At 48.6% G+C, this 142,961-nt stretch overlaps 2 protein-coding genes across 4 annotated transcripts in view; one reads left to right on the top strand and one right to left on the bottom strand.

Moving 5' to 3' along the window:
• Positions 1–56,324: 56,324 nt before the first annotated feature.
• On the top strand, positions 56,325–115,665 carry LZTS1 (leucine zipper tumor suppressor 1). 3 transcript variants are annotated; one of them, XM_079142364.1, is made up of 4 exons: positions 56,325–56,543; positions 108,785–109,241; positions 110,736–111,539; positions 114,818–115,665. In XM_079142364.1, the coding sequence occupies exons 2-4, from the start codon at positions 108,897–108,899 to the stop codon at positions 115,475–115,477; spliced, it is 1,809 nt and encodes a 602-aa protein (XP_078998490.1). In that variant the 5' UTR covers positions 56,325–56,543; positions 108,785–108,896; the 3' UTR covers positions 115,478–115,665. The 3 variants fall into 3 exon arrangements, with proteins under 3 accessions (XP_078998490.1, XP_078998489.1, XP_078998488.1); XM_079142363.1 differs by lacking the exon at positions 56,325–56,543 and adding an exon at positions 97,021–97,445 and having other exon boundaries at positions 108,802–109,241; XM_079142362.1 differs by lacking the exon at positions 56,325–56,543 and adding an exon at positions 97,021–97,434.
• A 25,053-nt stretch (positions 115,666–140,718) lies between these two features.
• The window catches only part of ATP6V1B2 (ATPase H+ transporting V1 subunit B2), a 22,178-nt gene continuing 19,935 nt past the window's right edge, over positions 140,719–142,961 (bottom strand). The window contains exon 14 of the mRNA XM_079140501.1: positions 140,719–142,069. Coding sequence (XP_078996627.1) covers positions 141,930–142,069 — 140 coding nt within the window. The 3' untranslated portion in view covers positions 140,719–141,929. The remainder of the gene's footprint in view (positions 142,070–142,961) is intronic.

A 142,961-nucleotide genomic window follows, 5' to 3' on the forward strand; every position in this document is an offset into this window, starting at 1 on the left:
GCTGTGTACACATTAGCATCAGGATTATCAGGGGATAAGTGAACCAGAGAACTGATGCCCTAATGACACTGCGCTCACCTTTGTGCCGCTGATCGCTTGGCCTGGAGGATGTGGTGCAGCTGACTTTACTCCTCTTTTTTCTCTCAGCAAGAGAGTAAAGCAACGAGGATCTGAAAGAAATTCACTGAGTTCCTTGAAGTGTCAGGAAGTAGAAGGCCCCGCCCCTTAGTTTTTCTTTGATGTACAAAGGTTCCCAGCCCCTTGATGGGGAGGGACTAGAAGCCAGGTAATAACTGAGTGAGTTGTGGGTTTTCCGCTCACAGGTGTGTCCTTGAGCCTTCTCGGATTCCACTCTGGGCCTCAGGTTCCCAATCTGTGAGTGGAAGCTTCCATAACAGCCTGGAGTCCCCTCTTATATGTAGCATTCCCTGGGTCCCTGAGGTGATTTGTGGCCCATGATCCTTCTGGGCTCTCTTTTAAAATAAACAATCATTGCTGGACACCGTGGCCGATAACCCCAGCTACTCAGGAGGCTGAGGCAGGAGGATCACACGTTCAAGGCCAGCCTCGGCAACTTAGCACAACCCTGCCTCAAAGCAAAAAAAGTTAAAAGGGCCGGGGTAGGGCTCAGTGGTAAAGTACTCCTGGGTTCAATCCCCGGGACCAAAAGGAGAACAGCGAGTAAATAATCAGAGCCATTGATGAGACATCTTAGCGCCTTCCAAGACCCGGGGCAGTTCCTCTGCTGATGGTTTGACAACCATCGGTGTGATGTGGACGGTCAGTGTCTCTGGGGGAGGACACCGAAAGGGCTGGGGACGAGGCCACCAGGTCACTGCGAAGCTGGGGGCCAGAGGCAGGAAGTCAGCAGGAGGCTGTGCTTTGAAGGCTGACGAGGACACCTGGGTCACAGTGGCTCTCCAGGGTCCGTGTGTCCCTGCCCCATGTGACCGGGCAGCAAGCTCAGGCTGGAACTGGCAGATGATGTTGTCCAAGATGCTCCCGAGTAGGCCTCAGAAGGAGATTGGAGAAGACAGCCCGCGGGCTTGATGGGTGACCGCCTGGCATGAGCAGGAGACAAGTGCTGCCCAGCCGGGTGCCCTCACACCACCACACGCCATGATGGGGTGGCCAGCCTGCGTGGAGCGTGCGCCTTCCCCACCGCCTTACACTGCAGCCACGATTCACTCCGTTTAAATGTGAAGAAATCAAGGCCCAGAGAGAGGAGTAAATCGCCCAGCGCCACACAGTTTGGAAGTTCAAAGCCAGCCAAATGTGTCTGATTTCAACACCTCCGACCTTTTTCAGCATGTTGCCCCGAGCCGGCACTACCTCCTAGCCCCTGCTGAGATGGTCCTCCAGATCCAGAGCCGAGCAGGAGAAGCCTGGCTCAGAAGGCCACAGGAGGCACCCGGTCATGGGCCGCGAGGCGAACGGGCAGCTGGGAACAGCCGTCCTCTGGAAGACTGGGGTGTTGTCTGACTCCACCAAGAAAGGCGCCGGGAGCCCCTGCCTGAGGCCTCGGCTTGCCCATTTCCTGGCTCCTCTTGCCAACCCGAAGCTGTCAGCTGGCTACACTGCGGGCATTTTACAGGGAAGCATAAGACAGTCCCCAGTCGGAAGGAGTCTGATATCTAGTCAGCACAGATGTTCCCAACGCACACAAGCACCACGTTGTGTGGTACAAGGACAAGAAAAGGAAGATTCTTAAGAACTCCAGGGTAAAGAAGGTTTCACAGCACACAGGGAGCTTGAGCTGGACCACGGAGAAGGAAGTGCTTGGGCCAGAGAAGGAAGGGCCCTTCCCAGTGCCATCAGCATGAGTCAAGGCTGGGAGGGGGCATGATGCAGGTGACAGGGGAAGACAGACCCCACGGGCTGGGGCCCCGGAGGAGGCTGGGAAGCCAGAGGCCAGCAAAAGGGAGAGAGCTGGTACCCAGACTCCACCTGTCCCACATTCTACAAGACTGAAGCCACACCCCTACCCTCGCAAGACTGCCAGACAGGCAGACAGACAGACAGACAGACAGCCGCGGGCGTGCGCACGCGCACGGACACACACGCCCGACATTGCGTCTGTTCCTGTCAGAACCCAGCCTGTGAGATTGCTGTGGATTCCAGAGGAGGGTGGGGAGGGCCAGGATAGCAGATTGCTGAGGCTCTAATTACATATCTTAGAGGTGGAAATTTAGTAAAACCACAGACTTGGAACAACATAAAAGTGCATAAAACAGCCTCATCCGTTCATTATGCAAAGGAATTGCTCATTTGTGGAGTTTGGATTACAGTAGAGAGCATGCGAAGCAGAGGGTGCTTTATAGAGTCCCAGAAGCACCAGCAGCTTCTCCTCACTGAGCGCACCTGTTGGAAGTCACCTAAGCCATGCACCTGGCCGCGCCCCCACACAGGGGGCATCCTGCCAGGCCGCTGCCACCCACCTCTAGGAATGGGGAGGAAGGGGACACACCAAAAGAAGCTTACTGAGAAGGACAGCCTGCGGCAACTCTGAGACCAGAGGAAAGGTAGCGTTTCAAAGAACCATTATTAGGAGAACAGAATAATGTGACGTCGGGGTCACCATGGGGACAAAGGACTTAGGAATAAAAGATGGCATTTGTGCGCTGCATCTATTGACAGTTCAAGGAATTCCCTGGGACCAGGATCCCTACTAAAAACAAACACACACCTGCCTCTAATTTCTACCTTTCATTATCTGCTTTACTTTTTCTTGACATTAAAATTGCGTTGGGGGTGATTAAGTCACTAAAGGAGCATGTCTCAAAGTGTGTTGTAGAATGCTAGTTTATAAGGAAAAAAAGATTTGCTAGTCAAATGTGTTGGGAAATTTAAATTAAATTCATCTCCCTTGGAATTTATGATGAACATTAACACGAACCTGTTAAAGGCTCTGAGAAGTCCTGCAATCAGACATTTAAATTCATTTAACTTTGTTTAACTTGGTGTTCTAGAACTGAAGTAATCAAAAATCCAGAGCTTTTGTTTTTATTTGTATTTGCAAAATTTCTAATATTATCCTGAGGGACAAGTATTCTATAAAACAAACTTCGGGAAATAATAACCTTTGGATTGATTTTTCAGTTTCTGGTTTGGGAGTAAAGTGGAAGCCATTCTGTGAATGAAGACCTAGCCTCGACTGGCTCCTCTGGTTTGAGTCCATCCTGGTGAAGTTCTGTCTGGTGTTGTCCTTCCTAATCTTCCCACTCAGGGCTGCAGCATTCACTCACAGAGACCAGTTACCAGGTTTCTAGGTGGAACCTGGGGACTATTCAGCCACAGGCTCTCTGGAGCCTGGGAAGTCTTGTCCTGGTACCTAGAGAGGAAAATCAATCAGTACTCCTGGTCAGGGGCACTCAGCCATGCTTGTGTTTGAGGAGGAAGGCACAGAGTATCAGGGCTGTGCATGTTAAAAAAACAGTGAAACTAAAGTCAACACAAAAACCCATCAACAGACAAATGGGTTAACCAACTATGGTATATCCATACAGGAAAAGCTACTTGGCAATGAAAAAGGAACACGCTATGGGAATAGATAACACCATGAATAAATCTCAAAATCACTATCTAGAGTGAAATAAGCCAGATTAAAAAGTTCATGTACTGTCTGATTCATTTATTTAAACCCCTAAGAATGCTAACTAGTCTGGAGTGACAGAAGGCAGATCAGTAGTTACCTAGGGATAGAAGGGGGAGGGAAGAATTACCAAGGAGAACAGGAATCTTTGGGGGCAGATGATGGGAAAGCTTCAGCTCTTAACTGTGACGATGGTTTCATGGGTATATACATATGCCAAAACTCATTTAATGGCACACTTAGACATGCATTTCTTATTACATACAAGCAATATCTTAAAAAAGTTACAAAAGTCATTTTACATTTTTCTAAAGAGGAAGGAGGAGGAGGAGGAGAAATCTGTGCCTGGCTTGCCTCTGATTAATGCTCCTGGCCATTAACAACTTTATTTTATCTTACTTTTTGCAGTGCCGGGGGTTGAACCCAGGTCCTTACACATGTGAGTCAAGCTCGCTATATCTCTGCCAATCAGTGGTTCTTAGATCATGAGTGTGCAAGCAAGTGAATGATGGCATTGAGGACACTGACGGCTCGATTCCTGGATCTTGTCCTCTCCATCCTGTCCTAGACCATGTGGGCAAAGCAACTCTGTTTACCTCTCTTCATCTCCTCACCAAAGAAGGAACTTGAAAGATCTTCACTGGTTCTTACACATCTCCGGGATGCAGAGGAAGGGGCCTCTCCACTGGCTTCCCTTTGATGACAAAGCTGTGCCCAACTGGGGTGGTCACAGGAGTGCTTGAGCCAACTCACCCTGGCTGGCCACGTGCCCATGGTGTGGCCATCTCCTCTCTCTGTGACCTTGGAGAATCAGAGACTTTGGAAACACATTAGATTTTAAGGATTGAAAAGACAGCTGTCCGTGGGGGTCTGCGAAATGAAAAGGTGGGAAATTTCTCATTCTGACCTTTGATGTTTCTTTCGACTTTTTTCCTAAACGTGAGACTGGCACTGTGAGCCCTCTGCAGGGAGGAGACAAGTTTGAGGGAAGAAGAGAGAGAGATGGACAGATACCAAAACGGAAAACTGGTCACAGTGAATGCCGAGGGCCTGGTCTCTGTAGCCAGACTGACTTTAACGTCACCCTGGAAGAGTCTGAGAAATTATTTGACCTTGAGTGAATTCACAGCTGAGTCTCATCTGCAAACGAAAGTTATTCACAACTACCACACCATATTCTCAAGAACAAATGGAAAAAAATGGTAAAAACAGCCAGCACAATGCTCAGCGTATATATTAGGGACAAAGTGTTCCTTCCTTCCCCACCTCCCAGAGACAAGTTTCCTGTTAAACATTCTGCTAAGACACACCCTGCAAGTTCATGGAAAATGCAATGAATTGATTCAATGGCAAAACCCAAGCCCCCTCCATACCGTGAAGGCCCTGCTCTGCTTACTGTGATCTCCAGCTCTGCTTAAGTGATCCACTTACAGCGTTTCCCTGGGGGCCCCTTTGTCCTGAGAGTGATCCTGAAGAGGAAGCGGGCCCTTCTTCCCCAGCTTGGGGCTCCTTCATCCTCCTTTTCCTTTTCCTCCATGAAGTGCTGATTCTGGTGTTCCGACCTCTGCTTCCACCCGACCCACCATGCATCCCCAACCTTACCTCCTTGTTCCTCTATCCCCCTGCATAGTGGGGGACAGGACAGGTCTGAGGAGCCTGTAGAGATCAAGATGTCGAGACTGGGTGGACGACATCAAACGAGGAAACAGTGCCTTCTAGGCCCTAGCAAGTTTAAAACATTAGAGCCAGAAGCCCCCTTAAGGTCTTTATTAGTCTTCTGTGGGAACCGAAGCAACGTATCTAAAACTGGGAAACTAAAAGAACGAGAATTATTCTCTCACTCTTCTAAGGGCAGAAGTCCCAAATCAGTGTGTTGGGAGGAACTTGATCTCTCCGAAGTCTCTCCAAAGGAATCTCCCTGGCCTTTCTCAGTTTCTGGTGTTTGCTGGCAATCCCTGTGCCCCTGGCTGAAGATACACCCCTCCAACTCGGCCTCCATCACCACCTGGCAATAGTCCTATGTGTCCTTCTGTCTGTGAGTTTCCATGTGTCCTTTCCTATTTTTAGAAAGACACCAGACATTGGATTAGGGCTTATGCTAATCCAGCAGACCTTGTCTTAACTTGGTTATATCAGCATGGACCCAATATCCTAAAAAGGTCATATTCAGAGGTTCTAAACAGAATAAATTTGGGAGAAAAGTTCTAACCTAGGAGCGTGTCCTCAAGTTCAATCCACCTAAAGAAAGCATGTTCTAATAGGTGTGGTGGCACATGGCTGTAACCCCAGCTACGGGGGAGGCTGAGGCCGGAGGATCGCAAGTTCAAAGCCAGCTTCAGCAACTCAGAAAGATCCTGTTTCAAGATAAAAAATAAAAGGGCTGAAGATGCTACTCAGTGGTAAAGGGACCCCGGGTCCAATTTCCAGTAACAAAAACTAAAAAAATAAAAAAATAAATAAGATTAAAGTGACTGGACCGAGGTTACATGGTCAATTAATGGCAAAGCTAAGACCAGAGTTCAGACTTTTTGCCTCTATATACCTGGTCATTTTTAAGGTACCAATATATTTCCAAAGAGCACAAGTTTGACAAGTACGGGGGGAAGGATTTGTTTGGGAAGCTTCCCACACTGAACTGGTCTTATAATAGTGCACCAGGCTCTAGAAGCACAAGCCTAAGCCCCACATAGTTATACCTAGAGTGCCTACGTGGGAGAGTCATGATTCCTGCACTTAACTGTGTATGAATTCGCCGGACGCGATAACGCACGCCTGTAATTCCAGCAGCTTGGGAGGCTGAGATAGGAGGATTACGAGTTCAAAGTCAGCCTCAGCAATGGCAAGGCACTAAGCAATCAGTGAGACCCTGTTTCTAAATGAAATACAAAATAGGGCTGGGGATGTGGCTCGGTGGTTGAATGTGCCTGGGTTCAATCCCGAGTACCTAAAAAAATAGTATACAAATTTATTTAATTCCCAACAAGCCCAGGTTCTTCCTTAACTGAGAAACGATGTCCCTCCTTCAGCACCAATCCACCTTAAATGAGAACTTATGATAAAGACTGCACCATAGACAATTTCTCCCTGACCCCCACTAAATGCCTGTGAGTAATTTAAAGCTCAATAGGACTTTAAAAAGGTCCACCTAAGGCCAGGAATGGGCCACCACAAAAAGACAGTTGTCTGTGCAAAAGCCCGCTGCTAGCCAATTAGCTGGGAGCCTCCCAAAGCCAAATCTTGAGATGTGCCTACCAATTGCAAGAAGGAATGGGCAATTAAGCCCATCCCAGGCAATTGCTGTGGTTTCTGGCCAGGGAGAGGCGACAGATGTGCATCGACAGCCTCTACAGGTCAGTGTGCAGGCAGAGGACAAATCTCTCTGGCATGAGGCAGCGCTGAGACCAGAAGGGGCAGAGACGAAGAGAGCAGCTCAGGGCATCCCAGTGAGCCGCTCAGACCTTTCAGGCCTGCTGGTCGGACCCCATCGGCACTGGCTCACCACTCATTTCATGCTGGGGGACTGCAAGCGGTAATTAAGGGTTACCCAATGGCACCAATTAAAGCCAAGAGAACGGCTCAGTTGGAGGCACTGACTTTCCGAGGGAGGGTGGCTGGAGGGGAAGGTCCTCTCTCTCTCTGGGCATGCAGAGATAGAAAATGCTTGGGGAGGCCACAGGGGATTGGAAAAGAAACTGGAATTTCCTTAGCCTCGGCCACTCCCTTCGTAATGATGGTTGGTAGTCGTGACAAGGCACTGTGAGGGACTTGGAACCTGGACAGGATTTATTTTGAGGTCGCACCCTGGTTACTTGATTTTTGGAGAAGTCGGAACACACTGGCTGCTTTGCTCATTAAGAGAACAGATGAGTCCCTTTCATTTGTAAGGACGCTGAAGCAGCAGCAAGGAGCACCGATCCTGAGCCGTGAGACCACACGATGACTCAAACAGGACCTATCCGTGAATTTGGATAGACCCCTGAGCCATGCTGCCTGAGGTCCCTCACTTCTTTAGTAAGGATAATGATACATCTCTGTCCTTCTCCTCGGGTATGGGGAGACTCAAATGGGGCAACACACACAGATACATTCTGTAGGGGCTGGGGCTGTAGCTCAGTGGCAGAGCGCTTGCCTACCCTGTGTGAGGCACTGGGTTCGATCCTTAGCACCGCATAAAAATAAACAAATAAAATAAAGGCATGCTGTCCATCTACAACTACAAAAATCAAAAAAAAAAAAAATGCAAAAGAAAGAAACATTCTGTAGAGGACAATTTTAGTAGTTGGGATGGGAAACACTGATGAGAAAGAACTGAAAAGAAACGCCACTCAGTCACCAATTGCCCAGCTGCAGGACACTGGACAAGTCATCGCTTGATGAAAGCAATGTACCCAAAGCCCCGGGAAATTTTCACAGAAGCCATGATATTTGCACATGACTTCAAATCTTCCTGACCTCTCTGGGTTCATCTGTGGGCTTCTGGCAAGCCCATCAATCCCCAGATTGAAAGCATGACAAGCAGCTGCCTAACATACCTTGAGAAAGAATGTTTCAAGGTCACCAAGGCAGTTTCAAGCTGATTGAAAGTCAGAAAATGTATTATTACTTAGGTCCATCACCATCATCATCATAGATGGAATACTGCATGGTATAAATATTTTTCAAGCAGTATTTAAGGGCTATCCACTCCCACGTCCTCTGCAGCATTTTCCTGAATATATTCCGAGCTGTAGCTTGTTCTTCCCCAAGTTTATCCTCCATATGTTCCCAACTACTTCCTGTCTTTCAGAAATTCACCAGCGTCTCTGGGCACCGAGCCGCCCCTGCTGTTCTCAGGACGGTCATGGATTGCTCTCCTTTTCCATCTCTGCTGTCATTCCAGTGGGATTTGGGAAACAGAAGAGGCAAATGCGAGCTCAGCATTCAACCAGAAACCCCTTATTTCTTTACCGCCTGGGGGGTTGCAGCGAGGCTTACTGTTGCGGTAACATGTCCAGCCATCTGCCCATGGCCCAGCATCCCAAGGGCCAGCATCCAGGAAAGGCAACATCCCAGCCATGACCCAGGGCAGGGCAGGAGCAGCCCAGGTGTCAGTCCACATCTGGAGCAGGAATGTCACAATACCACGTGGACAATTCTCAGCAGACTGCATGTCCCTGCGGTGACCAAGGCGGCTGCTGTCCTTGTCTGGGAAGCTGCACTGTCTCTGCTCTTTTGCACAGGGGTGATACTTCATGCTCCAGTGTGTCCCCCCGTGTGTGCATTTGCAGCTGAGAGGCAGCAGGGCACAGAGGTCAAGAAGCAGACTGGCTTTGTGACTTCGAACAAATTCCCTAACCTTTCTGTGCCTCATGTCATCAACTGTAAAAGAGGAATGACAATCGTTCATAGGTCAGCATGAAAATCCAATGGGTTAGTACAGACACAGTGAATTACAACTATGTCTAGTGAGCACCATAAGCACTCGACCGATGAGCAAAACAGGATCGGGCTGGGGGTGTTACAGACCGGATGTTTATGTCCCCCTAAAATTCACATGTTGGAGCCCTCGCCCCCTCCCCATGATGATGTGATTGATAGTACTTAGAGGTGGGCTTAAGGGGCCATTAGAGTCACACAAAATCATGACATTAGAGCTGCCAAGAGGGGATTAGTGTCCTTATAAGAAAAAGAGAGACCAAAGCACACCTTCTCTCGCCAGCACACAAGGACACAGCAAGAAGGACGCAGTCTGCAAGTCAGGAAGAGAGTCTTCACCAGGAGCCAAATCTGCAGGCCCTTGGATTTTGGGTTCTCAAGTCTCTGGAACTATGAGCAAAATGTTTTTATTTTAAGCTAACAAATCTGTGGTACATTGTTATAGCAGCTTGAGCTAACTAATACAAGGGATATAGATGAGTATATTATAAATTTAAAGACAGAGATACAAAGAGACAGAGATAGAGAGAGACATATTTATCATAAGAAACGGGCTCGTAGTGGCGAGGGCTGGAAAGTCCAAATTTTGCAGGGCAGTTTGACAGGCTGGAGACTCAGGGAAGAATGGGTGTTGCAGCTGAAATCTGAAAGCAGTGTGCCGCAGGATTCCCTCTTCCTCGAGGAAACTCAGTCTGCTCTCAAAGGTTTCAACAGATTAAGACAAGGCCCACCAGAGGACAGCCATCTGCTTTACTCAAAGTGTACTGATTTAAACGTTCACCTCATCTAAAAACTACTTTTACCAAAACACGTAGCCTGGTATTCTACCAAATATCTAGGTACCGTGGCCTAGCTAAATTGACACACAAAATCAGCCATCAAAGAGGTGACGACAGGTGAGTGGCAGAAGTTTCACACAGCACATCAGGTGGACTTCAGTGACAGACTTGGCACAAACCATAGACTCAAACTGCCCGAAGAGCAATCGTCTCTGGCAGGGCCTCCAGTGTCTAGAGCTGGCAAGGGTGATGGCGGAGGGTCACATGTCATTAGCATGCACAGCACAGTGACTGCTCCAAAGCAGAAGATAATGCACGCTTTGAGGGTGAGTATGGACTTGGAGTCCTGTGTGTCGAGCAGTGTCCACGAGGCTGCCACCCAGGCCTCTGCCATCCTGGGAATTAGCTTTCCGGTTAGCGCTTTGACAGCCTGCTCTCCTTTAGTTTACAAACCATAAGTAGAGAAGACTAGCCTGGGATTATCATGCCCATTTCACAGAAACCTGGTTAAAACTAGAGGCCACTTAACTAATAAGGACAGAGTCTGGATCAGTGTGCAGAGTTTCAAGGCTCTTGCTTTTGGGCACTCCATGAAACTGTCCTTATAGCCTGCAAACTGGTCAGCCTTGTTTCTGGGGGATGGAGACCACAGGAATGAAGAGGAAGCAGAAGCAGATGGCCCCCGACTTCCTTAAGATTCTTTGACTTTATGAGGGTGTGAAACAATGCACATTCAGTAGAAGCCATACTTTGAATATTGAATCTTGATCTGCTCCTGGGCTAGCAATGTGCATTGGGATACTCTTGCTATGTCCAACTGTCAACTTATGTAAGTGTTCTGAGCACATTTAAGTGAGGTTACGCTAAAGTATTCAGCTCAGTAAGAGTACTAAATGCATTTTTTAAAAATATTTTTTAGTTATCAATGGACCTTTATTTTGCTTATTTATATGTGGTGCTGAGAATTGAACCCAGTGAGTGTGTCGCACATGCCAGACAAGGGCTCTCCCACTGAGTTATATATTTTTAGTTTATGATATTCTCAATTTACAACAGGCTTATTGGGACACAACTCCATTATAAGCCAAGGAGTACCTGTATGTTAGTCCATGTACTGTCACCAATAACACTCTGCCAAAGACTGGCTATGTTGTAAAGAAAAGAGGTTTATTTGGTCCAAAGTCCAGGGCCCAGATCTGGTGATGGCACAGTCCCAAGGTGGCACAGGGCATCACATGGCAAGAGACAAGGATCACGCGTGGGTGTGTGTGGGTGAGTAGGTATTCTGACGCCTCCCTCTCATAAAGCCACCAGCATCCTGGAACCTCCATCTCATCCAATCCCAGTGCCTTCCCTGAGGCACCACCTCTAAACACTACAGTTGGATTAAGTCTCTACCTTCTGAATACCTCACAATGAAGGTAAATTTCAATACACGAAAATTTCGACAGGTACACTCAAACCATTTTTAGACCATAGTAATGTGTACTGATGTTACTGTGTCAAGCAAGTCATTTCACCACCTGGACCTCCATGTGTTCATATGCAAAATGACACTACTAAGCCATGGACTGCTACGGATGGAAACCTTATCTCTTCTCTCTTAATATATGTCCCCGCCCCCCAGTCTGTAATGTAGTAAGCATTCACAAATGCCTGGGCTGAACTGGGCGTTAGGAGCCTATATTAGTCTGCTCTGGCTGCTGTAACAAACATCCACTAGGTGCCTTAAACCACAGAAATTTATTTACTCAGAATTCTGTAGGCCAGAAATCCAAGGTCAAGTCATTGGCAGGATAGGTTTCTCCTGAGGCCTCTCTCTTTGGCTTGTAGATGAAAGTTTTCTCTTATCTTCACACAATCTTCCCTTCTTACAGGGACACCAGTCATATTGGGCTGACTCAAACCAATGACCTCACTGTAACTTAATCGCCCTTTAAAGACTTTATGCCCACGAAAGTCACATTCTGAGACACCAGGGATTAGGGGTTCAACATGTAAGTTCAGAGGAAACACAATTCAGTCCAAACCAAGGACTCGTTGGTGTCTAGGTGCCTTCAGCTCTGACAGTAGATTTGTCTGCTGGTGAATCATGAACTTTGGCTGGCCTTTCTCCCCCTAATGAACGGCTCTGGGAGTCTGAGCATGTTTGGGCACTGCAGAGATATCCTGGAATCTGTCTCCAGCCTTGCTGGGCTGGGCCTGGGAAGCATGACTAGGTGGTCCATTGGTCCATCCATATGACAGAAAACTCAGCACAAAAGAGCCAACTATGGACACTTAACAAGGAGGATTCTCAAAGTAGTATGGTATTCTGGGCTGTGGCAATAATAGTAAGGACAATACTCTCTCTTTGATATAAACACAACTATAAGACTTCTTAGTGGTCAAATGGACACATCATTTGCTTACTATTTTAAATAGGAAATTGTTTTTTAAACCTGAAACAAACGAGCTGGGGAGCTGGGTGCTGTGAGCACATCTGTAGTTCCAGCAACTTGGGAGGCTGAGGCAGGAGGATCTCAAGTTCAAGGCCAGACTCAGCAACTTAGCAAGACCTGGTCTTGAAATTAAAAACTAAATAAATAGAAGGGGATGTAACTCAGTAGTAAAAGTGCCCCTGGGTTTAATTCCCCTGGTACCAGAAAAAACAGAACACTTGAATTATCAAAGCAATATGCTGAGTGCAAGAGGTCCACCCAAAAAAGTACATACTGTGTGAATCTAGTCACGTAGATCCCAGAGTGACAGAAAGCGGGTCTGGGGGGCCTGGAGAGGTAGTGTGGGAGGAACAGGAGGGGCTCACAAAGCCGCCTGAGTGGTGGGCACAGTCACTGTCTCGATTATGGTGACATTTCACAGATGTAGACATGTGTCAAAACAGAATAGCTCTAAACGTGTGATTATCGTGCGCCAATTACACCTTAATAACTGCTAAAAGCAGCTGGAGGAATGGCAACTGACTTACCGGAAAGACAAGTCTTCAACCCACCCAGAGCTATGTCATAAAGAGGAGAGACAATGTGCCCCCAGGTCCCTGAGAGGTTCTGGAACCCAGAGAGCAGGGGCGAGAGGGGAGAGACTGCATGCAGGCCGGGTGGAGGGTGAAGGGTGGAGGAAGTCTGTGCTCAGAGCACTTGCCTCCCAGTCCCTCCCACCGTCCCCAGTGGTGAAATGGAACTCAGGACAAAATGAGCCAGCCTGAAGTCCCTGGGGCCATACTTTGGTTATTCTGAGGAAACTCTCCGAAAGCCACTGGCCTTTCCTCTGCACCACTGCTTAAGACCCAAGAGAAGGGCTGGGGATGTAGCTCAGTTGGTAGAGTGTTTGCCTCGCATGCACAAGGCCCTGGGTTCAATCCCCAGCACTAAAAAAAGAAGACGACGACACAAGAAAGCAGGGACCACTACTCCAGTCCACCTACTGCAAAAATAGGTTCCAGGTGTGTCCAAGAGCAGGCGCCTCAGCCTGTGCTTTCTGGGCCTTCCCTCAGGCAGACAGTAATAGCCTGGCTGCAGGACTTGGTGGCATTAGCACCTGCAGAACTGGTGCCCTGGAAGGATCTGTGACTGTTGACACTTTGGTCTAAAGAGGAGGTACCTTCTAGACTCCTCTCCCCTTCAGTCTTGCTGGCCTGCATGTATCTTCTCTGCGCCTGTCCTCAGGATGCCTCTGGCTTCAGAGGTCAAATCTATGCTCCTGAACTCTAACCCAACAGCTTCCAAAATGCCAGTCACAGATCTCCTAAGAACTTGACTTTCCCTCTTTTGATTCCCTTTCTCCCACCTCTGCTCGGTTCTGTATGTGTCCATCACTCCCACCAAGCACCAAAACCCACAGAGGACACACCTCCCACACCTGTCTTCAGGCCCCCAGGGGAGGGCGGCCACCTCTGTTGGGAGGTACCCGGTTTCCTTGTTAGCAGATCTAATTGCATTTTGATGACATCTGTCTCACACATTTCATATTTATTTTTTATCTAGAGGATTTGAAGGACAATCTTTGTTGACATGAAAACAATCTGTAAATTAGAACAGTTGGTGTCAAATACATAGATCTGAAGGTAGGTAGGGGCAGATGTTCCCTGATATTCCAAAGAGGGTGTGAGAGGGTTGGAGACTGCCTGTCAGGAGACTGTCAACACCTCCCCCTGTGCCTGGCAAGCCAACTCACTGGCCTGTGCAGTGGGAGAGAGGAAGAGGAGGAGGTGAGGCTCCAGGCTCCAGGCTGCTAAGTCCTAAGCACTTTTGGATCCTGCTTCCTCTGCTTAGTGATTGACCTTAGGTAAGGCACTTGACTTCCTTGCAACTCACTGTTCCCATCTGTCAAATAGTGGTATTAATAGTCCCTTTCACATAAAACTGTTATAAAGAATAGGACAGTCCATACTCTGATCTACTGGTTGCTTTATCAAGTCCAACTTTTTTAAATTTTTCAAGTCGGAGAAACTAAACAGATTGAAGGGTGGCTCCCCGCAAGGGCAAAGAACTACTTGTAGAATGGAGACTAAATTTGATTCTACAGATCACTAATTTAGAAACGTTCCCCCATGTGAAGTTTCAATGGCTGTAAGCACACTCTATTAAAATGCAAATGTTCCCCAGGAGGTCTAAACCCAAGTTATTAGCACCTCAGTGTTAGTGATGTGAATGGAGTTAACAAACGTCTTTTTTTTTTTTTTCTTTTTCAAATTGAACTCAGGTTAGAAAGGGGAGGGAGGGCGGACCTTACGCCAGGGCCTTTGGCAGCTCCTCTCAGGACAGATTGCCTCAAGAACAAAAGTGTCCCCTCTCCTGAGAGTGTGGAGCAGGTTAGAGATTCATGCCCAAGCACGTGGAAATTGCAGTTCTGCAGTTCCCAATATCCTACTTTCAAGGTCTATTTCTGAGAAAGGCTAGAACTCTGCCCAAGATCCAAAACTGGAGTCTGCGGTGGGCCTGGGTTACCACGAAGGCAGAAGTTCCTAGCAGCTGTCCAGGAAGTGAGAGGAGGTGGGTTAGACAAGACTCTCCTCTCATTGATTAAGTCTTCAAGTCACATAGCCACTTATTATAAGTACTGACTCCAGGCCAGAGATAGATGGCAGTCCCAGACCTCGGAAGGGATGTTCCTGCAGCCTAGTGGGCTTCTGAGGGGGAGAGAGATTAGTCCAGGCCAAGATGTAGACAGAAAACCCACTGAAGATCCTTCAGGATCCTCCTCCACAGGAGGAGATGTTACAGCTAAGAAATAGAAGTTCCTCCCTTTGCCTACTTCTTAGAAAATAAAAATAACAGGTTGTTTTCTTCTTAATAAAACCTTCTAAGTTTAGACTCACTCCTCTGAGCTCCTTATGGAGGGAACAGTGGCCTGCAGAAAATACAGGAGGACAATATTCTGTCAAGGAGAGCATGGCATCTTTCCATTCTCCAAGTCGCATTTCCAAGGTGTAACTATGACTTTAGAATCGTATTTCTTTTGATCCTCATGAATTCTGTGAAGGCCAAAGAGTACCAAATGCATGTTCATTAGCCAAAGCCAACACAAGGGCAGAATCAGGATCTGAAGCTAGCTCTGGCTGAGCCCAGAGGCCAGGCTCTCTGGTGGTGGCTTCCCAGTCTCTCCATGACCCACAAGCTGGCCTCCACCCCACCACATACCACCCCACCCCTTACCCCCAGCAGCCTCTTTACTCAAATGCATTAAGTCTCCTCTGCACAAAGAACCACTTCCCTGCAATAGTGGTCTCCACTCACCTTTTAAAGTTAACCAATCGTCCAGCATCCCCACCCAATAGTCTCTGTTTAAGGAAAATCCTCATCCTCAACAGCCACGATGAACTCCCTGACTCTTTTAAAGTAATCCAGACCTTAATAATCACACAGTATTATTGAAAAACAGTCGCAGGGAAAACATAACCTACTCACTCTATCGAACCCGCTCCGTATGCCTAAGAATTAGAAAACTCCCTTCGGGTAGTTCTCTTTAAAGTCTCGGGGCGCGGGGGTGCTGGGGCGGGGGCTGACGGAGGACACCGCTTTCCACGGCTTGATCTCTCCGCCTCCCTTCAGCCGCTCACCCGCGACCTTCAGCGCTGCCCAGCCCGCCTGGCCTCTGAGCCAGGGAGCCCGGGAGGCCAGACGTCATTCTTTTCGTAGCAACAAACAACTCGATAGCAAAAGCAACGTTTTACAGCTTTGGCCACTGCACAGAACCCGCTCCCGTCTTTAAAGGGACCCCCGAGGAAGTGGACATCCGTCCTGCCACTTTCTTCAAGAAACTGAGGCTCAGTGAGATTCAAGCAACTAGCCTCAGGTCGCCGAGCCGAGGGGACAAGGAGCCTCCGATCCGCCGGCAGGAGCGTGCGGGTTCTGCTCCCGCCCCTGTCCTCTCTGCTCCGGGGGCACCGGCAGGGTCGGGGCAGTGTGCGCGCACAGCCTCCCTCGGCAGCTCACCGGCAGCCCATCGTGGGTGAGGCTCCACACCAGCATGAAAGGTCAACCCCTTTGGTGACGGGGACTGTTCCGCTCTCCATTTCCTGTCCCAGGGCACTCGCGGTGGGAACAGCTGCTGAGAGCGCTAAGGCTGCCCAGAGCCGCCTGCGGAGGGAAGCAGTTGCCAAGCGCATCCCGACCAGCGCAGCCTGAGCGCTGCCCCTGGACCCCTGGCCACAGAATGCGCTCGGTAGCCTTGGACCAGAACACCCTGCACCAGGGCAAGTGCTGACTTCTTTCGCTCTGGGGCCCCCGTCTTCCCCTCCAGGACGTCCCTTACAAGTGGTCCCCTGATCTACAGCAGAAGCCCACCTGCTGGCCCAGCTGCCCAACATCCCAGCCCAACCTACCCACGAGGGCCCTTCCCCACCCCCACGAAGCGGCGGAGGCGGCTGCCCTGCTCTGGCATTAATCTTGAGTGCTCTCCAAACCCCGGAGGTTAATTGCCAATCAAACACTGCCTAATAAAGAGGTGTCTCTCTTTCCCTACCGATACGACTGAGATCGGGACAGAATTTGCACCTTGAGGCCCAAAGACTGGAGCCCATCTGGTGTTCCTCCCTCCCCCTGCTTCACTAAACAGTTTCAGGCAGGAGATGGCCAGCTGGACTGAGGCCTCAGGAGATCCCTCCCCCCATTTAAGGACTGATGGGGGCCATCTGTGCCTGAACTCTGGGAATTGGGCAGGCAGTGCCCCGGGCCTCCAGGGGCCTCCAGGGGCCTCCAAGCTGTGAGGAAATTCTGCCAAGCTCCCAGCACCTCCCCTAAAGCCCCTGACACTAAAAATAACCAGCAATTTCCCTACCTTCCCCCACCTGCCTGAATCAGAGAGTGAGTGCCAGACAGTCTGATTTTCTACAATGCACCCTGGGGAGATGGAGCTGCTGGTGCAGGAAAGAAGCTTTTACTACCAATTCTGCAGCTCCTGGTAGTATCCAGACACTTCAGGCTGGGACACAGGAGAGATGGAAAGGGAAGGCGAGGAGCAGAAACCAGGAAAATGCTGCCAGTTCCCTCCTTGGATGGAAGGGATGTCAACAAATAGGCCATGGAGCAAAGGGCTCTGCAGTTCCTCAGATACCAGCTTCACCATCCCACAGAATTCTGAAGCCCTGACAGGGTCCTGTGGCTGTCCGCACTAGGCTTCCACTTTAAAGATGGCAGAAACAGCTCAGAGATGGAGGTCCATGGTCACAGCCAGCTCATGGCAGATGCCATACAAGAAGCCATCTCTCTCCCCCTCATCTTCTGTGGTTATCCATGGTACAGCCCTGTCCTAATGGTTTCCGGGTCCCTTCAGTTGCATGCCTCAGTTTCCCTATATATAAAATTTTCTGTTACACAGAGGAGAAGGGAAAATGGGAGGACAGGAGACCTCCATGAAAGGGGGTCCTCAGGTACTCTTTCGAGGATTCCGATATGACAGCTTCCCCACCTCTGTGGAATAGGAGTATCCCAAAGACCCTCTCTTCCTCCTGAAACAAGGGAAATTGTAGTCTCCATGTGGGGTGGGGTGGGATATTGGAGAAAAGCGGCGAGTCTGTGCCTTCGGTGGAGGCAGTCAGTTTGCATAAGGCCTTTTCCTGTGTTCTCCCTCCTAAACTCTCCTCTCTGGGTTCTTCCCTAAACAAGTACAATGAAGCTATGGCCCCAAGGAGACGGGTACAAAGAAGGACTGAGCCACTTTCTTGAAGACCTGAGCCTCCTACGCTTATTCCTCCACTCACTTTTTGTTCATTTCAAGGACAGGGGAAAACCCATAGCTGCCAAACATCATTCATACTGGAAGGACGCTGGCCAGAGCGATGGTGAATGTGTGGGACACTCCATCATACCTCAAAATAGAGCCAGTCATTCAGGAGGAGTCACTTGTGTCCATAATTAGGTCTGCATGCTTTCCTATGTCAATACTTCTAAGAGCTTTATATATGTACATAGGTAACCTTATGACTGGTTTTTGAAGTAGCTACTATTATTACTTCCCCTTTGCAGGTAATGAACCTGAGGCATACAGATATTAGGTCTCTTGTCCAAGATCTCATGCTCAGAAGTCAGAGTGAGGGTGAAACCGGGAAGTCTGGTTTAGAACCACAGGCTAAAGCCTCACACTGAAGGTATCTCAGGTAGAAGGCACAGAGTGTCCATGGGTGGAGGTTCAGATAGGGAGGAGTGTATCATTGAGATGCTTCAGCACCCCGGTGGGGCTGGATGATTGAAGGGTGCTAGCCCAGCAGGGCCAGAGCCACTGGAGGTGTCCAAATGCTGCCTCTGATCCCTCTTCTTACAGAGACTTCTGGAGGCTCTCCTGAGAGCTGCCCTTGGAGCTCTTCTGACACAGGGCCTCTGGCCCCTCCCCTCCATCCTGTCTTCATGAGATTAGCCATGCCCCAGATGCCCGGATGCAGGACTGCTGATTTCCTCCAAGATCCACCTGTGCTGGTTAATTTTAGGTGTTGATTTGACCTGGTTAAGGAACACCTAGTGAACTGGTAGGGCATGATCACTGGATGTGTGCAGGAGGGTGTTTCCAGAGGAGATAGGCATGTGAGTCTGAGTGGACTCAGTGGGGAAAATCCACCCTCAATGCGGTGGGCACCATCCCATCAGCTGGGGGTCCAGATAGAAGAATACAGAGGGAAGGTGATTGCTTCATTCCCCTGGAGCTGGGATACCTCTTCTTTTCCTGTCCTTAGACACTAGAGGCGCAAGCTCTCTTTGCCTTCGGACTCATCGACTTCCCCAGGTTCTCGGGCCTTCAGACTAGAACTGAGCACGTTACCAGTATCCCAGGGTCTCCAGCTCACACACAGCCTGGTGGGAAACTTCTTAGCCTCCATAATTGTGTGAGTCAATTCCCCTAATAATTTCCCTATCATCTATCGATTGATCAGTTGATGACCAATCAATTGAGAGATAGATCCTATTGGTTCTGTCTCTCTAGAGAACCCTAATACTGTATTTTCAATGCTGTTTTGTGGGGTGTTTGTGGCTTTTTGTTTTGGTACTGGGGTTTGAACTCAGAAGTGCTTTACCACTGAGCTATATCCCCAGCCCTTTTTTATTTTTTGTTTTGAGAGAGAGTCTCACTAAGTTGTTTCGGGCCTCTGTAAATTGCTAAGACTGATCTAGAACTTGTGATCCTCTGGCCCCAGCCTCCCAAGTCACCGGGATTGCAGGTGTGTGCCACTGTACCAACTATAATGCAGTTTTGCTCTGGAGCTGATCTTCTAAAATCCCCCCAAATCATGTCCCCACCTTTGATCACCTAGTGACACCCGCAGAGTCCGTTTCCTCTCTTTCTGTGGGCATCTAGAGGCCAGGCAGAGGAGATGAGAAGAGAGGACATGAGATACAATCAGAAATGCTGGAAAAGAGAAGATGCTCATAGCATTAGCTGCTGAGAAAACCGGGGTTGCAAGCGAGGGGTCTACCACCCCTTGGGCAAGGAGGGAACCAAGGTCCCTGGGCATGTTCTCAAACAGGGGAAATGGGGAGCTTAGAGCTGTGTTCAAAGTAATGCTTGATGCAGTTACAGCTGTCACTAATGCAGTGAATGCTAGACCACAGCCATTAGTCATGGTCAAGTGAACAGCGAGGCGCGGAGTGAGCTGGATACAAGAATCACAGAAACTGGAACAAAACTATGTGAGAGCGGAAATTGCTGATGTTGCCCAAGTAGATTTTCAAAAGCCGTGATTCCTTGAGAAAGCTTCACCAGTTAATCACTTCTGGAAAATCAGCACATACTGCACATAATCAAAGGCAAGTCTAAGGCCAGAGATAGCAGCAGCCCCAGCCAGCTTCATGGCCTGATGGCCTGGGATGCGCCCACAGGAGAAAGAGCCGGCTGGGTAGGGCTTTCCTGCGGAAGGTTCCAGGCGGGAATGAAGGGGCTGGGGACGCCAGCTCTCTGCACCAGCCTCCCCGGAGGTTTGACTGCTCCGAAGGCTGCTCACCCCCGGGAGCCAACCAAAAGCATGGAGGAAGGACTGTGGCCAGTGTTTACTCTGGTAACCAAGTCAGTCATTTTCCTCAAGTGTTTTCTGTGGCCTCTGAGGAACTGCTCTCCCTCCATGACTACTCAGATGTTCTCCCCTACCACTTTCCCGGGGCACATTCTGCTTCCCTCACACTGGTCTCCTTGCTTTTCCTTGAATACATCAAGCATTCTCCAGCCTCAGGACCTTTGCACTTGCTCTTTCCTCTGCCTAGATGACTCTTCCCCCAGATAGAGAAAGAACTTGCTCTCTTCTTGTTGGTTTCTGCCAAAATGTCACCTTATTAGAGAGGGGACCTGATCTCCCTGAGCATCCCTAGACAACGCATGCTCCCTTGGGTGATCTTAGCCCCATTCCATTTCTCTAGATGCTCATCACTACTTAATTTTGCTATTTCTACCTATACGTGTGTGTGTCTGTGTGTGAGTGTTTCATCGATTAGATTCTTATAGGACACAAGTCCTAGAAGAACAGACTGGGTTTCATTTATTGCTGTATCTCTGCCTCTAAAACAGTGCTGGACACATAGAAGGCACTCAAAAATGCCTATCAAGTTGAATTATTTTCCCTTAGTCTCAACGATTCCCTCTCCTAAGGTTTGAATGTCTGTGCTCCATGTTGAAACGTAAATCCCAGCGTGGTAGGATTAAGAGGTGAGGCCTTTAGGTGGTGATTAAGTCATGAGGAAGCGCCTTCATGAGTAGTTTACTATCTTTATAAAAGTCTCAAAGGGACAGTTCACCTCTTCCATCCCTTCCAACCTGTGAGGGCGCACAACAAGGCGCCATCTTGGGAGCAGAGAGGAGGGCACACCAGGTACCCACTGCCCAGACACCTTGGTCTTGGACTTCCCAGCCTCCAGGATTGTGAGAAGTAATTGCCCAGTCTCACTCATTTTGTTAGAGCAGCACACATGAACAAGACAGCTTCCGTGCCAGGCTTAGTGGAAGGTGTCCTCTGTTTGTTGATTTGTTTGTTTTTGGAACCTATAAGAAAGCTGTGAGCTCAGCATGGTGGCGCATGCCTGTAATCCCTGTGGTTTGGGAGGCTGAGACAGGAGGATCGCGAGTCAAAGCCAGCCTCAGCAAAGGCGAGGCACTAAGCAACTCAGTGAGACCCTGTCTCTAAATAAAATACAAAACAGGGTGGGAATGTGGCTCAGTGGTCGAGTGCCTCTGAGTTCAACTGATACTCAAAAAAGTAAAAGGAGAAGAAAACTGTGGAAACTACTCTTCCACATAGCCTGTCAAGGGATCAAGGGCCTCAAGAACCAGACTTCATCTCTATTCCTGCCGCGCCGAGTGTGAGCCCCCACAACTACACACCCGTCTCCCACTCAGCCTTGCCTCTGGGCCTCACCTGGCTCCGTCTTCCCCACCAAATATGAGCTCCCTTCTGGTTACCTAAATCCTACTCAGATTGCATGCTTCTCCTTCCGCCTTCTTCCCTCTTCTCCACCTGTTCACCAGATTCTCCTTTCTCTGAGTCTTTTCTCTGGCCAGCATTGCTCAGTACTCAAATCTTGGGCTAGTCTCTTTTTCCTAATCAGACCGTAGTTTTGTGGAGACAGAAAGCAGGCCTTCCACAGCTTCTACATCCTCCTGCCAATGAGCAGGGAAACGGTGCTTCTGTCCTGATCCACTTGTCCAAAGATAAATTAAATGCTAGGGCAGCATGGAAAGTTTCTCCTCTTGCTGATCTGCTCCTGCTACCTCCATGTGGGTGTCTCTTAGATCACGAGGGAGATAATAAAAAAGCACAGCAAAGGGAAAGTCCAGGCTGGGATCCTGTTGCCCTTGTCACTTACTCAAGATGCATTCATTTAGGGCCCAGCACCGTGCTAGCCAGCCTAAGTGCAAACTCTAGCGTCCCAGACCATTGAGAGAGAAGGAGCCTTGGAGGGCATCTGACCCCAGCCCTGATATAACTCAGGTGCTGAGCTGCAAGCAACAGACACTGGCAGGGACCTAACTCGGCAGGATCAGAACATAGGCAAAGGATAACCGAAGGCTGTGGAACCAGATGGGGAGCAAAGCCCCACATCTAGCCAGAGAAGAGGGCAGGTGAGAGGACCGCTGCTCTCGTGGGCGTGGACTGTGGCTCTCTCCAGCAGTGTCCAACTCCAGAAGATTTGCTGTGTCCTTTGCTCCTTTTAGCTCAGAATCTGGCCAATGGGCCTGTTATTGGGAGAGTGTGGATCACCCATCCCACCCTGTCTGCAGAGGAGGGCAAGAAACCTGCATATTTCACATTCTTTGGTGAGATGTACACTCAGCTTCTGACCCAAACTCTTTAGAAGGGAGAGTCCCCAAACAGAGGAAGGGTCTTGTTATGGTTTGAATGTGAGGTGACCCCCAGAAGCTCACGTGTGAGAAAATGCAAGAAGATTTGGAGGAGCATGATTGGGTGATGAGGGCCTTAACCCAAGCAGTGAATCAATCCCCTGATTAACTGGTGGTGCCTGAAGGTGGGTAGGGTGTGGCTGGATGAGGTGGGTCCCTGGGGGTGTGCCTCTGGGATATATTTTGTATCTAATGAGCAGAGTCTCTCTCTCTCTCTCTCTCTGCTTTCTGATCATCACTTGAGCTGCTTTCTTCCACCATGTTATTCTGCTTCACCTCAAGTCTGGAGGAATGGAATCAGCTGTCTGTATCTGAGACTTCTGAAACTATGGGCCCTGAAATCAACTTTTCCTCCTCTAACATTGTTCTTGTCAGGTCTTTTAGTCCCTGCAGTGTAAAAGCTGGCAAAAACAGGGCTCAATGGCAGATGCTCCCTCCACGCCTCACAGCTTGGCACGGGCAACAGTGGTCCAAAGAGATCAAGCAAATGCCCCCAAGGTCCCATGGAGCTGGGATAAGGATCCAGCTCTCCTGACTCCATGACTCACCATCTTTCCACTCAGGTGGGAAGTCGGAGAGGCAAAGGAGGACAAATCACAGGAGTGAATGGTCAGGGGTCCACATCTCTGGCAGCTATTTTAGGTAATAGCCACCTCAGATCTGATCACAGCTTTGGGACCCTTCCCAACAGTCTCAGTTCAGACATCTCCCCTCCAGGCATCTCTCCAGGTCCCCACGCTCCCCTGGCTCCCTGATGGAGCACTGTCACCGTCCTTATCATCTCTATGGCAAAGATCTACATGTGCCTGCCTCCTCGCTAGGGTACAAGCAGCCTGAGGACTGAAACAAGGGCTTGTTCCTGGTTGAATCCTGAATGCAGAGGAATGGGTAGGGTGGAGTCTCTGTGTGGAGACGAATCCCTTCAAGGAGGCCGCCAATGACATGTTATGATTAGTACATTATATTCATCCTTAACCTTTGTGGCTTCCTTCTGCCTCAAAAGGCCAGTTCCATCTCCCACATCCTCTAAGGAGGGCCATTCTGTATGTGTGTGTGTGTGTGTGTGTGTGTGTGTGTGTGTGTGTGTGTGTGTGTGAGAAATGGCTGGCGTGACACATGAGGTGTGTTCAGTCAGTATAGATCACTAAACTGGGTGGGGAGGGTAGATGTTGTTATCCTATTTAACAGATGAGGAAGCTGAGGTCTACAGAGATGCTGCAAGGTTCCAAAACCAAAGGTCCCAAGGCAAGTCAGTGGTAGAGGCTGCTCTGGGTCCAGTACTCCCTTCATAATGAAAACCCAGCCTATGGTCCTGCATGCATGGAAGTTCACCTGCAGAGTTCCCAGCCTGTATCTACGGCAGCTCCCCCGATATGTCCTGGGTCGATACTACACCTGTCACTCATCTCTTGTTCCTAAGGTGACCCAAATCACCCTCTCCAAATGTTTACCAAAGCAACCCAGATACACATCGCTAGTCTTAACTTGCAGATGCTAGCATTTAAGGTGGCCTCGAGTCACAAAGTCACAGTCAAGGACTCCTCCTAAAAGCAAATGACAGAGCTAGCAAAGCAAGTGCAGAAGACCAGGAGGCAGAGATGGAAACTGGGCCACCCCAGCAGAATAAAAAGTGCAGGCAGGTGCCTGATGGGGGAATCAGGCTCTTGGCATAGAAGTCTCTTGGAACCACAGGCCTGCAGAGGAGCTGACTCAGCAAGACAAATGTCATAGGAATGAACTCAGAAGCTCCCTGGTGGGATGTGTGGCCTTCCCTTCACCTTGGAATAAAAATACTTTAATATCTGTTTGAAAATCTGTTCAAGTTCACTGGAATACGCCCAAGTCTTCAAATCTACCTAACTCTGCACTGGCCCACACGTGACATTCACTGCCACCTCTGGGGCTTTGACCTGGTTATTGCCATGCTTGAAGAATCCCTCCTTGTGTCCATCCTCCTGGGTTCTCACATCCTTTAAGATCAAGCTCAGATTCTGTGTCCTCCAGGAAGTGTCTCGGGTCACACCTACATCCCTGCTGACGTCTCAGGGCTGTCCTTGCTCCTACCATTTTTTTTTTTTTTCTTTTTCTCCTGTTTTATTCTAGCCTGTACTACTTTCTGAATGTAGGACATGTCCTCTAGACTAGACTACATGTCTTCCAGTGGCTGTTTATGTCAGAAATGCCCTTTTCCTCTACAATTTCCTGTACAATGTTGTACACATAAAAAATATTATCAAAAGCAACTCATTGAAATAATAGCATCAATTTCTATAGTCTACAGTCCACGTCTGAACTCCATTTAAAATAATCTATTGATTGTTAACAACCTCTTTTTAAAAACTCTGATTTTATTATCAAAACTATATATATATATACACACATGCATACATGTATACATATATATTGCTTTCTTTCTCTATAGATATGTACATATCTATCTAGATATGTACATATCTATAGAGAGAGAGGGAGAGAGAGAGTCAGATGACAGATTTACTCTACTCGACATTCCCGGATATTTTTCCCCTGTCTGCATCTAGTTGCAATCCTGGAAAAACTAAGATGCTCAGTTCCCCAGCATGCCTTGAAGGTAGGCACACATCCCAATTCTGGTGAACAATTCTGATGCTCTGCTGTGTTGCCACCACCCGCTTCCTCCTTCTTTCTGCCTGGAATGCAGTGTGATTGATGGAATTGCAGCATCTTATAGCCCATGTGGCAAATGTCAGGAAAAGGCCCCAGCATTCCCAGAGATGGGATCCTCCCAATGTTGTCAAATGCTGAACTAAAACCAGGCTGTAATCCCAGCAATCTGTGAGCCTGAGGCTGGAGGATGGCAAGTTCTAGGTCAGCCTGGGCAACTTAGTGAGACCCTGCCTCAAAGAGGCTGGGGGTAGCTCAGTGGCCTAGCATGCATGAGGCCCTGGGTTTGACCATCAATATCTAAGGGAAAAAGAAAGAGAAAGGCTGAACCAAGACCAGAAACCATCCATATTTAAACTTCTAGAAAACAATGGGGAAAATCTGTGTAAATTAAGCCACTGAATTGAAGTCTCTATAATTCGCAGGTAGACAAGAACATTCCTAACTTATACACACATACACTGCTCAAAACAGGAAAATAAAGTCACAAAGCTGAAAACTCACCTGTCACTCCACTACTGTGAATGGTTTGTTGCACATGATTCAATTTTTTAAAAATATAAATTGAATTTTTATAGAGATGAAATTTTTAAATTATATGATTTCCCATAGTTATTTACTATATCGTAAATATTTTAAACCTTATCACTAAGAAGTATTTTTCCTGCATTATTTGAAGTGATCTATGCCATAATTCCTTTTATTCATTACCTTTCCATAAAGTTGAACATTGAGTAGTTTTTAATAGATCATTTTCATAATTGTTGACGTGGAAGCCGCCTTATAAATTATCATAATCCAAAAATAATTCAAAAAATTTCTTCTTAGAAGTCAAAAGCATAAATGTGTGCCTATCTTTAATGTTTTTGATATGCTCTACCAAATTTTCTTCTACCTAATCTATATTATTTATAAATTAAGCAATCATGCTTAAAATAAAAAATGTTTAACTTTTACAAAGACCTAAGAATCACAAAAAATAAATAAATAAATGCCTAAAACAGCATCGAGCCAAATAACCCAGCCTTCAAGTATGTCAGAATTAAAGATGCTTCTATAGGTAGGGATTTGGAAATTGATGCTTACCACCACCATCGTCATAGCCTCTACCTTTCTCCCCCTTTTTAGGAAAAAGAAATGAATAAAATCCCCACAAATTGGACTCTAGAAATAAAAAGTAGTCAAAGGTGAAGATGATATATACTCACTAGGATGTTTTGTGTGATGGGAAAACAAGGGGACAAGACTTTGGAGCACAGTTTTCTGAAGAGCATGGCCAGGGTGAAAGATGACAGAGGGAACAATATGGCGGAGACAGGGTAGCATGAAGAGGAAGATTAGTTCAGGCTGGAGGTGGCCAGGAATTGCTGAGCACCCAGGAAGAGGTGAGGAGAGGAGGCGTCCATGAGAGGATCTAGAGACTGTACTGGTATCTCCAAAATGGTCCTGGAAGCTGTTAGTAAGTCTGACCTCCTGCTTGGACTGTTCTTCAGACATGACTGGACTGTGAGAGTCAAGGTTTTTACACGAATTCCACAAGACACAGTTTACTCATCTTTATTGCCACTACCGCTGTCCATCCTTTCTACTCTCAACCTGCTTCCACATGAAGGCAGAGACCATAATCCCACAACAGGTCACCCCAAAGGCAGGTTGCATCCTTAATGCTTAGACTTGGGAGCACAGCATAGGAACGAGAGCTGCAGGTCCTCTTCTCTATTTTCACGCCTTTTGAAGGCCTGCCTTCCTGTTTTCTAGCCAAAACCAAGTGGATTTTGCTCATCCCAAAAATGGACCTCTCACTTTATGGGGTACCAGACCTACTCAAATGGTGTGTCCTTCTTCAACAGGTCTAATATAAAAGATCAGAACTTGTGACCAAATGGGTTTTATCCCAGAGATGCAAGAATGTTTTAACATATGCAAATCAATAAATGTAATTCATCATTTAAATAGAATTAAGGACAAAAATCACTTGGTCATCTCAATAGATGCAGAGAAAGCCTTTGACAAAATTCAACACCCATTCATGATAAAAACACTGAAGAAACTAGGGATAGAAGGAAACTACCTCAACATCATAAAATTCATATATGAAAAACCCAAAGTCGACCTCATAGTAAATGAGAAAAACCGAAAGCATTTCTTTTAAAAACTAGAGAGTAATATTGGCCAAATTATATAATTACATTGTGTACATGTACAAATATGTAATGACAAATCCCATCACTATGTACAACTATAATGCACCAATAAAAAATGTAAGAAAATAATCTAGAACATGACAAGATGCCCACTCTCATCACTCTTATTTAATAGTACTAGAAATTCTAGCCAGAGCAATTAGGCAAATGAAGGAAATAAAAGGGATAAAAAAGGGAAAGGAACAAGTGAAATTATCACTGTTTGCAGAGAGTGTGATCCCATACTTAGAAAATCCAAAAAACTCCACCAAAATTCTGGTAGAGCAAATAAATAACAAAGTAACAAGTTACAAAGTCGATATACAAAAATCAATAGCTTTTCTATATACCAACCATAAATCTTCTGAGAAAGAAATCAGGAAAACAATCCAATTGACAATAGCCTTAAAAAAATAGGAATAAATCTAATCAAGGAGGGGAAAGTCCTCTACAATGAAAGCCATCGAACAGAGAAGAAAGAAAATAAAGAAGACACAAGATGGAAAGAACTTCCACATTCATGGACAGGCAGAACTAATATTGCTAAAGTGGCCGTAATACCAAAAGCAATATACAGATTCAAGGCAATCCCCATCAAAATACCAATGACATTCTTCACAGAACCAGGAAAAACAGGCCTAAAACTTATTTGGAGGAATAAAAACCTATAACAGCCAAAACAATTTTCTAAACCAAAAAAGGCAATACTGCAAGCATTACAATACCTGACTTCAAATTACACTACAGAGCTATAATTACAAAAACTACATGGTACTGGTATAAAGCAGACATGTAGACCAATGGTGCAGAATAGAAGACACGGAAACAAACTCACACAGATACCATGATCTGATATTTGACAAAGACGCCAAAAACACACGTTGGAGAAAAGATAGCCTTGTAACAAATGGTGCTAGGAAAACTGATTATTTGCATGTAAAAGAATGAGACTAGACAGTTATCCCTCACTCTGCATGAAAATCTACTCCAAATGAATCAAAGACCTAGAAATTAAGCCACAAACTATGCAACTCCTAGAAGAAAACTGGAGTCAATCCTCCAGCATTTAGCACAAGCAATGACTCTCTCAACAGGGTCCTAACATTCATGAAACAATGCCAGAAGTTAATAAATAGGATGGTATCAAATTAAAAAGTTTCTTTATAGCAAAGGAAACAATTAAGAATAAGAACAGAAAACCTACAGAATGAGAGAAAATCTTTACTATCTACTCTTCTAACAAAGGATTAATATCTAGAATACATAAAGATATCAAATAATTTAACACTTAAAGAACTAAATGACCAAATTAATAAATGGGAAAATGAGCTAAAGAGAAAATTCTCAAAAAAATACAAATGGCCAACAAATATATGAAATATATTCAACATCATTAGCAATTAGAAAAATTCAAATCAAAGCTACACTGAGATTTCATCTCAGACCAGTCTCAATGGCAGTCATTGGAAAAATAAATAAATAAATAAATGCTGAAGTCAATGTGGAGAAAAAGGACACTTTTATACTGTTGCTGGGATTATAAATTTAGAAGTCTGTATGGAAGGTCCTCAAAAGACTAGGCATGGAACCACCATATGACCCAGGTATACTCCTTAGTATTTACCCTAAAGAATTAAAGTTATCATACTACAGTGATACACGTATACCCATGTTTATAGCAGCACAATTCACAATAGCCAAACTATGGAACCAGCCTAGGTGTCCATCAATGGATGAAGAATGGATAAAGAAAATGTGATGCATATGTATACAATGGAGTCTTACTCCATTGAAGATATATGGAATTATAGCATTTGCAGAAAAATGAATGGAACTTGAGATCATTGTGTTAAGCAAAATAAGCCAAACTCTGAAGGTCAAGGTTCACATACTTTCTGTCAAATGCAGAGGTTAGAGAGAAAAAAGGAAAAGAAAGGTGTGTGGGTGGGGGAAATCTCATGAAAATCAAAGGGAGATCAGTAGAACAGAAGAATGGGATGGCTGGGTTGGGGAGCACTGGGGAGTGATGTTGGTCAAATTATATTGCTATTTAATATACATGTACAAATATGTAGCAAATGGGCTGGGGATATAGCTCAGTTGGCAGAGTGCTTGCCTTGCAAGCACAAGGTCCTGCTTCTTCAATCCCCAGCACAGCAAAAAAAAAAAAAAAAGAAAAGTAGCAAAAAATCCCACCATTATGTACAACTAAAATGCATCAACAAAAAATATGTGAATAAAAACAAAATAATTAATGGGAAGATATTTGATTGTGATTTCACTAGCATGTCATATTGTACAAATATCTTTTTAAAAAATCAGAACTGAATGCAACACAATTAGTCCAATATTCACAATAAGGGATACATAGTTGATCTTTTAAAAAAATTAACTTTTTTAATCGATGAAGGAACATTGTATGTATTTATCATATACAACTTTGTGTTTTGAAATGTGTATGCATTGTGGGATGGCTAATGTAGTCAATTAATACACACACTAAGTCACATGTCATTTTGTGTGTGTGTGAAGAGAATACTTATAATCTAGGCTCTGAGCTGTTGAACAGTTTTCAGGAATACAGCACATTACTACGTACTATGGTCGCCATGTTGCAGGTCTCTTGAACGTATCCCTCCGATGTAACTGAAGTATCATATCCTTTGAACAACATCTCCCCACAATGTCCCTCCCCATCATAGCCACAATTCCCACCGATCCCTCTGCCAGCAGTCACATACATGGGCCACATGAACAGTCTTTCTAGTCTTTTTTACCCTCTCTACACTATCAGTATTTCCTTACCTAAGTCATCAAACAGGGAACATGTCTGCTTTGTCTGTATAATACAGGTGTATGTGTAACACGATTCCTTCTTTCACTTCTGACATTGGTCATTTATGTCCTCCCTCTTAGTTCCTGAAATTAGTCGTGTTAGAGATTTGTCATTTTTATCTCTTTACGACACACGAGCTCTCTTTGTTGTTTGGTTATTTTTTCAATTTTCTTTGTTTTATTATTGCACCGATTTCAATTTTTTTGTTGTTTTGTTTTGTTTTCCTTCTAGATACCATCTGTCTTACTTTAGATTTGGGTTAGATTTTAGATTTTTTTTTTCAGTGCTGGAAATATCAAACCCAGGGCCTCACACATTCTGATTTACCCCAGAGCTACACCCCCGCCATTTTTCTGACTTGTGAAAATGGAAGTATAACTCATTTTGGATCATTTCAATTACATCCTCAACTTCACTAATCTTTTCTTTCACAGAGTCTCTAAACTTTTATTACTCTCATCCAGTGAATTTTTCATGTTATTTTTCTATTTTTTTTTTTTCTGGAGGTCCCACTTATTTTTTCATGTTTCTTGGAATTCTTGATTATCCTTATGTTAATTGTTTTAAAAGTCCTTGTCTGCTAATTCCATTGTTTCTGTCTCTTGGGTGTCTATTTCTATTTTCTGGTTGTTCTCCTGGTTGTAGATAACATAGTTCCTCTATGACTTGTCTAGTAATTTCCAATTAGATGTTAGAAATCATGATTTATTTTGTGTGGGCTGGATTGTATTGCATTCCTTTAGAGAGTACTGGGAGTATTGCATTTTATTCCAGTAGACAATCAAGTTCCTTGTGGATTGGTTTGAACTTTTCCGGGCTTGTTTTTAAGCTTCACTAAAGAAGCCCATATACTAGCACTAGTTTGTCCCCACTATTAAGACGGGAACCCTCTGGAGTGCCCACTGATGGCTCTGGGGGCTCCGTCAGGACTCCCAACTCCAGCTGGTCAGAACTCATGTTCCAGTCTATGCAGCCTCAGGCAACTTCCAGTTCACTACAGCTCCGTCATCCTACAGCTGGCCTGGCGGAGCTCCGCCCCGTGCACCTGCAGCCTGGCACTGATGAACAGAGCTAAGCAGAGTCCTGTGCAGATTTCCAGATACCTCTTTCAATGCAGCTGCCTCATCTCCAGCACATTGTTCCAGAAAATCTACTGCCTCTGGCTTTCCCAACTCTGCACTCTCTTCCACAAAGGAAGGATGCTGTGCTCTGTTGAGATCGCCTTATTGCTAAGGGCATCAAAGTGCTTCAGGGCCCTTAAGTGCAATCTTAGGATGTAGACGTTTTCCTCCTCTTGGCCCCACGGTCCTGTGCTGCTTGTCTGCTGTACAGAAATGATTGCCCCATGTATTTTTTTCCCCCAGTTTTGTAGTTTTTATAGCAGAACCGATATTCCAGCATGAATAGATGTGGAATCCTTGTGTCTGACTGGTAAACTAGGCCACAAAACCCTCCTAGATCTGAGCAGCAGAGAGCTGCAGAGGACAGACATGGATCTGCCAAGGGGGACTGAACGTGAGAGAAGCCCAAGGAGGAGAAAAGCAAGGGAGAAAATAGAGGCTTTTCTTGGCGAAAACTTCAGAATTCTCTGTACAATATTTAGTCTCGAAGATCTAACAAGCACTTGATTCCAAATGCCCAAGAGCAAATAAAAGAAGTGTGCTGAGGTCTCATTAGCTGGAAGGGACATAAAATAAGTTCAAAATGTATGTTTTTCTTTACTGAACACAAGTTCTTCTGACCAATTCCTTACTTCAAGTAAATGCAAGTTGCCTGCTAGAGACAAGTTCTTTAAATTTCCTTCTCTGAATGCAAATTAAAACTACTCTGAGATTTTATCTCACTCCGGTTAGAATGCCAACTATCAAGAATACAAGCAAGAATAAATGTTGGCCAGGATGTGAGGGAAATGTACACTCATGCAATGCTGGTGGGACTGCAAGTTGATGTAACCACTCTAGAAAGCAGTAGGGAGATGCCTCAGAAAACCTGGAATGGAACCACCATTTTTCTCAGTTATCCCACTCCTTGGTATATGCACAAAGGACTTAAAATCAGCATTCTATACTGACATGGCCACATCAAGGTTTACAGCAGCAATTCACAGTAGCTAAGCTATGGAACCAACCTAAGTGCCCTTCAACAGAAGAATGGATAAAGAAAACATTATATATATATATATATATATATATATATATATATATATGATGGAATATTACTCAGTCATAAAGAAGAATGAAATTATGGTATTTGCCAGTAAATGAATGGACTGGAGACTATCATGCTAAGTGAAATAAGCCAATCTCAAAAATCCAAAAACTGAATATTCTGTCTGATATGTGGGTGCTAACTCACAATAAGCGGTGGGGGTGGGGAGAGGGAAAAATACAAGTTCACTGGATTAGACAAAGGGGAATGAAGGGAAGGGAGAGGGGATGGGAATGGGAAAGACAGTGTAATGAATCAAATATAACTTCCCTATGTTCTTATATGAATATACCACCACTGTAACTCCACATCATATACAACCACAAAAATATGTCAAAATACATTCTACTGTCACGTATAACTAAAAAGAACAAATAAACAATTTTAAAAAGCAAAATATACTAAATTAATCTTAAGAAAAAATGCCCTTCTTTATAAGAATCTTGTAGAATAAAGACCTATTCACTTCTTAAATATCAGAGAGAGCTGGGTGTAGTGGTGCATACCTGTAATCCTACAGAATCGGGAGGCTGAGGCTAGGAGATCACCAGTTCCAAGGTCAGTCTCAGCCTTAGTGAGACCCTGTCCCAAAATTAAAAATAAAAAGGGTTGGGGAATATAGCTGGGTGGTAAAGGACCTGCACCAATCTCCAGCAGCACCAAGAAAAAAAAAAAAAAAAAAAAAAAAAAGCTAATTATCATATTGCAATTTGGGTGTTCTCACCTTGGTCCAGTTGGGTCAGGCTAACCCTGGAGCCCATGTTTCTGCTCTGGCCGGGCTTCCTGCCCAGCTTGCTCCTAAGCTCGGCACCAGTCATTCCACCTTTTGGGGCCGTTTGGGAATGTTTCCTATAATTCAACTTGAATTCTCCCATGCCCTGGTTAGAAAACCTTTGCCATCCCTCATGTGACAGAAGTCCCCAGAATTTGGCCACAAGTTTCTCTTCCGATGGTTTGGCCCGTGCCCTTCCTTCCCTACATTCCAGCCAAGACTAATTTCTGGGTAGTGGGCATGAACCCTCACTTCCTGGCTTTTCTCCTCCCTCATCTCATGCTTTACTCCAGCTCCCTGTAATTCTTTCCTTATCCCGAACGTCTGAACATCACAACGTCACCTATAGTTTAAGTTCCCTCTAAGACCCTCACATTCAGGGCATGTTTCATAGGGTCCAGGACAGTGGGTGTAAATACATGATTTTTAAAATAAAAAGCACCCAGATTCGAAGAAATTTGGGTATGCCACTCTTGTGGAGACATCTGCCTTCAGGAGCAGAGTTTAAAAAGCACCAAGTAAAATAGTCTGCGTGGTACCTTCCAACTCTAACATGCTGGCAGTCAATAAATCTCCATATGAAGCTCGAAGCCTTTTATTTCCTCCTTCTACCTAACTCCATTATTAAAGCTGACCCATTGGTGGCTGGTCAGCTGTTTGGGATGTCCAAGGTGAAGAAAGAGGACAAGTTGAGTTACTGGCACAAATTGATAGTGGGCCACAAGAGAGCTCAGCTCTCTTTATTTCTTTAGTGTTCATTTATTTTGGTCCTGGGGATTGAACCCAGTGGTACTTTACCACTGAGCTTTATCCCCAGCCCTTTTGATTTTCAGGCAGCCTCTCACTAAGTTGCCCAGGCTGGCCTCAAATTTATGAACCTCCCTCGGCCTCCTGAGTCTCGGGGATTACAGGCACGAGCCTCCATGCCCCTTAGCTCTCTTTATAATCCATTTAGTTCATTTTGGTTCAGTACCTACTATGCAACAAACTCTAGAACTTAACAGTACAAAATTCACCATGTCCAGCATTCATAGATACGGTGAAAAGTCCAAAGAAAGTTAAGGAACAGTCTTTTTAAGAAAGTAATAATCTGGTTAGGAAACCAGGGTCAACACACAGGAGACACTTATGCACAGGCAAGCTTAGTGACTAGGGGGCAGATGTATCTCTTCAGGTGCAATATAAAATATTACCTAGACAACAATCAAGAGAATCATTTATTACTTGGGATTATTTGCTATAAAGAACCGGTAGTAACCAGATCAGCAAAATCCTGCATTTCTGCAGCATTGCCATTTACTGAGATTTGGAAATAGAATTTCTCAAAGCCCATTGTGAAAGATGATTTAACCTGTATTCCTCTGTGGCTGTCCCACCCACAGTGCCCAACAACAATTAGTTGGATTTAAGATTTCAACTACCTCACCATCCCATTCGTAGGAAGCAGAGACCAACTAGCATTCTAGATTCTTCTGTGTGTGTTTGCGTGTGGTGTGTGTGTGTGCACACATATGAGTGCACCAGAGATTGAACTTAAGGGCGCTCAACCACTGAGCCACATCCCCTTTTTATATTTTATTTTTAGACAGGGTCTGGCCAAGTTGCTCAGGTCCTCACTAAGCTGCTGAGGCTGACTCTGAACTCGCAATTCTCCTGCCTCAGCCTACTGAGCTGCTGGGATTATAGGCATATGCCACCCTGCCTGGCTCATTTCAGATCCTTGATGCACAGAATCTGGAAGGGGACTAAGGCACAGACAAGAAGAGGATGTTATGAATTAAAATTGAGAACCAAAAAAACCTTAGTTCCTGGTCTTAACCACAGACCTAACTTACTGCCTTGTGTTGAGTAGGATGCTCTTAATTTGGGGCATCCGTAAATCAAATTGGGTAGGAAAAGGTTTAAATTCAATGACACTTCATTATGAGTCTCCAGAAAAAACTGCCCTGCTCCCCTGAATGTCTGTGTGCAAAATTGGAGCCCTAACTTTGAGTCACAGACAATTAACAGGGTAACATCTGCTCTGTTTTTCCAATCCCTGGCCCCATATCTGACTATGCTAACCACATGCCTCCCCTCTGATGCAATGAGACTCTGTCAGAAAATTAGTTTCAAAGGAGATCATTTTGGGGACTGGTCCATGTTCAATTCCCAGCAGGGGAATTGAGTTGGAGAGTGACACTGTACAAGAGAGCTCACAAGGGGCTGGGGTTGTGGCTCAGGGATAGGGTGCTTGCCTAGCATGTTGAGGCACTGGGTTCGATTCTCAGCACCACATATAAATAAATGCGTAAGATAAAGGTCCATCAACAACTAAAGGAAATATTAAAAAAAAAAAAAAAAGAGAGAGAGAGAGAGCTCACAAACCTGACTCTGCTAGGAAGTGTTCTCTCGGAGGCCTGCTGTGGGTTTTGACAGAGTGCTATGCAGGGACAAATCCCTCTGCTCCCAGCCCTCCTTCTCATCTGCCTCTGTTTACACTGCTAGTTCTGGCCCATTGGCCATCATTGGTTGACAAAGAAGGGTCAGCTGTGAGTCACAGCCCCACTCTGAGTACCTCAACCTGGACATTTATTCCATTTCCCCTTCATTCCGTGCTCAGCTGGGCTCTCGGGCAAGGGCAGGGAAGCAGCCCATGCTTCCCAGTCAGTCAAGAAATATTGACTGTGCTCTAAGCCCTGTGTGTCATGAGCGAACAGAGGGAAAGCAGAAAGCCCAGGGTTTTAGAGCTGGCCAGGACTGCTGAGAACCATGTGCCCCAACTTCCTTAAACAAGGCCAGGGCCCTGAGAGAGGACACTTCAGCTTTGTTAGAGTATGTGGGGTGAACAGAGGCCTGGGGTGAGGTGGTTGGAAAGTGCTTATGACAAAGGGCTCTTATTGCATTAATGCACTTCAGCATATTCCCAGAGGGGACTGTCTTGCAAATGTGAATGATTTGAAGGTGTAGATGAGTGTCCTGGACTGAACACGTGTTCTCCAAAAGAGTCAAGATGGACGCAATATGCAAGGCTACAATCTAGAACCCTTTCTTCTCTCCTCCGGCCCCAGCCCCAGGAACAAACCAGAAGCTCCAAGCTTGGAAGGACTCAGTATTGCACGACTGGACCTGTTGGATGAAGGCCTTCTCCCCTACCACACCACTCAGGGGAGGTGGTGCCTAAAAGATGGAAGGAGGGGTAGTAAGTCCAGCCAAATGGGACCAAGTCCTCCAGCAGAGACAAGAGGCTATAGGGCTCTCAACCTGCTCGGGTTCCTCTACACCTCACTCTCTAGGGTGAACTTTCTGCCCAGTCCAAGGAGGAAATAAGAACAGCTGCTCCCAACTGCAAAACCCTTACCAGGGGCCAGACAGGAAGCCAAATTCTTCAGCTGTGTTATCTCATTTAATCTTTGCACCCCACCAACCCCACCTCCCAGGGAGCTATAATTATCTCTATTTACTAATGAGAAAAATGAGGGCTCACCAGGGTTAGCACAGATAACAGGAGGAGGAGGGGAAGAGGCTGATCAGGTTTGTCTAACTTAAAGGTCTGTGTTCCTCTATACTTGACATTGCTTGCCAGAAGCCCTAGGAAGAAAGAGGAGAGGGGAAGAGAGATGATAGGAGGAGAGAAGGGCTGAGGGTCTGGGTCCAAGCCTGTGAGAGCCTGGGATTTGGAACAGAATGGAGTTGGCATTTGGTTTGGCAGTCAGCACAAAAAAGCCATGGGGACTCACTTGTGTATCTTTATATCTGCAGAGGAGGTCTTGGGTAAAGCTTCTTCACGAATGCAGAGCAGTCAGCTGGCCCTGGGAGAGCTATCTCCCTAGCTTCCTGCTCCTGAGCTTCATGGAAGCTCCCTAACTTTTCCTGATAGAATTGCAGACTGAGGCATTGACACTGCACCCTGCACCAGGGCAAGCAATGGTGATCGTAAGAAGGGACGGAAGACCTGGTGTGGCTGCGCATGCCTGTAATCCCAGCCACTCTGGACGCTGAGGCAGGAGGATTGCAAGCTCAAGGCCAGCCCTGGTAGTTATTTATTTTATTTTTGTTATTTTTTTGATACCAGGAATTGAACCCAGAGGCACTTTAGCACTAAGCCGTATCCCCAGCCCTTTCTATTTTTTTATTTTGAGAGCTTCTCACTCAATTGCCTCCTGAGTTGCTGGAATTACAGGCATGTGCCCAGTCAGCCCTGGCAACTTAGTGAGACCCTGTCTCAAAAAATAAAAGAGGGTTTGGTGGGGGTATATCTTGGTGGTTGTGGTAGAGCACCCCTGGATTCAATTCCCAGTATCCACGCCCACCAAAAAAAGAAAAAGAGAGACCAACAAAGACAAGTCTGGGACTACTCAGTGAGGGGCCCTACAGCAGCCACAGGCAGAGGAGCAACTGACTTTCCAGGGCATCTTGAGGTTTCTGAACCCAGCCTTCTCCAAGTGCCTTAACAACTTGCAAAAGATAATGCGCTGATAAAAACATAATAAAAAATATACATTTTTAAAAATTGCAATAGAGAAAGATGACCCCTGGAGAGGAGAACTCTCTCTACCACTGGGCAATGCAGTCTTTAAAAATATCATTAAGACATGGAAACTTTTATTTCCAACCCAGGGCAACATCCACCAGGTCCACTCTTCACTCACATTTATTTCACAAAGAAGTATGAAATGTGGTCTCTGTCACCAAGAAGCATGCAATTTTTGCTTTTCTTTGGTTTGTTTTTTAAGAGCTGTACTGAGATATAATTCACATACCATGCAATTCACCCGGTTAAAGTACACCATTCTGAGTTTTTTAGTATTGTCATAGAATTGTGACACCATCACCATAATCAGGTTTCAAATATTTCATCACCCCCCAAAGAAACACCATAACCACCAGTAGAGACTCCCCACTTCCATTCAAGCCACCCCCCACCCCAGCTCCCCAGCCCTAGGCAACCACGGATCCACTTTCCGACTCTAGAGATTTGTCTATTGAGGACGTTTCACATAAATGGAATTGTATAACATGTGGTCTTTTGTGACTGACTTCTTTCACTTAGCATGTGTTTTCAAGGTTTATTCAAATTGTAGGATGTGTCAGTACTTTGTTCCTTTTTAGACTGAATCATATTCCACAGAATAGCTACACCGTGTTTAATTTATCCATCATCAGTTCAGACATTTGGGTGTTTTGACTTTTGGCCCCTATGAATATTCAGTGTAGTTAGGAATATTTATGGACACATTTTTGTGGGGGTGTAAGTTTTAATTTCTCTTGGGTATGGAACTAGAAGTGAGGACTGGGGTCTAACTCAGTGGTGAAGTGCTTGCTTCACATGTGCAGGACCCAGGGTTCAATCTCCAGTACCAAAATATTAATAATAATAATAATAATAACTAGAAATGAAGTGAAATTCCTGTATCATATGGCAACTCTATGTATAGCTTTTTGAAGAACTGCCAAATTGTTTTCCCAAATGGCTGAACCACTTTATATGCCTGTCAGCAATGTAGTAGATTCCAATTTCTCCAAATCCTCACCCACATGATATCTGTCTTTTTAATTATAGCCATCCTCTTAAGTATGATATTTCATTATATTTTAATGGGTATTTTTAATGTATAAAGAAGTTGAGAATATTTTCATGTTTATGGACATTTCTATAATGTCCTCTTTGGAGAAATGTCCATTTAGATTCTTTGCCCACTTTTACATTGGGTTATTTATCTTTTTATTACTTAATCATAACAGTTCTTTAAGTATTCTGGATATTCTGATATTACCTACCAGATAAGTGAGTTGCAAATATTTTCTCCCATTGTGGGATTTGTCTTTTCACTTTTTTTTTTTTTTTGGCAGGGGTTGGGATGAGTAATAGGGATTGAACCCAAGGGTGCTTAACCACTGAGCCATATCACCAGCCCCTTGTTAATATTTTTTTTTTTTTTTTTTTTTTAAGGCAGGGTTTTGCTAAATTTCTTAGGCCCTCACTAAGTTGCTGAGACTGGCTTTGAACTTGTTCTCCTCCTGCTTCAGCCTCCCTAGCCACCGGGATTACAGGCACATTCCACCACACCTGGCTTGTCTTTTCACTTTTTTATGGTCTCGCTTGCAACATAAAAAAAGAAAAAGAAAAATTGATTCATTGTCTATTATACATACTTATCTTTTATTTGGTCATTTGTGCTTTTAGTGTCACATGTAAACAATCATTGCCTAGTTCAAAATATCACTCATGTTTTCTTTTAAGACTTTTTAATTTTAGCACATACATTTAAATCTATTATGCATATTGAGTTTTGTGAGGTTTGGGGTTTTTTTGTTGTTGTTACGGTATGGTGTGAGGCAGGGGTGCGAATTCACATTTTTGCATGTGGATGTCCAGTTGTTCTAATTTCATTTATCGAAAACATAGTCTTTCCCTGTGGAATGTTTTGATACCTGAAATAGTCAGCTTGTCATCACTATAACAAAATACCAGAAACTGCCTAGTTTTATAAAGAGTTTTATTTGGCTCACAGTTCTGGAGGGTCAAGGTTCAAGACTGCTTCAACCTCTGGTGAGTGCAGCAGATGGTATCATCCCAGCAAGGGTAGGAGCTGCAGTCCCAGGAAACAGAGCTGGAATGGATTTGTTCAGCCTGTAATGTCTTCATCCACTAGAGAGGGTCAGCTTCAAACAAATGTTGCTCAGATTGTACCGGCTGTAAGCAAAGATGCTCAGGCCAATGGTTGTTCAGAGTAGACGTCAGTCTAGTAAGTCAACTGTGGTCTTGAGAAAGAAGCCACCTTGCAGACTGCTCTAATTCACTCCGCAGAAGCAGCTTGGTCTTGTATCCTAGCCTAGGCTGAGACGCAACAAGGAATGATTTTCAGTCTCTGATAGGCAGAATAACATCCATCCCTTTTAAACTGTAAGTGAGCCTGGTTCTCTTGTTGGCGACAGAGTACTACTGAAGTTCTAACTTTTGATTATCAGTGCCAGGCCTAAATTCTGAGCCAAACTCTCTTTCCCAAATGCCATTCTACATTCAGGTTCAAAATGGGAGTCTCTGGCAGGGTTAATTTTATATTCATGAGATTAGTTCTAAGGTGCAAGAGAAGCCAGGCCCAGTAGTGAACATCTGTAATCCCAGCGGCTCCAGAGGCTGAGGCAGGAGGATCACAAGTTCAAAGCCAGCCTCGGCAACTTAGTGAGGCCCTAAGCAACTTAGTGAAATCTTGTCTCAAAATAAAAAAGGCTAGGGATGCAACTCAATGGTAGAGCAGCCCTGGGTTTAATCCCCAGTACCACAAAAAATAAAAAACAGGTTTGGAGAAGTCAAGGTAGAAGAAGTAGATCTCTCTAGGTCATCGGGCAAAACATTTGGAAGCCCACACAAGCTCCTAGCCAGAATCATCAGAAGGTAACTTTCCAGCTGAAACATATATGGGCATGAGGTAAAACCTTCTCTAAAAGCTTCTTGCTCCTAACAAATTCCAGAATAAGAGGCTACTGCATTGTTCTCTGTGGTCTAACACTGTAAACATTTGCTCACTTGATAGAGTAGAGACTGAATTACCTGACAAGGCTCACCCTCAGTGCATTACTGAACCTGTGGGAACTCGTCACAAGAGGGACCGTGCTAATGCACACTGTGCAAGAAGGTAGCGGTGTCTCTGGGTCCTTCTTGGAGAGTGCGGGTGGTGTACACAGATGGCCTTCAGTCCCAGTTTAGGTAAATTCATAATGCTGAAAGTAAATAATTCATTACACCAAAATTAGCCTATTGCTAGGAAATTTCCTCCAACTGAGGTCAAGTTCATCAGCTGTGAACTCCAGATGACAAACTGACCAAAAAGCATGATAGTAAAGAAGCCATGGTCTCCTTGGTCTTCATCCTTCCCTCAGATACAATGGCCCTGAGGCAACACTAAATTGCTCCCGTCCGAGAGGATAATTTTGCCTGGGATAAGCACTTGGAGGTTGGATGAGATTCCTAATTAGAGGCGTGGGAGTACATGAAGTCTGAACTCCGTGATAATCTTACGTGTCCTCTTCATGATCAAGCGCTTTCAAAGTGAGGTGTCTTAGACTTGGCATTGGATTAATGAAATGTCCTAGGCCCTGAAGGAATTACACCATCCAGTGAGGGTCCAGGTGGTGGCAGATGAAGGGATTCCAGCTCAACTCGACCATCAGGAATTCCCTGGCTGATTCCAAGGAGAATAAGAAACTGAAGATGAATTTCAAACTCTAATTTCCTTGAACTTTAACTCACAAAAGCAAGCAAATTTGATTATGGAGATTAGTTTCTTTCAACTTTGACTTGGCAAGGATATTTACTCTTTGAACTTAAACTTTTCTTGGAAATTCAATAGTGAGGAGGAATTTATATTCAGACTTGGGGTGTTTCTAAATGGCAGGCATTTTATTACTGAATTGTCTTGATGCAGTTTATAATTGGAAGATCTTAGTAGGTCATTTAATTTCATTGAACTTCTGATGTGTTGGAAAATGTGGTTAGACATGACCTGGGACCGGAGTCAATTTTCAGCCATGAATACAGTTTGGAATTCATTTAACTACTGCACTTTCTTCTCCCCAGTACTAGGATTTGAACCCACAGCCTTGCACATGCTCAGCAAGTGCTCTTGAGCTACATCCCCAGCACTACTGGTGGACAATTAATGACACATTTCAGAAACTTCAGAACTTCAGGACTTTAAATTGTTTCGCAGAGGCTCCAGGAAGATATCTAAAGATGGTACGCCTGGTACGTGAGACATGGCGACTAAGTGGGGAAGAGGGACTGCCTCAACTGAGTGTTTCCCTCCAGACTTGAGTGGGGAGAACCAAGTTCTTGGTTAGTTGTTGGCATAGTGACAAACCCCCCGTGGATTTAGTGCCTAGGGTTGTGGGGGAGAAATGCTTCATACTGGTTCCTGATATTTCCTCCCATGTGAAGCGTGGCATTCCTGATTTCCTCTATCTCCTCATAGGCGGGTTTCTTGTGGCTCAGGCTGCATTCAGCAAACTAGTCTTTGCGAGAAATAAAGAGGGTGTTTAGATTTTCTTCTTGTGCTCTTCCACTGTGTCTTTATCATATTGATCAATTGGTTCTAAGTGCCAAAGAGAAGAAAATGACCCAATTCAAATCCCACATAGAACATAATCTTCAGTTTGCATAGTTCACAAGGTCTGCTTCATGTGTTTATGTGGATATATGTAACTATAAAATTTATATTCGTATATAATATATATGTATATAAGCATATATACTTATGAAATTTATGTATAAGATATATAAATATATACACAAAAAATTATGGCATTTGGCATTGTAAACGTCTAAATGCATGTCTATTTTGCTCTTTACCTTGGTAAGTGATATTTGTGAAAATTAAAATGACCCTGGTTTCTCTGACTGGAGATAGTGATTCTCTAACTTAAGAGTACATCGAAACTACCTAGAGTTCCTGCTAAGACACAGACGATGGCTCCCACCCACAGAATATGATTCTGTAGGTGGGGGTGCTAAACAAGACTTTGCATTTCTAACAAATCATACTTTGAAAATCACAGGATAGACAATTGGGGTATATTGGTCACTCAGCCATTTCTTTCCTTGCAAAATACAGTAGTTCCTCTCTCATCCACAGTTTCATTTTCTGCAATTTCAGTTATCTGCAATCAAACTGAAGTCCAAAAATATTAAAAGAAAAATAGCAGAAATAAAAATTCACTAGTTTTAAATTGCAGTCCATTCTAAGCAGTGTGATGAAATCTCACACCACCCTGGGACGTAAATCATGTCTTCATCTAGAGTATCCGTGCTGTATACACTACCTGCCTGTTAGTAACATTGTAGCTATCTTGGTTATCAGATGGCCTGTGGTGGTATCAGAGCTGGTGTTCAAGTCACTGTTATGTAGTGGCCTAATGCAGTGTCATGATTCCTGAGCTTCTCATTTCACTTCATCGTATCTCACAGGCAGACCATAATCTCACACCATCTCAAGAAGAGTATGATACAATAAAATATTTTGAGAGAGAGACTACATTCACAACTTTCATTATAATATGATGTTATAATTGTTCTATTTAGTTATTAGTTCTTATCATTAATCTCTTACAATACTTAATTTTTAAATTAAACCAAATCTTAGGTATGTATGGATAGGAAAAGCATTTTTATATAAGCAGTTTCAGGCACCACTGGGGAGCTTGGAACATATCCCATGGATAAGAGGGAATACTTTATTTTAATTTTGTACTTAGAGAACTTCTTCTGACCTACCGATCTTAAAGCATGTTGTAACAACTTTAGCCAAGTTCAGGATTTATGAAGGACATCACTGGTAGAGTACACCTTCATACCTTGCTTGCAAGAAACAGAGAGCAATTGTATTTTGTTTGAAAGAGGGAGTATCCACTGGACACTTAAGCACCACGTTGAGTGGCAGTCATCTGGTCCTGCAGATCCTATAAAGTTCTGTCAAGCAAAAAATGACGTCAGAATGGCTGACCACAGGGACCACAGATGACTATATCTCCACCCTTTCAGAAAAGCAGCTTCTGAGTCTCTCTTCCTGGTTGCCCATCAAAGGCTAGATGTAGAGACAAGAAGAGAGGGTACACAGCAAGACACTGAGTGACTGCCAACTCCACCACAAGTTTGGACAATATCTTTGTTGATGCATAAGACATTCCTGTTATAACAGGCATCAATTAGATTAAAAGTAATAAATCTCCTCTGGCTCAAGTGACAAGTGGTTGGGATCATGATTCTTGCTTCTAGTACACACGTGAAAAGGAAAACTGAGATCGCCTGCTTTGTAAGGGAGGTACCACATCTGAAACTGAGACACAAAAGGGTGAAACCCAGGAAACATAAAGCAAATACTTAAAGGAATGAAATCCCAATATAAATGAGAAGCTGGTTATGAAGCTCGCAGACACTTGGTGAGTTTAAGAGTCTTTGCTCTGGGACTTGATCATCCACACCCCTCTTCTGAGAGTTTCCTTATGCATCGGTGAATGTACTTGTTGGGACATGATGCCACCCTTCTGTCTACAGCTGATTAGATCAGGGACAGTGTCTGATCTACATAGCCCAGACCACGCAGGTGCAAGATGCTTGATAAGGACAGCTGCTTTACTCAGATCTCCTGGGCATTCAAAAGCAGCACAGGCAGGGACAGCGTAGAAGTGAAAAGACAGGAAGGAACAATGAACAGACACAGGCAGAAGGAGGAGAAAAGAGACTGTAGAAAGGAGGAAGAACGGTTCAGTGGCAGACGATCCCAGGGTCATTCTTTGCAGCTGCTGTGGTCACTCCTCAGTTATGAGTAATAGTGCCTTATTTGGCAGCCCTTGCGGGAGGCCTGCGGTTTTTCTTGTCCTTACAATAAACTCCCCTGAACTGAGATGACCTGAGCATGTTTCTAGTTCTTGCAAACGTATCTTTGTCACTAGAAACACAGACAAAAGCTTGTTACGGAGTTAGAATCTTGGACCCAAGCCAAAAAGATGAAATAGTATATGAGTGAATTGTGAATTGCTTCATTTCCATTAAAACTATGAATAGGTCTGACTGGACAGTACATCACATGGGCTTTAGGTGACCTCAGGCTACCTATGCTTCTGGTGAAAAAGCAAACTCAGCTTCAGCTTACCCCCATGACAATTTAGTTTGTTGATAAAAGAAGAAAAAAAAAAAGGCGGGGAGAAAGAAAGGAGATTGGCCTCTGTCTGTCTGGAACAAATATTTGAATCAATCAATGTGACCACTGCAGGCCCAGATTTCATGAAGACCTTAACAAGACAGAGTGCGAACACCCAAGCCACAAGGTGGTTAGTGGTGGCACAAGATCGGGTGCCTTTTCGGAAATGATTTCTGGATGTCTGTGTCCTTCCTGTGTCATTGCATGCGTCACCTGCCATTTTCTTTGCTCAGTGCCTGTGTTCCCTTCTAGGCTAGCTCATGAAGTTTCAAGAAGACACGGAAGAATCCATCTTGCTCACTACTCTATTCTTCCTTGAGCAGAGTGTTGGGCAGAGCTGGTTCTCTTGAAATATTAGTTGAATGAGTAAAGCAATCACGTCCTATGAGTAATGGTGCAGTAGAGGGACTAGTCAAGTTGAAAAGGAAGAAACTCAAGCAGCCTGGATTGTGGTTTCCAGATATCTGCGAGCCTTTCGGGTGGAAGAGGGAGTTGGCTTATTAGAGTTGCTCAAGTGGGCAGGATCAACACGATGTGGTAGAGCCAAAGGCCCAGCCTGGAGCAGAGCCCTGAGCTCCCCGACAGCTCATGTAGACCCATCACTTAGACCCGAGCCATCAGCACATCTTTTCCAAGCTCCACTCCAGCTTCAACATTTAACAACTCATTGACCAATGGGCTTGCACTACCAGGAGGGAGATTTATTTTCATTTCACCAAAATTCCCCACTATGTACAGATGTTATAAATAAAATGGTTTGCCTGGTACAGTGGTGGCCATCTGCAATCCCAGCAACCCAGGAGGCTGAGGCAGGTCAAGTTCAAGTTCACTCTCAGCAACTTAGCTCATAGTAAAAAATAAACAGGACTAGAGATGTACCTCAATCCAAAAGCATTCCTGGGTTCAATCTCCAGCACCTGAATAAATACATAAACAAATAATAAAATAAGTAAATGAACAAATTGGTTCATCTCAGGAAGTAGTGAGATGTTTGTTAACATAACTCTTGAAGCAGTTTGGTAGCTACTTGCTCTAGTGAGGATTCTTACGCTGATGATACATTGGTCAGGATGACATTGAGCTCCATCAAATTCTAATTAGTCTGTATGTTTCAGTTTGGATGTCAAGAATATGAGCCCAAGAAAGAAATGGTTTCTGCCTTATTCTGTGGCTTATTAAAAGGTGAGTTAATCTCACAGAGCCTCAATCTTCACAACTACTGAGTGGGTATATAAGCTCCCTACATTAGAAGGTTGGCAAAGATCAAATGAGAAAATGTTGGAGCATATCAACTGCTCTACAAATTACTCGATCTCTGCTCCTGAGGAGAAATGGAATTCCTCAAGGTCACATCTCCTGATGTCCAGGCCAAGATCCTGTCGATCTAAAACACGAGTGTTTTTCCTCAAACCCAGGAGACATCTTAGATAGTTTGCACTGCTCTCTCCCTGCTTGGTGATAATAGTGCTGTTCACTTGTTTTTCCAGTGGTGATGATTTCTCTTGCTACATAAAAGTCAAGTTCCACTTGACTAGAAGTTAATATATAATGTCTCCCCTTTTCCTCCTGAGTACAACAATCCTGTTAAATTATCCCTTTATGCTCATATCGATTTTTTTCTTTTTTTTGCTTTTCAGTTTTAAATCCTAAAATAGCATATTTTCACCAACTGCTCTCAAGGCAATGAGAATACTGCCTGGCATTGTGGGAGTTTAATGCAAATCCTAGTGAAGTTGGCTGTGTTTCAAGATAACAAGAGTCCCCGCCAAATGGGCGTTTATCAAGGACAGCCTGACAGTCCCAGGGGTCTAAATTACCTTACATTTGCAGCATTTTATTCAGTCTCCTGTCACCCTTATGCAAGCCACATGCACATTAGGGATGCAATTTTATTATCCCCATTTTATTGAGAGGAAAAACTAAGATATAAAACAATTAAGTGCCTTTACAAAGGTCATTGGCCTGACCAGTGTTAGTTCTGAATTAGTTTTGTTTCCTGTTGACCTATTATACTTGCTACTAAATCTTCAAATGCCACTAGAAGATTCTGTCTTTCCTATAGGTATGCTACTCCCATGGTATGCTCCTGAGCATGGCACAGAGGTCTCTCAACCTCTGGCCAGTCTTGCTAGGAAAGGCTCTGATCTTTGTCCCATGATCAGAAGTCCCAGGGAAAGGGTCCTGAGAGCAAGAGGAAGTCACTAGGAGGGCAAGTTTGACTCCGTAGTTGTAATGTTGGTATTCGGCACTTAGTGGGAATATTGAGAAACAAGTATAAGGCAGGGCAAGGAGATCCTGAATGAAGGGGATAACCTGCCATTTGGGTACAGTATCTTCCAGCTCCCCTCATTTGGTCTTGGTAATAACTCTGTTGAGATATGTAACATGGGGCTTCTCTCAACTTTACAGATAAGTCAGCTGACACCCATGGTCACATAGCTGGTACATGTCAGCTACCCAGAAACTCTGGTCTTCAGACAACACTGGAAGATTCTGTCTTGCCCATAGATGAATCTTAAATATTGACTCTCAATTTCAGGGAGATATTTAGAGAAAGAAGTCTCTTCTTGAATTCCAAGAAATAATACCAGAGAGGACAACACTATCCGTATTCTCTCTGGAGAAGGCTGGCTGGGCCCTATTAATAACAGGTTTGCTCACACATTTCCCTCTAAGGCAAGCAAGCTTCCTTTTCTCTCCATCTGGCTCTTCCATGAGAACCCCAAAGAAAGAAGTTAAGAATATTTGTTCTTAGCTTTTAAAACCAGCCAGAGACCTCCCCATGCCCAGAAGGAGAGGGACTTTCCCAGAAAGTAGTCTTGCACAAGAGCCCCCGGGTTTTTGTCCCCGCCCCCCACTTCATGTCAATGGAAAGTCACTTCTCTCCAACACCCTTCATTACCAGAAGAGTCGACCCGCATCTCCTGCTTCTCTCTCCACAAAGATTAGGGCCAGAGTCAGACCAGTCAAAGGCAGGTCTAAGGGTGGGGGAAGTCTGCGCAGCTGAGGTGGTGACAGCCGGCAGCAGTGGCCCTGGAAAGGCCCCCTCCCCTCCGGGCACGGAGCTCAGCCCTGCAGCAGCGGAGGTGGCGGCAGGGAACCTCACCGCTGCAAGTTGAAACAGGACTCCCCGCCTCCCCTCTCTGCAGCAGGGCTTTAAATAGGATTAATGGGAGAGAACACTCTAAACACTGCTCTGAGAGGTTCCAGAACAGGCAGCCGGCTACTTCCTCTCAAGCTGCCATTTTGGATTGGTTCCCCTGGCTGCCTCCCCGCAGGGAACTAGGGCTTTTTTGCACTTGGTATTCCAGTTCTACTCAGAACCTGACCTTGAGATTTCAAGGACAAGAGGAAGTTCCATTGTCCTCCCAAGTACCTCCTTTGACCACTTCCAACACCAGAAAATTGACTGTTGCCTCGTTCATTTAGAGTAATTATCTCCTTTGATAGAATTCAAAGACAGGGAAGGGGACAGGGCGGAGTCCAGAAGGAGACAACTTTAAGCTGTCAGAGTCCTGTGCACCCCAGTGGGAAGTGCTCCATTTTATTTACACTACCCCTGAGAATTGTGGATGTTTTAGTCTACCATGTATTTTTTCCCCCTACGTCCAATCTGTGAAATTATATTGCTAATATCACTCAAGAGATCGGAAAATGAGCATTTGGAGGCAAAAGATTAGGTCAAGGTCACACAACCAGCCACTAGTGCAGACTAGAATTCAAACCCACATCTCCCACTCCAGGTCTGCAGACTTTAAATGTGGTTCTTTCTCTACTATATATTCTGGATGAACTTCAGGACAAATCATGGAACTGTTTCTAGTAGGAGAGGAAAAGGGGAGAAAGAAAAATCCTGGCTTCTGATCAGGGAGAGGGTGGCAAAAACAGCAACAGTCAACACTTCAGGATTTTTCTATCCACCCAGCACGTTCCAAGTATTGTATGTAGTACCCCAATTAACCGTCACAGCGACACTATGAGGCAGGTACCGCTGTCCCTCCAACCTATAAGAGATGGGTTTCAGGACCCCGCCTCCTGAATATTCAAATCCATAGGTGCTCAAGTCTCTTATATAAAATGACATCATATTTGCATAAAACCTACACATCCTCCCATATGCTTTGAATCATCTCCAGATTATTTATAATACCTAATACAATGGACATGCTGGGTAAATAGTTGTCATGTTATATTGTTTAGGGAATAATGATAAAAAAAAAAGTCTGTACATGTGCAGACAATTTTTTTATATTTTTTTATTTATTCTAATTAGTTATGCATGACAGTAGAAGGCATTTTGAAACATCACACATAAGTGGAATATAACTTCTCATTCATCTGGTTGTACAGGATGTAGAGTTACACAGGTCGTGTAATCATGTGTGCACATAGGGTAATGATGTCCAATTCATTCTACTATCATGCCTAACCCCAGGTCCCCTCCCCTCCCTTCACTCCCCTCTTCTAGTTCAAATTACTTCTATTCCCCCCCCCCCCCCCCTTATTGTGAATTAGCATCCACACATCAGAGAAAACATTCAGCGCAGGCCCAATGTTTAAAAATGTTTTCAGTCCACAGCTGATTGACCCTGAGGATGTGGCATCTGCAGATATAGAGGAAGGACTGTACCATTTCCAAGAAACCTCAAGCAAACTGATGCTTGACACAATTTTGTCTATTGAATGTTGAAGGCAAAATTTGTCAACTCTAACCAAGATCCACTGTGGAAGGGCCACTCAAACTGGCTGTCACGATTTTCTTTTTTGGACTCTTTTTTCTATAGTTGCTGGAGAATTGCTAGAAGCAACTTCAGAGATCCCCCTCTTGCAATCACCTGCCACATCCCCTTCCCTGCCCTCTGCTACTTCTCCCCCAAGTTTTGCAGGTAACCACACTGAGTCCATCTCGTGGAGATTACAGATCAGGTTGGAAATACAAAAACTATAAATGATTGCCAAATAGAGGATTTGATATTCAGAGCAAAAAAGTGGCATTAACCCAGAAGACATAAGAGAAGAACGGAGAACCATGCAAGCTGAAATGGTTCAGGGACCTGGGGGAAAGCCATGCAGGAGAGCAGGAGCCCAAGTCCAGGGCAGACTCTCCTCCCAAGCAGCCCTTCTCCCTCCTACCTTAAGAAAACATCAGGCTAGGACTCCTGGAGCAGCTTCCTGAGACACCACTGAGCAAATGAGTAAATTAAATTGTAGCACACAGAGGCTCAAAAGCCTCTGCTGTTTTTTTTCTCCCCCCTGGGGGAAGGAAATGAATGTGCCAACATTCCCCATAGAGGAACTAAATGATTTCCCAGAAGCCATGGTCTCATATGCTCTATTTGTTTAAATGAGTTTAGGGCCAGGAGCAAACATATCCGACAGGGCCCATTTGTAAAAGGCCTTCCTCAGAACGGACGAGGGCCATGCCAGTGTCTTTGTCTGCAGGCCATTCCTCTGCCCTGGGGAGAAATTAGCCCAAAGTCAATTAGTCCATTAGTCGTCAACCATGTGCTCAGGAGCAGGCTGAACATTACTAGGAATACAGAAACCGAAGAGGTGGTCTTTACCCTCCTTTATTCATTACATGTTTGCTGAGTGCCTATCATGAGCTGAGCACTGAAAATCTAGTAGGAAAGTAAAATTCATTCCCCCAAAACAATCACACACAAGGTACAAAGTATGCGGTGAAGGCATGAGGAGCAGGCATGAACAGTGTGGGGGCGAGACACCCAGAGGGCAGGGCAGGGCTTGGCAAGGTCTTGGAAGACACCTAACTGGAAGGAGGACAGGGTATGGACGTGAAAGAGGCCGTAGTGGGGTGGAGTGCCATGTGGTGCTCTGGGCTGGCCTGAGAGAAGAGACACGTGCCTTGGGGGAGGGAGATGTGTTCGAGAGCTAAGCAAAGCAGTTTACACTTTCATGTCTTGTGCTTACGGTGGCCCTGAAAGACTCCTATTTATTTGTGGGGGTCTCAGCCTTGGGTTAGGGTTGAAGAGGGTCAATTCTAGTTAGGTCGTCTGAAAGAAGAGAAAGTAACTGCTTTGGAGGGGCCTGAACTTCAGTCCTTTTCCCTTTGCTTCCTCATGGTGAAAATTGGGGTAAATTATTTAACCACTCTAAGCTGCAGTTTCTTCATTTGGAAAATAGAGATAATGATTTCTGTGATTATTAAATAGGATACTGTAGGTAAAGTGTCCAACAGAGATGGGGTGTTTAAAAGGCACATTGTGACTAGTAGTTTTCTCCAAGACTTCCACTCACAGGTATATCCCGATATCTAGTCTACCCACAAAATGCTTGGACAAAACCAATTGGGGTCATTTCATTGAACCCGACAATGGCCACTATGTGATGTGACCACTCCTGTTCGGTATCAACTGAAGACCTTCTGGGAAAGATTTCCTTAATCCTAAAAACAAGACTCAATAACAGAAATTAATCATTCCTTGGTCCATTGCTGGTCTGTATGTGGCAATCAGACTGAGAGCTATCCATCCTGAAATCCTGAGGACAAAACCCATGCTCTGAAGATGGCAGAACAGAGAGGGAGAGACCTGAGCCCTGACACCAGTGTGAAGCCAGGTGTGAACTGACCTGGAATCTCAGAAGGGCAGGTGGAGGTGAGGGAGCATCAACTGGAACTCTCCTTCTCATGTCTCTGTAATCCAGCTCAATCCTGCTTTTACATCAAAGGCTTCCTCCAGAATTATCAAAGAAGTCTTGCCAGCCTAGCCAAACAAAGCCCATTCACACTAGAAGTCGTTAGTGCCATTTGAGCCCTGGTCCTGCACAAGCCACACTGGCTGGTCCACTATTCTCTGCTCAGGGGAAGGCTGCCTGTCTGTGGTCACTGCTACCTGCTCAAACCACATTCAGGCACTGTATCAGTTACAGTGCTTCTGAGGCAGGTGTGGGGCACGTGCCATTAAACCAGTAAAGCTGGGCCCATTTCTTATCTTGCTCTTTGACACAGTTTTCCTTTCACTGATAGTCAGGTGGACCATTTCCTAAGGTGATGAGCATCTCAGTGGAAAGGGGTCACCACCAAATGGGAATTCTGTTTTTTGTTTTTTTTTTTGGGGGGGGGTGCTGGGGATCGAACCCAGGGCCTTGTGCTTGCAAGGCAAGCACTCTACCGACTGAGCTATCTCCCCAGTCCCCCAAATGGGAATTCTAATGTCAGCATGTTTTCCCAGGCCAACTAAAGGTATCTATCTGTTCCCTCTGCAGCTTCTCTGGTCTCCCCAACCTGAATTCAGGTTAAATACTTAGAATGAAGTTGCAGATAATAATGCCAGTGATAATGATAATGATAAACAATTCCTCAAAGTACTCTCTAGGAAAGTCGAAATACTACTTGATTGTATCTCACATATCTTCAAAACATCCAGAAAAGTCAAGGGAAAGATGCTTCTCCCAATTCAAAGCAGAATTTGCTGATGTCCAGAGATAAGAGGCGCGTTCTGGTACCAAGAGTTACATGTCCAGGGCAACTCCAAGGGGACTGTTTTCTACCCAGAGAAAGACAGGACACGGTGAGATGACTGTGAGGTATTGGCTTCCTCTGCAGGAAAACCAGCCTTCCTTTTCCTTGACTGGGGTGACTGGGAGATAGAGTGATTACAACCTGTTGATTCTGTAAAGCTTTCTTCAGTGGCCTGATAATATTTTCTCATCTGTTTTAGGAGGTTAGCCAGCCTCACTTACCTTGAGGTAGCCTTTCTTACCTGTCAACGCAAGTATTAAATAATTAGGTAACATTTTGTAGCTTCCATACCATCCTTTCCATCTTTCCACCACTGCTACGAGATTGAGGGTGCAAATGTTATTAGGCCCATTTTAGTGATGGGGAACTAGTCTCCAAAAGGTTGTAACAAGACAGAAAGCAAGAATAATGGAGAAGAAACAAGAACAGATGTGGGTCTTCTGAATAGGAGTCCATTTCTCTTTGAAACATCTTCCCAAGCATCCCCCACCCCGCCTCACACACCATGGCGTCCATTCAAGTATTTTTCCCCAAGTGCTGGGGATCAAACCCAGAGCCTCCTGCATACAAGGCAAGCACTCTACCACAGAGCTACATCTCCAGTTCAGCCATTCAAGTATGTTTTGAGTGCTTGGTACATACCATCAGTGTGCTGAGTTCTGGGATTCAGTGTTGAAAAAAGAAAGGCATGGTTGTCTTTGAACAAGAAACTTATAGAAGAGTTGGACAGGGCTGGGGAGATAGCTCAGTTGGTAAAGTGCTTGCTTTGCAAGCACAGGGCCCTGGGTTCGATCCCCAGCACTGCAAAAAAATAAAAAAATTTTAAAAAAGAGTCAGAGAGACAAACATGAATCCAAACAATTATTGAAATTGTGATAAGTGAAAGTATATCAAGAAAGGCAGAGTCATCTGTAACCCAGACAGTTCTTTGTAACTCATAGGTCTGGTCCTGTGTAGCCAGTCTTGGGTCTCCAAGGTGAAGAATGAGATGCCAAGTCAGAACAGTGAGCCCTGTAGGCAGGGGACAAATAGAGGAGGGAAGGAAATTTTTACAACCACGAGCTTTACGATCCAGCTTTCTAGACTTGACTCAGGCGAGGGAGAGGCTAATGGGACCCAATGGAATACCTTCTCAGGAGCCCAGATGTCCAGAAAGGGCAGTGCTCCTTCACGAGACTAGAAAGTGGGGGAGTCACATTAAGAAATCCACTGTTGGGGGGTGGAATGTGTGAACTCATCCAGCCATGCCAGTACCATACCTGACGGCTGAATCAGGAGCTAATTATGGCTTTGTCCTGCTGGAGATCGTGTTCCAGAGACTTTTATCTCTCTCTCTCCCTCTCTCCCTTTATCTCCCCCCAACCAACAACAACACACATACACAGTATCATCCACCACGGGTCTCCCCACTCCTGCTACCTCCCTCCCGCCCCCCTCCATGCACCCCACCACATCATGCTCTCTGTTCTTGCTGTCATTGTTGTTGTTGCAATACTAGGAATTTGACCCAGATGGTCTAGGACTCAGCCCTCTGTTATTTTTATTTTCAGAGAGAGTTTCACTAAGTTGTCCAGACTGGTCATCCTCCTACCTCAGCCTCCTGAATCACTGGGATGATAGGCGTGCCCCACCCCACCTGGTTACCACTTCATCTTGGAAGCATCCCTTCCCTGGGCTGTTTCTGTCATTCTGTGGCACATCCCAGTTCCACCCCCATACACACACCAACACGCCACCCACACGCTGCCTAATGCAGTCCTTATAGGGCTGCACATCACAGTGTTCTATTGAGCATCTGCAATGGAGAGGCCCGTGCTGCAGAGGGGCCATTGAAGAATATCTCATTTAAACCACCCACTTGGAAGATGAGGCAATTGAGGCCTTGTCAGGACAAACCAGGGAAGTGTCTTGTCCAAGAGCATATAAATAGCCAGTGATAGGGCCAGAACCAGGAATGGGCTCACAGGGTCCTTTGCCTAGTTCCATCAAATGCCACATCTGAAGACAAAAAAAAAAAAAAAAAAAAATTAGTTTGGCTGAAATCTGGAGATCACCTGATGTCCAAATCCACCTTCTCAGAGTCTCCCCTTACCTTTAGGTGTCAGAATTTTGGATCTGTATTCATCCATTCAGCAAAAATTCCCTAGGCATTCCTACTGAAAGCAAGCATACGTGTTTTTATCAATAATAGGGACACAAAGAAACATGAAACTTTAGAGAAGAGAGGCATCATTCTGCCTGAGATTATCAGAGAAAAAGTGTGAGTAAAGATTGCATTTTAGATATTGGGCTTTGAGAGGTAGGGGAGCAGGAGAAAGCCTTTTCAGATTAAGAGACAGGGTGTATGCACTGGTGGGTAAAGGAGAGAAGGCTGCCAGGTAGGCTTTGTGATTGGCACATAGAAGTTATAGTGTTATTTGTAATTGCTACCATGCATGTTTGTTCTTACCACAAGCCAGGGATTCTCATTTAATCCCCATGGAAAACCTATAATCTAGGAATTCGTGCCTTTTACAAAAATTTAGTGAGAGCCTACTATGTGCCTGGCAAGTCTTAAGTGTTGGGGATCCTGCTGTGAACAAAACAGATCAAGTCTTCAGTCAAAAACATAATAGAACAAATCGTCTCTGCCCTCAAGTTTACATTCTGGGAATTGTTACCCTAGGGAATTGAAGGCCTTGGCTCAAATCACAAGTACCAAGGTCTGTGTTGTGTTTTGTTTTTGTTGTTTGGTACCGGGAATTGAACTCAGGAGCGCTTCACCACTGAGCCACAAGATCTGTGTTCTTAAAGTCCTTGTTGGGCCATCCTGTAAGCCTAGAATTGAAGGTTGGAGTCTTTGGGGTCAAGCCCTGGAGGCAGGGAGGATCTCCTGCTGGGTTTTGAGCAAGGGAGTGGCAGACTCAGAATGGTTTTTTTCCCTTTCGGCTGTCTTTCCCCATTCTATGTACAATCAGAGGTCGGCACCGCGGTCTGACCCCTTCTCTCCCATCCCCCTGCCTCCACACTTGCCTCTTTCAGGCAGGGGTTGACACAGGCTGCAAAGAGCTGTGCCTTCCGCTACGCCTGGTTTTCGCGGATTAGCTTCAGTGCACCCTCAGGCCGAGCCTCGGGCAGCACCTGACACCCCTACAAACGTGCCCGCCTCAAGTGACCCTTTGTCGGGCCAAATCTTGTAAGCTTGATTGCCCTCCCTGCTCGATTGTTAGAAGTTGAAATTGAGGGTGGGTGAGAAAATGATGCATCAGAAGGGGACTGGGGTGTAATTAATAGCTGTAAAGGAAACAGGCCTCTGCCTTCACCTGAAGCTGCCCCTGTGACAGAGGTGGAAAACTTCGATTCGAAACGTTTGTGGGTGCGAGTGCCAGCGCTCTGCGCTCCAGTCTGTAATTCCGGTGTGGCGAAGCAATGCCCCGCACTAGGCTGCTAGTGCGGTGGATCATCGAGCCGAGAAACTCAGCTTTCCGCTGGGGCTGGTGGGGAGGTGGGGAGATCACACTGGGAAAAGGAAACTGTCAGAGGAAGGAGTACTAAAGCACGGGGGAATGCAAAGAAAAGGAGCAGGACGGGGACTGGGTAAGGGAGAGCCGAGTGCAGGGAATGAAAGGAGGAAAGGCGGGGTTCGATCAGGATAGGAAGTCGGAGAAAGGGAGAGGCGAGAAAGACTGAGCAGGCAGGGCCGCCGGGTGGGGTCTGGTGAAGTCAGAGCGCAGAGATGGGCAGCGGGTCGGGTGCGGGCGGCGAGCACTGAGTAGCCCGGGGGTCGCAGCGGCCCCAGCTGTCAGCGGGGAACAAAGGCCGCGCAGCAGCTAGGACTAGGCTGCCGGCAGCGCCCGGCCAATCAGCGGCGCCGGCGCTGGCCCCGCCCCGCCCCGCCCCGCCCCGCCCGCGGCTCGGGACCCCGCGCAGAGGCCGGCGCGCCGGGAGCGGGCGGCTGCGGTGGCTGCGGACGGGCGGGGAGGCCGAAAGTTTCTCTGCCCGCCTTGCCCAGCGATTGGGAGCCGCGAGCTGCGGCCCGCGTTGCAGGGACTTGGCCCCCCAGCTCTGGAGGAAGGGAGGCTGGAGCACCCCGCAAAAGACGCCAAGAAAAAAAAAAAAAAAAAAAAAAAACCTCAAGCCAGCCCCGAGGCTCAGGGCACAGGTAAGGTGCGGTGGACCAAGGATCGTGCCGGCTCTGGTGAAGTGTCTGCGGCCGCGGCAGGCGCCGGGCTGCAGGGGAAACTCAGCTCCCCGCGGCGTGCCAGTCCGTGCGTGCGTCCTCGCGTCCGTCGGTCTTTGTCTGTCTGTGTCAGTGTCTGTCTAGGTGTCTTTGTCTCCGCATGTGACTGTCAGGGTCTTTCCTTCTTCCACCGTGGGTGCTGCTGCTCTGGCCCCCATCCCAAGGAAATAATGGTGCGTCCGTCAGTCCTTCTGTCTTTGTCTCAGACTCGGGCAGACAGGGATTACCTACTCCCAGCCCCGAATCCGATCTTGGAGACATAAGTGTTAGGTGACACTGGTGTCAGAGGTGAAAAAGTGGGAGGTGAAGAAGTGAGATCCCTGGGGCTAAGGCCCCAGAGAGAAGAGGGTCTGACAACTGCGGGCCAGTCCCTGAACTTTGCCTCCTGGAACTTCGGAGATGGGCTGTGATCTTAGGGTTGGGGAGAGGACACAGATGCAATTAGCCGCTTGGAATGTTTTCCTGAAGGAATAAGTCGCGGGAGGTGAAGTGGCTGGAAAGAAAGGTGGTGAACCTGGGTGTCAAAGTGACCTACTGGAGCGACAGATCACCAGGGTCAGTCCTGGAGTGCAATTCAGGCAGTGTTTCACAGAGTCACACACCATGTGCCATCCTTTCCCCAACTCAGCACAGGCAGGCAGGTCCCCACTCCCTCCCCAGCCCACCCTACTATAGGTTTAACTCCTTGCCAGCAGCCTGCAGAGCACACAGCCAGGCAGCAACAGGCACGGAAACATCAAGGGCCAGGTGATGTTTCTTTTCTGCTCCAAGTGGAAAGGATTGAATTGCGGAGCATATGAGTGTTCTGCTCACCCGCCCACGGGTGTCATGCCTGGGAAAGTGCTGCAGACTTGTTGGCTTCAGAATCTCAGTTTCCTAAGAATGAGGGATGCTGAGGGATCCCTAGCACCTAAGCAGTCTGCTGTCAGCCCCTCTGCTCTGGTCATTGAGTCCTGGCAAGCTGGTGAGCAGGCAGTGACTGAGTTCTGGACAACAGCTGGGCTGCTCCAGATAGGGTCCCCCACTCGGCTGGAAGTGCAGCCTATTAGTGATCGTGGGAGCCCTGGAGCCCAGCCACAGAGAGATGAATTGCCAACACCAAGACCCTGGAGAGGAGGCTGTGGTTAGGGGCAAGAGAGGGTTTGTAACCCGAGCTTCCTCCAAGTTCAAAAATAGTGTTCTACAGGCACTCAGGGAAAATGGAGGTGTTGGAAGGGTGTGTGCGTATGGGTATGTAAAGCTGGCCTTTACAGACAGGAAGGGTGGTTGTGTTCAAGGCTGGAGAAGAGTCTGTGGGCAGGAGCTGTGGGCAGAGCATCCACACTAATCAGGTGTGCTTATCCAGCGCCTTTCTTCTGAGGGACTTTCTGTGCATCATAGATGTTATCTCATTTGTTATCTCCTTTATTCTCACAATGTAACTACCAGGTTGGCATGAGACATGGTTTACACTCTGTGTCTGCCAGTGGAGAAACCGAGGCACCAGAAGGGAGGGGTGCACCCTGAGGCCCCATAGCTAGTGGGAACAAAGTCCCAGCTAATGGGAGTCCAAGAAAGAGGCCCCAACTGGGTAGACATGAGTGTGGGGCACTCACCATGATGGAAATCGGAAGAAAATGGTGGGAAATGAAGGAAAGGCATCTCTCCAGGATGATAGGGTGTCTAAGAGCAATTGAGAGGGAGGGCAGGACATTCACTGTTGCTCAAGATGGTTGTTATTTAACACTTAGTGTAGCCACTGTGCCCTTGAACAATTTAACCTGCTCTGACAATTCAGCTCGTGCACTTGGATGTCTGTAGGAAGCCCCGTCTGTCTGCGTGTGCCTCAGTAAATGGTGGCAAAAACTACCATGAGAAAGGCATCTGGGGGGGGTGTGCTGTGAAGCACCAATGCCATCTACCTCTTCCCCACGCAGGCAGGCCCCTGGCTTCTCAATGACAAATCCTGTCCTCACAGGGGCACTCCAGTGAGGCTGCAAAGATGAATACAGTAATGAAGAGCCTGTGGTCAAGCAGCTTCTGGACTAGTGTGATGGATAATATTGTCATGAGATTTAATGCCATTGACTAAATACTCTGTGTACCTAGTACTTTTTAGTCATTATCTCCCTTAATTCTCACTGCAGCCCCACCGGGCATGTGATTATCAGAGAGAGTAAAATAGGAGGCTGGGAATATAGTTCAGTTGGTAGAGTGCTTGTCTTGCAAGCACAAGGCCCTGGGTTCAGTCCCCAGCACCGCAAAAAAAAAAAAAAAAAAAAAAAAAAAAAAAAAATAAAGAAATAAAATAAAAAGACCCAGACCCTGGCTCCTTCCACATTCTCCTGCTACCATTAAACACAGAAACAGATGGTCCTTCTATGTAGAATATTCTTGCCCAGCCCCGCTATTTTCTCCCCCTAGCTAGTACCCACTTGCACTTTTGGTTTTAACCATAGGAACCAACTCCTCCAAAAAGACTTACCCCCATCCTTTCTTCAGTCTGGTCAGGGGCTTTCCTCTGAGTTCTTGCCACCATTCTGTGCTGTCATGGCATTGATTCACTGGCTCCCCAAGATCTACAAAGTTCCCAGAGGCACAGATCTTCTGCCGAATTCCCAGTTCAGGATACAGTGTTTGGTTATGACCAGGAGACCCTTGGCAGGGAGCACTGTGACATCCCAGTGGTGGGTTTCTGCCTGGGCACACCTTACGGATGTGACTTCTCACTTCCCTTCCTCTATTATAGGGCCTCTGCTCCTGCTTCATCTCAGGCACTGCCTCCAACAGTTCTGGAACCTAAGAACCCCAGTCCTCACCTACTCCATGTGGGTTCATCAGGTTCATCTCCATCTCCTATCTAAATGGATTTAGACCCAGGGCTTTAAATTGTGCATTGGAAACCTCTGTGGCAGTTCCAGGGCAATAATGAATGGGTTCTGGGGTTTTGCCCACAAAGAACTCTTCTGCAGCCTGGGGAATCTTTAGGTGGCTTACATCTTAGCTCTCATGTCTTAGTTTGCTTTTGAATGGATCTTTGTGCTCCTGCAGTTTGGACACAGTGCTGCACTCATGTGAACTCGTTACCATGTTGGGGAAGATAATCTGGCCATGATTTCTCCAAGGCCACACCACTGAGTGGCTCTCTTCCTGTGCCCTTTGCATCACCTTGGTATTTCTCATATCAAGTTGGCCACGTGTTCTCAAGGGTTCGTGATGAGTTTAGTTCTCCTTTCAAAGATCCTTGCTCAAGTTTGGAAAAACTCTGCATTTCCCTATTCAGTAAAGCTCTTATCCTTTTGAGGTGCCAGGGAGATGGGTGTTTTTTTTTTTTTTTTTTTTTTTTTAAGGCTAAAAAATAATTGGAAAGAGAAACCAGCACACATGAATCAGGAAGAAGTAAATGGAAAATGGGTTCAGACCAAATTTGAATGCAACAGCTGCCCAACTGGAGGGAGGTGCTCTATAGATACGAGGGAGGTGGTGGTCATAAACTGAACCTTGAAATTGAATCTAGGGAACGTATAGAGAAGTTGGAGCAGCAGCCAAGGTAAGCGCTCCAAGATGCAAGTTGAGAACTGAGGAGCTGAGCGTTTCTCTCCCAAGGGAAGAGAAAGATCCCTAGCAGGAGCCTGTCTCCTCCTTCCAGAGGAGGTGGTGAATGAAAAGCAGGAGGTAACTCACCTGTCAGCTCTGCCTCCAATCAGTGTGCAGAGCTCCTCCTCCAATGGTTTAGGGAAGCCAGTTCAGACCCTCTGGCTGACATCAAGCAGAGCTGAACTGAGTTCAGCTGCCTGGTGAAGCAGCCTCTTCTCGCTACAGTTTCCATTCTGTGTCTCCCACATCACACTTTCTCTGAACCCTGCCCTCAGGCATCCCTAGGCTTCCTGGAATAATGATTTTAATAATGCTTTTTACTTGCACAGAATTTCATCCATTAAAAAGGAACATATTGTTGTTCTTATTAATACTTCCCAACAACTCTGCCAGAAGTTTCCTTTATCATTCTGGAGACACATTGAGTGAGCCTTTTGGAGGTGAAGGAGGTCATCCAAGATTTTCAGAGGAGTGCTGAGATTTGAATCCAGTTATTCTGACTCCCAGTCATACTATAACAGGACCCTACTGATTTTGGGGGGTGGGTGCTGGAGATCAAACCCAGGGCATCCCACATGCTAAGCATGTGCTCTATTGCTGGGCTATACACCTAGTCTAATTGGATTTAGGTTCATTGAAAAGTAATATGCAAAAGAAAAAGTCAAAAATGATAAGACTTTAGATACTTTTATAATTATTATAATTCAAGCAGGTACATTTCCAGAATTTTTGTCACTTTTTCTGTTTCTCCCTTCTCCCTAAGCACTTTTTATGTATATAAAATGTGTGTGTGTGTGTATAATTAAAGTAAAAAAAAAAAAAAAAAAACAATAGACTAGGACAATGTCTCCTTGGGGTTTGCTTTAAAGAATGAAGTTAAACATATTTTGTTCTTTCTTTTGGGGGGGGGGTAGAATATTGGAAGTTCAACCCAGGGGTGCTTAACCACTGAACCACATCCCTACCCCTTATTATTTTTGAGACAGGGTCTTCCTAAGTTGCTGAGGCTGGCTTTGAACTTGTGATTCTCCCGCCTCAGCCTCCTGGAATTACAGGTGTGAGCCAGTTTTGTTCTTTCCTCATAGCTAATCAGTTCATAAGGTTTACTAGTCCACTTCACCTTGAAATGAGAACATGTTTTCCTGCCTGGAATCTGAATTTGTGGCATTTTATTGGCATGCCAAACTTTATTCCATAGTGAATTTCTGTGTTTCCACCTCGTCCATAGCAAATAAGTTCCAAACTAAAATAGAATAGCAATCTCTTCACTGGCAACTGAAGCCCTGTGTGGAGACCAGACTTGGGGGGTGGGTGTGGTGATTGGGCTGCCCCCAGTGGTGGAAAGGACTGGGTGAGTGTCGTGGAATGGAGGGTACAGTGTCTGGCACAGGGAGAACGGAAGAAAGAGTTGGTACGAATAGGGACTGTGTGTCACCAAACAGCCAGAGAGGGTTGTACTAATCCATCCAGAGCAGGGGGACTTTTCTTACTAAGTGACGGGCCAAAGATCACAAATAGACTTGCTTCCTTGTCGGTTCATCACTGTGGGAGAAGAGAGCTGCCACCAGGTTGGCTGCCGGGCGTGTGCGGGCACCCCACAACTCATTCATCCACAGCCATCATCCCGCCCCCTGAGCTGTGCCCTCCTCTGGGACCCGTTCACACACTCACAAGTGTGTCACGGAACACCCATCTTCAGAGACCCTCAGGTCTCAGGACCAGGAAGTGCCCTGCATCTGTCTGGCAGGACCAGCCTCCCAGTAGCATGGCCGGAGGTGTGCTCAGGCAGCCCCTCCCTGGCATCACAGAGCCTCCATCTCCACCATGCCCAGGTGGCCATGAACCTTTCAGAGCTGCAGATCCTCCCAAGCCAGACAGCATCCACCAGACCGGAGGGACCCGTCTAGGTGAGACTCACAGCTTGGGGGGCATACAATAAAGGGGCCCCTCAAGGGGTGTCCGAAGTGGAGCTGAGATTGGGGGTTGCGGTGAGCTTTGCCCTTAAACCCTACCCCTTCCCATGTGTGCGTGCATCTCACTGTGGAGACTCCCCAAGGACTGTGGCAATTCCTGCCTGAGGCACTCGGGGCAGGGCCCTGCACTTGGCTCGCTGGCCTGCTGGCTTCGGGGGCACCTCCGCTCCCCTTGCTGTTGCAAAGCCATTTACTGCTAACTCACCCTCCTCCTGGCACCCTGGACTGCTAAATTGGTCTCAACTTGCTGTACTTCCACCCACCACCTTAGTCATTATTCGCTGGCAGCATTCAGAGAGTGGGTGGAAAGCCGGCGAACATTATATTCCTGCTGTAAAGAGAGAATTGAGTATAGACATGCAAGGAGAGGGGAGAGGGAAGGAGGGAAGAGCGGGCCAGGGGGGCAGGGAAACAAAACTTGGGGATTTGCAGCACCTTACCCTGGTGACCCCAGTGACACTTGATGGTGGGGCTGTGGGAGGGGCGTGGGAGATGGCGCAGGGGCCCACTCACCTCTGAGGGCTGCACAAGCCCAGTCTGGAAGGAGGAAAAGACAGCCAGGGAGAGAGAAGGCTCCCTCCATGAATTCTACAGTGTGTACTTGTCAATCCTTTTGTTCTTCCCATGTACAGGGATTTAGCTTTTCACCTCTCATCCCTCCTGCCTGAGTTGATAAGCCCCTTGAAAGAGAAAGTGTGTCCTGCCTCGAATGTACAGCAGCAGGCCCTGGATACCGTCCTGGCTCAGCACCACATGATGGTGGTCAGGCCTATGATAGCTCTTCTTTTGGATTGTCCAGTGCTGCCCAAGGGACAAAAAAGTTGGAAACCCAGGCAGGCAAGAGGAGAAAGAATAATGAAAGAACTTGTAGGACATGGTCTTCCTCAGCAAGGAAGCTCCGGCCAGGGAGAGGGTTCCACAGGAAACAGGCGAGCAGAGCAGGATCTTAGAGACCTGCTGTCCTGGTGCAAAAGGCTCCCGGTCATCTCCAACTAATAATGCACGGGGCTCTCCTGATGAACGTCTGATGCCCATGCATTGTGCTGGGGCTGGTGGGAAGTGGAACAGAGTCCAGCCTCTAGTCAGGCAGCAGGGGCAGCATCAGGCAGGGCAGAGTGACCTCAACAGGAAGTTGTCTAAATCCCTGATAACAGTTGATCGGTTGCTGGGAAAGGAAAGGAACACATTCCCAACCCAAGATGACTTGGGAACTAGGATGCTCCCAATCCAGCTTCCTTTCCCCTTACCCTCTGCTGGAGGAAAATGATGGGGAAACCCTGAGAACAGAAGCCCCCACACCCACCGCCAGGAAGGCAGAGACACTAGGAAACCATGCTGAGACTGTTGAGGGGCAGGGAGAGTGAGCCCTAAGGCTGCTGTGTTCCTGCAAATCCCCAAGAGGCAGCAGCCTCATCCCTAGTGTCTGAGGATGCCTGAGCTGGGTCTGCCCTACCCCTGAGCCGGAGGTCACGAGCAGTGCATTTCAGAGGACAATTTGAGCCCTCCAGGCAGCTCCCTGATTTACTGCAACCTTCAGACATTCCGGCTCTGCTCCTCCAGTTCCTGGCTGGAAGGACATCTCAGAAGTGCACAGGGAGGAGGAAGGGAGGATTGGGCTGTGTTCACATCTCCAAGAGACAGCCCCAGACCACACCCCCGCCCTGCTGATCAGATTCCCCCAGCCCCAAGCCTCGGTGGCGCCAGCAGAGAAACCGCACTGCAGGCAGGTGGGGAAAACAAGAGAAGCCCAGAGGAGCCACCCCCAGCTCCACCTGCAGGATAAAGTGAGCTGGCCACCGAAGGAGGCCCGGGAAGGAGTCCCCAGCTGCCTTGGGCTCCTCCCCTCCCCAGGCTGCAGCTGCCCTGCTCAAAAGCTCCGCTGCGCAGCCAGCGGGTGGCTGGCGGGGCAGGTGTGGGCAGGATGCGTGGCTCTTCCTGAAAGTAGATTTTCTCATCTGCCAGTGCAGCAGCACAGGGCTCGCGGCTTCCCTGGGCTCTCTATAACAGTAGCTGCAGACATCTGTTAACTTAGAAACCATCTATACAGGCGCTACAGCCTAGGGATCCAAAACGCATCAGGAAACTAGAGTCTGCACGGAGAGATGTCAGGTGCTCTGCAGATAAACACAGACTTCGGGGTTGAAAGGACCCTTAAGTGCCCTTCTATCCACAACCCCTCTCCCTGCCCCTCCCCGTCCACAAAAAACTACTTTCCCAGGTTGTTGCCTTTTCTCTGAGAAGTCTCACCGTGAACCCTAGGAGCTCAGTTCTTTCCATTTTAGTTCCATTGTTGTAGAATGCTCGATCCCTGTCGAGCTATGTGAGGGTCCTGGGAGGTACACTCTCCATCTGCTGCTGTTGCTGGTCTGGTACTGGAGATGAGACAAATACTTTTGAAAAAAATCATCATGGGCCAGGTGTGGTGGCACATGCCTATAATTTCAGCAGCTTGGGAGGTCGAAGCAGGAGGATCACAAGTTCAAAGCCAGCCTCAGACACTTAGGGAGGCCCTAAGCAACTTAGTGATACCTGTCTCAAAAGGGCTGGATTCAGTCCCTGGTAAGAAAAAATCTATCTATCTAGCTATCTAGCTATCTAGCTATCTAGCTATCTAGCTATCTATCATCTCCCATCATGGAAAACAATCATATGGAGTCTTCCTGGAAGACACAGAGCTTGAGAATGACCCTGAGGCCTGGTGTGGTGTTCACAGGGATCGAGAGGGGGATAGCAAGGTGGAGGACAGTCAGTGATAGGAGACAAACCCAGGAAGCCTGGCTGGATTGGTGGAGGAGGATGTTGCACTCTCTGCTGAGGAGGACGAATGCTGTTTGGGAGCAGAGGAGTGGCAGAGAGCAAGAGAGCAGACGGACCTCGGTTGGAGGAAGTTAATCTAGCCATGGGGTATAGAATAGATGTGAGGGTAGAGCAGCTTCTTTCTAGAAATAGCCTTGCTTATTAGAATGCCTGTCTCCATCCCTTACCTCCTAGTTGATGCACCAGAAATTCTCTGTTACCTGGAAATATTTGGGATAGCTGAGGCTTCAAGGAGGGGGAAGTTCATAATCCAAGGTCAAGGTTCTGGGCGCAGGACGTATTTAAATCACAGGGTGCATGGGTAATGCCTCACTGCTTTGGATCTGTAAGAAATCACAGAAGTCTGCCCCACCCCCCATTTTTAAACAGATGAAGACAGAAGTGCACAGAGGGACAGGACTTGCTCAGGGTCCACAGCTGGTTAGTGCCCGAGCCAGGACCCATGTTTCTACGTCCAGACTCTTTCCACTAACACGGTGCTATTACGAGCTAGGACTGGGGAGATGGTGGACTTCATCACACTCTCAGTTCGTGAGTGGAAGGGCAGGGGGACAGGTGTCCCCAGTCAAACGTCAATAATGAGATGTCTCCAGTCTGGTCCAGCCCCAGCCCCCCATCAGTGAGGGCTGATACCCATATCTGTTTTCCTCTCCCCTCTGCTTTCTTGTTTCTCTGGGTGCTTTAGACGATTTCTTTTCTCCCATTCCTCTGCCTTTTCTGCCCTTCTAAGTATTTTGAGATGCTCCCAGATAAGAGGACAGCAATGACTTCCTATGCCAGACGCAGTTGCTACCCAATGGTATTTTCAAAAATGAAAAAAGTTCTCTGCTCTGTCTCATATGTGCACAGCTTAACGCAAACCCAAACAGAATGGGAGAGTTGTGGGGTGCCAGTTGGCAGGGCTCAGCACCCAGAGCAGCGACACCACACAGGGAGGTTCCCAGACAGGAGGCAGGTGCACCTCGGGGTGGGATGTTGGTGACAGGGCAGGACAAGCGGAACATCCCTCCATCTCAGAAGAGCAAGCGGCCAGAACAGCATTGCCCGTCCTGCTCTGGAAGACCTTTTGACCTGGTCCCTGCCCTGGAGTTTCCTTCTTGCCTGCTAAACACCAAGCCACTGAGAGAGGGAGTACGGCTGTGACCGTCCATGAGGATCCAGGGAGACTGGGCTTCCCTCAGGAGTCATCTCAGCCTGTGTCAGCCTCCATTAACCTCCAGAAGGGAAGGAGTCTATCCCCATCCAGAGAGCAGCCTACTGCCCAGGGGAGAGAGCAGGTGAGCCCTCAAGGCGAGGCATGTGCATCTCACGAGTGTCAAGCCAGTGGAAGAATTTGAGACTATAGTGGAAAAAATATGGTTTTGGGAATCAGACCCAAGTTCAGATCCCACTCTCCTACCTGTTCAGAGAGTATGGTATTGGGCAAGCTGCTTGCTTCTCTGAGCCTGTTTTCTCATCTGTAACGTGTATCGTGTCTTACAGATAATTTTTATGGAAATCACATGAGCTAATATAAGCAGAATCACATGATAGTTATGTTAGCACCCACCCATCAGTTCCAAAGGTAGGAGACGAGACTGAGGCTGTGAGGCCTGGGCAGGAGGTTGCGCACCCTTGGTGTGCCTGCATGTTCAGGGCCCAGAGAGGGACAAATTGGGTCAGGCGGTGCCACCAGTGGCTACTACTGGTCATGGGCTTACTCTGGCAAAGGGCGACTGTTTTAACTGAAAACAGCAAGGGAGGGAATCGCTTGCACCTTTGCCTGTCTGGATCTGCATCTATGATGTCAATTTAACTAAATCAAAATATTCTGAAAGCCCATGAAATTCCATAGGCAATGAGAGTTACATCATTGAATGTCCCACAGTCAGGACCCAGCACTGAAAGCAGATCTCTTGCTCAGATTGACTTATGCCAAATGTGCATGCAGGAGAGGAGAGAGGGGCATGGTAGGGCCATCCTAGCCAACTGGGCTTCTCCTCACCCTCAGGAATGACCCTGAACACTGCTGCAGCGCGTGTGTGGACAGACTTTAGGAGCATTCACCCCAGGCTGAAGCGCGGCATAAAAGGAAGGTTAGTCCCTTTCCCTTTCCTCCTCCTGCTCTTGCTTCAAAGTCAAGGTCTTTCCCAGCTGGATCATTTTCAGGATTATGTAGCACCTAAGAACAGAAAAGGGGGAGAAAGAAAAACAAATGAAATGAAACTTCTCTCTGTTCATTTTAAGGGGCTGCACAGATGTGAGAGGACCCAGGTCTGGCTGGGTCTCACATAGGAGAATGCGAAAGCCATGTTAAGGGGTCTAATTCTGCATTGGGAAATTGGAGAATCCCAAAATGACATTAAACAAAATGGCGGGAGGAGCAGCCTGGTGGGCCAAGGAGAAGCCCCTCCTGTTGGGGACACATTCCCTGGTAGGGACACGTGTATGAATCTTCCCACATGGAATGAGCAGGCTGGTGTTCCCTGCACCTTACCAGAGGGCTCCATACACCAGTGGATTCCCAGTAGAGAGAATGTTTCCCTGCTAATGGTGTGGCCCAGAGAGTCGAGGCGATGTCTTTGAAGGCACACAGCTAATAGGTATCCAGTCTGATGATCTGTCTCATCAAAGTGCAGCAACCTCACTGCTCTGACATGCTGGTGTCTCCAGGGAAGAAGGCAGTGTCTAACCACAAGGGGTTCATGGGGCTGGTGGGAATGTTAGGGGAGGGGATGCTGCAATACCTGGGCCAGCTCATTTGCACAGCCACCTGAGTCTAGGTTTAGAAGTGACCTCAGAGGTCTCCAAGAGCTGCCCAAAAACAAAGGTAGCCCACACTTCCCCCAAGGCGTTCTCAGCCCCACCCCTTAAATTAGGCAGTGATGGGAACCTCCCACCCGTGGGATTGAGGCCCCAGTTCAAAGGGCTGCCCTCTGCACAGTCCTGGCTGGCTATTAAACTCCCACCTGACCTTCCTTGCCGCAGAGATTTAGAAGCTGACAAGAGATGGGGAACTTGTTAAAGAAGCACCGGGCAGACTGGAATTAGGTTCCACTCTCTTTGGCATAAAATGCCTTTGGGAAAGGCTGCCAAGGATCAGAAATTATAGTGCTACACTGAGGTCCCTGCCTAAGATGTTTCCACCTGAAGGAACCAAGGGACGTGCATCCCAGGATAGGAAACAGAGAGGGCAACACAGTCCCATAGCCCCTCTCCACCTCCTCCTTTTCCTTCTCTTTTACCAGCAACTGCAAACCATGCTCCACTGCCTGACCCCAAAACAGCTTATGAGAGACCAGGATGCAGGTGAGGATCTCCTGGGAGCTGCCAGTTGTGGATCTGATTTAATTATAGTGCAGGCCTCTGGGCCTTGTCCAGACCTGTGCTTCCCAGGCAGCCAGGATAGGAGTCTGCAGGGACAGAGTGACAGGAGCACTCTGTGATCAACTGTCTGTCCGCTTGACTCCCTTCTACCGGAGAAGGGCTTTCAGGAGCTCAGTCTTTGCAGGCGGATCTGTTTCTACCCTGAGTGATAGACAAGTGTGTCCCAGAGGTAGAATCTAATTTCCAAGGGTGGTGACTGCAGTGTTCTGTTGTCAGAAGTCCACAAGGTGTCCAGTGTGTCCCAGACCTGGTGCAAGACCCGGTATGGCTTGCTGCAAGCCAGCCCCCAAGCAAGTTCTTGCTCACTCTTCCTGGTCCGCTATAGAAGTGAGACGAGACCCTGGATTCCTCCACTCTGTCCTCCTCCCCACTTCCAGCTCAGGACCCAGGTGAAAAGCCCACCTTACAGGTGCCCAAGTTGAGGCTTCCTCCAGAAAGGGGCAGAACTGGAGCTGAATCATGGAGACCTCTTCCTAGAGATCTGCAGCCCAAGAGGATGTTTGGGCTCAGACCCACCGACAAGCCTCTGGGGAAAGATGGATGCCCCTGATCTCACCCACACTTGGGGCTGAGCCATTGTTACCTGGCCAGGATTTAGGGCAGAGCTGAAGGAAAAGAGGAGATGGCTCCAACCCCAAGTCTTCCAGGCCCCAAACCCCATGTGGCGCTGGGGCTGGGGCTGGGGCTGGGACTAGGGCTGAGCATGCTGTACTCCAGGCTTCTGGCTGCTCTCCAGGTGAGCTCTTCCTGTGTGGGCAGGCTTTGTGCTGGCCCCGGGGGCACCATGGTGAATCAGGCAGGCAGCCCCTGTCCTCCAAGAGTTTATCATCTACTGGGTAGATCAGCGATTTTGAGGCACTTAAGAGCCATTCTTCCAAACAATTGATCCTAATCTTTTATACCAAAACGCTTTTGATACTAATCTTTTTTTAGTCTAATCTCTAAAGTCCCCAAACGGAAATACTCTCCAATGCAAATGTTCTCAGTTCTTTAGATCATAAAAGACAAGAAATAAAGCCCAGGGCCCTGTGAACCTGGAGAAAAATATATCAAGAATTTGAGTCCCAGCAACCCCACTAGGTCCTGAGGTACCAAGACCCATATGTTAAAAAAAAAAAGAAAAAAAAAAAAGCCATGATTTGAGATCTTAATTATATCCCAGTTCTTTTACTAATAAAATTTCACTCCGTACTTCCAAAACCCTTTGAAGGAAGGACTACTGTTAGCTCTGATTTGCAGACAAGGAAATGGAATCTTGGAGAGGTAGTGGCAGTGCCCTAGATTAAGGGAGAAGCGGATTTCAGGAGATTACAACCTCCAGAGTGGAGGGGCTGGGCTTGGGGTGGTGTGGAGGGGGTGCGGGGGCAGGTTTAGGGTGAGGTCTCGGGACAGTGCAGGGGCAGGACAGATCACCCGTTGTGCTGGGCTCTGCACTGAGCAGAGAGCCAGGTGCCTGACGCTGCTGTGCACACACCTCTCCCCCAGAGCTGTTGACCTGGCAGCATGGGGTTCGCGAAGCCAAGCACTGCCACTTGCTAGCTTTAAAGCCCAAGGCATGCCAGGCACGGTGGCTCATGCCCTAATCCCAGGACTCTGGTGGCTGAGGGGACAGGATCACAAGTTTGAGAGCAGCCTGGGCAACTTGGCAAGAACCTGTCTGAAAATTTAAAAAGAAGGACTGGGGGTGTAGCTCAGTGGCAAAGTGTCCCTGGGTTCAATCCCCAATGTGAATTATCGCAAGGCCTACTTTCCTGCAGCTGTCAGATGGGGCCATAACAGTGCCCAGCCCTGCACTTAGTTCCATGCCACAGGCACAGGAGGCACCCAGGGAAAAGCTGCCTCAGAGGAAGCCCTGTCCCTCTGCTTGACAGCTGAGGAACTCAGTCTGCTGCTGCAGCTAGCACAGTGCCTCTGGCCCCCCCTCACCAGGAGGGGGACAGCACTGACCCCGTCTCCTGAGCTGTGGGAGGTTGCCCATCAGTCTTTCAGAGAAGGCTCCAGACAACATCCAGGTCCTGGTTCTGCAGGAGTAAGAGTCCCCCAGCTGTGCGGGGGAGGGAGGAGACTGGAAGGAAGCAGCCCTGCTCAGCTGAGCAGCCACCCCCGCAGCCGGCTTTCCTCCCTCTTTGCTTTGGGAAGGAGCTTGCTAGGCTGTGGATTGAGGTGGAAGAGCCAGGACCCAGAATCCTGGGGCAGCAAGAGATGGAGCAGCCACTGAATTGACATCACAGTTCAGAACCCCCCCAGTAGCAGTGAAGGACCCCATCCTGCCTGGTGATAGTCTGCGGGGAGGAAGGGACCCTCTGCACTACACTCTGGGAACAGGGCTGAAGCCGTACTGTCACCCCTGCCCCGAAGATGGCACAGGCTGCTGCAGGGAGAGGCAGGTCAAGAGCCAGGGCCTGCGGGGCCACGGGGTAGTGTTGGGGCTCACCTAGCACATCGAAGTCCAGGGGTCCCTCCCCTCCTCTGCAGCCCAGGGGGAAAAGTCAGAGCAAACTCACAAACCTTCTTTGGAGCCCAGAAGGAAAGGTGGGTACCAGGGAGAGAAGAGTAGGTGGGCGAGGGCTGAGGTTTTGCTTCTGGCCTTTCTGCTGAGCTGTGGTGTCCAGCTCTGTGCTAACAGCAAAGACAGGAATTATCCCTGCTGCCTTTATGGGCTCCAAGCCCCAGTGAGAAGCCGAGCGCCATAACAGGTCTCTGTACAGAAATCAGATGAGGCTCAGAAACTCAGGCAGGGTGAGCGTGGGTCCCGGCTGCGCCCTCACTCCCAGGTGGTGCTGGATGTGCTCCCTGGCCTCTCCGCCTCCTTTCCTCCTTAGTAAATTGGAACCAAGAGTCCCCTGTGAGAATTTAAAATTTGTTTAAAAATTTAAAATGTGCGGGGCACAGGGGCGCATGACTGTGATCTCAGGGACTCAGGAGGCTGAGGCAGGAGGATCACAAGTTGCAGAGAATCTGCAGCAACTTAGCAAGACCCTTCTTAAAATAAAAAAGTAAAACAGGCTTCAGATGTGACCCAGATAGAGCAACCCTGGGTTCAATCTCTAGTATCCAAAAAAAAAAAAAAAAATGTACCCAAGTATTGTATACATACAAAATGTGCACAAATCATGGATGACGAATTTTCAAAGTTTTCATATAAATAAAACCCATGTCAAGAGAAGGAGCTTTGGGGTTGGGGAGATAGTTCAGTTGGTAGAGTGCTTGCCTTGTAAGCATGAGGCCGTGGGTTCGATCCCCAGCACCACCAAAAAAAAAAAAAAAAAGAGAGAGAGAGAGAGAAGGAGCTTTAATAGCACCCCAGAACACCCCTCACTCCACTCCCCATCACTACCCCTCTTGATGCTGATACCATAGTTTTTACCTCTTTTAAAAACGACACTTCTTAATGGAAAGACATTGTGCTCTGCCTTGGGTGGCGCCTGCGTGGTACGTACCAATTGTTCTGTGTTCTCTCTGTTCCATAATGTTCGATGCCCCAGCTCATTTATCCTACCTAGTCAGTAAGCAGTTAGGATTCCAGGTGTTCCAGGCTGGGATTACTGCACACAATGCTGCCAGGCCTTTCAGCAAACACACGTGTCCCTTTCCACCAAGTACCCGTAGGCGTGGAATTGCTGGGTCGTGCTACGGGCACAAGTTCTGTTCCAACAGACCACGGAGCATCTTCCCAGCTCACTGAGGTGTGTGCACTCCAGCCTGTAGTGACCGGGAGTTTCGCTGGCTTCCCGTTCTCACAAAGCTTGGTGTTATCAGGCTTGTTTGTTTTACCATTCTTGTGGTTAGCTAGAGGTATTTCATTATGATCTTAATTTCTATTTTCCTGATGACTAATCATGGTAAGCACCTTTTAATACATTTTTAGCCAGCTGTACATCCTATTTTATGAAGTGCCTATTCAAATATTTTGCTCATTTTGAATTTGGTTTCTGTGGTTTTCTTTGAGTTTTATAAGCATTCCTTTTCATGTGCTGATAGGAATCCATTATCAGATACATATTGTAAATACTGTGCTTTTTTAAAACATTTCTTTTAGTCGTGGATGGACCTTGATTTTATTTATTTGTGTGTGGTGCTGAGAATCAAACCCAGCTCCTCACTCATGTGAATCCAGCCTCCACCACTGAGCGGCAACCCAGCCCTACTGGGCATTTTAATATCTAAATTGCTGCGATTTTTGTTGTGATTGTATTGACTCTACAGTCAATTTGGGAAGAATTAAAATTTTTAGGATACCCAGTCGTCCGATCCACGAACCTGACATATCTCAGCATTAATTTGGATTTCCTCACGTGTTATGATAAATAATTCACCGTTTTCGGTGTAGACGTCATGTATAAGTTCATATTCATTCCCAAGCATACATTTTTTTGGACAGTATGTTCTTTACAATTTCTATTTATTTGTTGCTACTATGTAAAATGACAATTGCTTTTTGTACATTGATCTGATGTCCAGACTTCACTGATTTTATTGTGAGGATTAAATAAGATAAAGGGTAAGCCCGGGGTACACAGGAGGGCTCACCGACTCCTATCAGTGCATCAGAGAGCTGAGGCAGGTCAGGGGCAGGCTCGCTACTTTGGGGTCAGTGATGAAGGAGGGCCTTGGGGTGGGGCATGGTGAGCTGGTGAGCGCAGGATTCACCTGGCCAGTAAACAGAAGAGACAAGGTGAGGAGACAGTGTGAGAACTGAAAGGAAACTGTCCTACTGAACCTCAGAGGGACTGGGGTCCTGAGTGAACTGTGAGTGAACTGGGGTATCGACACTGCCCTTTAGAGTTTGTAAATCCCTTTTATATTCACAATGTCATTGATCCTCATTGATGTCTGTGGGTCACCCCATGTCACCCATGTCTTTTTCAGAGATAAAAGAAAGGGACTCAGGGCTCAAAGAAAGGAGCTCAAGAGGTTTGGCCAAGGTCTGCCCAGGGGAAGCAAGCTTTGGGCTCAGCTTTTTGGTACCCGGGATTGAATCCAGGGGTGCTTAACCACTGAGCCACATCCCCAGCCCTTTTTAATATTTCAATAGAGACAGGATCTTGCTCAGTTACTTAGGGCCTCACTAAATGGCTGAGGCTGGCTTTGAACTCGAGATTCTCCTGCCTCAGCCTCCTGAGTCACTGGAATTACAGGCATGCATCACCGAATGGAGGGGTTTTCTGGTAGAATGAGGTGGTAGTGTGGTTTTTTTTTTTTTTTTTTTTTTTTGGGTGGGGGGTGCTGGGGATTGAACCCAGGGCCTTGTGCTTTGCAAGGCAAACACTCTACCAACTGAGCTATATCCCCAACCTGGTAGCGTGGTTCTTGATGAGACTTGTCATGGGAGCAGTGAGACGATACAGGGCAGGTGAGTGCTGAAATCTGCACCAGGACACATTTATGAAGAATGGCTGGAGGAAGGAGAGGCCGGAGGCCCTCTTGGAGGCTGTCATTACACGCTGAGCACCAGCTGATGCAGTCCCCAGGATGCGAGGAGAGAGGTGGATGTGAGCAGACAGGAAGGAGAACCACAGAAGGCGGCCAGGGACCTGGGTCAGGTCCACACTTCCCATGTGCCACACACACGTAGGAGTGGAAAATGCTGCCTTGGGGCTTTTGGTTCTCAATTCTCCATTAAAAAAAAGCAATGAAACAAGGACTGGGTGTGGCGGGGAGCTCAGGGGCATGCTCGAGGCCCTGGGCTTAATCCCTGCACCACACATGCACATGCACGTGCGCACATACACACGTGTGTACACAGACGTGCACGCACACACACAGAGTGAAATGTGCATGATGTCTTTTACCCCTTTCAACTCATCTCATGATTTAAACACAACGAACTCCTTCTCGTCTGCTCTGCTGGACCCCCTCTCCCAGCTCAGGCCTGCAGGTCCCTGCTCCCGCCACACACTGACCTCACTAATCTTCAGAGGGGGCCCTGCTAGGCCCAGAGACAGCCTTCCTTGGTCTGTGCCCGCCTGGAGCTCAGCCTTCCCAAATGCCTCCTGTTCGGGGGCTCTGGCGTGGCCTTGCCCCCTCGGCATGAGGCTGAACCTGGTGTGGGCGTTCATTACCCAGAAATCCTTCCTCTCTTCTCCAAGTGTTGGCCCCTGATCCCACAGGAGCCTCTCAGTGTCTATGCTGGAAGGAGCGGGTAGGGTACCACTGATGGGCAGGTGAGGAAGGGAACCCCATGCCCTCGCCCCCCACCAGGAACGACTCATTTAAGACCACACAGCCAGCCGATGGCCCAGAGCAAGGCCAGGATGCCAGCTCTCTAGTTCTCTGTCATTGCTTCTCCACCACCAGAAACAAGGGGTGGGGCATCTGTAGCTTGGGCAACTCTGAGGGTCCCCGCACAGTTGACCCTCCATATCTGCGGGTTCCACATTCATGCATTTAGCCAACCACAGATCAGAGAGATTGTGTGTGTGGGGGGGGGGGCGGGGGGAGCATTGTGCCTGTACTGAGAGTATACAGGCTTTTTCTTGTCGTTATTCCCCAAACAAGAGTATAGCAACTATTTCCATGGCATTTCCATCCTCTTAGGTGTTTCAAGTACTCTGGGGACAACTTAAAATACAGGGAAGGATGAGCATAGGCCATAAGCAAATATACCACTTTTATAGAAGGGACTGTCTATAGGGTGACTGCAGATCTTGGAATCCAAGGGGACTCTTGGAACCAATCCCTGCAGATGCCCAGGGACTGTGTGTTCAGCAGGTCTTACCTGTGGTGCCAGTCAGTCACTGACTTGAGAGTTTCCATTGTTCCTAGACTGGAAGAAGGTGCAAACTCCAGAGGGTTCTGGATTTTCTCTCCCCTGCCTCTGCTATTTGCTGGAGGGTCCAGACCCTGGGCAGGCAGGACATCACAGCTGCTCAGGCCAGTGTGCAATGACATGGCTGGGCAGGCAGTTTCTCCTCTGTGGACTAGAGTTGCAGCCTGCAGACCCCAACTCCTTCCACTCAGTGCCCCAGCCACACCAACATCTCTGCAGTCTCTCTGAGCCATGCCCTCATCCATAATGGGCCATATGTCTCCCTAGAACACCAGAGACAGAGGGAGAATTGAAGAAGAAACCACTGTCTACTTGGAAATGGCTCTCCCTGTGTGCACCGAAACCACATCCCTCTCTGGGCTCCAGCTATGCCTCAGTCTGTTCAGGCTGCTATAAAAAGACAGCACAGACTGCAGACAACAGAAGTTTGTTTCTCAGTTCTGAGGGCTGAGAAGTCTAAGATCAAGGAGCTGGCAGGTTCACTGTCTGGTGAGGCCCAATTTCTGGCTTATAGAGAGTGTTTTCTTGCAGGGTCCCCACATGGTGGCAGAGACAAGGCATCTCTTTGGGTCTTTTATAGGGACATTGATTCCATTCATGAGGATCTTCCTGACCTCACTTTCCAAAGGCCCCAATCATGTGGGTGATTAGCTTCCAATATAGGAATTTGGGGAGAACTTAAACATTCAGCCTGTAGCAAGCTATAAACCTTTTTTCCATCACACAGTCCTAAACCCTTCCAAGAATCCATGAGTTGCCTCCTGTCTTTCACCCCTGGGGCCAGTGAAACCCCTTGGATAGGTCACTGGGCTCAGATAACTCCCTGAGAGCTCCTGCCCAGGGCTTATCACACTCCTGTCCACTCCCAACCCCCAGGGATCCTCTATAACTGGTGAGCATAGAAAGGAAACTTAAAGAAACCGCAGTCTCTAATGGGACCAGCATTTATTGAGCACCAACCCTATGCTAGATGCTGTGTGACATGATACATATGCTCTCATATCATCTAACCTTTAGAAACACTCCAAGGTATCAATGTTTTTCAGTCAGGGAAGATTTTTCTCCCCAGAGAATATTTGGCAATGTCTAGAGACATTTTTAAATGTCACAATTGGCAGGGGAGAGAGGGGCGGGAGAGCGGGCACAACTGTCTTCCAGGGTGTGGAGACCAGGGATGCTGTCAAACCTCTTACTGCACAGGGGACAGTCCCTAAGCGAAGAATTACAAACATGCCTTGTTTAGCGATAGGGCCATGTGCTGCAAAGCTTGTGCTCAGGAGATTTTGATGTTGTGCGAACATCACAGAGTGAATTTACCCAAACCTAAACAGCACAGGTCAATCTCTCCATGTGGCCTCTTGCTGCCACCAAGAGACACAAACACAAGATGTGCGTAGCTGCTGCTGGCAGAACCAGCATGCTGTTTTATAGTAAACTTGTTTTTAATAAGTGAAGCAATATGCTCCCAAAAAATGATCAAAGTATCAGAAATACATGTACCAGCGAAGGACTTGTTTGCTATCAAGTTTCATGTGCTGCATGTATTTATTTCTGTGCTCGATTTCCACATGACTGACAGCACAGTAGTTTAGTTTGCACTGGTATCTTCGCAAATGTGTGAGCAATATTACACCACATCATTATGACATCACTGGGTGACAAGAATTTTTTGGCTCCATTTCACCTTATGGGACCACTATTATGGTCTTGTGTGTGAGTGTGTGTGTGTGTGTGTGTGTGTGTGTGTGTGTGTGTGTGTGTGTATACAATATCTATATTGTGTATGTGGTCCATTGTTGACCAAAATAGTTTGTGGCACATGACTGTACCTAATCCTAGGCTGAGAAATCTACCTAAGTGCCCCTTACAAATGCAAAAAGAATAACTGTATTTCAAAACTGCTAAATAACTTCCTCAAAGCCCTCTGTCCAGGCAGAGCTGAACTACAGCCCATGTCTGTCTGATCCCAGAGTCTCAGCTCTTCTGATTACAAAATGCTCCTGTTGAGCAGCAACTACCCTTTAAGCCATATCTGTCCTGCGAAGAACAGATTCCTTTGTTTCTCACAAGGCGAGCAAACATCAGCCTGAATCTGTGGGCCCAGGAGCCAGGCAAGCCCGGGAGCAGCTGCAGAGGTGCACACCTTTCCCACCAGGTGCTCTGGACAGCTACGAGCCCTCCTCTTCCTGCCCCAAATTTGAAATCTCATCTGAGCAGTTTAGATGTTGACGATGAGGCCTTAGAAGTGGCTCCAGGAGGGTACTGCTAAGAAGCCTGTGGTCATGGGGGCTATGGGCCCCAGGATGCCCAGGGAAGCCTCCCTCAGGGAGGAGTGGGATTAGAGTGGACCTTGCAGGACCAGGTTGTGGGACTTCAGCACTCAGGGCAGATGTTCAGGTCCCAAGGTCCAGGAGAAGCCAGCCTTGTTCTGGGGGTCTGGGATGGCCAGGGCTGTCCTTTGGGAGGAACGCAGCATTATCGTACCATGATAGCCCCATCCTTCCATGGCTGTTTCTCTTATGGTCTGTTACTGTGCTTACTCTGGTGACTTTTCTCACGGTCCCAACAACCATCTCATCAACCATCACCTTAACAAATACTAAAAAGGCCCTGTTCCTATTAAACTCCTCTGGGAGAACACCTGCTCTGCCTGCCATTGCAATCCCCCAGTCCCTGAAGCAATGATTTGAAGCACACAGAAGCATTGTATGAACTGGGATCCTGGGAGCAGGGCTGGCTGGTTGGAGCAGGATTCAGTGGAAGAGAATTCTGGGAGGTGCTGGAGAGCCCTGAATGCTGGGCCCCAAGAGGGGCGCATCTTCAAAACTGGCTGGTTCTGTGATGTTGGGGAGGGGAAGCTCTGTTTGTCTGTCCCTTTAGGAAAGGGAGCCACCAGGATGGTCCCAGCCCCATGCACCACAGCAACCACGAAATTCTCCTGGTACTTTGTGAAACAACCTTAGGGCTGTACATTCCCCAGCTACTGGAAGGGAGGGCAGTTCAGCACTCAGGCGATGCTGTCCTTTATTCCAAGTGTCCTCACTGCTAATGGGGCACGGGGTCTGAACACATGGCGCACGCGCCTCTGTGCATGTGGCAGCGGGAGGAATTATCCCATGAATGTCAATGAATGGGCAGGGACAATGAGGTAGAGTGAATGAGAAGTTGCAAGGGCGCCTTTCATGAGGCCCGAATGACAAGCCAGCTCCCAAGAAGGGGCGCCAGTGGGAACCTACCCACATCCAGAAAGTCCCAGAGGGCTTTCCGCCTGATGGAACAGGGCTGCGCTGGAACCGAAGTCCCTCCAATTAGCACGATTACTGGGCAGGGGACAGGAGGAGGAGGGGTGCGCCCTTTCTGGGGGATGCTCTAAGCCCGGGGCCAGTTCTTTCAAATAAAGGCCTGAGAACAGGAGGGAAACCCAACTGTCCTTCCTCTGATGAAACTTGCAGGGGTGGGGGCGGTGCCTGAGGGAATCAGCACTTTCCCCTCCCCAGGATGTCAAAGGACCCCTTCAATGCTTCTCTCAGTCAGTGGTACTTCTGCTTCTTGGGACAGAATCTGAACCTGGAAAAAAACCTGTGAGGTATTGCTGCAATTTCTGAAGCAAATAGCTACCCATCTACCATGTTTAAATTTTCTTAACAGCAACTCACTAAAATTTTTTTCTTTCAACTCCTTTCAGCCTCCCTGGCTTCCCTTCTCTTCTTTGTATAGTTTAGGTGGGTATGCGGTGATGTGTAAAACAGCATCTAGTCTCGGAGAAGCCCATGGACTCATGGAGGTGATAGATGGATAAAGAACAAGCTATTAGCCAGGTTCAGTGGCACATGCCTGTAATCCCAGTGGCTGAGGAGACCAAACAGGAGGATGGCAGGTTCAAAGCCAGCCTCAGCAATAGTGAGGCACTAAGCAACTCACTGAGACCCTGTCTCAAAGTGAAATACAAAATAGGGCTGGGAATGTGACTCAGGGATTAAGCACCCCTGGGTTAAATTCTTGGTAAAAAAAAAAAAAAAAAAAAAAAAAAATCAAGCTATTAAAAAACGGATAAGATTGGCTGGGCTCAGTGGCACATGCCTGTAATCCCAGCGACTTGAGAGGCAGGAGGATTGCAAGTTCAAAGTCAGCCTCAGAAACTTAGCAAGGCCCTTGCTAATAACTGGAGTCTATTGCACTAAGGTTATTTCAAGAAATATCAGCCCGAAGCAAGACCTAGTCTCTAAAAAAAGAAAAAAAATGGGATCAGAGCAGTGCTATAAAAGTTTCAGGCCCCTTTTGAGAAACGTCAGACAAAAAAAAGCAAGGAAAACAGGGGAAGGCCTCCCAGAGGAAGCAGTATTGGACCTGGACCTGGACACATGCGCCTCGCAGGTTGGAGGCTGACCCCACAGCGGCAGGTTGCGCAAGATTCTTGGTGGAAGCAACAGCCCGGGGCTGTGAGGGGTTGTACCCTGAGCGGTACAGGAAGGAAATGGTGAGGAAGCAGTGGTAGGTGAAGGACCAGAAGCTGGGAAGGAGCCAGGGCATGGAGGGTCATGTGTGTGCAGGGAGAAATGAAGAGGGACCTCGGCCAGAAGTGGTCGGGTGTGAGTGACAGAAAGGCAACTTCTAGCTGCTGCGAGGTGGAGGATCTGTTTGAGCGGGAGAGCCCGATGGCAGGAAGTACATTCATTCGCTCTTTCATTCATTTAATGGACATTTACTGAGCTCCCGCCATGTGCCAGGCGCTGTGCTACGTGACACAGCGGTGAGCGAGTCCACAGCACTCGCAGTTGCCAGGGCTATTTCCACACACACTCCGCTGCTTCCGGCTGCCCTCTGGTACCAGCATTTCCAGACTCGGCACCAAGCCAGAATTGGCAGTAGACGTGGACACCCCCCCCTGGGAAATTGCCCGGATGCTGACAAATCCTGTTTTTTAGATCCTGCACCAGATTCGTGAATCTACAGTGGTGGAAACAGAGAAAAGGGTGGTCTGAGGACATTTTCCAGTGCTTGACCCTTCTCCCTCCAACACATGGAGTAACTGCTGCATTGAAAATACCCAGCTAAAGGCCCAGTTCTTGAACCACTGTTCTGGTTTGTCCTGTTAAAATGTATTCGGCCGCATGTGCCTGCAGTCAACCCTGAAGTCCAGTCTTGGAAACATCTGTACAAGTTACCTGCTCTTTAAGCCACTCTTTTTTTTTTTTTTGGTACATAAATGGGGTACATCATTTCGTTTCTATGGTTGTACATGATATAGATGCATACCATTTGTGTGATCAGACATGTACATAGGGTCATGATGTCTGTCTCATTTACGATTTTTCATACCCCCTCCCTCTCATTTCCTTCTACATAATCTAAAGTTCCTCCATTCTTCTCCCACTCCCCACCCCCCAGCCCCCATTATATATTGTCCTCCACTTATCAAGGAAAACATTCGGCATTTGGTTTTTTGGGATTGGCTTATTTCACCTAGAATGATATTCTCCATTCATCCATTTATTTGCAAATGCCATAATGTTATTCTTCTTTATAACTGAATAATATTCCATTGTGTATATATACCAGTTTCTTTATCCACTCATCTGTTGAAGGGCATCTAGGTTGGTTCCACAATCTAGCTATTGTGAATTGAGCTGCTATAAACATTGATGTGACTGCATTACTGCAGTATGCTGGTTTTAAGACCTTTGGATATAAACTGAGGAGTGGGATAGCTGGGTCAAGTTTTCTAAGGACTCTCCACACTGCTTTCCAGAGTGGCTGCACCAATTTGCAACTCCACCAGTGATGTACAAGTGTGCCTTTTTGCCATTATTATTGTTTGTGTTCTTAATAGCCATTCTAAATGGAGTAAGATGAAATCTTAGAGTTGTTTTAATTTGCATTTCTCTAACTACTAGAGATGTTGAACACTTTTTCATATATTTATCAATCGCCTGTATGTCTTTCTATTCATAAGTGATGAATCCTCTGAAAGAGAAATTAGGAAAACCATTGCATTCACAATAACCAAAAAAAAAAAAAAAAAACAAAACTTGGGAATCTAACAAAAGAGGTTAACAAAAGCGATGAAAGACTCTACAATGAAAACTACAGAACACTAAAGAAAGAAATTAAAGAAAACCTTAGAAGATGGAAAGATCTCCCATGTTCTTGGATAGGCAGAATTAAGATTGTCAAAATGGCCATACTACCAAAGGCACTATACAGATTCAATGCAATTCCAATTAAAATCCCAATGACATTCCTCATAGAAATAGAGAGCAATCATGAACTTCATCTGGGAGAATAAGAGACGTCGAATGGCCAAAACAATCTTGAGCAGAAAAAGTGAAGCAGGAGGTATCACAATACCAGACCTTAAACTATACCACAGTATCTTAAAACAAATTGAACAAGGGCTGGGATGTAGCTCAGTTGGTAGAATGCTTGCCTCACAAGCACAAGGCCCTGGATTCAATCCCCACTCTGTGGGGGGAAAAAAAAGTAAAACAAATCTGCCCCAGGATTTTCTTATTCCTTGGTAACCTGAAGCCCTCTTGGGTATTTTCTCTCCTTTTTGGAGGTGGTGGGATGGAGGCGTGGGAAGGTGGCCACCTGCTTTATGGATTTCTCTCCCCTGTGACCTGCTTCCATCCCCAGATCTGCCTTCATCTCCGCAGGCCTTGATTTCTTCCACCCATCCTACAGTGCATTCAACCCCACACTCCTACCAAGCCCCGAGTCCTAGTCCTTAATGGCTGCCGCCCAGCCGGAATGCAGGACCTCCACACAGAGCCGGATGTCCATACCCAGCAGGGTGAGCTCATCCAGCAGTGCCCGTGCAGTCTCTGGGGCTGGCACCCCGCTTTGGCAGGGCCCCCTGGTCCTCCTCTCTTCTCTCTGCTCCGCCCTCTTCAGTCACTTCATTGACATCACAATAAGCTCCCTCCCTGAGACCCAGTCTGGTCCCTCCCTGTCTGCTACCCACCGGTCCCACCCCTTTCCCCTTCTCCTCTGCTTCCTCGGACTTCCCGTCACCGGTTCAGAGTCTCTCTCCTCCAGTGGCCTCCTGGACCTCTTCCCCCTGCCTGGGTCCTCCTGCCTCCCCTCTCTCCTCTCTGGGGCCCTGATGGAGGCTTCTGGGTGGCCCAGGGGCAGTGGGGATGGGGCCACAGGGTAAGCATGTCTCTTCCTGCCCCCCTCCCCTGCCTACACTTTATTCTGTTTCCCTCCACTGCCCCCCAGACACCCAGATCCACCCTCTGAGACACACACGTCCCCACTACAGCTTTGTTTTTGATCTTACCACTCCAGGGAGCCTCTTAGTCAGGGGTCAAGGGTCAGGTCAAGGGGTCACTGAGGACTAATTTAATTTTCTTTTGTACAAATCCCAGCCTCCGGCCTAGGTAGGGCCACCACATCATCCCCGATTTGCTGGGTCTTTTCCTCTTATTGGGCTCTGAAGTCTCACATCCCAGGAATTCCCATGGTCCCCAGCGGAGAGTGGGTTACCCAACGCAGCCCTGGCGTTCACAAAATGGTACTCGGAATACAGAAAAACGCACATCAATAGGCATGCGACTGCAGTCAGTGCCACAGCTGACCCCCAGCAGGCCTGCAGACTCCAGGACACCCCAGCCCTGGCCAGGTGTTCAGAGTGGCCACCGAGGCACGGTGCTCACAGGAAGGCTTCTCTGCCATAGCTGTGCAGAGCTACCCAGCGTTTTCCAGGAGTGCCCCAGGAGGGGTTAGGGATGAAAGGTTGACAAACACCTGCTGTTCAGAGTGTTGTGGAGCTGTTGTTAGGGAAGGGTAGTTCATGGAGACCTTGCACCATAAGACGGAATATGATTTTTTAACATATTTGTCTAGTTGGCAATGGACCTTTATTTCATTTATTTCTGTGTGGTACTGAGAATCAAACCCAGTGCCTGGCACGGCTAGACAAGCGCTCTGCCACTGAGCCACAACCCCAGCCCAGAATGCGGTTTTTAAGCACATATTTATCCATTCAGATAAACAGATAGCGCCCCGGGCCAGGCACTGTGCTAAGGCTCGTGGCTGCAGTGTTGGGTAGGTCACTGTGCGATGGTCTGTCAAGAAAAAGAGGAATAAAGGGACGCTGCGGGGCAGTGTGATTAATGCTGATGTAGGAACCGGCGGAGGAGCTGCGAGCGCAGGGCAAGGCCTCTGGGTGGAAGCGCTGAGTCCCGGGTCAGGTGTAGCAGAGGAGAGGCAGCAGAAGGCAAGGAAGGGTGCGCAGCGCTCTAGTCAGCCAGAGGGGTGGGGAGGGAGGGAAGCCGTGGCGCCTTAGGCCATGAGGGTTCAGCCATCAGCCCTGATTGAGAAGGCTCTAACTGGTTAGGAAATCTGGACTTTATTCTCTGGGCAACAGGAATCCTTGGAGAACTTGAAGAGTGAAGAGCAGTCCCACGAATATCCCGGGAGAAATATGATAGCAACCAAGACAGTGGCAGTGGAGCGGATTGGGAAACACTGGTGTTGAGGAAAATCGGTCATGAGACAGAATTTGGTCATTCGTCAGACGTTGGGGTGAGGCAGCCGGGTCTCAGGGCTCCAGGCCTGGCTGGTGTTCTTGGAGTCGAGTTTCCCACTTGCCGACAGGGAACTCGGGAGGAAGGGCGTCTTGCCAGGAAGACGGAACTGATGGTTAATCTTGGTTGTCAGTTTGACTGGATTGAGAGACACCTAGAAAACTGGTAAAGCACACTTCTGACAGTGTCTTTGAGGGTGTTTCCAGAGACAGTTACACACACACACACACACACACGCGCGCGCGCGCGCGCAATTGTCTCAGTTCCTCTGAAGAGCCCTAATACAATTGGTTATGGCCCTGGGTTCCATCCCTAGTCATGCAAAAATTAAATAAATAAGTAAGTTTATTTAAACTTATAAATAAAAGCCACAGGAAAGACTTCCTGTGTAAAAGTCACAGGAAAGGCTTCAGTAGAACAGGAGCAGGGGACAAGGTTCACAAAGGAACCCTGAGGAGCTTCCACAAGAAGGAATGACAAAGGCAAAGAGGACAGGGAAGGAGAGGCGAGGGGGATCATCCTGGTGCCAGTAAGGAAACTTTCAAAACAGGGGGCGTGAAGAAAACAAAGAAGGCCGGACAGGGAAAGTCTAGAGATGCACCTCAACATAGGGTGGAATCACCCCCACAAGCCATCCACGTTCACAACATCGAAGGTCAAGAGTGCACTCAGTGACCCTGACCTGCTGAGCATCCTAGCTTAGCAGTCAGCACCGTGCATTCATTGTAAGGCCCTGCTTGTCTCCCTCCTCTGTGGTGACCGACTGGGAGCTGTGGCTTCCTGCCACTGCCCAGCATCTCAAGAGCATATTGGACTTCATATGGCGAGGTTGGGAAAAGATCAAAATGCAAACTATGGTTTCTACTGAATGTGATTACTTGGCACTATCATGAAGTCAAAGAATCGTAATTTGAACCACAGTTAAGTGGACTCGTTCTAAGTTGGGACCATCGACATTGAGAAGATCTGTTGGACTTCACAGCCCTGGAAAATAGTTCTAGTGACAGGTGGTGACAGCAGCCATGCTTCTATGAATTGAAGAGAGGGCGGGATGTGAGCAAGCCGCAGTGTGAGCATTTATAGCCTGCTCTCTCAAGGACCTCGGCCATGAACAGGAAAGACAGTTCCTGGAGGGGAAAGTGGAGTTGAGGAGCTTGTGGGTTGCTTTTTTGGTTTTGGATTTGGTTTTGGTTTTGCAGTGCTGGGGATTGAATCCAGGGCCTTGCACTTGGCTAGGCAAGTGCTCTATCGCTGGGCTAGTTCTCCATCCCCTCCTGTTGTTTTGAATGGGGGCACTTGTACCTATTCAGTGGAAAGCAAGAACTAGAAGAAAGAGAACACAAAATTCTTGGAGCAACCCCCCTGAGAAAGTTGGAGGTGACGGGAGTCCTCCCACGCTGGAAAGATTAGCCTGATAAGAAGACAGACTTCTGTTTCATGGTGACAGACACAAAGGAGCCAGAAAGCCCTTCAGTGGCAGGTTTATGAGTTGAGGGAAGGAGGCGAATTTTCTTGCAACCACTCACTGTCCCTGCATTGCAGAGATGAAACCATCTGCAGGGCGTGAGGCAGCAGCGGTGGGAGAGACCTATAGAACCGAAGAGGTTTGACGGCAGGACTTGAGAAATGCAAAAAGGAGCAGAAGCCCCTGCTAGCTGGAGATCATGAGGCTTGTGTGTGCCCATCAGGATTTAGGGTCCAAGAGAATGTACCATCTGGTCCATAGTACACCAGATGAGGTGACTTAGCACTGCATAACTGTAGGGAGTCTACAAAGCAGGAGAAACCAGCCAGGGCCGGATCTGGAAGGGAGGAGGTGGGACCACAGAGGGGAGAAAGCAACATGAGCAAATTCAGAGGAGGGAAAGGGCACAGCCCCTGAGGGTGGTCAGAGACACCAGCCAGCCAGCAGGTCACTCCAGATGGTCAAAGCAACCTGATAGTGAGTGTCAGTGACTCTGCCAACTGTGCCTTGGTTGGAAGCAGGCAGAGTCAGCAGAACTCAGAATCATGAGAGATGAAGAAGGAATCAAGATTGGGCTTAGATTGTATGGGACCTTAAATGCCAAGTTAGAGTTGTCATTTTCTGACATGATCTCACACATCTTTTAGGACAGACTCTGTTCTCACTGCCATATCTTCGGGGCTCTGAGGGTGACTGCACACAGTAGATGCTCAATAAATCCCTGGAATATTGTATCAATGCATGGGTGCTCCCAGGAACTCACCCCTCCAGTGCCAGATCTCTCTACCTGTCAGAGCTACTGCTGGCACAGGTACTGGAGGTGGCACTGAGAAGTGGGGTACCCGCACATCAGTCCAGGCCATATCCCCAGCTCCCATGTTGCCTACCCCATAATGAGGGGGAAGGAGGAGTTCTGGCCTGTCAATCAGAAGTCCTGGGTTCTAGAATCAGTTCCTCCAACTGTGGCCTCTCTCAAATGGAGCTTTTAATACTTGCCCAGGATTATCATGAGGACAGGTGAGGTGAGGACAGGTGAGGTAAGGCTACCCAAAGTTCTCGCGGAGTCATTGTAGGTTAAGCACCTGGCAAGAGGACCATTTAGCTGGGGCTCCTGACTACCCAGTTGCTTCCTGGTTTCTTGTAGTTGGCAGAGGTTGCAGGGAGGGACAAGGGGCCAGGTGACACCCCACCTTCCTCCTACATCTGCACTCCTAACCTGGCCCTCATGGGAAAGAAACATGACTGATCCATGGTACTCATGGCAAAGTGACCATACATCCCAGCTTGCGCCTGTTGTCCTAGTATAATTAACACTAGCACCCCTTTCACTCTTAAAAAACATCCAGATTTTAAAAAGAAAGAAAAAACACCTAGATTGTATATATCACCCATGTAGAGTGACCACCCGTGATTGTAGAGTGATCATCCACGATTGCACAGTGATCACCCATGCGGCGTTCAGGCTTCTGTGTTCCTGGAAGGCTTGTGTGTGCAAATCATTGGCCGTGGCTGTGTACAGAGAGAAGCTGGTCTGGCTGGCACGTTGGCTCAGTACTGTGTTTCTGCTGCATATTTCTCTTTGGCCAGTTACCCTGGCTTTTCAGTTATGTTGTCCACAGGGCTTGTGCCCCTGGGAGGAAGCTGTCAAAGGGAGTCCATGATGCGTCCTCTGCTCTCTTCCACCTAGATGGCATCAGGAGTTGCAATAAGAAGGTGACTCAGGGTGTCCTTGAAGGAGGAGTCTGTGTGCAAGGGGGTTTGGCTAGACTCCCTTGGTCTGTTTTTGTATTTTGAGAGGACAGCTCAACCCAAGAAGCACCTAGAAGGCTTTTGAAGTCTTTGAACATTGGAGCAGGGATCAATATCTAATACGCACCCTCTTCCTACTCCACTCTGTCCACCCTGAAATCCATCTGGAGTTTCCTTTCACTCTACGAGAAGCCTGGACCCTAGGCCATCCTCACTTCCTGTTTCATGAGCCCCAATGGCTGATGGGAAGAAAGAAGGAAGGAAGGAGGAGGAGATTCGGTGAGGGAGGGGGGACGATTTCTTTCTGTACTCAGAACAGATAGGATTTCCCCCCAGGGCCTTGGGTGGATGGGAGGGTAGAGGATGGGAGTGAGTGGGCAGTGGGGAATTTTTCAGTTGACTTCTAATTAAAATGCACATCTGGCTCCAAATCACAAGGCTGACCCAACATTTCCTGGGACTGCAAGACAAGGTCCCTGCCCTCAAGGAGCTAGCAATGGTAATTCAAGCAGTGCCGTGACTGGCGTGGGGTAGAGGTACAAAGAAAATGCGAGAATAGTGGTCCAGGACTTTAGCCAGCATCAGAAGCCTGTTCTCTGAGCTGTAGGGCCACGTCCCACGGCACCTGGCCACCATCCCCAGACCCCAGGCCATGGAGGCCTGTATGCTTGGATTTGATTTCTTAGCTGGGCATAGGACTGGCATTGCTTTCTTCAGACACAGTTGAGAGGGGCTTCTCCACCTTCCTCTGCCCCTGGAGAGCAGCCTCACAGAGGGAAGAAGATCATGTGGGAACTTCCTGAGAGGAGGGTGGCATGTTGGAGAAGTGCAAGAGGTCCTCACCCGAGTGAAGGGCAAGTGAGCCTGTGTCCCAGATCCTCAGAGCCTCTGGGTGCACCTCTGTCCCTGTAACCCTAAGCAGGAGGATTCACAGAGATGGAGGGGACAGAACCAGAGACTTCAATGGGCAGCTAGGGGTTAGTCATCGGGCACCTTGGATTTCTGAGAAAAGATTAGTGATCTCACCTTTGGGCCGGTGGGGTGGCAGGCTCTGGGCATGGAGTGGCCAACTAGATGCTCCACGGGGCTCCGAGGCCCCTTTGCTGCATGTGAGGCTCTGGTTCACTGACTGAGTTAGCTCCAGAGGGGGAGGAAGAGGTGACACAGAAGTCACATTCCCCAGCCAGGTGCATTAAATGGCACCTGGAGAGGTTTGACACGGGACAGGTAGAGACTTGTCAGGAATGGCCACCGGCTTCCTGGGTTGTGCACAGACTCCTGACAGGCCCAGGCCATGGAGCACACCAAAACACTCTCGGGTACATGGACAACACCCAGTATCCAGAGCCACCAGCCCTGAGGGACCAAGGCAGGCCTTTCCAGAGTAGGGGTCTGAGCTGTCCCCTCTGCCAGGGCTTCCCCCAGGGCTTCCCTTTCTGAGTTCCGCAGTCTCTGTTACCGCCCGCCTGCCCTGCTACACACACACACACACACACACACACACACACTCAGTGGGCATGAACTGGAGCCAGGGGTGAGGCAGAAGCGAAGAGGAGAGGAAGAGCTTCGTTGAGACCCAGCTTACATCTCGCTCCCCAACTGTCTCCCACGCTGCCAACCTGCTTGGTGCTCCCTCTTCCCTGTCCAAAACCCAGCCCTCCTCTGTAGGTCACAGAGGACTTTCTTTCTGCTCCTTTCTGCCTCTGTTCCTTGTCACACTAGCACCAGCCAAGTTTAAGAGCTCCAGGCTTTTATGAAAAGACATCACCTGTCCCTTGGTCCCAGCTGGCATTGACACTGGAAGTCCCAGGTTGCTGGCATGCACAGTGGGGACTTGGCTTCATCTCTGGTCTGATCTGAGTATTTTTAAATCGGTGCCTGTCAGCAAGGCGTGATATTCCCATCCCACCCCCTCTTCCTCCCTGCTCCTCTGTTAAAGAGAGCCGGAAGTGGGAAGCACTGCGGAGGGAACCAGAGGCCAGGCTCACAGCCCCCACTGTGCTCCCGCTTGCTGCGTGGCCTCCGTCAAGTCCCCGTCCCCTCTTTGGGTCTGTGTGGCTGCTTATGGAGGAGTAGTGAAGCATCACAGGAATTACAAGCTTGTCTCGCTTCTGTCATTCTGTGACCTGGGGCCAAGTTCTTTCTCCCTCTGTGGACTGCCTGGGACTCCTGAACCTGCCAGCAGAGTGGGCCTCAGGCACCTGTCATGCAAGGCTGGTTACCCCTGTGATGCTACTGGAGGCGTCCCAGCGCCCTCTCTGCTTTCAAGGGGCACCATGAGCGAGGGGCTCCCTTGCCATTTCTCTGCCTCTGACTGCTGGGGTGAAATGGATGCGACTTCTCACCTGATGTACTTTCCTCTGTGCAAGGAACCTGGGAGTGAAGAGGATTGTCATGTGGACCTGTATACGGGTGAACGAAGGGTCAGAATTTCAGAGAGAGGGAGCTGTAAAAGCATTCCTCAGAGGCAGAGGACCTGAAGGGAACTTGAGACAGCTCCTGTCCAGGTGGAGACGCTGCGTTGTCTGATTTGCCAAATACTAGTCAGCTACTTTGGTACCTGGACAGGGATGTCAGAAAAAACAGCATGTCACCACCCCTCACCCCAGGCCCATGGCCCTCGTTGCTGGTTTTTCACACATCCTTCCCACCTGAACCTGAACTTGGCCTCAGAATATTTTAGGGAGCCACAAAGTTGGTAAATAGGCAGAATCTGTTTAATCCCTGTCCAGGATCCATTAGCTGTGATGCTCATTCACCCAAACTCATACCTGGATTTTCAACTTCACCTTCAGGGATGTGCAGCAGGACCATCTGCCCTGGACCTTTGGCCTCCAGGGTTCTAACTGGTCCTGGGTTTCTTATATAGTCCAGGTGAGAGGGGAAGAAGTCTACTGACACCCAGCCCTCCTCGGAAGATCTTGCCCCCTCCCTCATTGAAGAGCACAGTCCCAGTTCTCTGGAAGTGTGTCCCTTCGTCCACAAGGCCCTGGTGCCCAGTGGTACCAAGTCATGAATGTGGAGGAGCCTGCCTTCTGCTCTCTCACGTGGGAGCAGCCGGCACTGACAGCAGCAGGTTGCATTTGCATGAGCTTTGCATGCAACTGGGGATTTATTTTTGGAAGGGGGAAGGGCAGGTCAGGATTGGCGGGTAATCTTTTTCCTGGGGAGAGATGTCAATCAATGCTGCTAAGACACAAGCTGCCCACCCAAATGGAGGGAGGCTCCGCCAGCCGCTGAAGGCTGAGCGCTGGGGACCTGCACACAAAAGGCTGCCGCAGAGTAGCTTTTGATTCCTGGGAGCAGTGGGAAGCACAGTTCCTTCCGATTGTTCGCTGGGTGGAATGACTCAGGCTGCCAGCGATTGCCCTTTCACTTTCTGCCTTTCCTGGGAATCCAAGTGCACTTAATTGAGAGCTGCGTGGGCCCCTGCTCCCAGCCCACCAGCAACCTGCTCCCTCTTGGCACCTCAGCACCCTCAGCCTCTCCTCAGGCTGCCCACACCCCTCCGCCCCCTTCCTCCTCCATTCTTGCCTCTTTTTCATTCACTCAGAATGAAATTTTGCACACGGAGCCCTCCAGACTGGGCTGAGATGATTAACTCGCTCAAAGGCTCACCCTGCCCCAGCCATGGCCCTTCGACCCCTCCCCCATCCACAGCAGCAAATAGGGGGAGGGGTCAAGGACAAGGAACACAAACACTGGGAGGAATGCCAGATAAGGAAAGCTGAACCAGGCAGAGTTTGTGCTGGGGCAGGGAGTCATAAAAGGGGACTCAATTAGCCCTGGGCACGTGCCCGTTTAGCCAAAGAGAAACCGCTGCTGGGGAGCTGGCCCGGGGCCCACTCGCCAGCCTGGTGCAACCAGAGCCCCAGCCCCAGCTGGCAGAGGCCTCGCAACTGTTGTCTCTGCAAGGTGCGGGAGGCAAAGTGGCAGGTCTGGCTGCAGGGAAGGGCCCCATGAACGCAGCCCCAGGAGCCACAGGGAGATGGAAGCCATCCTTCCTGAGCGACCTGCTCTTTGAACTTGAAGACAGGCGAGAATCCGGCATCTTTTCGCAAGACTTCGTGATGTCCACAGGTTTGGTTGACATGCTACGTGTGCCCCTGCTGACCGTGGCCAAGCAGCTGGATACCTGTGGTTTCATGTAATTCCGACAATGGCTGCAGAGCTGGTATCAGCTGTGTTTATCTGACACATAAAGAAATGGAGATCCTGAAAGGTCGGATCTTAATGCCAGAGGACAGAACAGGCTCATCACTCTGGGATCTTTTATCGAGGGCCTAACGTGATAATTCAGTTAAAGGGGACGCTGGACTGGACCAGACAGAATACACTCAATGGTTCCCTCCTATGGGGCTATTGCAACCCTACCATCCACAAGTGGCCACAGTGACAGTCAGCAGGGCCTAGAGGGCCAGGAGCAGGAGTGAGTGAGGCAGAAGCAGCAGAGTGCAGATGTACGCCCACCTCCCCGAGCATCTCCCCGCCAGAAAAAGCTGACCTGACCAGACAGCATGGTGTCTGAAAATGGAGCAGAGGACATACTAAAACCTTCACCTCCTTCTATACTAAGAAAAAATGTGAAGCCACTTACATGCTGGAGGCAGAGCCGAAGGAACTAACCCAGCACACTCCCAAGCACCCTGACCTTGCAGCCCAACTAGTGCTACTTTTGAAATTCTCTTTATTTAGGTGTGGGTACCTGTCAAATCGTCCAACCAGATCCTCCAAAATAAAGACCCGCTTTACTTTTCTTTGTCTTGGTCAAAATCTTTGAGAAGGATGCTTGTTGGCTGCCAGGACACGCTTCCCTCTCCCCAGGGTGATCAGTTGGTTTGATGTCCAAGTCCACAATATTTCAGTGGAAACCAGATGTGGATTTTAACTTCATTGCTATGTCTTCATATCTGGTATCATGAGAGTCCAGTTTAAGACACATGTCCTCCCCATGCCTCACCTTTCCATCTGTCACTCAGGGCGTGATCCTTGTGTTTCCCTGTGAGCTCACTTGTTAAAAATGTTAACTAAGCACCTACTATGTCCATAGCGCTATGCACAATAACGTATGATACAAAGAAGTTTTAACTCCACCTCTGCCTTCAAGGAGGTTGAAAGATAACAGGGGAGACAAACCTTCACCCCTGAAAAGCTAGATGATGCCAGGCCAAGTGAGCTTAGCACTGAGAGAACACGGTGGGTCCAGGGCGGGCCGTCCTGTCATCTGCTCAGACCAGGGAGATGAGCCCCTCTCCCGGAAGGGAGCTGCTTCTTCCTTTGGAAAGGAAGCTCTGATTCTTCACGAGGGCCCTGCCCTCCTCTGCTCAGCCCTGGCACCCTGCTTGCCCCATAGTCTGTCCCAAGGGACCAGGGGCATGGATGGTAGCGAGGACGCAATCCGCCAGGTTCACAGAGGAACGGAATCTGAGAGGACAAGGGTGTGGTTCCCAGGGCTAGGGTTAGAGGCTGACCTGAGCTGCAGATGCCCAGAAGGAAGGGAGTGAGGGCCAGCGATCCGTCCCCACCCAGCTGTCACCAACTGCTCCTGGAGTCAGTACAGCTCTCCCATCTGGGGCTGCCTGTGACCCTCTCTGCCTTCCGAGACACTGGCACCCACAGGACAATCATCTCTGGTGGGGACAGCACTGTGACCCCCACAGGACAGGATCCAGTTTGTATCGGGCAGACATGCAGACAGACCTCCCACATTCCCCCACTTCCACGTGTGACCCAGGGACAGCAGGCAGCGCCACTTCTCCCTCTCCCCATCTGGGAAGAGAACCCAGTTCTCCTCTTCTGTCAGTAACTAGAGAGAGGCTTGTTGTAGACTTGGCACTTGAGATGTGACCTGGGCAAGTCCCTTTCCTGCTCTGGACCTCAGTGCAAACTTTAGTGGAGGAGTGGATCAGGCAAAGTATGGAGGCCCTGCCTGAGCCCTCTGTTATGCAGTGTATGCTGGGAGAGAGCTGCCCTCCTATCCAGGTCGTAGCACAGCAGGGAGCCCCTGCCCCCCAGCCCTCCATAGCAGACCAACCCCTGCAGGACACAACTCCTTCACCCACCCAGTCTCAGCCATAAACTCCCCCTCCCTCCCCTCTGCCAGCTACCAGCTCCTCCCCTTTCCCAGGTGATGTGGTGAAGCGGGGGCTCCCTTCTCAATCCCACCGCTTTCCGGTGATGTCTTGGTTAGTAAGGGTCTGAGATTCCAGCTCTCCTGGGAGGGTCTTTAATTTAAGGGAGAGACCTTTAAAAACTAGACAGCTTCCAGGACCCCAGCAGATCTTAGAACAACTCCCACACACATGCAAAAGTCATCCTGTTCAGGGGAGCGTGGTCAGCATGTGGGGAGAGCCGGGCCAGGGGGAGAGGAAGCACCTAGTACCACACACAGCCAGGAGCACCAAGCTCCACACCAGTCCACACCAGAGCGGATCCACGTGTGAGAAGAGGCTGAGCAAGGCAACCCAGGTGCAGAGGGACAACGACATGATATCGTTTGCATAAAGTAAAAAAAAAAAAAAAAAGCAGTATTCATAAAGAGCATGGTAAAATATGTTTTATGTTACCAGAAAAAAAAAAAGTTCCCACCAAATCCAGGATGGATGTGCAGGGGTCGGAGACGCTAGTTCGGTGGGGGGAGGGGCGTGGACCAGGGAATGGGGATTTCAACTTGGATGTTTTATTTCTAAAATCGATGTCACAACATTTTAGCAACTGTCAATTCTGCATTGGGTGCTTGGGTTATTTGTTTTTTTTTTTTTTTTTAAGTATTTCAGCTTCTTAAAAGTGGAGTCCTGGGTACTAGGTGAGTCCAGGTGAGACACCGTGGCCCTGAGGCCAGCTCACCCTCCAGGCAGCTCCCCAGGCTGACCTTGGGGGACCCTCTTTGAAGGTGGTCTCAAACTTGCCCACTTCTTGGGAACTGGGGCAGCTGGTCCTGGAGACTCGGTGTGGGAGGTGCGGGGACTGAGGCACACCTTTGTGTCCTGCCCTTGCTGCCATCTCTCTAGGCCCCGAAGGGAAGCAGGAGCCATCAGAGTTGTTAGTAATCCAAGACCAAGTTCTCTGTTCCTCCCCAAAGCTCATGTGGGACTCCCCAGAGTAGGACATATTCTTGTGTCTAAACAGGGCCGATCAGGTGCAGATGTCAGCAGCCAGGGGACCCTCAGGGGTCATAGCCAAAATGTGGGAGGGGTGCATTTTTCTGAGGAGGTCTCGTCTTCTCATTAAATTCTCAAGAAGCCTCAAAAACACAAAAGCTGCGAGATGAATCCCACTTTATGTTGTGGTTGGAAGTTGAGCCCAGAGAAGACCGAAGGCTCCGCACCGTGAAGGAGAGCATCCCATCTTGTGGCCTTTGCCCACGGCGAAGTTCAGGAGGTCATGGGACTAGTGCTCCGTGGAGCTGAGACGTGTGGTCAGACCTGACTCAGTGATGGGGCTGCAGCCCTGGGTGCTTGGCAGACAGACCTAGTGTGTCAGAGAACTGGCGCAGGGAGTGATGAGAAAGAGGAGCACTCCGGGCCCGCAGGGTTCCCAAGTTCCTTTCTTTGATGTTCATCATGGCTGCATGTGGTGGGGGAGCGTGGCTACCTCCATGTTACAAGGCCCAGTGAGATGGAGTCACCTGCTCACAGTCACACTGAGTCCGGGACGGAACTGAGGTTCCTAGTTCAATTTTCTGTTCCCCTAAAACCAGGTATGGGGTTCGGGTCAGGTGATTCTTTGTTGTGGGGTGTACGTGCAGCTAAACACTGTAGGATTTTAGTGGAACAGCTGGCCGTGCTCACTGGGTGCCGGTAGACCCTGGTCATGATCGCCGGAAGTGCTTGGTCAGGCCAGGTGCGGTGGTGCACACCTGCAATCCCAGCGACTGAGAGGCTGAGGTGGGAGGATCGCAAGTTCGAGGCCAGCCTGGGCAACTTGGTGAGACCCTTCTTAAATAAAAAGGACTGGGGATGTGGCTCAGTGGTAGAGTAGCAGGGAGCCATCGAGCTACGTGCCTAGCATGCATGAGGCCCTGGGTCCAACACCTATGCCACACACACACACACACACACACACACACACACACACACACACAGTGTTATATCTCCAGGTAGTGCCAAATCTCCGCCTCCTGAGCATCACTGCCTATTCCTTCCTTGGGCCTTCACAGTTGTTATTCCCTCTGAGGGGACTATTTTACCAAAAAAAAAAAAAAAAAAAAAAAAGCCTATCAGGCTGGCTCTTCTTGATTGCTATCCTCTCAGAGATTTCCCTGGCTACCAACATAGATGCACACCTACACTCAAGTTGGCACATATGCGTATGCACAGACAGGTACACGCAGATGCGCACGCATCCCCACACACATGCACTCTTGGATACATAGACAAGTACACACATACACATGTGCACAGACGTACACTCTTCTCTCCCATCTTTTTGGCTTTTGATTTTTCCTATTCTCCCTCCTTCCACCCCAGCCTTTTTTTTTTTTTTTTTATTTTTATCTAGAGACAGGGTCTCGCTAAGTTGCTGAGGCTGGCTTTGAACTCTCCTTTCTCCTGCCTCAGCCTCCCGAGCTGCTGGGATTCCAGGCGTCTGCCCAACTTGGAGTGAATTTCTGTTGAATTGACCAAAGGAACCCTCAGGCGGCAGTTCCAAGGGCTCAGCCCTAGAAGCAGACTACTGGCCATCATAGTTGCGGAGGCCCCCCGCCGCTGGTGGGTTTGGGGAAGGCATGCACACAGGGTGCCGGTGCACCAGGTGGGAACTTCCAGGGTGAGTGTCCCACAGTAGGCAGCAGGGAGGACTCACTGTGTGGCTGTGAGTGTCTGATGAGAAGCCAGGCAGCCTTTCTCCCTGACCCAGGACAGGCAGGTGAGGAGGAAAGGAAGGTGGGCAGGCAAGGAGGCGCCTCCGTGGAGAAGGAGGGAGCCGGAGGCTGGAGGCTGAGCACCCTGAGCTTGGAGAGCGACCTCTGCTCCTCTCTTCAGCTGGAAGCTGTGTCTGGTGTGGACCAGGGAGGAGCTGCTTCACCCCTTGGGAAAGGAGGCGGGTGTCTGGGATGGGAGGATGAGTGATGCTGTTTCCCATCTCTGGAATCCCTTTAACTCCAAGCCTCTCCTTCCATGTTCCGGAAGTGGGTAATCAAAGAAATGTGTCACACTGGCTTGAGCCTGGGGTTCCTCTGGGAAGGAGAGTGCAGGGTGGGGTGGGGAGGGGAAGCCAAATTACCCGCTTGTGTTCCCACCTAAGTGTGTGGGAGAGACTCAGGAGCAGGGTTTCCCATGATTCCAGGGCCATTTCCTGTTCTGGGATAGCTGTGGCAGCCTGGGGCGGGGAGAGGAGGTCCTGAATTCCCTGGGGATGGAGTCTGAGCAGTACAGTCCTGGAGGTCTTCCTTCAGCAGCTGCTTTGGGCTCCTCTTCTTCACTCTCTTCTCTTGGACCAGAAGTCTGATTTGAACTGGATTCTTCTGCGGAGTCATCAAGAGCTCATGCAGAAGGGATTCTGCGGCACTCAGTGCTAGGTTCTCCTCTCTGCCCTCTTCGCCCTTTCCCCTGATCAAATCTCCAGGTGATTGCTGGGTTGGAATCAAAATGTGCAAGATTTTGTCCTGGGGTTGTGAGAGGATTTGGGTTAAGGACTGAGGCCAGACTGCCTCCAAGTTTTCCCTAATGCCTTCTTCAAGTTGACAGTGGAAAAATCTAGATACCTAGGTGTGATTAGCTTAGCTTCAAGTTCCCAGAGTAACTTGGAACCTCGCAGTAACTGCAAGCCAGCAGGTGGGGCTTGCTTGCAGGGTGTCCTGGCTAGGAGACAGAAACTCTCTCTCCGGGACAATCCTTTGGCCACTCTTTTCTTTTGCTCCTGACATCACTTGTCATCATCTTCCCAATCCTGAGCACCTAGCCCAGAGTTCACGCCCCACCAGTCACCTGGGTACGGCTCGGGTGGATGGAGCTCAGGGGCACCTAAGATCTGGTTGGCATTGCTCACAGAGAAAATGGAGCTTGGGCTGGAGGAGCCGACCTTGATTTCTCCTCTAGGCATTCTCTCCCCCAAGTCCTGGGGACTCTCTTTGCTCTTCAGGACAGGAACCCAAACATCTCTGTCATGCTGTAGCTTGCAAATGAGGTATTTGGGTGCAGTTCAGATCCCGTGGTGGTCCCTGGTCAGCTGAGCCAGTGGGGCTGTGACATTACACCTCTCCAAGTTGGCACCTCACCTTCTCATTTCCGTTCTAAGAACTCCTGTTGTTGTCCGTTGTCATCACGGAGCTCATAAGCTGATGAAGACATACACAAACCAACTACGCTGTAGATTAAGAGTATTATGGGTTAAGCATGCAGAGCACAGGAAATAAACAGGCTGGTGTGAGAGAAGCAGGGAGGAGCTCAGCCTTTTCACGGGTAACTAGAGAAAAACACCCTCCTTCCAGAGGGGAGGCTCCAGCTGAGAGCTGAAGGGTGGGAAGGGGCCCTCTGATCTGAGTGAAGAGCCAAGAAAGAATTCTAGGCAAGAACAACAGCAGGTGCCCAAGCACTAGTGGAAGAGGCTCCATGATCTCCACCAACAGGTGAGCTGGCTGTAACTGTGTGAGATCAGGTTGGAGCCACAGGAGGAAGTGGGACTTCTGTGGCTTGTAGGGTGTGGGGAGGAATCTCCGTTTTACTCTGAGAACTTAGAAAGGTTGGAAGGGTCTTCATAAGGAAGTACAATGGTCTTGACACTTCAGACGTGTGTGCTGAACAGGCGGGAAAGATATTTGCAGGCAGTCTCAAGGTCCAGTTGAGAGGAGATGGCAGTAGAACAGCAGAGCCCCAGAATCATTTAACTTTTTGTGTGTGTGGTGACGGGGAGCAGGTACTGGGGATTGACCCCAGGATGCTTAACCACTGAGCCACATCCCCAGCCCTTTTTATTTTTCATTTTGAGATAGGGTCTGGCTAAGTTGCTGAGGCTGGCCTTCAAGTTGTGATCCTCCTGCCTCAGCCTCCCGAGTCACTAGGATTACAAGCCTGTGCTACCACGCCTGGTTCATGTAGCATTTTTGCTTTTTTATCCCATCTGCATTGCTGGCTTCTGTTTATCACACACACATCACACCCATAAAGCACACACGCTGTGTCACAATTTGAACTTCACTTCTAGTGTTTCGTCTTTGTCCTGGATGGGTGGATGGACACGTTTGAGTTTGTATTTCTGTTTTTTTTTTTTTTTTTTTTTTTTTTTATTGTAAACAAATGGGATACATGTTGTTTCTCTGTTTGTACATGGCGTAAAGGCATACCATTTGTGTAATCATAAATTTACATAGAGCAATGTTGTTTGATTCATTCTGTTATTTTTTTCCCTTCCCCCCACCCCTCCCACCCCTCTTTACCCTCTATACAGTAGTTCCTTCCTCCATACTTGCCCCCCTCCCTAACCCTAACTCTAACCCTTCCCTCCCCCCCATTATGTGTCAACCTCCACTTATTAGCGATATCATTCGTCCTTTGGCTTTTTGAGATTGGCTTATCTCACTTAGCATGATATTCTCCAATTTCATCCATTTGCCTGCAAATGTCATAATTTTATCATTCTTTATGGCTGAGTAATATTCCATAGTATATATATACCACAGTTTCTTTATCCACTCATCAATTGAAGGGCATCTAGGTTGGTTCCACAGTCTGGCTATTGTGAATTGAGCAGCTATGAACATTGATGTGGCTGTATTTCTGTAGTATGCAGATTTTAAGTCCTTTGGGTATAGGCCAAGGAGTGGGATAGCTGGGTCAAATGGTGGTTCCATTCCAAGTTTTCTAAGGAATCTCCACACTGCTTTCCAGAGTGGCTGCACTAATTTGCAGCCCCACCAGCAGTGTATGAGTGTACCTTTCTCCCCACATCCTCGCCAACACCTGTTGTTGCTCGTATTCTTGATAATCGCCATTCTAATTGGGGTGAGATGGAATCTTAGGGTGGTTTTGATTTGCATTTCTCTTATTACTAGAGATGTTGAACATTTTTCCATATGTTTGTTGATTGCTTGTAGATCTTCTTCTGTGAAGTGTCTATTCATTTCCTTAGCCCATTTGTTGACTGGACTGTTTGAATTCTTGGAGTAGAGTTTTTTGAGTTCTTTATAGATTCTGGAGATTAGTGCTCTATCTGAAGTATGATTGGCAAAGATATTCTCCCACTCTGTAGGCTCTTTCTTCGCATTGCTGATAGTTTCCTTTGCTGAGAGAAAGCTTTTTAGTTTGAATCTATCCCAGTGGTTGATTCTAGCTTTTATTTCTTGTGCTATGGGAGTCCTGTTAAGGAAGTCTGGTCCTAGACCAACAAGGTGAAGATTTGGACCTACTTTTTCTTCTATAATCTGCAGGGTCTCTGGTCTGATTCCGAGGTCCTTAATCCATTTTGAGTTTAGTTTCGTGCATGGTGAGAGATATGGGTTTAGTTTCATTCTGTTGCATATGGATTTCCAATTCTCCCAGCACCATTTGTTGAAGAGGCTATCTTTTCTCCATTGCATATTTTTGGCCCCTTTGTCTAGTATGAGAAAATTGTTTTTATTTGAGTTTGTGTCCGTGTCCTCTATTCTGTACCATTGATCTACCTTTCTATTTTGGTACCAATACCATGCCGTTTTTGTTACTATTGCTTTGTAGTAGAGTTGAAGATCTGGTATTGCAATACCCCCTGTTTCACTCTTCCTGCTAAGGATTGCTTTAGCTATTCTGGGTTTCTTATTCTTCCAGATGAATTTCATAATTGCCTGCTCTATTTCTGTAAGGTACGTCATTGGGATTTTAATTGGAATTGCATTGAATTTGTATAGCACTTTAGGTAGTATGGCCATTTTGACAATATTAATTCTTCCTATCCAAGAACATGGAAGATCTTTCCATCTTCTAAGGTGTTCTTTAATTTCTTTCTTTAGTGTTGTATAGTTCTCATTGTAGAGGTCTTTCACCTCTTTTGTGAGATTGATTCCCAAGTATTTTATTTTTTTCGAGGCTATTGTGAATGGGGTAGTTTTCCTAATTTCTCTTTCTGAAGATTCATCACTTATGTATAAAAATGCGTTGGATTTATGGGCATTGATCTTGTAACCTGCTACTTTACTGAAATCACTTATGAGTTCTAAGAGTTTTCTGGTGGAATTTCCAGGTTCCTCTAAATATATAATCATGTCATCAGCGAACAGGGATAGTTTGAGTTCTTCTTTTCCAATTCGTATCCCTTTAATTTCTTTGGTTTGTCTAATTGCTCTGGCCAGAGTCTCAAGAACGATGTTGAATAGAAGTGGTGAAAGAGGGCATCCCTGCCTTGTTCCAGTTTTTAGGGGGAATGCTTTCAGTTTTTCACCATTTAGAATGATATTAGCCATGGGCTTAGCATAAATGGCCTTTACAATATTAAGGAATGTTCCCACTATCCCTATTTTTTCTAGTGTTTTGAGCATGAAGGGGTGCTGTATTTTATCAAATGCTTTTTCTGCATCTATTGAAATAATCATGTGATTCTTGACTTTAAGTCTATTAATATGGTGAATTACGTTTATTGATTTCCTGATGTTGAACCAACCTTGCATCCCTGGGATGAAACCCACTTGATCATGGTGCACTATCTTTTTAATATGTTTTTGTATGCGATTTGCTAAAATTTTGTTGAGAATTTTTGCGTCGATGTTCATTAAGGATATTGGTCTGAAATTTTCTTTCCTTGATGAGTCTCTGTCTGGTTTAGGTATCAGTGTGATATTGGCTTCATAGAATGAGTTTGGGAGGGTTCCCTCCTCTTCTATTTTATGGAATACTTTGAGAAGTATTGGAATGAGCTCTTCCTTAAAGGTTTTGTAGAACTCGGCTGAGAACCCATCTGGTCCCGGACTTTTCTTTGTTGGTAGGCTTTTGATGACTTCTTCTATTTCAGTACTTGAAATTGGTCTATTTAAATTGTTTATGTCCTCCTCATTCAGTTTAGGCAATTCATATGTCTCTAGAAACCTGTTGATGTCTTCGGAATTTTCTATTTTGTTGGAGTATAGATTTTCAAAATAGCTTCTAATTATGTTTTGTATTTCCATCCTGTCTGTAGTGATATTTCCTTGTTCATTCCGAATTTTAGTGATTTGGGTTTTCTCTCGTCTTCTCTTTGTTAGTGTGGCTAAAGGTTTATCAATTTTGTTTATTTTTTCGAAGAACCAACTATTTATTTTGTCAATTTTTTGTATTGTTTCTTTTGTTTCAATTTCATTGATTTCAGCTCTGAGTTTAACAATTTCCTGTCTTCTACTACTTTTGGTGCTGTTCTGTTCTTCTTTTTCTAAGGCTTTGAGCTGTAGTGTTAGGTTGTTTATTTGTTGAGTTTTACTTCTTTTATTAAATGCGCTCCATGAAATAAATTTCCCTCTAAGTACTGCTTTCATAGTGTCCCAGAGGTTTTGATATGATGTTTCTTTGTTCTCATTTACCTCTAAGAATTTTTTAATTTCCTTCTTAATATCTTCTGTTATCCATTCATCATATAATAGCATATTGTTTAACCTCCAGATGTTGGAATAGTTTCTGTGTTTTACTCTTTCATTTATTTCTAACTTCAATCCATTATGATCTGATAGAATACATGCTAGTGTCTCTATCTTCTTGTATTTGCTAACATTAGCTTTGTGGCATAATATATGGTCTATTTTTGAGAAGGATCCATGTGCTGCTGAGAAGAAAGTGTATTCACTCTTGGTTGGATGGAATATTCTATAAATGTCCGTTAAGTCTAAATTATTGATTGTGTTGTTGAGATCTATGGTTTCTTTGCTCAATTTTTGTCTGTAAGATCTGTCCAGTGGTGAGAGCGGCGTGTTAAAATCACCTAGTATTATTGTGTTGTGGTCTATTTGGTTTCTGAAATTGAGAAGGATTTGTTTGACATACATAGATGAGCTACTGTTTGGGGCATAGATGTTTATGATTGTTATATCTTGCTGATTTATGCTTCCCTTAAGCAGTATGAAATGACCTTCTTTATCCCTTCTGACTAACTTTGGCTTGAAGTCCACATTATCGGAAATGAGGATGGATACTCCAGCTTTTTTGCTGAGTCCATGTGCATGGTATGTTTTTCCCCATCCTTTCACCTTTAATCTATGGGTATCTTTTTCTATGAGGTGAGTCTCTTGCAGGCAATATATTGTTGGATCTTTCTTTTTAATCCAGTCTGCCAGTCTATGTCTTTTGATTGATGAATTCAGGCCATTAACGTTCAGGGTTATTATAGAGAAATGATTTGGTTTCCCGGTCATTTGGTTCATTTTTAAAATTTTGTTTATTTATTTGTTTGACACAACTTGTTTCCTCCTTTATTTGACAATTCCTTTAGGATAATTCCTCCCTTTGCTGATTTGCTTCTTTGTTTTTCATCTCTTCCTCATGGAATATTTTGTTGAGAATGTTCTGTAATGCTGGCTTTCTTTTTGTAAATTCTTTTAGCTTTTGTTTATCATGGAAGGATTTTATTTCATCGTCAAATTTGAAGGTAAGTTTTGCTGGGTATAAGATTCTTGGTTGGCATCCATTTTCTTTCAGGGCTTGAAAAATGTTGTTCCAGGACCTTCTAGCTTTTAGGGTCTGGATTGAAAAATCTGCTGATATGCGTATTGGTTTCCCCCTGAATGTAATTTGGTTCTTTTCTCTCACAGCCTTTAAAATTCTGTCTTTATTTTGTATGTTAGGTATTTTCATTATAATGTGCCTTGGTGTGGGTCTGTTGTAATTTTGTGTATTTGGAGTCCTGTAAGCCTCTTGAACTTGATTTTCCATTTCATTCTTCAGATTTGGGAAATTTTCTGATATTATTTCATTGAATAGGTTGTTCATTCCTTTGGCTTGTTTCTCTAGGCCTTCCTCAATCCCAATAATTCTTAAATTTGGCCTTTTCATGATATCCCATAGTTCTTGTAGATTCTGTTCATGATTTCTTACCATCTTCTATGTTTGTTCAGCTTTGTTTTCAAGGTTAAATATTTTGTCTTCAATGTCTGAGGTTCTGTCTTCCAGGTGTTCTATCCTATTGGATATGCTTTCTATGGAGTTCTTAATTTGGTTTATTGTTTCCTTCATGTCAAGGATTTCTGTTTGGTTTTTTTTCAATATCTCTAACTCTTTATTGAAATGATCTTTTGCTTCCTGTATTTGCTCTTTTAACTGTCGATTGGTGCGATCAATCAATGCTTGCATTTGCTCTTTCATCTCATCATTCAATGCTTGCATTTGCTCTTTCATCTCCTCGTTTGCTTCTCTGATCATTTTAATTATGTACATTCTGAACTCCTTTTCTGTCATTTCTTCTGCCATGCTGTCATTGGGTTTTATTGATGTAACATCTAGATTTGTTTGCAGCATTTTCTTTCCTTGTTTTCTCATGTTGTTCAGATATCAGTGGACCGCTGAGATATTGCAGATTTCCTCTGTTGATTTACAATGACCCTGAAGATTTCTATATATATCCCCTCTTAGCCTTCAGTAGGCTGAAGTCTTGGAGGAGGTTGATAATGCGGTGCTCCACAAGGAAGCTGCCTCTCTAGGAGTGGTGGCCTTCAGGTGGGGTATATTCCCTGCTAGTGGGCAGAGGTGCCTCCACTTGTTGACCAATGGTCATCCAAAGGGGACCTAGGCTGTGGGCTGAGGCAAGGCCTGTTTGGGCCTGAGCCTCTGGTTTTACCGTCCTTGTGGGAAACCTCACCCAGCAGGGAAGACTCACCCGGTGGGGAGGTCTCGCTGGTCAGTTTCCTCCTAGAGGTTCCCCTCAATTTACAGCTACTGCCTGGGCTGGGCTGCCTTCCTCTGCAAAGTTTCCAGGGGCCCGGCCCTACCTCCTGGGCCTGGGAGCCTCACCCTTCGCAGATGAATCTCCTTAGGCTGCCCCTCCTCAGAGAATTTGCCCATAGGCCTGGAACCTTCGCTCCGCCCTAAGCCTGTCTCTGTGCGGCTCTTCCACCCAGAAGCCTCCTAGATCCTGGGACCCTGTTCTGCACCTAATCGCCTGGCTGCGTGGCCCCTCCTCTGAGCAGCCACCTGTGGCCCCGAACAATCGCTCTGAGTCCCAGAGACCCGCCACAGGCCTCTTCCTCCAGACAGCCGCCCAGTATGCCGGTGCGGTCACTAGGAGTCCAAGAAACTCACTTCGTGCCTCCTCCTCCCACCAACCACCCGTAGCCCGGGGCAATCAATCACTCCGAGTCGAAGTGACCCTGCCCGTTCCTCCTCCTTCTCCAGATAACCCCCCGGGTGTTCAGGAGCAGTCCCTCTGAGTGGCTCTGAATCCACGTGACCCGCTGCACGGGTCCTCTGGACAACCGCCCGGAGCTCTGGTGTGGTCCCTCAAGACCAAGCGTCCCACCACGCTTCTCCTCCAGGCAGCCCCCCTGTGTTCAGGAGCTGTCACTTTAAGACCAAACCACTCACCACTCGCCTTCTCCTCTGAGCAGCCGCCTGGAGCGCTAATGCAGTCACTGCGAGTCCAAAGGACCCGCCGCGCTCCTCCTCCTCCTTCTCCTACTCCTCCGGGCAGGCCCCGGGGTTCAGAAGTGGTCAGGGTCCAAACAGCTCGCCACGCAGCCCCTTCTCTGGCAACCGCCTGTAGTTCCCGTATAGTCACCCGAATCCAAGCGGCCGCTCCTCTTCGTCCTCGTCCTCAGGGCAGGCCCCGGGGTTCAGAAGCGTCGTTCTGAATCCAAACAGCTCGCCGCGCGGCTTCTCCTCTGGCAACCGCCTGCAGCTCTGGCGCAGTCACTCCGAATCCAAGTGGCCACGCTCCTCTCCTCCTCCTCAGGGCAGGCCCCGGTGTCCTGAGTCCACACAGTTCTCCCCGCCACTCCTCCCCCGGGCAGCCGCCGGAGCCCCAGTGGCTGCTCCGAGTCCCAGCGCTGTGCCGAGCTGCCTCCTCTATGGCGCTCCAGCGGGGGGAGGGGCGTCTCGCCGGCAGTTCTACTTCACAAAGTTTCCTGCGTTCCGGGACCCCCGTCCCATCCGGGATGCCCCCCCAGGGGGTGAGAGTCACCCGGCTACTTTGAGTTGGTCCCAAGCGTCTCAATATCTCCTCTCTTGAATCCTGAGTTCTGGAGCAACACGTAATGCAGCCACCCTCTAGGCCGCCATCTTGAAAACCCCTGTATTTCCATTTTATGATGAAGAAAGTTCAAAGAGGTGATTTGGTCCTGGTTCTGGTTTTTTTTTTTTTTTTTTTTTTTTTTGGTGCTGGGGCTTGAACCCAGGGGTCCTCAACCACGAAGCCACATCCCCAACTTTTCTTTTTTTTAAGTTGTTGATGGACACAATGTCTTTATTTATTCATGTTTATGCAGTGCTGAGGATCAAACCCAGTGCCTCACATGTGCTAGACAAGTGCTCTACCACTGAGCCACAACCCCAGTCCTCCCTTTTCATTTTTTATTTTAAGACAGGGTCTCACTGAGTTGCTTAGGGCCTCCCTAAATTGCTGAGGCTGGCCTTGAACTTGTGATCCTCCTGCCTCAGCCTCCCAAATTGCAGGAATCACAAGCATGCCCCTGTGCCTGGCTCAGAGTGGTTGATTTTTAAATTGAAACCTGGCTGACTCCACAGCCAATGGTCAGGCCTGAGACACTACATATGTAGTGCTTATAAATGTCTCTTGAGTGACCAAAAGTAAGGAACCAGCTGCCCAAGTGGTACAATGCCTAGAGTAGCTTTCTGGGTGGACAGCAGTAGAAGCTTGGAATCTGGAGTTCTGAGCTGAGCTGTGGATGGATGACAGGGGGAAGAAAAACACGTGTCAACAGTTAGGTTACTGGAAGAACCCTGTGCTCCTAGGAAGCTCGGTGGGGAAATGGGATGCAGGGAAGTTGTTTTTTGGAAAGAAAAATGGTTCTGGAAAAAGCAATGTGGGCACTGAAGACAGCACAGGAATGAGAGATGCGGGTGGGAATGCTGATTACACAAATAACAGGTCCTATGGAAGTGCCTACCACGGCCGAGTGACCTCATCGTGCCATGGTGTTTTAGACATTTGCCCCAGTGATCCTATGAATCTAAGAGGCCAGCAAGTCAACTAAAGCTCTTCGCGTAAGAACACGGCATCCAATGAACGCGAGGAAGTTTGGATGTGTTGGGCTTTTACTTCTGAACTGTAGAACACACCCATTCCCAACACAGCCTCTGCGTTCTCTGGGAAACAGCCCAAGTCTGGATCCAGCAGTCTGCTCAGTCTGAGCCTCTGACTCTTTCATCACACGCAACTCCCCGTGGCCCACCCGGGCCGCTTTGGTTCCTTTGAGACGAACAGAATAATTCAGAAAAGAACAAAGAACACAGGTTCCTTCTGGGTCTCCTGTTCTCTGAAGCAGGTGATGATTTCCCCTTGATTGGATCATCTGTCTCCCGACTGAGAAATTCTCCTTCCGCATGCCTGATGCGCACACATCCTTCCCTAGCTCTCGCGACATGTGATCTGTGCTTAGAGAATCGCCCCATGTGGGCGACACTGACGTTCTGATTTATTCCTGTCTGCTGACTGACGAGGTTGCTGTTCATGTTTAAGGCACTGATTATAAGAGGTGACCCTCGATGGGGCAGGATGGTGCACACCTGTCATCCCAACTACTCTGGCGGCTCACGTGGGAGAATCTCAAGTTCAAGGCCAACTTGGACACCCTCCCAAAATAAAATTAAAAGGGCTGGGGTATATAGCTCAGTGATAGAGCACTTGCCTAGTATGTGCGAAGCACTGGGTTCAATCCCTAGCCCCACAAAAGTTAAGAAGGAGAGAGAGCAAGCTAGAGGGAAGGAGACAGACGCTCCAACTTTTCTGAAAACCTTTATGTTTTAGGTGTAACTGGGAGTCTAATCCAAGTCTGTCACATCCTTCTCAACCTTCAAGGCTGTAGTTTCTTCCCCGTTTCCTCTCATGGACCCTCTCCACCACTTGAGATGGCTTCTCTTCCATCCCACCACCAAATCTGCCCTTGTCAGGTCACCCGTGAGCTCCACCCAACTGCATCCCCTGATCAACTCTATTTTAGTCAACTTTTTCGCTGCTGTGACTACCTGATCTGACCAGCGCAACTTTAGAGGAGGAAAGGTTTATTTGAGGGCTCACAGTTTCAGAGGTCTTAGTCCATAGAAGGCTGGCTCCATTCCTTGGGGCTCAAGGTGAGGCAGAACATCATGGCGGAAGAGGGTGGCAGAGGGAAGCAGCTCACATCATCAGGAAGCAGAGAGAGAGAGAGAGAGTCTTCACTCTCCAGATACAAAATATAGACCCCCAAAACCACGCCCCAATTCCCACCTCCTCTGGCCACACCCTACCACTTCAATTAATCCCATCAGGGATTAATTAGCTGATTGGGTTAAGACTCTTACCACCCATTCATTTCTCCTCTGAACCTCCCTGCATTGTCTCACGTGTGAGTTTTGGGGGAACCTCACCTCCAACCATAACAAACTCTCAGTTGACATCTTACTAACCTAGCCATTGACACCATCCTTGTGGGAAATTCCACAGAGTCTTCTCCGTTCTCTTCCTCATCCTCTCTCACTTCCTGACCCCATGTTGCCCAGTCCTCCATCCCTCCTGTCTCTCTGCAGCAGCTCCTCAGTGAATCTCTCCTTGCATGGCTTCCACCCGCCATCTTCCTGCGGTTCCAACACCTCCCTCACTTCCTCCTGCCCGTCCCTCATTGCTCCTTGGATATCAAGTAGGCTTTGAAAACTTAACTTCTCTTCTCCACCCGCACCTTGCCCGACGCCATCTCCCCCTGTGGCCTTTCTGCTTCTGCCTGCTTGGATGAAAACATTAGGCATTCTTTTTAAAAATTTTTCTTTTATTTTTCTATTTTTTTTAACCTTCTGGATTCCTCTCTTTTCTCTCATACCCTTACACCCCATCCTTTTGCAAATTCTATCAGCTCAATTTTAAAATTATATCTAACATTTAAAGCACGGCTGCCACCCCAGGAGGGCTGCATGAGTCACTCACCTACTTGGCCCGCCAGTTCTGCCCCAGCCCCTCACTAGCCTCTTCTCCATCCAGCTGTGGAGAGTGACCTTCCCCAGCATGTCAGATGAAATTGTTGGCTGCATAAAGTTACTTGCGACTCCTCCTCTCAGAGTCAAGCCAGTGTCCTTACAGCCAGGGGTCCCGGCTGGCTCTTTGATAATTCTCTTCTGCCCGGCTTGCTTGCTGGCCACCTCCAGCCAGGCGGGCCTCCCAGCTGGTCTCAGGTAGCCAGGCACACTCTGCCTCAGAGCCTCAGGGCCTTTGTCTGTGGAGCGTCTGGTGAGCTCTGTCCTCCCAGATTTCCACATGGCTTGCCCTTCCTTTCCTTGAATTCTTAAATGCTACCCTGACAGAGAGGCTTCCCTTACACCCCCTGAGTCCGTTTCTGTTGCTATAACAGAATGCCACAGGCCGGGTAACTCGTGAAGAATACAGTGAGAGTGTTCTTGCTGGTGGGACTCTGCAGAGTCCCCAGGCGGTGCAGACAGCAACCCTGCCAGTCGCTTCTTAAAAAGCCACTAATGCCCCTCCCTCATGACCCATCTCATCCAATGGCCTCCCAAAGGGCTCCCCTCAGACACCATTAACATGTGATTTGGGGATTAAGTTGCCAGTAGGAGGATACAGGGGAAAAGTCACGTCCTGGAATCTGCCCCGCTCGCTCCCTCTGGTTTCGCGATCGGCACATGCTGTTCCCAGAGTGCTGACTTCGGTATGGCTGTCCTTGCGCGCTCGGCCGTGTTTCAGGCCCTCCTGGACATCCGGTGCGTAGAAAGGCGCCTCGCCCCTAGCAGGCTTTCCGAGGTGGAGACGAGTTCTGCCGCACCCTGAAATCAGCATGGAGGACTGTGTGTCCAGCGCCGGCCCAGCCCAGGCTGACTTCTGTCTGCCTCTTCTTCCAGGTCCATGGCTCTCCCAGGCTTTGCAAGAGTTCTGCTATGACTGCTGTGCCCTCGCAGAGCCAGCCGCGCCCCTCTCGGCCACAGCCCCGCCCATCCCTGGCCCCGGGTCACCATGGGCAGCGTCAGCAGCCTCATCTCTGGCCACAGCTTCCACAGCAAGCACTGCCGAGCCTCGCAGTACAAGCTACGCAAGTCCTCCCACCTCAAGAAGCTCAACCGGTACTCTGATGGCTTGCTGAGATTCGGCTTCTCCCAGGACTGCAGTCATGGCAAGTCCAGCTCCAAAATGGGCAAGAGCGAGGACTTCTTCTACATCAAGGTCAGCCAGAAGGCCCGGGGCTCCCATCGCCCAGATTACACTGCACTGTCCAGTGGGGACATCGGGGGCCAGGCCGGGGTGGACTTTGACCCATCCACTCCACCCAAGCTTATGCCCTTCTCCAATCAGCTAGAAATGGTAAGCGGGGGTCTCTGGCAAGGCTGGAGGACAGGAGGGGGAGAGGGGGAATGGGAGGTGAGGTACAGTGGGTGCCTCTCTCTCCAAGAGGCCAAAGCAGCAGGGGGGAGGGGAGAAGGGCTCAGTCACATCACAGAGGTCAAAGGTCGGACAAGGAATGAAAACTGATCAGTCCCCTGAGCTGGAAGTCCTGGATCAGCCCTTCAGCAAAGAGCACCGGGGAAATTCAAGCCTTCCTGTGCTCTGCTGGGGTATGCTTGGACTGTCAAGGTAGGACAAATAGTGGCATTTTCAAAGGCAGGGGGAAGAAAGGGGGGTCCGTTATCCTCTGCAAGAGCAGCTGGGAGGAGTTAGCAGCTTATTCTTCCTGCAGACTTCTGGAGGTGAGTCTTCTCATTTGCTGCCCAGGTGCTGTTGCTTCTTGATCAAGCCAGCCTGGAGGCATCTTCAGCAGAATAAGGACTAGGATTTTTGTTTGAGCTAACAGTGTTGTAGGCAGAGTCCTGTGAATTCAGAAGTCCAGGCTTTAGGTCAGTGCAAACACTCATAGGTCCCAACAGTGGACACTGAAAACAATTTTCCTATCCAGTTCCTGCCTGCCCCATAGGAATAAATCCATGGTTTTGACATACAGGTTGTGTATCCCTTATCCAAAATACTTAGGACCAGAAGTGGAATATGCATGTACACATAATGAGATATCTTGGGGATGGGGCCCAAGTCAAACCATGAAACTTGTTTGTTCCATATACACCTTATGCGCATAGCCCGACAGTAATTTTATACCACGTTTTTAATAATTTGTGCAATGAAATTTCATGCCATGAAATTTTCCACTTGGGACCCCATGTCAGGGCTCAAAAAGTTTCTGATTTTGGAACATTTTGGATTTGGAATATTCAGATTCAGTTCAACTTGTACTAGGAAAGGGCCTGTTATGCTTGCCTTCCAAACAACGGGCTCGTCAACTGGAAAGTACTACCTACGGAAATAACGAGTTTAAAAGAGGACTATTTCCGGTGATCCTCCCAGCCAGAGGAGGCTGTGATTGGCATTCTTGCCACAGGATGACCAGAAGTGACCACGCAGGGCAAGAGGGAATGACCTACACAAGAACACCTGCTTGTCCAGCCCAATGCCCTGACCTCACATAGAGACACCCAGAGCAGGAGGACTGGGACAGACATCAGTCTTTGTCTTCTCAAAAGGGCTGGGACAGACTGGCGGTGGGTTGTTATGTCACAGAACAGTGCCCGTTATGTTTGCATAAAGGACAACTCTGCAGGACATTCCCCAGGTGCAGAGATTTCCTCCCTTTAAGACAGTCACCGCAATGGGCTGCTTCAGAGCCACGGGCGAGGCTAGCCATGGCTGCTGGCCTGGGCTCTGAGCTTGTGTCCCCCTGGGAGGTCAGAACACGTATCCCACGGGGAGGACGAGGAGGGAGAGTGCCCAGGGGACACTCGAGGTCAATGTGGTTCTTTGCCTCCCCAGGGCTCGGACAAGGGGGCAGTGAGGCCCACGGCCTTCAAGCCCGTGCTGCCGCGGTCGGGAACCGTCCTCCATTCTTCCCCTGAGAGTGCCAGCCACCAGCTGCACCTGGCCCCTCCGGACAAGCCCAAGGAGCAGGAGCTGAAGCCGGGCCTGTGCTCTGGGGCGCTGTCCGACTCGGGCCGGAACTCCATGTCCAGCCTGCCCACGCACAGCACCAGCAGCAGCTACCAGCTGGACCCGCTGGTCACGCCCGTGGGGCCCGCCAGCCGCTTCGGGGGTTCGGCCCACAACATCACGCAGGGCGTCGTCCTGCAGGACAGCAACATGATGAGTCTGAAGGCTCTGTCGTTCTCGGACGGCGGCAGCAAGCTGGCCCACCCGGCCAAGGCGGACAAGGGCTCCTCGTGTGTGCGCTCCCCCATCGCCACCGACCAGTGTGCCCTGCAGGAGCTGGAGCAGAAGCTGCTGCAGCGGGAGAGCGCCCTGCAGAAGCTGCAGCGCAGCTTCGAGGAGAAGGAGTTCAGCTCAGGCCAGGCCTTCGAGGAGCGGCCGCGGCGCGGCAGGGACGAGCTGGAGGGCCCGGAGCCCAAGGGCGGCAGCAAGCTGAAGCAGGCCTCCCAGAAGAACCAGCGCACGCAGCAGGTGCTGCACCTGCAGGTGCTGCAGCTGCAGCAGGAGAAGCGGCAGCTTCGGCAGGAGCTCGAGAGCCTCATGAAGGAGCAGGACCTGCTGGAGACCAAGCTCAGGTCCTACGAGCGCGAGAAGACCAACTTCGCCCCTGCGCTGGAGGAGACCCAGTGGGAGGTGAGGCTGCACCCCAGTCCCAGGCTGCGGAGGGCCAGCCGGCTAGAGTCCATCTGCATATGGTAGAGGGCCAGCTTTGTGACCCAGGGAAGGGCTCCCTGTGATGGGGATGCACTCAGCTCCGGGTGCCCTCCTGTCCCCACCGTCACCCCTGTGACCCTAGGACTGAGATGACAGGCTGAGTCATGGGGAACCAGGACACCCAAGGCCTCGTCAGGCTGTCCGAGGGCAGAACTCACTCACCTGCTCACCGGAAGTTCAAAAGGACAGCTGGCCACACCTGCGCTCATCAGGTCCAAGCGCCCAAGAGGGTAGAGTGTTCATAGCTCTTAAGGGAAAGGATCCCACCCACTCATAAGAGTGACCATTTAGTGGCAGGTCTGAGTGACAGAGGAGCCCCCTCCCCCAGGAGAAGTGTAGGTGGAGCCTCCGCTTGGTGAGTTGAGATGGGCACACAGGAGAGGAAGGAAGCACACGCATGTGCAAACGTGCACACACGCACACGCTCAGACACACTCGGGAGCGGGGCGCCTGGACCTGGCCTGGCTGTGGGGAGATTGCCGGCACTGCACCCCTGGCTGGATCACAGCGTCTCTCACTGAACAGCCCCAGGGGGTGGGAGGGCAGGTGGGGTGTGCACACAGCAGGGATGTCATTGACCCCAAAGCATCCTGCCTGGGGAAGGATCGGGCCCTGTGTCTAGATCAGCAGCAGGCCAAGGTGGGGTGGCCCACCCTCAGCAATATCTGATCACCCCAGAGCTCCCTGTCCTTGTCCTGGAAAGTGAGGTGACAGGGTTCTCAGGAGAAGAGAAGGGATCGTTTCCATGGGAGAGATGGAGGGGGTCTGACCAGGTGAGAAGGAAGGGTCTCTTTCTGTCCCGAAAAGTTTCCTAAACAGGAGAGAGAAAGAGCTACAGGTGAAGCCTGTCATCATCCCATCTGCGTGGTCACAGCAGGCCCACCCAGCCCTTGTTCTCAGTCACTCTGGGGCTTTGCAGAGATGTGTAGTGAATGCTGGCCCTCAGCCTCCATCCTTGTCCAGTCAGCAGCTAGATGGACATTGCTGTGATCCTGTTCCCAGCTTGTGCAATCAGGGTACTTACAACATCAGTAAAACTAAATAAAGAATGTAGCTGGGTGTGGTGGCCCATGCCTGTAATCCCAGTGACTCGGGAGGCCGAGGCAGGAGGATCGCCAGTTCAAAGCCAGCCTCAGCAACTTAGTGAGGCACTTAGCAACTCAGCAAGACCCTGTCTCTAAATAAAATATAAAAAAGGGCTGGGGGTGTGACTCAGTGGTTAAGCACCTCTGGTTCAATCCCCAGTACCAAACAAACAAACAAAAATATGTAGGGAGACACACCTATATTTCCAACTACTCAGAAGGATCACAACTTCAGCACCAGCCTCGGCAACTTAGTAAGGGCTAGGGACATAGTTCATTGGTAGAGCACCTGTGGGTTCAATCCCCAGTACTGCAAAAAGTAAGTAACAGTGAAACTGACGTAATAATGACATATCATTCTAAACCTACTTGTTCTAATTTACGGAGTTTCTTAAGTGCCAAGTTCTCTCTTCTAATCCTTGCAGTTACTCTCTGCAGTAGGTATTGTTACTATTCCTCAATTTACAATTAAGGAAACTGAGACCCAGAGAGACTATGATAGCAAATAGCTAGTTAAGTGATTAGACCTAGGTCTGACACATATTAAGGATCAGAGTCAAGATTTGATCCTAATGGTGTGGACCCAGAGTTCACATTTTCAATAACTATATCATATTGCCACCATGTTAATGCATCCAGGATCACCCAGATCATAAGCCACCAAGTCAGGTTCAAAACCAGCCCATGATTTCACCATGATTCTGTCCTGCCCCCAGGAAACAAATGCAGGCTTGGTGTGTGAGTTAGATTTCTGTCACTATAGCAAAATACCTGAGATAATTAGCTTATAAAGAGAAAAGGTTATGTTTGGCTCACAGTTTTGGAGGTTCCAGTCTAATGATCAATTGGTTCCTTTGGCTTTGGGCCTATGAGAGGCAGCACATCATGGTAGGAGTGTGTGATGGAGCAAAACCACCCACCTCAAAACAAGGGAGCCAAAGAGAGAGTGGGGAGGAGGGTTCACAGTCCTCGTCTAGAGCATACCCCCAATGACCTAAAGACCTCTTACCAGGCCCCACTTCTAAAAGGTTTCACCATCTCTCAGTAGCACCCCCTGGGGACCAGGCATTTACACAGGGGCCTTGGGTGACATTCAAGATTCAACCTATAGCACTTGGCCTTGGAAAGGGATGCTTGGCCCCAATCACGCATGGTGGGTGGCCTTAATCTCCTCTGGACTGGGCAGTGTTTCCTCAGGAGCGAGGAGGAATTCCACTGGGAGGGGAAAGGGAACAAATACGAAGGTGACCTCCAGTCTCGTTCCAAGAGTCCATTCTGCTGAGTGCAGGCCTTGGCCTCTATCCATGGTCTCCTGGTGACCCTCTCAGTGGCCAAGACCCCGAAAACAACACGTGGCTTTGGTTTTCATCACTGCTTTTTTTTTTTTTCCTTAAACCAGGGATTGAACCTAGGAGGACTTAACCACTGGGTCACATCCCTAGACCTTTTTTTTTTTTTTTTTTTTTTAAGAGACAGGGTCTTGCTTTTAAGTTGCTTAGGGCCTGGCTAAATGATTGAGGCTGGCTTTGAACTTGCGATCCTCCTGCCTCAGCCTCCTAGTCATCATTGCTTTTGGCCCAACTCTGATGGGTTGTAGGTGTGGCAGTGGAGGAGGGGTGGGGCAGGGAAGAGGGCTGTAGCTCATGGTCTGGCAGATACCTGCTGGGCACTGTGTGACAGCCAGCCTGTGCCAGTCACTGGGGTACAGCAGGGCAGCATGAGAGGAGAGGGGAGGGCTGGGTGTGTGCGGGGGTGAGGTCAGAGGGCTTGGCACAGAAGCCAGCATCAGGTGAGCAATGGAGTTGGCAGCAGTAGGCAGAGTAGACCGTTGATCTTTGAGTCGCATGTGGCCATGGCTTTGGGCAGAAACTGCGATCTGGACTCTGAATTGAGGGTGAGTCAGTCACTGGAGAAACCAAGATGTGTAGGAGAACAAAAAGATCCTCAAAGAGGGCTGCACCCCCGGGTGGCCCAGGCACCATGCTTGGGAACTGTAGCTCCAGGCAGCCTGGGACAGGAGCAGCTTGGTTCCTCTAGGCAGTTTAGCTGTCCCTTCACCCGGGGCAAGGACACTCATGTCTGGCACTGTCTCTCCACCCCCACCCCTGGCAGGTGTGCCAGAAGTCAGGCGAGATCTCCCTCCTCAAACAGCAGCTCAAGGAGTCCCAGACCGAGGTGAACGCCAAGGCCAGCGAGATCCTCAGTCTGAAGGCGCAGCTGAAGGACACCCGGGGCAGACTGGAGGGCATGGAGCTGAAGACGCAGGACCTGGAGAGCGCCCTGCGCACCAAGGGCCTGGAGCTGGAGGTCTGCGAGAACGAGCTGCAGCGCAAGAAGAACGAAGCCGAGCTGCTCCGGGAGAAAGTGAACCTGCTGGAGCAGGAGCTGCAGGAGCTGCGGGCCCAGCAGGCCCGGCAGCGCGAGGGCGCCGCGCTGGGGCCTGGGGCCACGCCCACCTTCTCGGAGGACATCCCCGCCCTGCAGCGGGAGCTGGAGCGGCTGCGGGCTGAGCTCAGGGAGGAGAGGCAGGGCCACGACCAGATGTCCTCGGGCTTCCAGCACGAGCGGCAGGTGTGGAAGGAGGAGAAGGAGAAGGTGATCCAGTACCAGAAGCAACTGCAGCAGAGCTACCTGGCCATGTACCAGCGCAACCAGCGCCTGGAGAAAGCCCTGCAGCAGCTGACCCGTGGGGACGGGCCGGGGGAGCCCTTTGAGATTGACCTGGAAGGGGCTGACATCCCCTACGAGGACATCATAGCCACTGAGATCTGAGGGACCGCCTGAGGGAGCGAGGGCTGGGGACCTGGGGCCAGGAGGCCAGGGCCAAGCCTGTTGGAGGAGGGCTCCCCTCCTGTGTCAGCTGCTCAGCAACTCAGGCCTCTGAGAGAAGCCACTTCCTGGGCACAGATCCAGGAGCCACACGTGGTGGGCAGGGGTCGGGATGTGACTCTTCCTTCCCTTCCCCCCGTTCCAGCCTCGCCAACCTGCAGAGCACTGGACCTCAGGCGCTGACCCCCGACCCCCGGCTCTCCCAGAGGTGGGCGCAGGGATCTCCACACACTGGTTAAGGGCTTCCTAAACCTTGGTCTTTGTTCCAAACAGTGAGAGAAACCCTCCTCCAGGGAAGGGCACAGCTGCTGTGAAGGCCCAGTGGCCATGCCAGGGACAGACGCTCCCTTCCGAGTCTTACCCCCAAGTCTGTTTAATCGCCTGGACACATCAGGATGCCTTGGGAATAGAAAGAAACCATGGTGACCAGAAGCCTTGGAGTCTTATCATAAGCTGAGCTGTTCTTCTCTGGCCTCAGGTGCAGGGTTGGGTGGGGCGCGGAGAATCTGCAGCCCATCGAGCCTCAGAAGGGAGGAGAAGCTGGGCACCCTAGCTGTGTGGACCCTCGGGAGACCTGCAGGGGTCTGGGGCCGGGGCAGCAGAACAGCGAGAACCAGTGGGTGCAGCGCCCAACTGGTGTTGCCGTCTTCAAGCAGCTGGTGGCCTTTGTCCTCAGTGACCACTCTTCCTAAAGCCATAGACACTGAGACCCTGGGGTGGGTGCTGGGAAAGGAGCTCGGAGGGAATGGCTTTCAGCTGTCCCAGGGCACCTTCCGATCTTTCCCACTGGAGCAGAGGCAGGGAAGTCCCCGACTGGATCAGCTGGCCAGTGGCCCCTCTGCAAGGTTTTTCCTTCCCAAGCATCAAATTTTGCTTGGAGCCAGATGGTACACCTGCGATCTGGGCGCTTCCCTCTTTTGCCCATGGCCCCATTCAGGGGCATCTCTTCCCCCTTAGCATCCTTGGTGCTAAGTGCTGAGTCTTCACAGATTAGGATGGTCCCCAGGGTGTTGGCAGGCCAGAGCCCCAGCAGGGAGGATAGCAAGGATATAGGGTAGGGGGCACACACAGCCTTCCGAACAAACAGCCCCGCCACCTGCCGTCCTCCCCCACCTGGAGCCTCACAGGAGCCCCAGGCCGTAAAGAACGCAGAGAGAGCACCGCTTCCTTTCTTGGGGGCACTGTGGGAGGCTGGGGTTTCTCTTTTTAACAGGTCCGGAGCTGGGTGAAGAGAATAGTTGCTTGGTTCAGGGAATTTTTTTCTTCTTCTTCTTTTTTTTTTTTTTTTTTTTTTCCTTTCTCGTCTTTTCAGAAACAAGCCAGATCTAGCAGGCAGCCAGCCTGCTCCATCTATTTTTGCTTCTAACCACAGCTGCTGTTGGTAGGAAAGCCAGCCCCTGCTGGATCCCTGTGTCTCCTGCGTGTCTGCTGAGAGGGGCTACGGTGTGGGAGAGGCCAGGTTGGGAGAGTCTGGGTTCTCGACCGTCTGGGAACAATCCCCAGTTCTGCTTCCTGGATGCTGGCCTGAGCGGTCTGGGCTGGGCGTGGGGTCTGCTTTCTTTGCATCACATCTTGCAGTAGGTGTGAGCTGGGGGCAGGGCACCAACCCCGAGGCTAGCGCTGCCTTCTGTTCTCAGGGCTCCCTGCCCCTGTCCTGTGTCCACTCCTGACAGAGGAAGTCCTTTGGAATTTCAAACCATTGCTCTTAGTCATGGATGAGATTGGAGGCTGGGACGGACAGGCCCAGAGCCTCCTCCACACCCAGAGGACAGTACCCTGCACTGAGCACAGTTTAGACCCAGTTAGAGATGGCCCAGGCCTTGTCCCATGGCCGTTGTTTCCTCCATCTCCACCAGCTTGTGCCTTGAGTCCTTTCTCCCAGTGAGACTGCTCCACAGAGAGAGGGAGAAGGAAACTGATTGCTTCCTGTCCCCCACCTTGACCCCAGAGCAGCCAGAAGCCCAGCACTCTGCCCTCGGACCTGACCTGAGAAGAAGTGATGCTAAGGCCAGGGCAGGTACTTGGGGACAAAGTCTGTTCACCACCTCACTGTGTGTGGCCCCACTCACAGGGACATCCACCTTCCCCATGGCCCTGCCCCAGCCCATCCCAGAGACATCCACCCAGGCCTTGTCCAGCATCCAAGATGGCAGATGCCTTCCCTGGGCTGCCACAGCCCAAGGCCCCAGGGTAGCCTAAGGTGGCACCAGACACAAGTGTGCTGTAACTTAGCAACCTGGCCTTCCAGAGGGTTCCCTCCCTTCCCTGTTGAAAGGTCCTTTGCTACTCTTGGGCCACCCTAAGCCCAGCCTCTCTGAGGGAGTCTCTGAACAGCAAGGTTGAGCAGGGAGTGGGGAGTGCCGGCTCAGGGCAGGAGCTCGGGCGATCTTGTTCACTCAGACCCACACTCCGACCCACACTCTGCCCCACAAAAGCTGCCTGGCCTGAGGATGCTCCAGTTCTCTGCAAAGAGAGCATCATTCCACACCACCCACCAAGGAGGGACCGCCTGGGGCCTCAGAATAGCCTCGAAGTATGTTCTTCACAGCCCCAGGGCACTGAGCTAGCTGGGGCTGGAGGCTTGGCATCCTTGCCCTGAGAGGCCTTTGCTGAGCTCTTGTCCCTGGCCCCGGCCTGGGCCATCTCTTAAGTGAGAGTCACCCTAAGAGAAGCCAGGCTGCCCGGGAACAGCAGTTCCAACTGGGAGTCTGAGTCCCTGGCTGTCCTCAGGCAAGCTGGGCACCCCGGCAGAAGCTAGCTTCACATGGACTGGCATTTGGAAGACTATGTACATAGTTCTTTTTCTCTTTGTTGTTTCTGGTTTGCTTTGCTTTTGACAGCGTCGTTTTATTTGTTTTCTGATGTCACTTTTTGGCCATGTAAACTATTTCTGGTAATTTTATGTTTTTATTTATGAATAAAGAATGCCATTTCTCATGCCCTCCACAGCTACTTCTGTCGCCCCCAGCTCCTCTCCTCTGCTTCAGTGGGCTGTGGCCACTCCCTTTGGAACAAGAATGGCCATGTCCCTTCCTGCCAGCCAGGGAGGAGAGGAAGCCTCGGAGAAGGCAGCCTACGAAGGGAAGGCAGGGGCCTGGGGCCGGACAGACTTTGAGCTGGCCCTGCCCCTCACCAGCCCCTGACCTCCTCTGCGACATGGGTCCTGGGCCCATCCAGAAAAAGGCAGGAGGGACCAGGGGACAAGTGCCTCGCAGAGTCACAGGACTCCCTCCAAGACAGCCCAGCCCCCTGCCAACTCCCCACCAGCTGTTCCTCTCGCCAGCCAACTCCTTGCTCGGTTGCATATGGCCTCTTGGCAAGAGACCAGAGTGGCTTTTGTTGCCACCACCCCAGGCCCTAGTTGGAAGGTGCTGCCACCACGGTGGCCATCTGTCCCGCCTGCCCAGTACCAGTTCACCTTGACAAGCATTCCCCACTGCTCTGGCCTGTCACTCAGGTACAGGAGGCAAGAGGGACATATGAGGAGGGAATTAAAAACTCAAGGCTGCAGTAGAGCCCACGGTCCCAGGGCAATGCCCTGGAGTTGGGAAGGTCAGCAGGGGCTGGTGTCTAGGGATGGTGGCAAACAGCTCGATCCTGGGTCAGGTGGGACATAGAGGAGTGGGGAAGGATGGAAAAGGGGAGACATAGCTCTCCAGGACAGTGTTGGCGTGGGGAGCACAGGCTCCCTGCCCCAACCCAGGAGGAAAGGGCAGTGGGTGCTGGACCTGAGGAAGGCTGGGCTGCAGCGGCCCTGAGAAGAGGCAGAACCTGGACCAGACTCCCTGGGATTCAAGAGCTGCAGCTTTGGAGCAAAGGGATCATGCCAGGCCCAGGGTCACCTCCAGGTCTTTCTTCCACACCTGGCCCACCAGGGGCGCGCTATTCATGGGCCACACCACTGGGACGTCCTCCCACCACCATCCCTTGGGCAGCCATGGTACCCGGTGAAACTCAGCAGAAGGGGTGCCCTGCCAGTTTCCACCTTGGTGTAGGAGGCCTGGCCCCTTCCACCGTGATACTCTGTGAGTGGCCGCCCTGCTGGAGAGGCCACAAGGAGCAGAAGGGCCCCTGTCCCAGCACCGAGCTAGCTTCCCCTCCAACTGAGCATGGCTAAGTGGACTGAGCCACCCAGAATGCAGCCCACGCCACGTGGGGCAGAGCCTGGCTCCCCACACGGGCTGCCAGGGTCCTGCCCCGCCTCCGCCCAGCACTTTCAAAGGCAGCAATTTTAAGTAACTCAAGTCAGGGTCATCCATCACAAGGTCTAGAAATAGATGGAAAACGCCCTCCAGAACCCTCTTCTTGCCACCCCCCCAGCTTCTGTCCATCCCAAGGATTAGGAATAACATCAAAGCAGAGGCCCTGGAAGGGCAGGGTCAGGGCCAAGCCTGCCCCAGCTGGAGGGGCAGCAGAAACCCCAGAGTCCTGTCGGGTCCCAACCCTTAGTCCTGAAGCATTCCTACCTCATCATTCTAGAAAAAAATAAAAAGAACAAAAGAGAGAGCGAGACAGAAAAAGAGACTCCTTCCCCTGACAAGAAGCAGCTCGGTCTTCAGCCTCCGCCAGCATCCGTGACACCGTTCCGGGTATTTTTATCCAGCCTCAGACTCGTGCACGAGCGCTGCTTCCCCGGGCGGCCTAAGCACAGGAGTCTACTCCGTTACTTCATGAAGGTCATGCTGCCCCCAAGTTTCTCCCCCACCCAGGTGTCACCCGGCCTGAAGTACCACCATTCATGCATGCATATATCCAATCAATAAACACTTCTTCCACCCCCACTTCATGCCAAACCCTCTTCTAGAAATAGAACTAAAGCAGTCAAGGTCCTTGCTCCTGGAAGCAGACGAAAAATAAGATAATGTTCCATTACCATGAGTGTCACAGAGGACACAGGCAGGGTGGTCTTGCAGGCATCTGGCTTTGGTATATGGAAAAAGTTGGAGAGCCACAGGGATTTCCACATTTTGCGAGACTGTGCCAGCCACTGTCTGTCTTCCTGGAGTGCGTGGAATTCTCCTTCAGAGCCTCCGCAGACCCCTGACCAGCTTCCTTTCCTAACCTTGACCGCCCCTCCCCCCACACCCCTCCCCGGGCACCCTGCAACCTTGCCTTCTTCCCACCGCCTCCCCTGGAGACCTCTGAGAAGCCTCCAGCATTAAACATCACTCTCCCACACCTGAGAACAAAAGATGGAATTCTGTGAACAGGCCCCATCCTTAGGGGGCTGCTGGAATCCAAGAGCTTCTTTTGAGGTCACTTGGTTAAGAAATGTTCTGCTTAAGGAATGCATCCAGAATGTCCACTGCTGCTGTCATTTGGGGAGGGGTCTGCCTCAGGGGCTCCAAGCAGGAGGTTGTTCAGCCTGGCACGTTCCAGACTTTGCCCTGGTGATCTGCATTCCACGGATCTCTCCCTGCACTTTGGAAAGAGGTCGATTCCTAGCTCACATCGCCTTCTCTACCCACTCCGACCTGGGTGCTGTAAGATAAGCCATTCCTGAAAGCCTCCCCCTTTTCTTCCTCCTCCATCGGCCCAGCTGAGGTTGTCCAAAGAATCACAGAACAGCCACGACATCTTAGGTTCCTTCAAATGCCAGCAGCCTCAGACTCACAAAAGCAGGGTTCAGAAAGAAAAGAGGGCATTCCTCGGGTGACAGCCAGTCACCTTACCAGCTCTAGTAGCCCCTCAGGTTTATTTGTTCCCACTCTGGTCGATTGACATGCCCATGCCCAGTACTCAGGTTTATGCCTCTATGTGCTTCCATGAAGCCCCTTTTGTGCTCAAAACTGTCAGTGGCTCCCCACTCGTCTTAGAATAAAGTTCAGTCCCTCAACTGGCTTTCAGGTCTCTCCATTTTATGTTTCCAGTACCTATCATGGCAAAGCTGAATCTAACCACAGAGACCAGAGGGTTCCCTAAACATCCCATCTGCCGTCACTACGGGTTCCGTCCACCAAGTGGAATTCCTCTGTCAGACCCCACTCTGCCATCCAGCCCTGTGCTCTATCCCGAGAGGCAGCCTGGTGCCGCTGCAGAATCAGAGTTGGCAGAGTTCACCTCCAGACCTGTCTGTGGCTGAGCTGTGTGACATTAGATAAATTGCTTAATCTCTCTGTGCTGCAGAAGGTTGTGTTTTGTTTTTGATTTTGGTACCAGGGCACTTAACCATGAGCCACGTCCCCCGCCCAGCCCTTTTTAATTTTTTTATTTTGAAGACAGGGTCTCCTTCAATTGCTGGCAGCCTCGCTAAGTTGTGGAGGCTGATTTTGCACTCACGAGCCTCCTGCGTCAGTCTTGGGAGACCCTGGGATTACAGGTGTGCACCACCGCACTGGGCCAGAGGGTGGTATTGATAATTTAATGCAATAATACCCAATAAAAGTCAGCTGAAATACTGTGAGTATTACTATTCCTGTGACTGCAGTGTGTTGTGACTGTAATCATTACTGTTTGCTAGTATAACGTCCCTGCTTCCAGCCGTGATGAGCTCAGTGGCGCCCCGGCTCTCGGGCCTGGCAAAGCTCCACCCTATGAGAACAGCTGACTTTATTCTGATCAGCTGTCTCTCCAGCAGTCTGCAGTCTTTTCTCCTTGGCTTTCAACTCCAGAAGGCTGGTTTGTGGGGGGAGAAAGCCCCTGGGAGAGAGGGCGCAGCTGGGGGAAGAAAGAAACAAAGAGGGATTAGCTGGGGGTGTGGCTGGAGCAGCCTGGACACCAAACCCTGGCCCAAGAGGGGGCCGGTTAGGCCCTGCAGCCCTGCAGGCCTGAGCCTCCACGTGTGCACACACAGGCATAGCTCCTGCTTCGTCCCTGCTTCTGCCCCCACCGCCCCACTGCCTCAATCACAGCTGATTGAGAGCTAAGGAGGCCCATGACAGCATTCCTAATCAGTGACAGGTGAGGCTAATTCAACCCACAGTCCAAAAATAGCACGACACTTGGCTTCCCCTTGCTGGGTTGGTTCTTCCAGACAGAAGCTCACGGGGCTCAGTGAAAAGGGGGTGCTACTCACAGGAGGAGAAGAGAAGCCTGCTGATGTCACAGGCCGGGCTGGGTGATGTCCCAAGCCTGTCATTGCATTCAACGCTCTCGTGCTCCCGGGTGGACGCGGTGGCTCAGAGAGGTCTCGTTGACATGGATCTCATCCGGGTGCCCCAGTTGCAACTCCAGGTCTGCACAGCTCTTGTTCTGGGGCCAGGGTGCCCACAGCAGCGTCCGTGCCCAACACCCAGACCACCCTCCTCCCACCATGGCCCAACACACCAACGGAGAGGCCCGGCCTGCCCGCAACCTATCCCCTTCCAGTCACAGAGCCTTGAAAATTCACCCTTAGAGAGACGTCTTTGACTTGAGCTTTCAGAAGTAAGACTGCAGCAAGAAGTGGCGTCTGAGTAAGTGGTGGCCCTTTTTTTTTTTCCTTTTTTTTGGTACCAGATATTGAACCCAGGAGTGCTTAGCCTTTGAGCACATCCTCAGTTCTTTTTTATATTTTATTTAGAGACAGCGTCTCCCTAAGTTGCTTAGGGTCTTGCTAAGTTGCTGGGGCTGGCTTTGAACTTGAGATCCTCCTGCCTCAGCCTCCGCAGCCACTGGGATAACAGGTGTGCATCACCACGCCTGGCCAGAGTGGTGCTCTTGAAAAGCTTTTCCCCAGATGGAGACGAACAGTATCTGTGAGACGGCTGTTTTGCGGCCAGCTCAGAGGACAGTGAGGAGGCGGAGGTGAATATCCAGCCACCCTCAAGGTCACCATGTTTCCCTCCCCAACTGCTCATCACAGTGGCCCAGGTCTCCCCAGAGCCACCATCTTCTGAGCCCTGAGAACACCAGACTGAGCAGCTGGGGCTGGCCTGGCCTACTGGGCTCCGTTGGCTGCTGTCTGGATAGAGGGCTGCCACCACAGGTCATCACAGGGACCCGAAGGGACCTCCGTCCAAGCCCTTCACTTATGGACAAGGAGCCCGATGCCATCCTGGGAGGGGAAGGGAGGGCATCTGAGCACCTTGCCATCTTCAGCCCCACCAGCGCCTCCGCCAGTGCCCCCGCCAGCTTCCCGCCCTCTGAGGGGACATGCTTTCCAGGGAAATGCTGGCTCCAGCTTCCACCTGGCCAGGCCTCAAAGACTAAACTTAGAAAGCAGGAGGGGCTGCAGCGCTGCCAACTGGCCAGCCCCAGCGCAAGCTGGCATCACGGGAAGACGCGAGCCTCAGTAAAGTCATCGGGTCCCCACGCACAGCCCTGCCCAGGCTCACGTCCCACCACCATCTTTGAGTCCAGGGGGCGGGAGGCGTTTCCTGCTTAGGGATCCCAAAGGGCATGGCTAGATGGAGGAGAGAGCCCATTCCACACACACACACATACGCTCACACACTCACACTCACACACACTTGTGAGTTGTAAAGTTAATATTGTAAAGTTAATATTGAAGCTTAGGCTTGAGAGGTAAGTGTGGGTGCGTGTGTGTGGATGTATGTCTGTGTATGATGTGATGTGTGCCTGTGTGTGGGTGTGCATCTGTGAGCACGGATGTCAATGTGGCTAGGGGGGTGTGAGTGTGGGTGTGCATGGGTGTGTAAGTGTGGCGGGGCTGGAGGCTGCCTCCACGTGGGGAAGGCACCTCACTTCCTCCACCACCTTCCTTCCTGCCCCTCCCTCAGGGGGTCCTGCACCCTCCAATGCATCCACACAGCTGAGGTGACCTGCACACAGCCCTTGTGGAGGAAAGGAAGCCAGCGAGATGGGGCAGAGGGAGGAATCCCCCATGACAGTCACCACAGAGGGCTCAGGTAGCCCTAAGATAAGTTGGGGTGAGAGACGGGGTCTTTGCATCCCACCCTCATGCTGTCCCCACATCCCAGCCACCCGGGTCCTCCCCACCTGGGAAGGCATGGCCCTGGGCCAGCCTCAGAAAGGGATACAGCTGAGGGGCAGCCACCAAACTCCCAGCAGGGTGCAGGGTGGATGAGTACCTCAAACTGGAAGGGTCTCTGGGCGTCCACGTGGCCTCCCGCCTCCCGGCTGCCTCCCTCTCTGCACTCCCACTACCGCCCCTGGCTCCAACTATGACTCAGACGCGGGCCTCCATCCTCCTCAGCTCCCCACCCTCCAGGTGCTCCATGGACGACACCAGGACCAAAGCCCTGCACAGCAGAGGCACATGTCACCTTCCTGACTCCCTTTTGTGCCCCTTAATCCAACCACGTGGCTGTTCAGTGACACCTGCTGCCAAGGACCCAACCTGTTCACAAACTCAGACAGAGGGGGAGAGAGAAGCCTCTGTGGCCCACCTCCAGCAAGCCCAGTATCCAGCCAGGACATGGGAGGCCCAGGCGTTCCAGTCAGCTTTTATCTGGCCAGAGCAGTTGTAAAGGAGGAAAGGTTTACTTAACAGCTCACAGTTTCAGAGTCTCAGTCCCTAGGAGGCCGACTCCGTTCCTCGGGGCTCGAGGTGAGACTGAGCATCATGGTGGGAGAGTGTGGCACAGGGAAGCAGCTCACATGATGATCAGAAAGCAGAGAGACTCCACTCTCCAGATAGAAAATACGTACCTCCAAACCACACCCCCAGTGCCCACCTCCTCATCCGTGCCCTGCAGGTACCACTCAGTTAATCCCTACCAGGGAATTAACCCACTGATTGGATTAAGGCTCTCAGAACCCGATCATTTCCTTACTAAACCTTCTTGCATTGTCTCACAGTGAGCTTTTGGGAGACACCTCACCTCCAAACTACAACACCAGGGAAGGAAAGTGGTTCATTGTGGTTGCTTTACGGGTTGTTCAAGAGCCAGTGTCCTTGCTGAGAGCCGATTCAGTTGTAGGTGACCAACCTTCCCAAGGAGCTCCATGACCAGTTCTCTCAACTGACCTTGAGCAACCCCTTCACCTCCGAGGGCCCAGCTCCTGGTACCCACAGGGTCACGGTGATGGGAAGGACGTGGTAAGCAAGACTCTGATCCTTTAGGGCTGCCTGGTGGGGCGCTTAGATTTGAATGATGAGGAAGTGGCCATTTCCAGGCCATTGTGCCTCCACAGGGGACAGAGAAAAGACCAGGACAATGGGAGGCAGCCTGGGCAGGAGGAGGGCAGGGCAGAGCGCTCTGTTCTGCAGCCTAATGAGGCAAGTGCAGATCATTAAGCCACTTCAGCACCTGGGGAGGAGGCTGGGACGGGATCCCCTGCTGGGAGGTAGGCACAGTAATCGGTCTCACTTTCAGAGGCAGGGAGGCTAGACACTGTGGACCCCAGGGAAAGCATGCAGACTGTGATCGACACCTGGTATCTTCCAAGTGACTTCAGCTCTGAGCCACAGGAGCCTCGTGATACCCCCACGCAGTGAGACTGTCATCCCATTTCACAGATGCCCTGAAGAACTGAGAGCTTGACCCAAGGTCCCCACAGCAACAGGCCCCTTGGCACAGCCCTTTCTCTTTCCGTGTCACCCGGGACTGTAGGTAGAAGGTTCGGACAAGAAGCAAGGAGGCAGGTAGTCCCTCTCAGCACCTCTGCCTCCTGCTCCTCCCAGGTACCAGGGCATCTGCCGGCCCTGGAGGGGTCACAGTTTCTGATTATCCAGTAGCAGCCTCTGTTCCCTGGCAGGACAGCTGAAAGGGCAGGGCCTTGGACAGTTCAAGGAGGCAGCTCAGTCCGGGCTGGAAGGCCCAGGGTAGGGGTGGCCTCGTTAACTCACCCTTGGGACCCAGCAGCCCTCGTCCTGACCACTAGTTCTCTGGCTGGTACACAGCCTGACACTGTGCGAAGACCCTCCCAGTGAGGCTGAGGGGGCTGTGAGGACCCCACTTCACAGAGGCCCACAATAAGGCCCACTTTTTCAGCAGGGGAGACTCATGATCCCAGGGCCTGTGCTCTGGGCTGGACACAGCCTGGAACTCCTGCTGCCTCCTGGGAGGACAGGTGCCAGCCGCTATCTCCCAGGCCCGAGGTGAAGCAGCACTCCTTGCACTGTAAGGGCCCCGAGGCTGCTAACTCCTTCCCAATCCCAAACGCTGCCCAGCACCAGAAGCTCCTACTTGAATTGGTATCTTCTCGGGGAGGCGGGGCATGGACTCCAGGGTTCTGCCCTCCGAGCTCACGTCTGGTTATGACCCTGGCCTCTGCGGAGGGGCCTAGTGGATGGGGAGGACGCGCTCTCTGTGCTTCAAGACCAACCTTCTTTTCATGTTGTCAAGTGGCTTCAGGGCCCTGGGCACACCTTCATTACTGTGGGCCTTCGTGACCAGGGGAATGGGGGAGTCTAATGAGGAATGGCCGGGAGGTCAGGACTAGGCCTGGCCATGCCAGCCACAAAAGCCTGCTTCAGGCCAGGTCCCTGTGAAGGTGGTTTGTGAGCACAGCAGAGGGCCCATGACGTTTAGCTTTCTTTCCCTGGGGAGTTCAGGCAGGCTCTCTGAGCCTCAGTGTCCTCCTGAAAGAAGGGGAGCACCACCTACTTTGGGGTTCATGCATTGCCTGGGCCGCCATCACCAGCACCACAAACCCGGCAGCTCCAAAGAGTAGAAATGTTGCTCCCTCACGGCTCTGGAGGCCAGGAGTCTGCAGGACCACACCTTCTTGGAAGGGGCTAGGGGAGGCTCCTTTCCTGCCTCTCCAGCTGCTGGTGGCCCAGGGTGCTCCTTGGCTTGTGTCTCTGCCCCTGTCTCCCCATGGCATTTCCTCTCCGGCCCTCTGCTTTCATGAGGGCACCAGCCATGTTGGATCGGGTGACCTCATCTTAACCGATCACATCTACTATGACACAACTTCCCAAGGTGGACACATTCTGAGGTTCTGGGGGTTGGCATGTCACCCTATCTTGGGGGGTAGTACAATTCAACTCATAACAACTGGGTGTTGGCAGGATCCACATAAAAGGGATAATTACAGAGTGCCGAGCCCTCATGCCCGGTCCAGATGGAAAGAGACCCCCATTAAGAGAGAGCTGGTAGACAGGGGAGGGTCCCTGGGAGTGTCTAGCGAGTGCCTGTTAACTCCTGGGGGTTGTTTAAAACGCCCCCTGTTAGGAAGGGGGTGGGGCTCGCTGGGTAACTCACTCAGAGCAACTTGATTTTCCTCAGAATAGGCTGGGGTCCCAGGAGTGGGGAACGGGCCTGTCCCCTTTGAAGTGCAAATGCAGCCCTGGGTGCAGCCCTCCCAGAATAATCAGTGCCTCACATCTGCTGCCCCAGCTCTGCCCCTGCGGAAGTGCGCCCCACCAGCTGCTCTGTTCTCTGGGTGTCCTACTGGCTGAAGTCAGGTGGCTGGAAGGATCAGGCCCCAGGCAGGCCCTGGTAATCACCATTTAGCAAGGACGGGAATTAAGAAAACAGAGTGTGTCCTGTGCTGATGGCAGCTGTGGTCTTGTTTCCCCATTTGCTTCCATACCTGCTGTCCCCACAAGGCCTTGGTTGTTGGGGGGGGAAGGGGGGGTGGCACGTGGCCTTTTGTTTAATAGCAGCTCACTTCCAGGAGCCCTAGGGCATCAGGGCAGTTTGAAGGACATTTGGTGGTTTTTGATGCAATCAGCAGTGAACTTGCTGATAAGGCTATACAGGCTCCCCTGCGGCAGAGGGGAGCCAGCTGGCTTCTGTAGTGCTAGTGTGTCTGCTCCACCCCAAACCCCAGGGTTTTACTACAGGAAAGACCAAAACCAGCACCCCAGACAAGAGACAGGGTTCTGCTCCAAAAGCCAGGGCTTCGGAACCCATGGGGCCACTGTGATGACCACGGGGCCTACTCATGCTGCCTGGGGCTGGGGCTGGTCAGCTGGCCCAAGCCTCAGTTTCCCCATCTGAAACATGGGGACAACAAGGCCCAATGAATGGATCATTCCAAGGGCGGGCCTGAGAAAGCTGCCTGAAAGACATCTGAACATAAAATTCAACACGCTCGTTCCCTGGGAGGACCACAGAGCCTCTGGGAAGATTTGGGTCCCAGCACTGATCCCTGGGAGATGGGCCAAGTCAGGTGAGAGAGTATCAGGGAGCAGAGTAGGCCTCCTTATTCCTGGGGTCAGTTACCCAAGGTCAGCTGGACTCAGAAACATTACACGGAAAATTCCAGAAGTAAACAATTCATAAGGTTTAAATTGTGTGCCGCTTGGAGTAGCATAGCAAACTTTCCCGCCATCCTGTTCTGTGTCACCTGGGATGTACGTCACCCGTTGGTCCAGCAGTCACTTAGTGGCTGTCTAGGTTTTCAGATCCACTGTCATGGGTCATCGTACCAAAGTGCTTGAGTCCCAGTGACCCTTATTTACATAATCATGGCCCCAAAGGACTCGAGGACTGACTGAGTAGTGAGGCTGGCCATGTGAATGAGCCAAAAGGAGGTCTTAAGCACTTCCTTCAAGCCAATGGCTGGGAGTTCTTGATCTGATAAGGAGAGAACAGGGTTTGGTGTTATCCTGGTTCCAGGCGCCCACTGAGGTCTTGCTATGTTTCTCTACCAAGTAAGGAGGGACCATTGTACATTCATGACAGTACCCAGCACTGGGACCTGGCTCAGTAAGGGATGGCTTCCTTCCTTCTTCTTCCCTCCATCCTCTTTGTTTGCCCCTCTGGGGGCACTAGCATCCTTGTGCCTTTCTTGATCTCTTAGAGACATGGGTCACGGTAGAAGCCCCTGGGGCCCTGAAGAAGTGTTATAAGAGTTGGGACCCTGCTGTTGTATCACAGACAAGGTGACTTAAATTGCAGAAATCTACTGTCTCACAGTTCTGGCGTCTGAAAATCAAACCCCAGATCAAGGCGCTGGGGGTTGGCTCCTTCTGAGGGCTGAGGGACGGGCTGGTTCAGGGCTCTCTCCTGGAGCACCTCTCTCTCAGGGTGCTCTCCTTGCCAGCAGTCCTGCACTCCTCGGTCTGTGGCTGAGTGACTCTACTCTGCTCATGGTTCTGCCAGTTTTGTCTTCACGTGGCCATCTTATTATAAGGACATCAGTCATATTGGACTAGGGGCCCACTCTGCTCCAGTGTGACCTCCTCTAAATGAATTAAATCTACAAAAACCCCATTTCCAAATAAGACCACACTATTCTGGGCACCAGGAGCTAGGGCTATGTGGGGCAGGGGCACCACACCATTCTGGACATGGGGGGCTAGGGCTACATGGGGGCAGGGGCAACTTTCAACCTGTAACAGTGAAGCCAGAATTGGGGACAGGCAGTTAGTGTAGAAATAGGGGATCGGGCCAAATCGAGGAAATGAAGCCATGAAGCCATCTGCCCCTGGAAGTTGGAGACTGCCCCTGGGAGCATGGAATGTCAAGGATCTCCGGATCACCAACTTTACCTGTCCTTGTCAGGGGCTGCAGGCAGAAGCTGCTAATTAATGCCCCCTGGGCCCTTGCCTGGCTGAATCACTTTGGCTCTCCTCCTTCCCTTCAGCTTCTCACTTTTTGCATCTCACCTGTAAAACCCAGCCTAGACACCAGGAAGGAGAGATAAGCCGGGACAGAACTGGAGAACGAAAGAGACCTTAACCTATAAAAGAGGTAGGGCGAGCTCACTTCTTGGGATTTTAGAACATCAGCCATGGCCCCCTTCTCCCTCTCAGGGAGAAGTCTGTATTATTACTACTTTTAAATAAAACCTGCTTAGTATGCTTGCCTTGGCGTGCTTCTCTAGTGTTCAAACTTCAACATGAGAGGGAGCAGAACTCGGCACCAGTAAACAGCGGTTTCGACAGCTCAAGGACCAGAAAAGGAGCATCCCCAGGTATGGAATCCCAAACCAAGCAAGGCAAGAGCACTTTCAGGTGTGACTTACTTGGGAGAAGGCAAAGAAATGGGTGGGCCTGGCACCCAGGGCCTCTGAGGCTAGAGGACGCCCACCCCGCCAAAATATTCACCACCTGGCTTCTGCCTGTCTGCCGCCTGGGGAGAGTTGGAGGGACCACCTCTGGACTTTGTCTCATGGAAGTGGGGAAAAGTTTTCCTGTGAGTTGACTTAAAACCCCAGCGATGTGTGCAAATATTTAGATCAATGTTGGTGCATAATAAATACAGAAATTCTGGCCATTGCACTCCAGCCCCAGGAGAGCGATTCCCTGATGAAATCTCCAGGTGTGAACTCTTGGGACTACAGACAGACCAGGGGTGGAAAGAGGGCAGGGGGAGGGAAAGGAAGCTTTTAGGAGGTGCCAGGAAGGGAGCTCAAGGGGAAGACAGCAGAGGAGCTCTGGAGGGGGACCCACTCTCCGATTGCTCTTCCTGCGCAGCACACTGACATCTTGTGGTGAAAAGTGGAAGTGCATTGAGTTACAATTTTTTTCTTTAAATTTTTTAAATTATTTTTTAAAAATTATTTTTTATTATTTATAGACCGCATTTTACAACTTTACCTCTGTAACAGGATGAAAAGCACTGCTCTCCCTTCTTATGTCTGGTCTAGGTTTCCCTGAAGGGCTCGAGGACTGACGTGGGCTTCGAGCCTCCCAAGGCTTCAAGCCAGGTCCTCGGTGCTGCTCTGGGGCTTCTTCTCCCTACGCAGGCCCAGCCCAGAGCAGAGTTCAGAAGAGAACCCGTCCTCTCTGCCCTGAAAACACATCTAGGGGACTGGGGTTGTGGCTCAGAGGCACTGGGTTCGATTCTCAGAACCACATAAAAAAATAAAGTTATCGTGTCCATCTATAACTAAAAATTAGACACACACACACACACACACACACACACACACACACACACACGTCTAGAGCAGAATTTTACAGCTGCCTTCCCCACCCCGCACCTTCCAACCAGCTGAGGATATCTATCTAGGCTGAACTGGCCACAGTGAGGGTCTGTTGGTTTGACTGGAATCCTGAGTCTGAGAATTTCGGGGCAGGGGACAGACAGAAGGGGAAGAAAGAGGAAAAGAAGACACGACAGCTTGTGATGGGCATTTCTGGCCCTTTCTAGAGTTTCCTGAGCTAATGAGTTCTCCCTGGGATGCCAGGACACTCAGCGGTCGGTCTAGGAATTAAGATGTGAGCCCTCTCTCTGCTCTTTCTGGACACTGAGTTCAGAAATATTCCAGCTCTGGGAGGTGACACATTCTCTAGTCATGGTCAATGACAGCCCTGAGCAGTAGTGGCTGGGCCTTGGGGTCTCAGGACCGACCCCCTGGAGCTGGGAGGTGGGCTTCCTCTCTCTTGGGCCTGCTGCACTGCCGCCTGGCGGTGATGCCAGGGCTGCCTTTGCCACCGTCCCTTCCTGGGGAGGGGGCGCTCTGCTGGAGGGGACAGAGCTGTGCCTACCTGACTCTGGGGTCTGCAGGGAGGGGCCTCCTGGAGCTGGCACCTGCCCTGAGCCTTCCTGGGCCCCTCAGGAACCACAGGGTCCTGTTCGTCCTGAGCCTTCAAGGGCTCCCTGGTCACTGCCGTCAGAGCCCTCTAGGACCTGCTCCTCGGGGGCGTCATATAGAAGACATAAGAGGTCCTCCTGGAGGGACAGAAGCGTCAGACCTCGCACGCACTCATGGCAGCTCTTCCAGGAGGGCGCAGAGGTGGTGGGTGTGGAGAGAAGACCCACACGTCCTTAGGAGTTGCTTCTTTGTTTTGCTCTTATGAAGAAGAGGCCAGTCCTGAGCCCTGCTTCCCTCAGTTTTGTTGAGGGTATGGTTCTGTCAGCCCGGAGATCAGCCTTCCCACCAACACATTCTGCTGGAGCCACTTTCAGACCATCGACCTCGTTTCTCTGATAAGACTTAAAGTCCTGGTCATGACCTTCTTAGAAACCCATGACCTCTAGAGAATAATCCCAATCCCGTGCTACCTGTGTGAATTTGGGCAAGCGACTTAAGATCTAGCTTCATTCAAACATCAATAACCAGGCACATAGGGACACAACACAGTCAGTCTCTTTCTTTCTTTCTTTCTCTTTCTTTCTTTCTTTCTTTCTTTCTTTCTTTCTTTCTTTCTTTCTTTCTTTCTTTCTTTCTTTCTTTTCTTTCTTCCTTCCTTCCTTCCTTCCTTCCTTCCTTCCTTCCTTCCTTCCTTCCTTCCTTCCTTCCTTCCTTCCTTCCTTCCTTCTTTCCTTCCTTCCTTCCTTCCTTCCTTCCTTCCTTCTTTCCTTCCTTCCTTCCTTCCTTCCTTCCTTCTTTCCTTCCTTCCTTCCTTCCTTCCTTCCTTCTTTCCTTCCTTCCTTCCTTCCTTCCTTCTTTCCTTCCTTCCTTCCTTCCTTCCTTCCTTCCTTCCTTCCTTCCTTCCTTCCTTCCTTCCTTCCTTCCTTTCTTTCTTTCTCTCTCTCTCTCTCTCTCTCTCTCTTTCTTTCTTTCTTTTCTTTCTTCTCTCTCTCTCTCTCTCTTTTTCTTTCTTTTCCATACTGGAGATTGAACGCAGGGGGTGCATAACTACTGAGCAACATCCTCAGCCCCCTTTTTATATTTTATTTAGAGACAGGGTCTCCCTGAGTTGCTTAGCGCCTCCCTAAGTTGCTGAGGTTGGCTTTGAACTCGTGATCCTCCTGCCTCAGCCTCCTGAGCCGTGTGCCACTGCATCCAGTAATAACACCCAATTTCTTCTGGACACTTAGGGCAATTTAGGATCACAAATTCTTCTAGGAGACATAGAGTCTTATTATTTCCACTTTGCTTTGAGATCATGCCTTATAAAATAGTGATCATCTACTTTAGATCTCTGGAACCACTTGACAGTGTGGGGGTGTTTCCTACTGAGACTATTTTACAGGTAAAGAAACCAAGGTTAAATGACTTAGTCATTGAGGTGTGGGCCCTAATATCTCAATAGCTGCGAATCCATCTCATCAGCAGAGAAGCAAGAATATTTTTCTTTTTTCACCTAAAAGGTATACTATTACAAGCATAGAAGCAAGGGCCCAGAGATTAAACAATTAGTAATGGCGATCAGTAAGAAAGAGGCAAAGCCAGATGCTGGGGTAGGTGCTTGGTAACTCTTACACTTAATCTTTAACAACGGAGTAGGTATTTTCCCCATTTACATGGCCAATGGGGTTAGAGATGATAAATAACTTGCTTACATCCGCATAGTGTGAGGTGGAGCATAGAGTCCATCTTGAATCTGCTGTTTCTCAAAGCCCATGATTTTCCACACTAGGCTACAACTAACAGTCTGAGGACTTTCGCCCACAGCAGGGACACGGAATGACAGAAGGGCACTCAGGCGGAATCTGGATCCCTGAGTCGCAGCGCCATTTCTACCACTAAGTCTGGGTCCGTCTCTCAAGTTCCCCGAGTCTCAGGTAAAGGGCAGTAGTGTCCGCCCTGCATCTTCACATGGTCGTATAGAACAGTGTTACTAGGTAAGGAGAGGGGACAGTGGGGTTTTTTCTTTTTTTTTTTTTTTTTATTGTAAACAAATGGGATACATGTTGTTTCTCTGTTTGTACATGGCGTAAAGGCATACCATTTGTGTAATCATAAATTTACATAGAGCAATGTTGTTTGATTCATTCTGTTATTTTTTCCCTTCCCCCCACCCCTCCCACCCCTCTTTACCCTCCATACAGTAGTTCCTTCCTCCATACTTGCCCCCCTCCCTAACCCTAACTCTAACCCTTCCCTCCCCCCCATTATGTGTCATCCTCCACTTATCAGCGATATCATTCGTCCTTTGGCTTTTTGAGATCGGCCTATCTCGACAGTGGGGTTTTTTAAATCTTTTTTGTTGTTGTTGGGTTCTTTTTTGGGTCTTTTCTCTTTTGGAACCAGGTATCAAACCCAGGGCTCTGCGAATGCCAGGCAAGCACTTTGCCGCTGAGCTACATCCCAGCCCTGGAGGGAGGGGGTTGTGTGGAGAAGAGCAATACACCTGGAATCTTCCAGAAGACCTTGAGGAAAAGCCCATTCCTTAGTTCTTTTCATGAGGCAGCAAGAGAGAATCAAGCACCTCCCCAGAGAGCTTAGGTCACCTGAGTCTGTGGTCATGTTGCTTCTTCTACGTGGGCATTTCACAGGCTCCAGTGAAAAGGGAGGACTGGGCAGGACTGGGCGTGGGAAGCACAGAGGCTGGGCTGAGCAAACTGTCCCGCTTTCCCAGAGCTGAGGATAAGGGCTTCCCATCCATTCCAGGCTTCCTTCCGGGTGGGAGAAAGAGGAGGCTCTGAGGCGTGTCTTCCATCCTGTTCTGGAAAGGGAGCTTCCCGCCTGCAGAGAGGTCTGTGGGGAGGAGCGCGTGAGGTCAGCAGTGGTCTTCCCTTGGGTGAAATGGCGCATGCGTGGTGTTAGTGCGGTTGCCAGCACAGTTCTAGGGGCACCCTCCAACTGGGCTTGATGACGTGCCAGGGGCAGGAAGAACCACAGCCCCCATTGTTACTCGAGCAGGAAGGTAAGAGACGTGCCACCGGATTCCCAAGGCAGCGGGGATTCTGGGCATAGCATGGCACACTGGCCCCAGGATAAATCTGAGATCCCAGGATTTAGAAATCATAGGGACTTCCTTTTGTCTACCCCATTAGGGTCCTTGAAATGGACACCTATCTGCAAAGCATAGACTCTGGATTTCCAGAAGAAATACAACTGGCCAAAAGGGAATTTTTGCAGTCACTTGGTTTGCTTAAGTATAAGGCAATTAGCCTTATACTTAAGCCTTATACTTAATTGAATTAAGTATAATTAAATTAGCAAGAATTGTGTTTTTTTTTTTTTTTTTTTTTTTTTTTTTTGGCGGCGCTGGGAATTGAACCCAGGGCCTTGTGCTTGCAAGGCAGACACTCTACCAATCAAGCTATATCCCCAGCCCTTCCTTATGGTTTTATAAGTCAGAACAGTGGATTCCCCAGGGAGGAAATGCACGTGGTTGGTTACATGATGGGGACTGCTGAGGTGATGGAAATGTCCTTTCTCGTGATTTGAGTCTGGCTACACAGGTGTGTTCACATCATGAAAATAGGTCAAGATATCACATGAATAATTAATGCAGTTTTCTATATATGCAACCCTGTTTTCTAGCAAAATTTTTTTCTTTGAATTGAGGTGTTTTTGTTTTTTAAAAAAGGAATACCCAGCTTGATGCAGTGGTGCATACCTATAATCCCAGCGACTTGGGAGGCTGAGACAGGAGGATCGCAATTTGGAAGCCAGCCTCAGCAACTTAGTGAGGCCCTAAGCAACTTAGCCAGATGCTGTCTCAAAATTAAAAATAATAAGTGCTAGGGTATAACTTAATGGGTAAGCACCTCTGAGTTCAATCCCCAGTACCAAAAAACAAAAAGGCACACAAATAAGTGTTCATGCACTCAGGGTGTGACTATAGATTGTCAAACGTTTTTTAAAGAGCAGTCTGCTGATAGAACTCAAGAGAGTTCACCCTCTGTCCTATACCAAGCCTCTCTTTTTATTCCAGAATATAAATACTTATATACCAATGAATTCATTACAGCCTAAGTGAAAAGTTGAAAAATTCTAAATGTTGAACAATAGAGAAAACATGGTATATTTTTGATAAAGTATTATATAGGCATTAAACTGAACACAATAAGTGCAGTTTCCCATGCAATTAAGTGAAAGGGAAGGATCAAAATCTATGTATCTCTCTCAATTGTAGTAAAGCACTTTGAGTGCCACAGTAAATAAAGGTCTGCCTCTTTAAAAAAATCATTTTAAGTATGTCTTTAAAAGCCCGATAAATAAGAGTTCTAGACATTACTTGCTTCCCAAATAGAATTCTTTGGCATCAACCCCTCCCTACACACACTGCCAGTGGGAATGTAAAATGGTGCAGCCACCTTGGGGAACAGCCTGGCAGGTGTTCACAAGGTTAAACACATAGGACCAGCGCTCCAGTACAGACCCAAGAGAAATGGAAACCGGTATGTGAAAGTTCATGCAGCATTCTTCATAGTGGTCCTGGTGTGGAAACAACCCAAACACCCACCACTGAATGGATAAATAAAATGTAGTATTTTAAGGAATGGGCTACTACTATTCAGTAATAAAAAGAAATGCATGACATATGCTTCAACATGGATGCACCTTGAGTCATTGTGCTTCGTGGAGGAAGACAGACACTAGGAACTACAGACCACATGATTCCATTGACATCCAATATTCAGAATGGGCAAATCCACAGAGGCAAAAAGATTCATGGCTGCCCAGAACAGGTAAGGCGGGTGGGGGAGGGGGACATGACAGGGGGTTTATGCTTCTAATGGGTACAGGATTTGGGGAGGAATATGCAAATGATATAAAGTTAGTTGTGGCAATGGCTGCAAAACTCTGATGACATTAAAACCTTGGATGGCACTTCAGTGGGTAAACTGGGTGCATGTGAACTGCACCTTACAAAGCTGTTATCGGACACTCACACGGTGGCGCCTCTGGTCCTGCATCCTGCCAGTGCTTCGGGGCACATCCAGGGCTCCGTCCTGATCGATGACCACAGCCTGGTCTCCTTCCCCATCCTCCCATCGGATCCAGCCTCGCCACTGTTCCTGAGGTCTCACGATGGCACAGAGGAAGGGTGGCTCAGAAAGAAGCAGGGGGAAGGTTGGGTTTACTCAGTTTCCAGAAACTACTCTGAGGTTTAAACGGAGTGGCTGAAGGACACGGAACCGTGGGCCCATGAGAAGAAAGGAGTTTTTAAGAAGCACTGCTGGGGAATCACAATTCTTAGTTGTTTACAAAAGTATTTTAAAAAGTTATTATTTTGATGCTGTTTTTGGCTATATGAGCTGTTGTTTTCTTGACATGACTCAGATTAGACAACACAGCCCACTGCTCTGTGAATGTGCGTATTGGTAGTTTACAGCTTAAACTGGTCTCTGGACATAACTGCCATCACCCCAAACCCAGGGTTCTGAGGAGACGGAAGGGCAAAACTATGACTGTTCAGAGTCCAGCTGATAAATGTGAACAGTTTCCTCTTAGTTTAGGATATGAGATTCTTTTCTTTGTATTTCTCTGTACTTCTCAAATTTTGTCTCTACAATGAATATCTATAAATTAAACCATTGCTGAGACTACCATAGTGCTAGGGGTATGCCCAAGTGCTCCCACAGAGCAGATCCCGGGGAAAAGCAAGTAACAATCAAGCAGAATGTCCTAGCTCAGAGCCCGCTGAGGTTGCCAGTACCCTGAGCGTGGATCAGAGTCCTGGCCTCCAGGGGAGTTGGTCCCAAGACCACGTTCAATGCCTGTGTGCCTCCAGTTTCTGCCATGGGCTTGGGAGAGCTTGATTCTCATAGGCCAAGCTTCTCCATTCTGGAAACTGCCTTCTGTGGACGGCATAAAGTCAAGAACAGATGTACAAAGATCCCTATGTAAAACTAAAATGAGGCCTGGGTTCAAATCCTGTTCAGTAACTGAAGAAGTAACTCCTTTATCACAAGTGAGGGATGGTTAACCACTGAGTCCCAAATTTTCCATTCTGTAACTATCTCAATAAAATTGGAACAAGTATATTAAATTAGGTTGGAAATCATAATCTAGTTATATATAATTAGCATGTAATATTTAATATGTAATTAATGTAAATTATATTAATATAACCATTATGATTATAATCATTAATATTATTATAATTCTATGTTGTTTTAATTATATTCTTATGTGCTATTTCACATTTTTATAGATGTTCCACATCTGGGACTACAAGATGAAGTGGGTTCTAGGAACTGGAACGTAGACCAAAGACAGAAGAAGTGGCAACTATCCCCAAAGTGGTGGGGTCAGTCCATGGACACCACTGTGGGAGGTTGTGGGGAAGAGGCAAATCTTACCTGATTTAGAAGGAACATTCCATGCTCATCACAGATGTCCACTCTGGAGGGATCTGCCTCCTCGGGCAGTTCTACCTTGGCTAGAAGCTGGATCACACTATTTCATACACTTAAAGGGCCCTTCAGTTACCAGAAGAGCTGAACCCGCTCAGCTCACCGCCCCTCCAACCCAGATCTTCTGGTTCTATAGACCAGCACTCTCTGCACCAACTTGGGTTCATTTTGGTTTATTTATTAAAAGACACTCCCCTATAGCCCTTAGGCTAACATGTAGCATCACAACAAGTACCCCTTGATTTAGTGAACCTCTGATTCCCCAGATGCAACTACTAGCTGGTCTCTTCTGCCTCCTTGGAGCTCAATGGTTGGCCAGTGCGTGAGTGCCCTCTTGTGGAAATGGAGAGTACAGCTGATTAGGAAAGTATTCGGATGCATGTTGGAGTTCTTGCCTGCGCTGTCCCCTCCCTTCACTTCTGGTCTTACCCCCCACCCCACAGGCACAGCGTTTTGGTGTGGGCCACACAGTTCTTGCTTCAGCCCACCAAGGCATTTTGTGTACATTTACACCATCGTTGTCTCCTAAGGTCCTGATTTTCAGCCACAATACAAAAACCTGATTTTCTAGACAGTGGTAGGAATTTGTATGCCATTCTGTGAACAGCGACCTTTAGAAGTTGACACAGGGCTAAGGAAAGGGTGCTGGACCAGGTTTAATTCATGTTTGGTCATTCTGTATGAGCCACTCATAAAAGAAAAAAAAAATCTATTGAGAAGGGATTCAAGGCCATTACTACTTGAAATACTACAAATCCATTAAATTTATAACAATACTCTAGCAGTATGGAGAGGAAGTCCTTTGGAGGAGAGTGGCAGGTCACATGTACATGACTTAGAGCTGCTCTTCACAGCTCAGAGCCATGTGTGCTATTCTAGGCTAGTGACCCTCAGGCTCCTGCAGATGGGCCAACTCCAGATCTTGTTTATTGGGACCTCTGGCCTCAGGGATAGCCACAGTCAGATGCTTTGCTCTTCCCTGAGACAGGAACTGCAGCAGACTGATCAGGGAGGGATCATCATGTATAAATACAAGAGGAAATGATGAGAGGAAATCCTGTTTGAGTCTGCAAACATTTGCCAAGGTTTCTGGGCAGGTTTTGCCACCCTTGTGGGGATACAAAGCTCTGTGATGACGAGTGACTGGGATTTCTCACTGTGCCTAAACATCAGCCACCTGCTCCCTACCGCCCTGGAGGAGGGGCAGCTAAGGACACCACATGGCTTGCTGAAGCCCTAGGCAGGTGTTCAGTCAAAATCTGGAAAAAGAGTTTGCAATAGAGCTAGTTTGTAGCTGAATAAAGAACGCATCTGTTTCATTTTAAAAACCCATTTTCTTGTACTTACGTTTTCTCACAAAAGGTAATCTCTCTCATGGACTATCTTCCTAGGTTATTCTAAGTGATGGTTTCACTTCAGTCTGGGAACTCTAATATTGGATTTAGCTTGCTTTCCATCACTAGTCTTAGTTAGGAAATTTCAAAGGCAGACAGTGCTTTGTTGACCTCCCCACCCACTCATGCTGAAAAGCAACATCCCAGTGAGGTATTTACAATAGGAGTCTGCAGACATTTTTTCACTTACATGAAATCTCACACACTGAAGTGACAGTCAACTGCAAGCAATAAATGTTTCATGAGTCATGTAGTTACCTCAACCTTTAAAGATACTTTTTTTTTTTTTTAAACTGGTCTTTTATTGAGGACTAGCAACTGGTTAAAAAGGCTAAGAAGATGTTTTCATTAAAAAATAAGTAACAAATTAACAAGGTAGCTACTTACCATTAAGTGTGAAGTATTATGGAAGAGTAATAAGGTAAACCTGTTTCAATAAAGTTGTTAATAAAAGTAGCTACTGAGTGCCTGCCACGGATCAGGCTCTGTTCTAGGGCATTACACACAGACTCTGGAGGCCTCGTGATAACCCTAAAGGGCATATGAGCAGACTTACATTTCTTACAGAAGTAAGGCCATACTGTTGGCGGTGGCGCAGAGAACTTGAGATGTACCTCGTTTTCTCCTGCCTGAACTCTCCCCTCCACGGGAAGAGGGAGAGCAGGGCAGGGAGGCGCCATGATGCCACGCTCTCGTGCTTTAGCCAGTGGGTGTTCTTATGCTGAGCACCCATCTAAGGTTTATTTGAAGCAGGTTTTGGCTTGCTTCAGGATGTACTTTACCACTCCCCCTTCATTCATGGCAGGTAGGTTCTAGAAAATGTTTGAAACAAAGACACTAACTGTGGAAACTCCAGCAGGGATCACACTACAGTTGCTGTGAGAGCTGTCACTGGAAAGGTGGAAAAGGGCAGCCAGCAGGACACAGGGGTCATGTCCCTATAACACAGGGTTGTGATTGTTAAAACTGTGAATTGAAGAGGCACATTATCGATTTGCTTATTGCCGTCACTTTTCTGATTAGAAGATACGGAGTCACTTTGGGTAACTTTCATTTAATTTAACATTTATTTTCATTTTATATCCAGATGTCACATTTTCTACATTAAAATATAATCATGCTCAGTCTCCCCACCCCCACCCCTCAGAGAAAAAAGTGAAGAACTTTACACAACTGGAAAGATGGAATGCATAGAATAGGATGTCGCTACTGCACCCGAGTAACACAAAACACAAATGAACAGCAGACGTGGCACAAAAGCAAGCTCAGCTCACCCCAGGAAGGAGCAGGAGTGTATGAAACAATCACCCGTGCCACAAGATCACCCTGAAAAGGCAGAGCTGGGTCACAAAGCAAGGCCCACAGGGGTTTCTCACAGGCTGCTCTCGAACAGTCTGTAACATCCACAAACCTAGGAGCTCCCCGCACCTTGCCTTAGCATCTGCTAAACCTTAAAGAAACCTAAACCTCTGGTGGCATGTCAGAAGGGCTTTAGGTCTTTCTTTCTTCCTCTTTTATTGTACCCCAACTCTTTCCAAGCAACAACTCTACTAGTGGTTTTAATTATGCGATTTTCTCTGCATAGAAACCCACTTGGGATCCCCAAGAGAAGGCATCTCACCACCATCAATGAATGCCAGCTGTGCAGGTGCATGATTCTGTGTGTTACCCAAAGGGAACCCCAACTCAGAGGTGCTGAGAGAAAAGGAAACACCTTTTGTCAATCTACTCATTACATAGGAAAGAGCAAGTGGACAGTAAAAGCCATCTGCTTAGAGCAGAGCATAGACCCACAGGCACACCAGCAACCCAAAAGAAAACGCTCAGGAAAGAGCCTCTTGACACTTCTGAAAGGAGACTTCTTCCAGACCTGATCTTGCTCCTAATTTTGAGACCAAAGCATTTAACTTCAGATCGTGATACTTGTGAGAGGGCTGAGGGGTAAGGTCTGAGAGACCCAAACAATGAGAACATTATTAGGCAACTACACCACTATGTACAAATACATACATCAATAAGAAAACTTCACTCCATCCCTGAAGCTACTTTAAACAAAGCACTGAAGATCAGGTTTCCTGAACAGGGATATTTTGAAGTCTGTTAGCAGTTTAAGACATTGCAACACTGGCACAATGTTACCTATTCTTTGTTTTTAATTACAGGGTAACAGGTAAACTCCCACACGGAGTGGAGATGGAGGAGTGCGAAAGGAATCAAGAAGACGGAGCCAGTACTTCACAGGAGTTCACACCACAGAAGCAGCAGCGGCGGCAGCTAGTGCTTTGCAGAATCTCGAGGGTAAAATTCGCTCAGGGTGCTCTGGGGGATTCGCTTCAGCATTTCTTTGGGGAAGATTCGGAGCAGCTGCCAGCCAATGTCCAAAGTCTCATAAACCGTGCGGTTCTCATAAGGACCTTAAAAAAATTGACACTGAATTAATGGCAAGGTACCTCCCAACTCATCAGGGCCATTCAATATTTACTTTGTTAAATGACTAGCAGGCCATGTGGGCATAATACAAGAAAGGGAACAGGTCAGAACGCGCAAGAATGAATGAGACCGAGCGTAGAGATGAGAATACAAAGGCAGGAGAAAAGACTGAATTTGAGGGAGACAAACAGATACTCAAACGGTCTCTTAAATGGCAAGCAAGCACCCAAATACTCCAACAGGTCAGTGGTTTTCAGAGTTGTTATTTTTAATAGCAGAATCATCCTCATTCCCCAAATAAATCTTATTCTTCAACCAAAGAACCAAGAGTGACTAGGTTTCTCTAGAAATCTTCTCAGTTATTGAGGTTCTGCATTAAAATTAAAAACAAAACAAAACAAAACAAAACCTTCAACAACCTTTTATGTTTGGTGATTTTAATATTAATAATGTTTAAGAAAAAGAGGGCACAAAACCCAAGTGTACCCTTTGAGGCATTATTTCAAAGTAACACACCTGTTATAATTACCCAGAATGGAGTATTTCTAGCATTAACAGGAACAACAGGGGAGGGACAAGGTGAACAGTCTGAAAATCCACACATTATGTTAAAAAAACTCATTATAGGTTTTTTAGTAGTGGGACAACAATAAAATTAGTAATAAATTTACCTTCAAGTTAGGGAGAAAGGTGCCAGAGAAAGGTCAAGGATAAGGGTCAAAGCTTTGGCCTGGGGCCTGGGTCAGTATGGCCAGAGACATGCAGCTTTAACATCGGTTAGGAACTTCCTAACAACCACAGCCTCACCAACATCTACTGAATTGGAATCAGCATTTTAACAAGATTCCCAATTGATTCAAAAGCAAATCAAAGTTG

This window comes from Sciurus vulgaris (genome assembly GCF_902686455.1).
Source record: "Sciurus vulgaris genome assembly, chromosome: 5".
NCBI lineage: Eukaryota > Metazoa > Chordata > Mammalia > Rodentia > Sciuridae > Sciurus > Sciurus vulgaris.

What these genes read in the sequence shown, in the direction of transcription:
- LZTS1 (XM_079142364.1), top strand. Translation starts at nt 108,897, where the DNA reads ATGGGCAGCGTCAGCAGCCTCATCTCTGGCCACAGCTTCCACAGCAAG. An exon ending in TCTCCAATCAGCTAGAAATG is followed by an intron (nt 109,242 to 110,735) that starts GTAAGCGGGGGT and finishes TTGCCTCCCCAG; the next exon opens with GGCTCGGACAAGGGGGCAGT. An exon ending in TGGAGGAGACCCAGTGGGAG is followed by an intron (nt 111,540 to 114,817) that starts GTGAGGCTGCAC and finishes CACCCCTGGCAG; the next exon opens with GTGTGCCAGAAGTCAGGCGA.